The sequence below is a fragment of the Amphibalanus amphitrite genome, unplaced genomic scaffold, assembly GCF_019059575.1.
Source record: "Amphibalanus amphitrite isolate SeventyFive unplaced genomic scaffold, NRLGWU_Aamphi_draft 000279F_arrow, whole genome shotgun sequence".
In the NCBI taxonomy this organism is placed as follows: Eukaryota; Metazoa; Arthropoda; class Thecostraca; order Balanomorpha; family Balanidae; genus Amphibalanus; species Amphibalanus amphitrite.
Window position 1 is genome coordinate 584,795 of NW_024881774.1, and position 144,179 is coordinate 728,973.

At 48.4% G+C, this 144,179-nt stretch overlaps 2 protein-coding genes and 2 long non-coding RNA genes across 6 annotated transcripts; 2 read left to right on the forward strand and 2 right to left on the reverse strand.

Moving 5' to 3' along the window:
• Nucleotides 1-26,588: 26,588 nt before the first annotated feature.
• On the reverse strand, nt 26,589-29,693 carry LOC122387271. Of its 3 annotated transcripts, XR_006257542.1 has the most exons (4): nt 29,314-29,693; nt 28,308-28,350; nt 27,907-28,047; nt 26,589-27,386 (listed from the first exon to the last, which is right to left on the reverse strand). It is a non-coding gene; the product is annotated as an uncharacterized LOC122387271 (long non-coding RNA). The 3 variants fall into 3 exon arrangements; XR_006257543.1 differs by lacking the exon at nt 29,314-29,693 and having other exon boundaries at nt 28,247-28,661; XR_006257541.1 differs by lacking the exon at nt 29,314-29,693 and having other exon boundaries at nt 27,907-29,307.
• Nucleotides 29,694-49,459: 19,766 nt separating this feature from the next.
• On the forward strand, nt 49,460-50,434 carry LOC122387272. The gene is made up of 3 exons (XR_006257544.1): nt 49,460-49,589; nt 49,783-49,864; nt 50,055-50,434. It is a non-coding gene; the product is annotated as an uncharacterized LOC122387272 (long non-coding RNA).
• Nucleotides 50,435-53,238: 2,804 nt separating this feature from the next.
• LOC122387252 (elongation factor Ts, mitochondrial-like) lies at nt 53,239-113,897 on the forward strand. The gene is made up of 2 exons (XM_043377309.1): nt 53,239-53,432; nt 112,351-113,897. The coding sequence occupies exon 2, from the start codon at nt 112,377-112,379 to the stop codon at nt 113,334-113,336; it is 960 nt and encodes a 319-aa protein (XP_043233244.1). The 5' UTR covers nt 53,239-53,432; nt 112,351-112,376; the 3' UTR covers nt 113,337-113,897.
• A 5,474-nt stretch (nt 113,898-119,371) lies between these two features.
• On the reverse strand, nt 119,372-120,184 carry LOC122387257 (phospholipid scramblase 2-like). The gene has a single exon (XM_043377317.1). It carries the CDS (start codon nt 120,182-120,184, stop codon nt 119,372-119,374), a length of 813 nt encoding a protein of 270 aa, XP_043233252.1.
• Between the last annotated feature and the right edge of the window lie 23,995 nt (nt 120,185-144,179).

Below are 144,179 nucleotides of genomic sequence, written 5' to 3' on the forward strand. Positions count from 1 at the left end.
CATGTTAAGTCAATGGGCGCTTTTGCAGAGACATTTTCATTTGTTCATTGTACAAAACTATATGATACGATTTTGTTTAAACTGTCAGGACCTGTTGAGAAACGACCATAGAACATGTTGTTATGCTTCGTTAAGCTCTCAGAATTCGTTTGGTCTTTTTAAGCTCGTTTAGAAATGAAAAATTTTAACATGGAAAGTCAATGGGGGCGTCTTTGGTGCTTAATAACTTTGTACGTTGAAGATATATTTAAGTGAAAAGTTGATAGGATATACAACTTTTGATGCTCTTTCCAATGATATATAGAGCATTATTGCACGTTGTGCCGTTTTTGATGAATTTAGTAAAAAAGCACGACATTACCGAGATTTGAGCTCACACCTATATATGGTCTTGCTCAGACAGTATACGAACAGGTGACGGGGATACCTCCCAATGAAGGATGCGATTTAATGCTAAATATTAGCGGCCGGCCTCCGTGGGGACGTTTTTGCACGACTTATATCTCCGCAAGCAGGGGACCGATACACTTGCAGTTTTTTGTAAGGGGTAGCGTATACCCTTCTTACAAGTACTTCACTATGGACGATGCATGCGGGTGACCCCTATTGCACGTGACACGTGTAAAACGGAGAGGTGTCAGTTTTGTAATAAGTGCAATAACTCGGTAATTACTGGGCCGATTGCGCTGAAACTTGGTATGGAGGTAGTCACCTACTAGGCGATTCATTTTTATGTGCCACGGTAGGGGTGCCGCTGCACGTGCGCACGTGCAGGGTGACGCTTCCAGATCTCGTGACCGGCCGGGCCGATTGAGTTCAAATTTGGTACACCGTTAGAGACCGGTTAGTAGGGTGCCGTGCGGAGGTCAGTAAGGACCAATCTTGCACGTGCGCACGTGCAGGGTGAGGCTTTCAGATCTCAGGAACGGCCGGGACGATTGAACTCAAATTCGGCACACTTCTAGGGACCGATCAGTAGGGTGCCGTGCACAAGTCAGTTAGTATGTATTTCCATGTGCCCAGACTGGGGTGCAGCTGCACGTGCGCACGTGCAGGGTGACGTTTTCAGATCTCGAGAACGGCCAGGCCGGATGAGCTCAAATTTGGTACACCGCTAGAGACCGGCGAATAGGGTGCCGTGCAAAAGTCAGATGGGACCATTTTGCACGTGCGCACGTGCAGGGTGTCGTTTCCAGATCTCGAAAACGGCCGGGTCGATTGCACTCAAATTTGGCACACCGCTAGAGACCGGTTAGTTGAGTGCAGTGCACGTCAGTTCGTAGCACACCCACTCTGATCTGCACGTGCAAGGCTCATCCTCTCGTTTGGCGGCGGGCGTTTTTGCGGCGTTACAGAGGTGCTTGCTCAAACAACCTGCGGTCCCGCGATGCGGAGCCCAGCATCGCAGATGCTGGTAACCGCAGGTTGTTTGAAAAGACAAACACTATTCGTTAGAATTGTGTTTTTCTATTGAAAAACAACCGGAGCGGTCCGTCTCCGGGCTATGTTTTGCATGTCTGGCCGCGAATTGGGGCAACTTGGGTCAGGCCTAAACTTGTGGCTCGATTTTCTTAAAAATTTCAGTGTATGGGCTCCCGCAGGCGATCTACCTGTTGGCACCGGTCGCTACTCGCTTAAAACCTCGTGGCACGTGGCACGTGCGATTCCATTTTCCCCATGTTAAGTCAACGGGGTTTTGGACACTTTTTGCGCGATCGCGAATAGCGGGAAAACGAGCCAAGGAAGAGGTGGTTTTCTTCCCAGCATTTTATGGCAAACACGTTTGGGTACACGCTAGTGTGCGCCGTATACCCCTCAGAACTTCGTAACGTGACTTTGCACGAGGTCAAAGTTGAACTTTTTTCGCTCCCCATGTTAAGTCAATGGGCATTTTTGCAGAGACTTTTTCATTCGCTCATTGTACAAAATTATATGATACGATTTTGTTTAAACTTCCAGGACTTGTTGAGAAAAGACCATAGAACATGTTGTTATGCTTCTTTAAGCTGTGCAAATTCGTTTGTTCTTTTTAGGCTCGTTTAAAAATGAAAAATTTTAACATGGAAAGTCAATGGGAGCGTCTTTGCTGCTTAATAACTTTTTACAGTTGAGATATATTTATGTGAAAAGTTGATAGGTTATACAACTTTTGATGCTCTTTCCAATGATATATACAACTTTATTGCACGTGGTGCCGTTTTTGAGAAATATAGTAAAAAAGCACGACATTACCGAGATTTGAGCTCAGACCTATATCGTTACGGTGTCAGGCGGACACGAGGACAGGTGGCGCCGCCGCCGCCCGCATAGCGGCGGGAATGTGAACTAACCTGTTTACCATCTATGGTATGGTACCATCGGGGGACCGGCCGCCGTCGGCACCATTTCGGGACTTTGCATCGCAATAAAAGGCTTATTTACAATTGAAAATGGACTAGCGAGAGTCGTTATGGAATCAGAATTTGATGCTCTACAAAACTAGGCTATTTTCATTGTGATGGCATCACAGACTACACCGCTAAACCCAATAAAGCAGATTTATGTCGCGTCATCGATGATTACATATAATGTATCATTCTTTGATATATATGTAGTCGGGTCTTTCAGCTGCGTCCCTCCCCTCCCTCGCCGCGCCGGCGGGTCGGCCATCCGTGGCTTGCCGCCCGCCGGCTGCTGGCCGGTCAGCTGGCCGGTCAGCTGGTCGCCCGCGGCTGTCGGTGCAGTGCGGGATGCCTACTTGCGGGGGGGGGCCGTCGTGGCGGCGGCCCGGGTGGACTGGGCGAGCAGTGAGTTGGGGAGCGCTGCGCTGTCGGTGCTCTAGTTTGTATTGCGTTCGCATGATACGGCTTGAGCCAATACAGAGTGAACTGATTGAGCTGAGCAAGTCTTTACATACATTGAAAAGTAAAGCACTTTTTACTGCATCTACGGTGAGATGCTAGATAAAATTTATGGTCTACCTAATGGTACCCATTACTTAACAATTAAGTGAATCATTTCGTCGCTAAACTCTCGTAAATTCGTATGTCCGCCTCACTATGGAGTTTGGACCGTAACGTATGGCCTTTGCTCAGACAGTATACGAACAGGTGACGGGGATACCTCTAATAGAAGGATGCGACACGATTTTACTGCTAAATAGCGGCCGGCCGCCGTGGGGACGTTTTTGTACGACTTATATCTCGGCAACCACTGGGCTGATACACGTGCGGTTTTTTTGTGTGGGGTAGCTTTTTCCCTTCTTTCACATAGTGTGCTACTCTCGATGCATATGGGTGACCCCTAACGCACGTTCCACGTGCAAAGCCAAGAGGTGCCTGTTTTGTAATAAGCGCAATAGCTCGCGGTAATTACTGGGCCGATTGCGCTAAAACTTGGCATGGAGGTAGACACTTTCCAGGCGATGCATTTCCATGTGTCTTGGTAGGGGTGCAACTGCACGTGCGCACGTGCAGGGTGACGCTTCCAGATCTCGAGAACGGCTAGACCGATTGTGTTCAAATTTGGCATAACGCTTGATACCGATCAGTAGGTTGCAGTCATTTAGTATGTATTTCCATGTGCCACGATTGGGGTGCAACTGCACGTGCGCACGTGCAGGGTGACGCTTCCAGATCTCGAGAACGGCCGGGCCGATTGAGTTCAAATTTGGTACACCGCTAGAGACCGATTAGTAGGGTGCCGTGCGCAAGTCAGTTTGGACCCATCTTGCACGTGCGCACGTGCAGGGTGACGCTTCCAGATTTCAAGAACGGCTGGACCGATTGCACTCAAATTCGGCAAACATCTAGAGATCGATCAGTAGGGTGCCGTGCACAAGTCAGTTAGTATGTATTTCCATGTGTCACGGTTGAGATGCAACTGCACGTGCGCACGTGGAGGGGTCGTTTCAAGATCTTGAAAACGGCTGGGCCGATTGAGCTCGAATTTGGTACACCGCTAGGGACCGGCGAATAGGGTCCCATGCACAATGCAATTGGACACAGCTTGCACGTGCGCACGTGCAGGGTGACGCTTCCAGATCTCGAAAATGGCCGAGCCGATTACACTCAAATTTGGCACACCGCTATAGATCAGCGAGTAGGGTGCCGTGCACGTCAGTTTGTAACACACCGACTCCGGTCTGCACGTGCAAGGCTCATCCTCTCGTTTGGCGGCGGGCGTTTTTGCTGCGTTTACAAAGGTGCTTGCTCAAACAACCTGCGGTCCCGCGATGCGGAGCCCAGCATCGCAGATGCTGGTAACCGCAGGTTGTTTGAAAAGACAAACACTATTCGTTAGAATTGTGTTTTTCTATTGAAAAACAACCGGAGCGGTCGTTCTCCGGGCTATGTTTGCAAAGTTGGCCTGAGATTGGGGCAACTTGATTGGGGCCTAGACGAATCGCTCAATCTTCGTAAAAATTTCAGGGTATGGGCTCCCGCAGGCGATCTACCTGATGGCACCGGTCGCTACTCGCTTAAAACCTCGTGGCACGTGGCACGTGCGATTCCATTTTCCCCATGTTAAGTCAACGGGGTTTTGGACACTTTTTGCGCGATCGCCAATGGCGGGAAAACGAGCCAAGGAAGAGGTGGTTTTCTTCCCAGCATTTTATGGCAAACACGTTTGGGTACACGCTAGTGTGCGCCGTATACCCCTCAGAACTTCGTAACGTGTCTTTGCACGAGGTCAAAGTTGAACTTTTTTCGCTCCCCATGTTAAGTCAATGGGCGTTTTTGCAGAGACTTTTTCATTCGCTCATTGTACAAAATTATATGATACGATTTTGTTTAAACTTTCAGGACTTGTTGAGAAAAGACCATAGAACATGTTGTTATGCTTCTTTAAGCTGTGCAAATTCGTTTGTTGTCTTTAGGCTTCTTTAAAAATGAAAAATTTTAACATGGAAAGTGAATGGGAGCGTCTTTGCTGCTTAATAACTTTTTACAGTTGAGATATATTTAAGTGAAAAGTTGATAGGTTATACAACTTTTGATGCTCTTTCCAATGATATACAGAGCGTTATTGCACGTTGTGCCGTTTTTGAGAAATTTAGTAAAAAAGCACGACATTACCGAGATTTGAGCTCACACCTATATATGGTCCTGCTCAGACAGTATACGAACAGGTGACGGGGATACCTCCCATTGAAGGATGCGATTTAATGCTAAATATTAGCGGCCGGCCTCCGTGGGGACGTTTTTGTACGACTTATATCTCCGCAACCAGGGGACCGATACACTTGCGGTTTTTTGTGTGGGGTAGCGTATACCCTTCTTAGAAGTATTTACTATGGATGATGCATGCGGGTGACCACTACTGCACGTGACACGTGTAACACGGAGAGGTGTCAGTTTTGTAATGTGCAATAACTCGGTAATTACTGGGCCGATTGCGCTGAAACTGGGCATGGAGGTAGTCATCTACTAGGCGATCCATTTTCATGTGCCATGGTAGGGGTGCCGCTGCACGTGCGCACGTGCAGGGTGACGCTTCCAGATCTCGTGACCGGCCGGGCCGATTTAGTTCAAATTTGGTACACCGCTAGAGACCGAAAACAGCACAAGCCAGGAATACTGAAATGGTGCAATCAGTGAGGAGACAAGTCCTGCTTACACCACCGGCGATCACGTGGCACACGTGCAAATTTGGGCACCTCCGTTGCGGATATATTTTATAGTGAAATATTCAAATGTACATAACTTTGTCAGTTTAAGTCCGATTGGACTAGAATTTGGTGGGTTGATGAATTGTTAAGCGACATGAACGAATGCGGCACGTTTGTTGCAGTGCGCCACGTTTGTCTCAAAGCGCCATTTTTGCCACAAAGTGCAGAATGTGCGTTATTTTGTCGAAAATTGGACGATTAGGATGCGCTGTAATTAAGCGATGGCTGCTTAAACGGTAGATATGAATGCACCACATTTGCCGCAGGGCGCCATATTTGTCTTAATGCGTCAGTGTTTGCGTTTTGCCTACGGCGGGCGTTTTTGCGGCGGTGTTTGCGTTTTTTCGGTGTTTGCGTTTCGCGGCGGGCGGCCGTTTTTGCGTTTTTTGCGGTGTTTTTGTTTGGCGGCGGGCGGCCGTTTTTTGCGGCGTTTTGCGGTTGGCGGCGGGCGGGCGTGCGTTGCGGGCGTTTTTTGCGGCGGTGTTTGCGTGTTTTGCGTTTTTTGTGTTTGGCGGCGGGCGGGCGGGCGATGTGGGTGTTTTGCGGTGTTTGCGTTTGGCGGCGGGCGGCCGTTTTAGCGGCGGTTTGCGGCGGGCGGCCGTTTTTTGCGGCGTTTTGTAGTTTGCGGCGGGCGGCCGTTTTTTGCGGGGTTTTGCGGTCGCCGGCGGCCGGGCGTTATTTGCGGTGTTGCGGTTTTAGGCGGGTGGCCGCGTTTTGCGACGTTTTGCCTTTGGCGGCGGGCGATGCGGGCGATTTTTTGTGGCGGTGGTATTTGCGTTTTTTGCGGTGTTTGCGTTTTGCGGCGGACGGGCGTTTTTGCGGCTTTTTTGCGTTTTTTTCTGCGGTTTTGTGCCTGCGGGCGATTGTTTTTTTTGCGGCTTTTGCGTTGGCGTTTTGAACGTGCGTTTTGCGAGTTTTGCGGTTTTGCGTTTTGTTTACAAAGGTGCTTGCTCAAACAACCTGCGGTCCCGCGATGCGGAGCCCGGCATCGCAGATGCCGGTAACTGCAGGTTGTTTGAAAAGACAAACACTATTCGTTAGAATTGTGTTTTTCTATTGAAAAACAACCGGAGCGGTCCTTCTCCGGGCTATGTTTTGCAAGTCTGGCAGCGAATTGGGGCAACTTGGGTGGGGCCTAGACGAATCGCTCGATTTCCGTAAAAAGTTCAGGGTATGGGCTCCCGCAGGCGATCTACCTGATGGCACCGGTTGCTACTCGCTTAAAACCTCGTGGCACGTGGCACGTGCGATTCCATTTTCCCCATGTTAAGTCAACGGGGTTTTGGACACTTTTTGCGCAATCGCCAATGGCGGGAAAACGAGCCAAGGAAGAGGTGGTTTTCTTCCCAGCATTTTATGGCAAACACGTTTGGGTACACGCTAGTGTGCGCCGTATACCCCTCAGAACTTCGTAACGTGTCTTTGCACGAGGTCAAAGTTGAACTTTTTTCGCTCCCCATGTTAAGTCAATGGGCGTTTTTGCAGAGACATTTTTATTCGCTCATTGTACAAAATTATATGATACGATTTTGTTTAAACTTCGAGGACTTGTTGAGAAAAGACCATAGAACATGTTGTTATGCTTCTTTAAGCTGTGCAAATTCGTTTGTTCTTTTTAAGCTCGTTTGAAAAAGAAAAATTTTAACATGGAAAGTCAACGGGAGCGTCTTTGTCGCTTAATAACTTTTTACAGTTGATATATATTTAAGTGAAAAGTTGATAGGTTATACAACTTTTGATGCTCTTTCCAGTGATATATAGAACGTTATTGCACCTTGTGCCGTTTTCGAGAAATTTAGTAAAAAAGCACGACATTACCGAGATTTGAGCTCACACCTATATATGGCACTCAGACAGTATACGAACAAGTGACGGGGATACCTCCCATAGAAGGATGCGATTTAATGCTAAATATTGGCGGCCGGCCGCCGTGGGGACGTTTTTGTACGACTTATATCTCCGCAACCACTGGACCGATACACTTGCGGTTTTTTGTGTGGGGTAGCGTATACCCTCTTACAAGTATTTTACTATGCACGATGCATGCGGGTGACCCCTACTGCACGTGACACGTGTAAAACGGAGAGGTGTCAGTTTTGTAATAAGTGCAATAACTCGGTAATTACTGGGCCGATTGCGCTGAAACTTGGCATGGAGGCAGTCACCTACTAGGCGATCCATTTTCATGTGCCACGGTAGGGGTGCCGCTGCACGTGCGCACGTGCAGGGTGACGCTTCCAGATCTCGTGACCGGCCGGGCCGATTTAGTTCAAATTTGGTACACCGCTAGAGACAGAAAACAGCACAAGCCAGGAATACTGAAATGGTGCAATCAGTGAGGAGACAAGTCCTGCTTACACCACCGGCGATCACGTGGCACACGTGCAAATTTGGGCACCTCCGTTACGGATATATTTTATAGTGAAACATTCAAATGTACATAACTTTGTCAGGTTAAGTCCGATTGGACTAGAATTTGGTGGGTTGATGAATTGTTAAGCGACATGAACGAATGCGGCACGTTTGTTGCAGTGCGCCACGTTTGTCTCAAAGCGCCATTTTTGCCACAAAGTGCAGAATGTGCGTTATTTTGTCGAAAATTGGACGATTAGGATGCGCTGTAATTAAGCGATGGCTGCTTAAACGGTAGATATGAATGCACCACATTTGCCGCAGGGCGCCATATTTGTCTTAATGCGTCAGTGTTTGCTTTTTTTTTTAGTGGCCCTAACTTACGTTACCGGCCTCGCGAGGAGGGCGGCGACCTAACTACGCCGCGCAAAACAAACCGGCCGTCCTAACTAAGACCGGTGGCCACTTACAGCAAGACAACATGGGAAAACCCATATCCATGTACTATGCCATGAATATGGGGAAAAACCCATGAATTTACGTTAAGACGCATAAATGACAGTGAAACTTACCGGTAAATTGATGTTTGTGAAAGGAGGGAAGGAGGAAGTTTTTGAATGGTAAGGTTACGACGAGAGTTGGATGACAGGAATGGTTTGAAGAGTGGGGGATAGGTCGCTGGGAGGGATGGGGTTTGTGAATGTTTAAGCGTCACGATGAAAGGAATGGTTTGGAGGATAGGGAATTTGTCGCTGCTGCACTTGGCGGCCGACGGTTGTCTGTGGTCGTTCAATCCGGCCGCCGCCGCTGTTCAGCAGCCGGGGTCCGCTGGTGTAGCTCGCTGGGCCGCTGAGCCTCTAAGCCTGCTCCCGCGGCTGGAGAAAACCCGTCTGCCATCGAAGCTCTGTGTTTCGGTACCAGCGAAAAAACTCGACCCATCGGCCATCCCGTATCACAAGTCAGCCTGGTGGTAGCGAGACGGGTGCCTGGCTGCCTGCTAACTCAAAGTCAAGGCCGTTAAAGTAGCTCTGAGTAGGGTGATGTTAGGACGAAATCAAGTACCAGGTTTGTCAATGTTGTGTCGTCTCCGAGAAGGGTCGGGAGGTCGTTTTTAAGGTGTTGTACCGCAAGATAGTTAGTGATGTGTCTTTGTTCGTGATGCAATGCCGTGCATGCGATCAAAATGTGCTCTGTTTTGCCTACGGCGGGCGTTTTTGCGGCGGTGTTTGTGTTTTTTCGGTGTTTGCGTTTGGCGGCGGGCGGCCGTTTTTGCGTTTTTTGCGGTGTTTTTGTTTGGCGGCGGTCGGCCGTTTTTTGCGGCGTTTTGCGGTTGGCGGCGGGCGGGCGTGCGTTGCGGGCATTTTTTGCGGCGGTGTTTGCGTTTTTTGCGTTTTTTTGTGTTTGGCGGCGGGCGGGCGGGCGATGCGGGTGTTTTGCGGTGTTTGCGTTTGGCGGCGGGCGGCCGTTTTAGCGGCGGCCGGCCGTTTTTTGCGGCGTTTTGTAGTTTGCGGCGGGCGGCCGTTTTTTGCGGGATTTTGCGGTCGCCGGCGGCCGGGCGTTATTGGCGGTGTTGCGGTTTTAGTCGGGCGGCCGCGTTTCGCGGCGTTTTGCCTTTGGCGGCAGGCGATGCGGGCGATTTTTTGTGGCGGTGGTATTTGCGTTTTTTGCGGTGTTTGCGTTTTGCGGCGGACGGGCGTTTTTGCGGCTTTTTTGCGTTTTTTCTGCGGTTTTGTGCCTGCGGGCGATTGTTTTTTTGCGGCTTTTGCGTTGCGTTTTGAGCGTGCGTTTTGCGAGTTTTGCGGTTTTGCGTTTTGCGGCGGGCGGTACAGAGGTGCTTGCTCAAACAACCTGCGGTCCCGCGATGCGGAGCCCGGCATCGCAGATTAACCGAAGGTTTGTTGTCAATAGTTAAAACACTATTCTTTAGAATTGTGTTTTTCTATTGAAAAACAAATCTGAGTTCCCTGACAATTTGGCAAAAGCTGCCTGAGATCAGTACAACTTGATGCTCTTGAAAACGGCTGCTCCAAAAATTCTGATTTTTTTTCAGGATTTTTAGTGGGCCAGGTGATCTACGTTCTGGTATGGGTCTCCCCTCCGCGGACCATCTGGTGCACGTGCCACGTGACTTTGAAAATTCCCGTGTTAAGCCAATGGGCAAAATGAAAAAATGCGTTCCACGGCAGATTGCTCAAAAACGATCCAAACGACCCCCCATTTTCTTCCATGCAGATCAACCACCATTCGGTGCACTACCCATGGGTATGTCGCAAAGTGGCCGGAAAAGTTCAGAACCACGTGCCACGTGCCGTTGAAAATGACCCTGCACACCGGCAATTGGGACTTTTGGTCATTTCGGCGCACCCATGATGCATACTATGGCGTGGGTGACCAAACAATGGGTGTCATCCGGTCGGCAACTGTTTAAGGTGTCGTCCAGCGGGCCAAAGTGGTAGTTTCAAACTTTTGGGATCCACCATTCTGGGGATTCTTTTTGACAATATACTTGCGTTTCTTGGCGCAATGTTCGTTCCACCCAGCCGGTCGTCAATGCGTTAAGTGACCCAAATGACGATTGACCTGAAGGAAGTTGGGGGCGAGGAACACGCACGTGCCATCCGTTTTTTAATCGGGCGCTTTCATCTAGGATATTTTTGCAGATATCTTTTTGATTTGTGAAAATGACCAGCCTAGCGGTATGCCAGTCGTTGATAAATTATTATCTTGCTGCGGCCGGGCGCTTATTTGCGGTGTTTGCGTTTGGCGGCTGGCGGGCGACTTTTAGTCGTTTTCGGTTAGCAGTTAGCGTCGGTGCGGTGCGGGCGGTTTTATTTTTTCGGCGTTTCGGCGTTTTTTTTCTGTGTGGTTTGCGGCGTTCGGGCGATTTTTTTGCCGTTTGCGTTGGCTTTTCGGGCGTGCGTTTTACAGTTTTGCGGTGTTTACGTTTTGCGGCGGGCGGGCGTTTTGTGTTTTTTTTTGCGGTGTTTTCTTTGGCGGCGGGCGGGCGGGCGGGCGATGCGGGCGGTTTTCTTTTTTGCGTCGTTTGCGGTATTAAATTTGTTTGCGGTTGGCGGCCGCTTTTTCGTTTTTTTGCGGTGTTTTTTTTTTTGGCGGCGGGCGGGCTATTTTTAGGCGTTTTTGGTTGGCGGTTAGCGGGCGTGCGATGCGGCCGGTTTTATTGTTTTGCGGCGTTTTTGCGTTTTTTTTATTTGCGGTTTGCGGCGGGCGGGCGTTTGTTTATTTTTGCGACCTTTGCGTTGGCGTTTCGGGCGTGCGTTTTGCGGCGTTTGCGTTTTGCGGCGGGCGGGCGTTTTTCACAATTCAAAGTTCAAACCTTCGGGCCACAGCGCTCCTCGAAAAGCGCTGCCCTCGAGTAACTATGCTCTGGTGTAGTAATTGGGTTGTGCGAGCCAGCGACAGTGATCTGCGGAAGCGAGACTGTTCCCGTGGGACGATTGCCCTGTCGAGTGTCGGGACGGTCCAGCCGTCTCCCAAACGGTCACCCGAAGAGGAGTATGTGTCCTGGAATGGATCCGACATCACTACAGGTTGGCTGGTGGGGTGACCTCCAGTCCAGAGAGGGAAGCATGAAGACTAGGGGCGATGCGGATTGTTTTTTCCTGAGGATAGCGAGGACGGAAGGGATCTAGCACCCTTGACCCTTCCTTATACTGAATGTATCTCAGGCTCTAAGTTTTTAATGGGTTTGCTGAAACGTTAGTACGAAGTAACTGGACGGGCAGGCGAGCCCGTCCAGTTACTTCGTACTAACGTATCTCAGGCTGTTAAATCTCCTAAGTGTTTTTTTCTCGACATCGTCAAGGTGTCATTAATAAAAATATGAAATCCGGGAGAATAAATTAAATATAGAAATTGTGGCCAACAGAACATTATCAGTTGCGTTAAACATACTAGTGAGCATGATCACACACCCAGCTTATATATGAGCCATGTCATAATTATTTTTGATAGACATGCTTAAGTTATGAAATCATCTAAAGTGTTCGTAAAGTTCCACGATACGAATCTAATATCCTGCTATGCATCATGACCATTTCTGGTCAGGTCATGTCTTTGAACATAGGCCAAATTTTTCAAATGACCTTTAAAGATCAACTTTTGATTCATTCGAAGCGTTTTTTAATAAGAGGAACACGAGGCTGGTAAAATTAATTTCAAGCAAGTTTTAAGCTAAAAACTTTTAAGTGTTTGTGGAAAAGCAATTGGTTTTATCATAATACCGATGGTGGCAGTTGCTGTTATTTACGTGCTAAGCCGTTCGCCTTTATTAAATCTGACAATATTATTCAGACATAGCGGTAAACGAGCTGATTGCTGTGTTAGGTTAGGCTCGGTCGATTTCAGAGTGGGAAGGATGACAGGAATTAGGGGGAGACAGGGGGCCTGGGCGGGAGTCCTGGACCTAATGCTCCGCTGGGGCCGAGCCCATCACGTGGGTTGGATTGCCCTGACACATGGATAGCCCTGGGCGGTGTTTCACGGCCCCGCGTTGCAGCACGCTGCGCTGCGCTGCGCTGCTGCATTGTTGCGACGGTTGATATGAATTCGGCTCCACGCTAGCGTTGCGAGCTTCCGAGTCTGTTGATGTTTCCATGGAAACTGGAAACCCAATGCACCGGTGCGCGCAACGCACCCTGTCCAAGCAAAATTTTACCACCGATGACCTCTGGTGACATGACCTCTGGCTCTGACCCGATCTAAAATTGGCTGAAGTATATTTCTTCTTCTTTTTGCGACTTTTGACGCTACTTCGAATGCCACTTAAATGCCCAAAGCTGAGTTATAAGAATGATGCTCAATCCCCATTTTCCCTCCAACAGGGCGTGCATAGGCATTCCTGTGGGGCACGGGCTAACAATGACTTTCTCATAATCATTGTGGCCATGAACATCTACTGCCATTCTTCAACACCGGTTTCGCTGCGCTGAGCGGCGGCCGTCCCGTGTGTTGGATTCTACAGCTGGCTGGCGGAAAGCGTTACCGGCCGCCCGTCCACCGCCCGCGGGCCGGACCGAGCGGTCCCGCTGACCCTATCTGACCTGAGCCCGGCGCGATATGGGACAGGCAAACGGGGGTTCGGCTCAGCGGAGGCAGCGCCCACTGGTGCTGGGGACTTTTTTAATAGACCTACTGTACTGTGCAATTACACCGCTAACGGTGTCAATATTTTTCTGTGTGTATGCCCAGCCCCGTAGCCCGTATCAAGCGCCACCAATATACACGAATCTGCAATTATAACACGTGTTACGGCGAACGACGATGAACCGGAGGACCAAACGTTAGACGAAACGATTAACGACTGATAGGTATTTATATTATGCTGGAAATTATTGAGATAGATGACTAAAGGAACTGACGCATGAAGCGAGCAGGAAGCGACGAGACGAGAATGAATGTGAATGAATGACAGATGAATGATATAACACGAGCAAGGCGAGTCGATCACTTAATTCAAGTACGAAATACGAAAATATGTAACGAATATTTTCGAAGCACACAAGTTCACCACCTCGTTTTCCAAAAATACACAAAAATACATCAAATTTCATAATCTCGTGATAATGTCACACGCGCGACGTAACAAGGTGATCCGCTGCGCGGCGGCAACAACACGGATTAAAAGCAGTGGTTTGATCGCTAACGCTGCGTTCGGACAGCCCAGTTTCCACGTGAAGTTTCTACGCCGATGAGCTCCTCACGGAAACGATCGCCTTTCGGCCGTTTGGCCATAGCGTTTCGCACAGACCGAACGCGTTTGAGTGAATAATTCCTCGGCGTGCAAGTTCCACGCAGTAACCGGGCTGTCCGAACGCAGCCTTAATACACCATAACAAGCAAGAGTGAAATTTTGCGCCCGAATACCTATCCCTACCCCTCCCCTGGCTGACCCGACGGACGCCACCCCTCCCCCTCGGCGTCCCTTCCCCCACGGCGGCAGTCAGCTGGCGGCCGTCCGGCCGTCCCTGGGCCGGCCGGCCGGTGGGTGAGCGTCCCGTCCCCAGTGGCGTCACCACGGTTTCAGAACTTCTAGGGACACTTTTCCAGGGCGTCGCCACAAACCTTTGCTTGAGTCTGGTCGGCAATACCCACCTACCCTCAAATCTGCGTACCTCGTTGGATTTCGGCCACTCTAATTTAAAAACGAGGGAGAATAAGTAATATTTAGTTGAAAAAAAAAAACGAAGAAGTTACGCGGTAGTAGGCATGTAGTTCGATCATGAAACGCGTGCCCACATCCTTCTGCCTATGCATGCAGGGACGATCGCAGACTTGGCGTTTGAGGGGGGGGGGGGGGCAGGCGCAGCTTGGCAAAGAGGCCCTGTCGACCCTCGGGAGGCCCAGTATGTGCCTCTCGAGCCCCATTATTGCAGGGGCTCCATTATCAACATACCGGCCTTTGAGGCCGGTATGGTAATATGGGGCCGCTATGGTAATTTCATGGATGAAGGAGAACCTGGATTGGAAACTAACAGCTGATTGCGTTCCCTTCGGTAAGTGCCCGAGGGCACGCGCGGCGGCAGCGGGAGCCGCGTCTGCCGCGCATTCACTGGCGCCGCGTAAGCGTTCACCGGCGCCGCGTAAGAGAAAAACACTAGAAATGGCCCTCTTTTTCAAGGTCGCCTGTATTCGGCCCTCGTGTACAACTTTTGTGCGGAACGGACAATAATAGTTTTGGTCTCATTCGATAGCCTGATCAATTTTGTCTGTCGTAAGTAGCTTCTAAACCTAAAAATAAATCCACATTGCGGTCTAATACCCGTTTCAAAACATGCCGCCCCGCGTCCCCCATAGGCCGTAATGCTACAGTCCCGATACTTACCGAACGCTAGGTGGCAGGCCGATCGCCCGGAACGCTGCCCGTAATGTTGAAGGAATAGGAGTTTCCTATCCAGGTTCTTTCATCCATGGTAATTTGATGGCCGCTATGGGGTTATGGGGCCCCGGAGGCCGGTGTGGGCCCTCAGAGGCCAGTGCGTGACGCCCAAAGGCAAGTCTTGGGCCCCAGAGAACAAAATAGGGCCATCAGTGGCCGGTTTAGTGACCTCATAGGCTGGTTGAGGCCCATAGAGACCAGTTTGGGACCCGCAGAGGCTAGCGTGGGGCCTCAGATGTCAGTGTGGGGCTTTTAAAGACTGGTATGGGTCCTCAGAGACCGGCATCGATCCTTCAGAAGCCAGTACGGGCCCTCAGAGGCACATAAGGGCCAGTCTTGCGTCTCCAGGGCAGAAACTGGGCCATCGGAGGTCGGTGTGTTTAGAGGTCGGTTTGGGCCCTCAGAGACCAGTTTAACGGCCTCAGAGACCAGTAAAGGGCCTAATGGGAGTTTGAGACCATCAGAGGCCGACTTGGGCTATCAGAGGCTAATGTGGGTCCTTACAGGCAGGCATGGAACACTCAGGGGTCAGTGTGGGGCCCTAATAGACCGGCATGGGCTGGCGTTGGACCTCAGAGCCCAGTAGAGGGCCCTCAGAGCCCAAGATAGCCCCCCAGAGGCCAATGCAAGCCATAAAAGGGCCGTTATCGGATCTTCCGAATCCAAAGCGGGACCCTCCGAGGCTAATATTGGCCCTTACAGGCCAGCATGGGGCCCTCATAGGTCAGTGTGGGGTCCTAAAAGACCGGCATGGGCCAGCGTTGGACCCCAGAGACCAGCAGAGTGCCCTCAAAAGCCAAGATTGGCCCTCTTGGATTGGATCTTGGACTCTTGGATCTTGGATTGGATTGGTTGTGAGGGAGCTGTTTACCCGAGGGGAGCAGCCGGGCGAGCTAGATGTTTGTGCATGGTAAATGTGATCTTAACCGTTTGTACACACACAGAAATATTGAGCGAAGTCAAGTTCAATATACTCGTAAATAGTTCAAAAAAAAAAAGATTGGCCCTCAGAGGCCGATGCGGGCCCTTAGAGGCCGTCATCGGGTCTTCAGAATCCAGTGCGGGGCTCTCAGAGGCTAATATGGGCCTTACAGGCCAGCATTGGGGCATCTGAGGTCAGTGTTGGGTCCTAAAAGACCGGCATGAGCCAATGTTAGATTCCACAGACTAGCAGACGGCCCCAAAGGCCAAAATAGGCCCTCAGAGGCCGATGCAGGCCCTTAGAGGCCGGCATCGGGTCTTCAAAATCCAGTACAGGGCCCTCAGGGACACGTAAAGGTAGTCCCGGTACCCCAGAGACAGAAATGCCACCAGAGGCCGATGTGAGGCCATCAGACGCCGGATGGGCCCCGAGGCCGGTTTAGGGGCTCTTAAAGGCCAGCGGAGGGCCCTCAGAGGTCAATGCGGGCCCTCCACGGTCAATGTGGGCGCTTGACCACCACAGAAGGGCTCTCAGAGGTCAGTGTAGGACCCTCGAAGACCGGTATGGAGCTGTTAATAGCTTGCGTGGGTTTCTTGAGCCTCGTGACAATCGAAAAAGGGCCAGGGCCCCATCGCTTGTTTTTTTTTGGGGGGGGGGCGGGGCAAATTATATATATGATGACCCCTTATTTTCCCTGGGGCGGGGGCATGGCCCTGATGCCTCCCCCCTCTATCCGCCGTCTCCGATCCCCATTCCGATGTTCCAGAGGGAATTGACTTAGGAAATGTTGGCTTGACCAGCGGCCGACCCAGAGCGGCGGCCCAGTACCGCCCTGATCCTGACCTCCCGCCGGGTTCACGCGTACTGTGGTGACCAGCCCCTCATACAGCTGAGTCCGCCCCAGCTCGTAACCGGCGGGCACTGGGCAGCTGCATATCGTCTTCGGTCGGGTTTATAAGCTGGACCAGTATGTAACCAGCCGAGTTCGTTTCAGCAATCATGCTGGGCACCTCCAGAATCGGCTCGGGTGTCTCCTCGGGTGACTGGGAAACAAACTCGACCAATTTCTCGGACGAGTGCCGGCCTGCTGTATCCAGCTTTACGGCGACCACACGCACGTGCCTGGAGGCTGGAGGGCACCGTCACATCTGTAGGGAGGCACATCGCTCGTGGGCATTTTTATTTACCGTGGAGATGTTGACGCGACCGTTCCCAAGGCAAAACACATGTGTTCGGAGAGCAGAGCAAGTTGCGCCGTTATCATGTCCCGGGTTCTTTGCGTGTCCCCAGTAGAGGGAACTCCAAAAACTTCTAGGGACAATCCCTAGTAATTTTCGATGATTTCAAAACTTCTAGTAACAATGTCCCTAGTGTCCCTAGTGGTGGTGACGCCCATGCCCGTCCCGAATACGCCACGCCGCGTACATACCTACTGCGTAGTAGGAGACCATCCTGGGCGACCAATGAATGGCGCTCGTCGGCGATTTTGACAACCACTCTTCTCCATTGGTTTAACATGGGTGGTCGCACAGAAAACGCCGACGAGCGCCGATGGGGAAACGTGGTAGTATTCCCGTGTACGGAAGGTGGTAGTTTATCCTACAGCGGTGGTATGTTAGCTCACCGTCCAGTGTCCAGGTTGTACCGTTGGAAATAACCATGGCCGTTGACTAAATGATGCACATAAGTGATGCTGAGGTTATTTCTTAACAATATTTATATAGCTTTTCAAAGATACTCTTCGAAAATTTGTTTCATATTTCGCGTTTTTGGTCGCACCATTGGGAAATGTTATAGCATTTGTGGTCGCCGACCTCATCGGCAGGACGGAGCTTTATTTGAGCCCTGCTGAGTAGGCTCTGTGAGCCAATTTTCAGCCAAATCGGGATGGCCCGGTCATGGATGGTAAGAACTTTAGAGGGTTCTATCTCGAGAACGGTAAAGATTCCTACCCTAGAGACCATGATTTTCGGAATCAGCGTGCTGAGAAGACTCTGTGAGCAAATTTTCAGCTAAATCGGGATGGCCCGTTTCTCGCTGCTGGACTCGCTGCTCGCTGCTCGCTGCTAGTTTGACAGACCAATGACAGACGTAATATGGTAGCCTTTGAATTTGGCAGCTTTTACGCAACTCGTTGTCGAGCCCTGTTCGGGTCCGCGCAAAATATTTTGCTGAGTGTGAAGTCACACATGCGATGATGTCAGCCGCCTGGCTCCGCCCATGCTCCGCCCCCTCTCGCATATTTACGTCTGGACAACGAGTTGCGGGGAAAAGTGCTGATTTTGTCGCAGTTTTAGGAGCCGGTGATTAGGCTGGATTTTGGGTTACTTTTTCGTTCCGATTCCTGTATTTCATAGTGTTTGGCTTTTGAATATTTTAGTTCTTTCAGGGAAATATTATTTGCTTTACAGATTTTGTGAAAATGTTTCAATTATTATAAGCCGAGCGTAATAGTCCTAAAACAATACATCAGCACTACCTACAATTATTGTAAACAATCAAATGGAGCACATCGAGCACACATCACTTGGCTCACTTGGCTCTGTTCCAACGCCTTTTTCAAGTTCATCTGGTGGTTTTCGTACTCGTGTACGTCGTTATGTTGGATGTTTTGAATCTCTTGTGATTGACTTATATCATATTAAAGAAGCATATTGACTGAAAACAATCCCAAGTATTGCACAACAAGCTTGCACAGACCCTATTGACTCAGCAATAGGGTGTGACAAATGTGAAAGCTGGGTGCACAATACTGTCATGTGCTCTGGCCTACCTCAACACATGCTTGATGCGATTGCCAAATATGATGGTGCAGGCATTTCATTTATCTGTACCACCTGTCGAATGAATAGGGGCAGGTCACCATCTGTGGACCAGCTCCCTGCCAGTGAGGTGCTTTCTCAGCTTTTTCAGCAGATCAAGGGCATCTGTAGTACAGTGAAAGACCTGGTTGATCAGGTGAAGGCACTGACACTCGCCGCAGCCCCTGGCCAGGGCCCCACCTCGGTCCCCCTGTCCACGTTCCAACCCACAGAACCCAGACCGCAACAGCCTGCTGTTAACTACCGTTCTATTGTCCACGAGGAGCTGAAAGAAATGAAGGAGCGAGACAAACGCAAACAATCTGTGATTATCAAAGGGCTAAAGGCAACCTCTGGTAGTGACCTTGCTGTAAAGTTTGAACAACTGACAGAGCAACAGATGGGCAGAAAGGTCAGTCTCTCTGACATTTCTGCCATCTCAGGTCACACCGGTATCTACCGAGCAAAAATCACTGATGATGAACTCCGCAGGACTGTGCTGGAGAAGGCAAAAACCTTACGGAACACAGAGTACAATGACGTTTACATCTCCAGAGATCTCACATATGCCCAAAGGGCAGAACTTTTTGCCCGTCGGAAGGCCAGGCGGGAGGAGCTTGCACAGACCCAGGATCCAGCCGGGGATGGTCCTGAGAATAGAACCGGCCCCCGGCCCTCTGCTTCTGGGGGAGCTCCCCCACAAGATGCTCAGGGAAACTAGTGCCCATCCCAGACTGTACTGGCAACCTTCAAAATACTAGTGTTATGAAGTTTATGTTGACAAACATCAATGGGTTGCCATCAAAATTCAACTTGCTTAGGGAAAATGCCACAAAGCATAGTTGGGACATTATTTGTGTTACAGAGACCCATCTGCTTCCTCATCTTCTCAGTTCCATTGTTGAACTTCCTGAGTACTCACTCATTCGTCATGATACAAGTGGGCATGTATATAAGCATGGGGTATGCTGCTATATTCATAATAAACATACCTTTGACACAGTGTCTCATCCCCTTGCAAATGTTCTTTCCTTTCGTATTACTTTACTGAATATCTATGTACTAATTGTGTACAGAGCCCCATCAAATTCGATGGAATCAAACCAAGTGCTAAATGAGTACATTCTTAACTTCTGTAGTGGCAAAGAGGTCATCTTGTTAGGCGATTTTAACTTACCTGCAGTTGATTGGTCCAGCCTGTCTCTCCACTGTCCCCCCCTCGAACAAATGTTCCTCAACACTTGTCTCTCCCTTGGCCTCCACCAGTGGGTTACCGAAGCAACCTATCCCAGGTCGGGCAATATCCTCGACTTAGTCCTCACCACTGAGCCTGATCGGATTGGATCCATCAGTGTTATGGCTCCTCTACCAGGCTGTGATCATTGCCCAGTGTCCTTCGACTACATATTTGACAGCGCTGCCTTAAAGGAAAGTTTAGATTAGCCAACCAACTGTTGAGCGAAGTCAACTGGGACTTCGAACTGGCTTACTGTGACGTTGATGCATCCTACAATAAATTTTCCATGATCCTCAAGCAGGTGACAACTGAATGTGTCCCTCTTAAATCCCCAAGAACCTGTACGCCACCTTGGTCTACCAGACCTCCTACTAGCCTTATTAACCGGAGACATCTTGCTTGGTCTAAGTATAAGTCGGCTAGGAAGCAGCTTGGCCGCCACTCTGGACTGGCCCGTAGTAGCTATGCCACTTTTGCCAATCTTAACCAGCAGTGCAAAACATATGCAGTGAAAGCCCAAGCTCAGTATGAAGAAAGTCTTATCCTGAGATCCCAGGATCACCCGAAGCTCCTTCACTCCTACCTTCGAAAGAAAAAGACAGGCCGACCCACTGTGGGCCCACTCACCTTGCAATCGGGCCAACTCAGTGACGACCCTAAATCCATGGCAGACCAATTTGCACACTGTTTCTCCTCTGTGTATAGTAGGTCCGTCCCAAGGCATCCACATCCTCACCAGCAATCAGATGGATTGCTTGAGAACATCACCTTGACTCAGGACCAAGTTCTTCAAGGTCTTCTCCACCTTGATGGCAGTTCATCCATGGGGCCCGATGAAATCCACCCCCTTCTCCTGAAGAACTGTGCCACTCACCTAGCATACCCTCTGACTCTCATACTCAACCGATCCCTCCAGAATGGGTCCTTGCCATCTGCCTGGAAAACCTCTCTGGTTGTACCTATATTTAAGAAAGGGGCGAGATACAACCCTCTCAACTACCGCCCTATAAGCCTTACGTCTGTTCCATCCAAGCTAATGGAGAGGATAGTTTGTAAAGAATTAATGTCCTACCTCGAATCCCAGGAACTTCTGAACCCTCACCAGTTTGGCTTTAGATCAGGTAGATCTACTGTTGATCAGCTTCTCCTGGTTTATGACATGGTCTCAAGACAGACTGATTTAGGTGCAGTTAATGATGTGATTCTATTTGATTTTAGCAAAGCGTTTGATGTGGTGGTGCACGACCTTATTATCGATAAGCTGTTCAGCCTTGGGATTCGCAGTAGATTACTAGAGTGGATAACCTCCTTTCTTAAAGATCGAGTTATGAGAGTGTGTATCAAGGGCCAATCAAGTCAGCCTAAAGCAGTGCTGAGTGGTGTCCCACAGGGATCTGTTCTTGGACCCATCCTTTTTCTTATTTATATTAACAGCATTGCATCCCAGCTAAAGAGCAACTACAAACTGTTTGCCGACGATTTAAAAATCTATTCTTGTACAGACTCCAATGGTCGATCAGATGTAAATGTTCTTGCACGCCAAGACGTACAGGAAGACATTAACATTCTTCATGCAACAGCCTTGTCTTGGGGTCTTAACTTTAATGCAGATAAGTGTGTAGCACTCCGTTTTGCTAGATCTTCTGCAGGACTGGACCAACCCTCATACTTTCTAGACGGAAAACGGATACCAGTAGAAGTAAAGGCAAAGGACTTGGGTGTTCTTGTCGATGTCAAGCTTAAATTTCACGATCATATACAGGCTACCGTCCACAAGGCAGGGGGGCTGGCTGAAAGTCTTTTAAAATCCACAGTTTGTCGATCCGCTAACTTTATGCTTTTTCTATTTTTGTCTCATATCCGACCGATTCTTGAATATGCGTCATGCTTGTGGAACACTGGGTATGTGCAAGATCTTCGTGCGCTTGAAGGAGTCCAACGAAGGTGGACAAAACATATTGACGGCATGGCGGGCCTTGACTATGGAACACGCCTAAAAAAGTTGGAACTATATTCAGTGTATGGTAGGCTTCTGCGGGCTGACCTGATCCTGTATTGGAAAATATTTAATGCTCAGTCCTGCATCCACCCCAATGACTTATTTCACACACCTCCATGCTCTAGAACCAGGGGCCATCGTCATAAGATACATATTCCCTCCACTGTCACTGATACCCGGAAGCGATTTTTCTCTGTCCGATGTATTCCGCTATGGAACTCTTTACCGCCGGATGCCGCTTGCGCACCCAATCTCAGAGCGTTCAAGCGTGCAATAAACACTCATTTGCAAAATGAACTCTATAAGTTCATAGAATAGATATGCACTGTATTATCCGTGTATTATCTCACAGCGCTCAAACGTGTAGTAGACTTTCACAGAATGAACTCTATCGCATGGAAATAGGTGTACACTGTATTATCTTATATATACTTATCGGAAATTCTTATCGATTCTAGCAAAACTTGTTAGCACTGTGTAACCTGTTAGGCGCATGATTCCAGTCAAGTCTTGCATGACATTACCATATGACTGGCTTAATTATTGGCTGGCGCGTCTTATATGTGTAGGGTTCTGTCTATCCTCTAGCCTATCCTTCCCTGCCTACTTACAGACTTGATGGAACCCAATGAGGTAAGAGCATGAGGTAAGTATCCAGGAGGCTAAGAGAGGTCCTGGGCAAGATCAAGTTGAAGTTAGGAAATGTTGGTTGATAAACGCAAGTTGATCTGGCTTACTTATCAGCAAGAAAAAGTAAAATTAAAAGAGCTTATTGGCCGAAAACAAGCTATAATATTGCAGTAGATTAATACTGAAGAGAACTCTGAGCAGTATCAATTGCCAGAAAATGTTTGCTGATGATTGCATAGGTATTGTCTATTGATATATTGGGATGAATATTGAATAATAACTTGTAACAGCAAGATTAGTTGGTGCTAACTATGAAGTGAAAAAATCTAGAGTGAACAAACTCGGGCAGCTTTACTTTGCTATGCAGATGGTAATGCGCATTACTCAGTGTCTGGCAAATGAAGCTTGCAATTTCTTGAAAAAAGGATTTAAGTAAAATTGTCAATGTGACAAGCCATGCAACGATGTGATCATATGATGTGTTCATAGTCATTCGTGATAGTGATTTTTGGTCCAATATACCACAGCAAAGCTCTGAGCGCTTCTTTCTGTGGATGGCCAGAAGCAAGGCTATATAAACCGCCAGAAGTGACTCAGGACCAGGCATCGGTAAAATCCTTTTTGAAAGGATTGCATTCCCAATCCACATTCCTAGTGCCGAAGTGGATTGCATTCCTACCCGCAATCCCCGTTTTTTCACTTGGATTGTGATCAAATCCGCAATCCTTTTTTGCAATCCTGTTGTATTATTATGTGCACTAGTGGATCTGGGGGAGGGAGGGGGGGGGGGGCATAGGGCCGTGCCTCCATCCCCAAATCACCCATTTCTAGTACTTAGTCTTGCGAGTAATTCCTATCTAAGGCACAGGTATTTTATGGGAAATATTTTTTGCCTAACACCCCAACATTTAAACCTCTACCCAACCAGTGTTTTATATTTTAAAAACTGGCCCTCAAATACGTAATTTTGCCCTTCCTATGTAGTTCATCAGCGTATATTATTTTGAGCGTTTACATTAAAAGCGTTTAGATTATTTCAAGTTCCGATGTAAAGCCCTTGATAGCAAAGTACATTAAGCCGATCAAGCCGATCTCATAATTTTCAATCGCAACAAACCATTTCAAAGCACTAATCAAACACAATCCGGATTGGATTGCAAAATTGGAAGTATGATGCAATCCAATCCGCAATCAAATCCTGTTTTTTGCATGGATTTCAAATCCAGGTGCAATCCACCAAAAAGGAATGCAATCAGGATTTTGCAATCCTGCAATCACAATCCTACCGATGCCTGCTCAGGACTCAGAAATATTAGTTTTCTTCACAGGGCTGGGATAAAATGTACCAGAGCGCGTAATCTTCCAGCAAGGAACTTTATTTTGACTTGGTATGAGATGTAGGCACAAGTAGGCAGGCGCTTAGTACCTATAGTTAGTAGTTGTGTAGGATAGTTGGGTTAGCTTAGATTATGTTAATATTAAGACCTGCATAGCAGTAGCATCCAGTTATAGGTAGATACTCACCCTAACTCAATCTTACCTGCTAACCTTCAACTTAATAACAGCTAGCTCACCTTGAGCTGTTACCAAGAATTAGCTCACCTTCCTGAGCCGCATCCAGGGAAACAGCCAAATGAGGAAATGGCTCATTGGGTGGCTGGTGTGAGTCTGTGCATTGGAAGTGTTTCTTCTCTGAAGCTGCTCTGCATTGCTGTATTGCCATGTTAGATGCTCAGAAAATGTGGGAAATGATAATTAAGCTACTTTAGTGCTTTGTTCATGCACAGCTCGAGACATCAACAAGTACAAATTCTGCGGGGTACAGCTGTGAGCTAGGTGAGTATTTATGTGAATGTGCTGTTTGACTGTAGTAAATACACAAACAAACACAGGGTCACAGTTATATTCAATCTCCACATAAACACAACAAATATGCCCATAACCTCACTCCGAGCACACAACAAATAATTCAAGGCTTTGTAGGCACCAAAATGCTTTGATGTACAGGATAGGTATACTATATATCCTCTGTTCTTGGGGATCTTGCTACCAAGTTGAAGTAAGATGACTGAACTTCAGTATTTATCAACCTTTTCTTCTTAGCCACTGCTTATAATATGAGAAAGACTAAATGCTTGGTTTGGTTGATTAACTGCCTTGAAAATTGAATGGTCGATCTTCAATTCTGACATGAAGGCACAAAGAATTATTAGTTCCCTCTCCTCTTGGAATACACAAAGCATAATATCTAATAACTTCTTAGTGGTAAGTGGATGGACAAGCGCAATTATTGTTTTTGCATGTTCGCTTCATGTTTTGTAACAAAAGCGCAAAAACTGCAATATAACAGCACTATATGTTTCTGGACAAAATGCAATGGTAGTTGAAACTTCCCTTATGGCATTCATTCTTGGCTAAAATGTAATTACAAAAAAATATTTTGTGGTAACCATTAAATTCCGGCTAAAAACAATGCACGGTTTCAAAAAGAATCATTCCAATGACGGTCCATTCTTGCGGTCCAAAAATCGGCACTATTTCCGGCCTCTCCAACGCAACTCGTTGTCCAGACGTAAATATGCCCCCCTCTCCGCCGGGCATATTTACGTCTGGACAACGAGTTGCGTTGGAGAGGCCGGAAATAGTGGCGATTTCAGGACCGCAAGAATGGACCGTCATTGGAATGATTCTTTTTTAAACCGTGCACTGTTCTCGGCCGGAATTTAATAGTTACTACAAAATATTTTGTAATTACGTGTCCACCAAGAATGAATGCCATCAGGGCTAAATTATTACTACTTTTGCATTTTGTCAAGAAGAATATAGTGCTTTTATATTGCAGTTTTAGCGCGTTTGTTACAAAATATGAAGCGAATAAGCGTCAGTGTAATTCATGAATGCCAGACCTGAGGGGAAAGTTATTAAATATTTTGCTTTGTGTATTCCAAAAGGAGAGAGAACTATTTTATTTGTGCCTTCATGTCAGAATTGAAGGTGGATCATTAAATTTTCAAGGCAGTTTACAAACAAGCATTTGGTCTTTCTCGTATATAAGCAGAGCAGCGTGGCTAAGAAGAAAAGGTTGATCAATCCTGAAGTTCAGTCATCGTACCTCAACTTGGCAGCAAGATCCCCAAGGACAGAGGATACCTATATTGTATACAGGGAGACACCGGTTGGTCACGTGACTCGGAAACAAAAATCAGCTGATAGAGTGGCGGAATCGCCGCGATCAAACACGAATAATTCCGGACGATAGAGCGGCAGTATAGGAGTTATCTTCACAACAGGCAAACATTGCAATGTTTTATCATTCTATGATCAAGAAACGTTCATAAATCATATATTTCTTCGATGATTACTGCCGCAACCGACACGAACATATCGTAGCCAGCGCATAAAGCTGTGCTTTGCGATATTAAATGTAAAGAAAAGCATTCTATATCTTGCTTCAACCTTCTACTTACGCTTTTATAATTACGACAGCGACACCATACGGCCTATCGACGCTATGCAACTCCATGTAGTGTCCGGCCGCACTCTGCCGAGTGTGCCGAGATCAGAGGCGGACCATCCGGGGCACGTCCAGCTGCACTGCCCGGTCGCTGGGAGGGCGACACCTAGCGCCGCTCTGGCCGCTCGCTTCCGCGCACAACTTAGCTACCTGGCTACGCCTGTGGGAGGGGAGGAAGAAAACCAACAACAGTCTGATGAGCCAATGGAGTCTACGAGCCCCGCCAATCAGCGCCTTCCGCGCGCAGACGGGAGCTAGAGCTAATCATCTCCTTTCCTGTTTTCGCTGGTCCGCCAGTCACCAGCATCGTTCCGTGTTCTCCATCGTCGCGATTCGGCCGTGTTGTCCCTTGTGCGTCAGCAACGACAATGAGAGAGAGAGAGAGAGAGAGAGAGAGAGAGAGAGAGAGAGAGAGAGAGAGAGAGAGAGGGGGGGAGAGAGAGAGAGTCTCGGATCACGCCAGACAAGACAGCCACATGGGTATTATTATTTACTTCCCAGTGATCGCAAGGGTTTAGTTGTTTGGAACCGGGTGTGATCAGTATTCGACGCATTTCTGTGATCTGTATGATAAAACTGAAAAAATAGTGAAAAATATCCACTTTAATTCACATATCGCTTTTGATTCATGGTACGGCTGCTTGATTTTGCTACAGCGTACATAGTACATACACAACCGATCTCGGCATGTTTCTGTTCCAGAACAGCAGCTGCAGTGGACACAAAAAATTCATTCATGTTCTGACAACTTATTCCAAAGATACACATATTTTACGACGAACGTTCCAGAGAAAGTATTTTCTCGCTCACAGATGCTCAGCAGGAAGCGCGCGATTAATTGCAACTAGCACGCTCACGATTTCTAATATAGCGCTGGCCAAAACCTGCCCCTTACATCCAAATATAATAATATTAATTCCAGTCTGTCCTATTTATTATTTATTAGCGCATCGAGAGTGAATGATACCACGGCATAGCCGTCATATTACATAGCACAAATTGCGAGACGACGTCGAGACCCGTATTGGCGTATCCTTCACAGATCCGGGTGTCTCGCCTCCACTCTCAATTAACCCTGGCACACCATCAACCGAGCCACGTCGGCTCCGACCATCTTGATCCCCGCACTGAAATCTGATGGCCGGCCCGTAATTTCATCCTATCCGTCAGCGCGCACTACACCCGAGCTCAGCCTAAAGTGCACTGTGCGACCTTCTCCGGATGACGCCTCTGAGCATGGCGCTTGACTTGCATCTGGATGCATAGAGCCTCTTGTTCGTGTACGGCCATTATCATTTCAGGAATCGGATGGTCTCGGCGGTGGCGGCGCTGGTCACCGTGGAGCCGTTGAAGACACAGTCAACTCGAGCACCAGCGACCAGTGACCTGTAAAGCAGCGAGTCGCGGCACATCAAGACGACCGTCACGATTCAGTCACGAAGGCCGTTATAGAAGTCACGGCGGCCGTCATATGCCAGCCGGCCCGCGGCGACCATCACATAGCAGTCACGGTGACCGTCACAGGTCACGACGGTCGTCAAATACCACTACGAGCCACGGCGACCACGACTCATAGCTCATGATTAACGTTTCCTGTCGCACACTCAGCTTTAATAACATTACATTAGCCTGTACACACATTTCTCACTCGAGAAATCGAAATCCGAGCCTGAGACCCATCATACGTCACGACACTTGCAGCGGCACCTGCATTAGCAGACATCCCATCCCGGCAACACAAAAAGTTCCCCCGAGCCACCCACCTATAGGTGAGTGGTCCTTATAAGGACGCGGCGACGGGTCACACAATGCCATTATGTCACTGACCTACTACCTAGTGAGGTGGTGGGATACAGCCTGACCAGTGACCTGTGGACGCGTTGGACTGGTCCACACAGTTACTGACCTGGAGATGATGTGATGGTTTCTGGACAATGTGGCTGGATAAACGCGCCTCGTGGCTGGCCATCACAATGCTACTTCCTGCAGGTGACGTTCTACAGCTGGGATCGAACCACTGTCTCCTGAACCACTGCCAGCAATGAACCTGGTGGAAGATAATATGGTCAGAACTCAGAATCCACAAAGCATACCTACGATAGGAACGACAAAGCCAAACACATGAACGCAATGGCAGAATGTTATGCTAAGCTTATCATGTTTCCAAGACTTTTAGTTTCATCGACACATAAGACTGCAATTGTCTACGTTAAACTCATCACATACCTATCTAACAAAGTACTGACTTCCTGAGAAAACACAGAACTTGTTTAATTATCAAGCAGCCTTTGTCTCCGTATTCCTCACACATTGAGCAGACGGTGGATGAGGTGATAACGGTAATTAAGCTCTGTGGAAAAGAGGAAGGAAATGAAGTCCATTTTATGCTAGAGTGTACCAAGCTAACAGAAGAAAGACAATGAAACCTAGCTCTACTGAGGCCATACGTGGAAGAACCCAACAAGGTACTGAAAGCATTCCTCTTCAACGATGATAGAAAAGAGATGGAGCAGAACAAGGATTGACTCTACCAGCTCTGGAGGCTGAGGAGAAAACTGGTGACAGAGGCGGGTGATGAGGAAAGGGCTTAACCAACATCCTAAGCTTATTCTACTAATACCCTCCCACCTGACCTGTGTTTATAGGGCTATCAGTCCTGTGACACTCACCACACCCAGCTATTATGGCCATACTCCTGGGGGAGCTTTGGGCTTCCCACATAGGATAGTTGTCTGCACAACCCGGAGCAGGATTGACCAGGATTGGCCAGAGGGGCAGGGCATGTACTTCATGATCGCTACACAAATATAACTTTTTAGATATAATATTTTAATAACTAATCCTTGTCAGCTTTTGTTGATTAATTTTCACAGCATCATTTATTTCTGGTAATTCATTTCTAACGCTCATTGCTGCAAGCTCCAAAGGCACCTACCTCAATTGCAATGGCCATCCGAAGCAGGGGGTTGATACCTACGCAGAGGAGAAAGAGGATGAAAACGAGAGGGAGAACACCATGGAAGCGCACAAAGAGAGAGCGGATGCACAAAATGAATCTGGGCATTAGGTTTATAAAGACTTGCAGTAGACTACATACTTCGTAGGATTGGTAATTGAGGCATGACAAATCAATAAAACAAATAATGTACGCCTTGCGGAACAAGGGTATGAGGAACAGGAACATGCATGCAGCATGCAACAAACTCTGCCCTGGTGATTTCAATCTCAACTAAACCATAGATCAAAAACTTGAAACAAAATCACCCAGCCTGGCACAGGTAACCTCTCACAATAAAACATCAAAAGTGCTTACCATAATACCACGGGAATGGTGTGACTGAAAAATGCCTAATACCTTGCCTAATCATAATACCACCAAATCCAACAACAATAATCAACAATAATCAACAAAATACACAGAAACCAAAATAAAACTGCAGAGTGTTCTCAATTCGCAAAAGAAACGCCGTTAGACCAATCAAATGCGAGCACTGGCGTTTGCCAGCGAAAGCAGTACAGAAAACTGTGCGCAACTGTGGGTGATAATCATGGTCTGCAGTTTTCAACACCGAATCTCATAAATGCCAGAGGTCATCATGTTTTACGACTTATATCAAGAAATAGACAATTGAATTTTGTTTATTATTCATCTTGAAATAGACACCGCCATAGGCTTGTTTTTTAGTAATATTTCGTTAATTTTCATAGTGTAACCTTCAGCAACATGAATGATAATTCATTCTAGGCCAAAAAAATATACTTAACACCTTCTAAATTGCAATTAAATATCCATATCTGGACAGGAAATGAAATTTTGATTTTAATAAAAAACTTTTGAAAGCAGATGATTGACAGTCTGACCAGGGAGCAATGATTTCGTTCAGAAATGCTGGGTTCTCAAAAATCTAAATTCGAGACTCGGAAGTAAGTTGTCAAAATGCCAGAGGTCATAGAGCTTTAAGCTTTCTGATTTCTTATAGTGTAGACAATTTTGTAAATTTTGGTAAATGTTTTAGACACCGCCATAGGCTAGTTTTTGAAAAATACTACATTTAGTGGAACAGGGTGACCAAGGACACCAATGGCGGCTGTGTATTCAACAGCTATTAAATTCAGTTCTTTACATTTAAAAGGCAACATCATGCACAGATTCTGAAAGATAATTTAAATTTGATGTTTTTGGACCATATTTATAACCCCACATCACTGATATTAGTCGATAATTTGTGGTAGAACAATGGCAGGTCCGGTAGGCTGAGAAGTTCAGCACTATGCTGATTTTGTAATTCAAGGAAACAATTTTTGCCCATGATATTACTTTTTCATTTTTAATTTTAAATTTTAAGAGTAGAAAAATAATGTTGTCCCTGACAAACCCCTAAAACCTTAGAACCATTATTTTCGAAATGGCGGAGTTGGGCAAAAATTTATTTTCGTTGTTACTTTACAGATTTTGATAAGCTGTGCTCTCTGTACCTTAATTCAAAATATATATTTGAATAATGAAACATATTGAAATCTGTTGCATAGTTTTCATTTTTGGACTGAAAAGGTCAGCTGAAAATAGTGGTCAAAATACCTTAGTGTTGAAGCGGCAAACCGGTTTTACCTAGTTCTCTATATACCGTGATTGTATACCTGTCCTGTAAATCAAAGCATTTTTGTACCTGCAAAGGCTTAAGTTCTTTGTGGTGTGTTCGGAGTGAGGCTATATGGCCGTTTTTGTTGTATGTTTATTTGGAGATTGAATATAACTGTGACCCTGTGCTTGTTTGTATACTTACTATGGTCAAACAGGGAACAGCACATTCACATAACATACTCACCTAGCACCTAACTCATAGCTGTACCCTGCAGGATTTGTACTTTTTCATGTCTCGAGCATTAACAAAGCACTTAAGTAGCTTAGTAATCATTTCCCACATTTTCTGAGCATCTAACATGACATACAGCAGTGCAGAGCAGCTTCAGAGAAGAAACACTTTAAATGCACAGACTCACACCAGCCACCCAATGAGCCATTCCTCAGTTGACTGTTTCCCTGGATGCAGCTTGGCAAGGTGAGCTAACTATTGGCAAGTTGAAGGTTAGCAGGTAAGATTGAGTTAGGGTGAGTACCTACCTATAACTGGGTGCTACTGCTATGCAGGTCTTGGGTAGGCTGCAAATATGTGTGATGATTGAGGTTAGGTCAGCTGTCAGGTTATTCATGTATGCTCATTGCTCAAGTCACATTTTATGGACACTTGGCAAATTAAAAAACTAACATAACCTCATCTAAGCTAACCCGGCTAAACCTACACAACTGCTGACTATAGGAACTAAGCACCTACCTACTTGTGCCTACATCTCATACCATGTCAAAGTAGAGTTCCTTGGTGGAAGATTACCCTCAGTACTTTTTATCCCAGCCCTGTGAAGAAAACTAATACTTCTAAGCTCTGAGTCACTGCTGGCCATCCACAGGAAGAAACGCTGAGACTGAGAGCTTTGCCATTGTACATTGGACCAACAATCACTCACGAATGACTATGAACACATTATATGATCACATCGTTGCATGGATTGTCACATTGACAATTTCATAACAATCCTTTTTTCAAGAAATACAGTAATGATTAACATCAAAATAAACATCAAGTGGATTTAGTGATCCAAGCTTTCTCCTCCAGTAGCAATGGAATGATCGCATGTTTCATTTGCCAGACACTGAGTACCTAATGCACATTACAATCTGCATAGCATCTAAGCATAGTAAAGCTGCCAAAGTCCGTTCATTCTAGATTTTTGACTTGATAGCACTAATTTATCTTGCTGTTGTAAGTTATCATTCAATATTCATACCAATACATCAATATGCGCAGTGCGCTCATCAGTCAACATTTTCTGGCATGATCCTGCTCAGCGCGCTCTTCACTGGTCTTCAGTATTGCTCCAAGATCTGCAATATTATAGCTTGTTTTCGGCCAATAAGCTCTTTTAATTTTACTTTTTCTTGCTGATATATGAGCCCGTTCAACTTGCGTTTATCAACCAAAATTTCATAACTTCAAGTTCAACTTGATATTGATATTGGTCAGGAGTCAGGACCTCTGTCAGCCCCCTGGATATTTCGGATTGTATTCAGTCACATGCTTCTTAAATATGATATAAGTCAATCTTAGGGATTCAAAACATCCAACAAAACGACGTACAAGAGTACGGAAACCACCAGATAAACTTAAAAAGCGCCTTGGAACAGAGCCAAAAGTCGTGCTCCATTTGTTTGTTTACAATGACTGTAGTGCTGATGTATTTTTAAGACTCTGAAGGTCGGCTTATAAAAAATGAAACGTTTTTACAAAAGTTGTAAAGCAAGTAATATTTATCTGAAAGAACTAAAATATTCAAAAGCCAAACACTATGAAATACATGAATCGGAACGAAAAAGTAACCCAAAAATCCAGCCTAATCACCGGCTCCTAAAACTGCAACAGAATCAGCACTTTTCCCCGCAACTCGTTGTCCAGACGTAAATATGCCTCCGCCGGTTCGCAAAGCCGCATATTTACGTCTGGACAACGAGTTGCGGGGAAAAGTGCTGATTTTGTCGCAGTTTTAGGAGCCGAAGATTAGGCTGGATTATTGGGTTAGTTTTTCGCTCTGATTCATGTATTTCATAGTGTTTGGTTTTTGATAATTTTAGTTCTTTCAGATAAATATTACTTGCCCTACAACTTTTGTAAAAACGTTTCATTTTTTATAAGCCGACCGTCAGAGTCCTAAAAATACATCACCACTACAATCATTATAAACAAACAAATGGAGCACCACTTGGCTCTGTTCCAAGGCCCTTTTCAAGTTTATCTAGTGGTTTCCGTACTCTTGTACGTCGTTTTGTTGGATGTTTTGAATCCCTTAAGATTGACTTATATCATATTTAAGTAACATGTTGACTGAAAACAATGCCATGTATCCAGGAGGCTGACAGAGGTCCTGCCTGAGTCCTGAGCAATATTGATATCAATATCAATATCAAGTTGAACTTCAACTTGAAGTTATGAAATTTTGGTTGATAAACGCAAGTTGATCGGGCTCATATATCAGCAAGAAAAGGAAAATCAAAAGAGCTTATTGGCTGAAAACAAGCTATAATATTGCAGGAGATCTTGGATCAATACTGAAGAGCACGCTGAGCAGTATCATGCTAGAAAATGTTGACTGATCGGCACATATTGATGTATTGGTATGAATATTTAATGATAACTTACAACAGCAAGATAAATTAGTGCTTACTATCAAGTGAAAAATCTAGAATGAATGGACTCGGGCAGCTTTACTATGCTTAGATGCTATGCAGATGGTAATGTGCATCAGGTGCTCAGTGTCTGGCAAATGAAACATGCGATCATTCCATTGCTACTGGAGGAGAAAGCTTGGATCACTAAATCCATGTTATGTTGATTTTGATGTTAATCATTACTGTATTTTTTTGAAAAAAGGATTTTAGTAAAATTGTCAATGTGACAATCCATGCAACGATGTGATCGTGTGTGTTCATAGTCATTTGTGATAGTGACTGTTGGTCCAATATACAATGGCAAAGCTCTCAGTGCTTCTTTCTGTGGATGGCCAGAAGTGACTCAGAACTTAGAAGTATTAGTTGTCTTCACAAGGCTGGGATAAAAAGTACTGAGAGTAATCTTCCACCAAGGAACTTTACTTTGACATGGTATTATGAGATGTAAGCACAAGTAGGTAGGTGCTTGGTTCCTATAGTCAGTAGTTGTGTAGGTTTAGTTGGGTTAGCTTAGATTAGGTTTTAATTTGCCAAGTGTCCATAAAAATGTGACCTGAGCAGTGGGCATACCTGACTAGCCTAACAGCTGACCTAACATCAATCATCAAACATATTTGCAACCTAGCCAAGACCTGCATAGCAGTAGCAGTGCACCCAGTTGTAGGTAGGTACTCACCATAACTCAATATTACCTGCTAACCTTCAACTTGCCAACAGTTAGCTCACCTTGCCAAGCTGCATCCAGGGAAACAGTCAACTGAGGAACTGGCTCATTGGGTGGCTGGTGTGAGTCTGTGCATTTAAAGTGTGATGTGCATTCTCTGAAGCTGCTCTGCACTGCTGTATGTCATGTTAGATGCTCAGAAAAATGTGGGAAATGATAACTAAGCTACTTTAGTGCTTTATTATTGCTTGAGACATGAACAAGTACAAATCCTGCAGGACACAGCCATGAGTTAGTTGCTATGTGAGTAGGTATGTTATGTGAATGTGCTGGTTCCCTGTTTGACTGTAGTAAGTATACAAACAAGCACAGGGTCACAGTTATATTCAATCTCCACATAAACATACAACAAAAACGGCCATATAGCCTAACTCCGAACACACCACAGATAACTTAAGCCTTTGCAGGCACAAAAATGTTTTGATTAACAGGACAGGTATACAATATATCCTCTGTCCTTGGGGGATCTTGCTGCCAAGTTGAGGTACGATGACTGAACTTCAGGATTGATCAACCTTTTCTTAGCAACTGCTTATATACGAGAAAGACCAAATGCTTGTTTGTAAACTGCGTTGAAAATTTAATGATCCACCTTCAATTCTGACATGAAGGCACAAATGAAATAGTTCCCTCTCCTTTTGGAATACAAAAAGCAAAATATTTTATAAATTTTAGTGGATGGACAAGAGCAATTAGCATAGCTCTCCCTCAAGCATAGCTCTCCCTTCTGGCACTGATGAATTCAAGGCTATATGATGAATTACACTGACGCTTATTCGCTTCATATTTTGTAACAAACGCGCAAAAACTGCAATATAACAGCACTATATGCTTCTTGACAAAATGCAATAGCAGTAAAACTTAACGCTGATGGCATTCATTCTTAGTGGAAATGTAATTACAAAATATTTTGTAGTAACTATTAAATTTCGGCTGAAAACAGTGCACGGTTTCAAAAAGAATCATTCCCGTGACGGTCCATTCTTGCGGTCCTGAAATCGCCACTATTTTCGGCCTCTCCAACGCAACTCGTTCAGTGTTGCCAGGTCTAGAGGTAAACCTCCAGATCTAGAGGTTTTAGGGGAGCGTTTCGGGGCTCCTGGAGGTTTTTGAAAAATGCCGGATTCTAGAGGGTTTTCTAGAGGTAATCTGAAAATTCGAGAAAAGACGATTAGCATCAAGGTCTCTTGAGAACTATTTAGGTACTTAATTTCATGTTATTATTTTTAAGCATTGCATGCTTAAAAAACACACTTTTTACAGATTGATGGAAACGATAAGCCTACTTTTGGCTTGTTCACTATTGAGGCTCTGGCCGCCGGCTGCAGCTAAAAGTTCTCGATATACCGTGGGCACCAAGGCTATGTAAACCTGGTGCCCACGGTGGGCACCAACTCCACCAAGTTATCTGGACAAATGCGAAGGCATGCGAAGGATGAGTGAATTATCTTGATTGGGGATACAACCGGGTGTTTCCAAGCCCGCTGCCAGCTGCTGCCAGCGCGCTGACGTCACACTTTGGGTCTGTTCCAGTCGCACTTCCTAACACCTCTAAACTCCTCCAAGGGTATGGTTGCGGTTGGTGGCAGGCCGTAGCCAGGCGAAGTCAGCGAGGGGACCGGCCGTGCGCGGCTTTGTGAGCACGTTAAACTTTGGACTCTAAATTCTGCCATAGAATCGGAACTGCGCGATCGGAGGGTAGAGGGCAGGGTCATCGCAACAAGCTTCGCTTAGCGGTGGCTCTGTCCTTGTGAATCCTTCCCATCTAAAGGTTCGGACTAAATTTAGGTATAAAAAATATTAAAATTAAAAAAAAACTTCTCCAAGGGCAAAATAGAGGAGGTTGGAGCAGGGCCCTCCTTTGATTTGTACTAGAGCTGACACAGGAACAGGGAAGCAATCTTGGAGGAGTTAAGAGGTGTTAGGAAGTGCGACTGGAACAGACCCTTTGGTAGTGTTGGAGCAATGGGCTTGATGATGTCATCACGCGCTAGCAGCGGATGGCAGCGTGCTTTGAAACAGCGCCACGGTTTGTGATACGGAGGTAGGTATGGAGGTATATATACTTTATAATAAGCGGCAATGGAACAGAGGTTTCTAGAGGTTTTTACAACATTTTCTGGAGGTATTGGCATCACTCGACCTGGCAACACTGAACTCGTTGTCCAGACGTAAATATGCCGCAAAGCCGAGGGCCACGCGACACGCGGCGAACCGTGGCGCGGATGGACTGGTGTGTTTCGTTCAGTTACTAAGTAAAATGCGTTCAAATGTGGTTAATAGCAATGTGCCACTGAAAAGAAAGATAATGATACCAAAACAACACCATACTAACCACTTAGGTACAATAAGAAATATATGCAGGGGCGGTCGCAGACTTGGAGTTTGGGGGGGGCCAACTTGGCAAAGGGGCCCCTGCGCTGACCCGGGGGCCCGGTGCTAGCTTAAAGGGGCCCACGGGCGTAGTGCACGGGAGCAGAAATCTAGGCCATGGCCGGTGACCGAGCGGAGGCTCATTGAGAGCTTTGAGGGTGCACCATGTCGAAAAGGTACCGAAAAGTGCATTTTGAAGCATTGGTTATGTCAATAATTCACGCAACTGTGAATGGACTACCGCAAAAGTAAAGGCGGCTAACTTTGCCATTTTCTTTGCAAAAAAAAACTTTGCCATTTTTTAAGATCATCGTGCTTAAACTTTTAACAGTGGGTCATCGGCATGGGTGTCGATTTGTATACTTTTGGGGGTGCTGGAGCACCCCCAATGCTCAAATGAGCACCCCCAATGGTTTTCTGGGCACCCCCAAATGTTCCAGTCAGCACCCCCAATTATTTTGTCCCTCAATAACTCCCACTAACTCTGCTTGAGGAAAATAATTGGTTCTGCAGTCTTTCACTTCTAAAAATAAAACAATTACGCAATTTACAATGCATGAAATAAAAATGTAAAGAAAAGAAAAGTTAGTCTTAAGAAGAAGGGCGAAAAAAGACGTTAATTTGCAGACTGCAGAGACACTGGTGTGGGTCCGTCGTACACGAGTGTCTGACCCTTAGAGCTGATAACGCGTACCCTTTACAAGCCGGCAGGGGGCTCCAGATACCGGCGACGGGCCCTCAGAGGCCGGCAAAGGGCCATCAGATGCCGGTGGTACCTTCAGAAACCCTGTGGGGTCGTCTTTAGAGACCGGCACGGACTCAGACGCCGATGGGGCCCTCAGAGTCGCCGGTGTGGGGCCTTCAAATGTCACCGGTGGGTGGCCGTCATATGTGCACTTGTGGGCAGGGATGCGGAGCCGTGGAAATTTCAGACGGCTCCGGCTCCGGAGAAAAAATCGGCTCCAGCTCCGGCTCTGGCTCCGGGTGAAATGTCAATACGGCTCCGGCTCCGGCTCCGGCTCCGAGTAAAATGGTCCGGCTCCGGCAGCTCCGGCTCCGGCTCCGGCTCCTACTCAGTACATTCCCTATACGATTAATTAAATACGGGTGGAAGAAAAAGGGCGATTGGATTGGCACACGTTGTTTCTGTATTTGCATAACAAGGATATTTGGAATACCACATGTTTTACTGCTTTGTACTGTCAAACCGAGTTAGGTCAATTTTTTTTTTTCCTCGGAGCCGGAGTCGCCCCTTTTTTGACGGCTCCGGCTCCGGCTCCGGCTCCGGCTCCGGGCTGTGTTGTTTCACGGCTCCGGCTCCGGGCAAAATATACCGGCTCCGGCGGCTCCGGCTCCAGCTCCGGCTCCGGCTCCGCATCCCTGCTTGTGGGGCCTTCAGAAGCGACGGTGTTGGGCCCTCAGAGCCGCCGATATAGGGCCTTAACCCGCGCCCTGCTGGGGGGGGGGGGGGGTGTTTGAACACCCCCCCTTGTGGTTTTTCGCGAATATCTCAACAACCTTATCGTACATCAATTCTACACATGTTGTGAAAATTTCAGACCAAGGTCATTCAAGGTCAGGTCACCAGGTCACTTGAAGTGACATCACCTCATAAAAAGTTTCAATGTCTGTCATAGCTACACCGAGTGACCGATCGCTTTGAAACTTTCAGCGATTGCTAAGAGCAATAGCATGTACAAAATGTATATCTCAGAATTTTGATATCGATGACCTAAGGTCAGGTCAATTTTGCGACCTCCCCATTATAAGTCAATGGGAGAAAATTGAAATGCGCCTCTTTTGGACAAAAGACATTATAAACACTCCCAAACACCGAATTACAAGTGGTTCAGACACACTGAACATGAAAATGGTGTCAGTGACCCTTGTTTATGCCCTGAGGTCATCTTAGGTCACGAATGGTATCTAACAGTTTTTCGCAAATAACTTTTGATAGAGGCATGCTAGAGCGATGAAAACGCCTTAGATGTGTTCAGCTTGACGATACGGATCGACTGATATGCAACATGACCCTTTCCGGTCAGGTCATGACCTTGACCTGAGGTCAAATTTTCAAGTTGACCTTTCAAGGTCAACTTATAGTTCATTCGATGCGTCTTGACGAGAGGAACACAATGCCGGTAAAAGTAAGCTCGTACAAGGCTTAAGTCAATAGTTATTGCAGAAAAACTGTTTCCGAAAAAATCGGCTATTTTTGCAATTTTTGCCCTCTGCAGGCAAAACCGTTGACGTTAGGTCAAATCTGAGAGAATTACTCAGAAAGTGCTTTAATAGGGCTATCGAATGCTCTTTTCCGCGGCGCTGTAACTCTATTGGTTCTCGAGTTATGCATTGGCTTCTTGGAAATTTTCGACATTCGACCTGGAAATCGGCGAAATTTTGCCTTCAATGACCTCTGGTGACCTGACCTTTGACCTGACCAAAAAATTGACCGAAGTGATTTCGTCATTATTTTTGACGCTCTTTCGAACGCCGCCTTCCGCGTATCGCTACGTGGCCCAGGAGCCGAGTTACAAGGGGGGTGTTCAAACACCCCCCCCCCCCCAGCAGGGCGTGGAAATCCAGGACCCCCAGCCGGGCGCGGGTTAAGAGGCACTAGTGCGGGGCCCTGCCTCAGATATGGCAATGTATGGCCCTCGGAGGCACCGGTGTAGGTGCTCCACAGTTGCCGGTGATGGCCCTCACAGGCGCCGTTGTGGGGGCTCTCAGAGACACTGGTTTAGGGCCATCACAGGCGCGCGTGTGGCCCTCAGAACTGCTGTTACGGAACGGACCCTTCATAGGCCGACAAGAAGATATCAAGAGGTCATTGGTGTCTTTAGGAGCCTTGTGGGGTTCTCAGAGACCGGACATGGTGCTCTCAGACGCCGCTGTGACCCTCCGAGTCACCTGTGTGGGACCGTCAGGGTCGCTGGTAACTGACGAGGGTATCGCCGTCAGATCCGGGGTTTGGGTCGATACGGCTCTATTCCGGCTAGCCAGTATATGCCGTAGCGCTCCCGGGTTGTTATGGTTCCGAACCGCCAAGTCTGGCTCAAGTCAGACTCCCTGCCATGGCTCAAGTCCGGCTCCCTACGACCAGGTCCGGCTGCACCTCATAGCTGCTCTGGCTTACTGTTGCTGAAGTACGGTGGAGGTACGGCACGGCTGATGCGGCATAAGTCCGGCTGTGATGCGGGCGAGCTCCGGTATCGTGTGTCAGCTCCAGTAGAGCCCCAGACCTTGCCCGTACTTTAGCCGGAGCAAATGCCGGAGCTAGCCAGAGTAAGACCAGCTACGGCCAGGACCAAATTTGCTGGCTGGGAATAGGCCGGTTAAGACCCCCATAGTCCGACATGTGGCCCTCCGAAGCCGGTAAGGGGCCCTCAGAGGCCACCAAGTGGCCCTCAGAGACTGGCTTGGGGCCCTTGTGGAGATCTTAGTGTTGGTACTTGTGGGCCCATGAGGGGTTTTTACGAGCCCCGTGGATCCCTTCTATGTCCAAATATGGCCAGCATTGACCCTTAGCGGCCAATTGGCGCCTCAGGGCCCCTCAGGCCCGAATAACCCGAGGGGACCCTGAGGCACGAACCTGATGGGGGGACGCGTGCCTCACGGCCCACCTGGCTACGCCACTGGGGAAAATCGTAAACCCGTAAATATCCAAATGCGATCACCTGTCATTTTTCATCGATATTGGGATCGTCTGATTACCGCCAGAGCCTCGTAGCTACCGTTGCCTCCGCGCAATGTCCGCCCCTGCGGACCGCAGCGGCTGCTGCACCGGTGCTAATCACCGTCATTGGTTTCTGTCACCTTATTACAGAGGTGTCGGGGCTGCTGCCATGCTGCCGGCAAATATATTTTTTTTTTCGTTAAGATGTTTATGTAATCAGGTAGCCAAGTACCTACTAGGACGAGCAGAATGATTTTCAAGAAGAACGTTCTGCCCTTGGGAAATGTTAGTATATAGAAATCCCGGCATTATCAGTACCTTATGGGGATAACCAACCCCGCCTTGTACGGTTGTGCCGCATGGCAAAGCTGCAATCTGTCACCCGGGGCAGGGGTTGAGCACCCCCAACCATTTTGAAAAATCGACACCCCTGGTCATCGGTATCTGTTCACTGTTCAATCACATGTGTTCCGACTTCCGTTTAATCTTTTTTTTTTACTTGAGCACAAATGCAAATTTTAAAGACCATTACAGTAGCAAATGCTTCGAAAGACGGATAGTGGGCAAAATATCCTAAATTTGTCGTGCTGCATGGAAAGAAGTGTTGCTGAGGAAAGGGTGTTTTGTTCAAGATTATTGTGGATGCAGAATACATTGTCTGCACTCACTGCAGAATTATTGTTGGTGCAACTGCGCCCACTGTACCCATGGTTCCTACACTTATGGGCCCATCGATAGCGCTTCGGCGATACCTATCGCCTAGAGGCTGCAATGGGGCCCTTAGAGTACGGTGTCAGACCCCCAGAGGCCGGCCTTGGACCCAAGGGTCAGCGAAGGGCCTCAAAGGCCCCAGGTAGGGCCCCAGAGGCTGATGTGGGCCTTCATAAGCAAGTGCGTGACGCCCAAAGGTAAGGCTTGAGCCCCCCACAGAACATAATAGGGCCATCAGTGGCCGGTGTAGAGACCTCATAGGCCAGTTTGCGGGCCCCTCAGAGGCTAGTGTGGGGCCTCAGGTGTCGCTATGAGGCACTTTAAGACCGGTATGGGTCCTCAGAAGCCGGCATCTATCCTTCAGAAGCCAGTACGGGGCCCTCAGAGGCACATAAGGGCAGTTTCGGTCCCAGAGACAGAAATGGGACCATCAGAGCCCGGTGTGGGTCGTGGGACCTTTAGAGGCTGGTTTGGGCTCTTAGGGGCCAGTTTAGAGCCCTCAGAGACCAGTACAGGGCCTGCAAAGGGCAGTTTGAGACCATCAGAGACCGAATTGGGCACTCAGAGGCTAATATGGGTCCTTACAGGCCAGCATGGAGCCCTCAGAGGTTAGGGTGGGGCCCTAAAAGACCGACATGGGCCGGCGTTGGACCCCAGAGGCCAGAAGAGGGCCCTCAAAGGCCAAGATGGGCCCTCAGACTAGGCCGATGCGGGCCCTTAGAGGCCGGCATCAGGTCTTCAGAAGCCCGTGCGGGGCCCTCAGAGGCTAAGGTGGGTCCTTACAGGCCAGCACGGGCCCTCAGAGGTCAGTGTGGGGCCCTAAAAGACCGGCATGGGAGGCCAACAGAAGGCCCTCAAAGGCCAAGATGGGCCCGCAGAAGCCGATGCTGACCCTTAGAGGCCGGCATCGGGTCTTCAGAATCCAGTGCGGGGGGCTCTCGGAGGCTAATATGGGCCCTTACAGGCCAGCATGGGGCCCTCAAAGATCAGAATGGGACCCTAAAAGACTGGCATTGGCCGGCGTTGGACCCCAGAGGCCAGCAGAGGGCTCTCAAAGGCCAAGATGGGCCTTCAGAGGCCGATGCGGACCCTTAGAGGCCGGCATCGGGTCTTCGGAATCCAGTGTGGGGCCCATAGAGGCTAATGTGTATCCTTACAGGCCAGCATGGGCCCTCAGAGGTCAGTGTGGGGCCCTAAAAGACCGGCATGGGCCGGCGTTGGACCCCAGAGGCCAGCGGAGGGCCCTCAAAGGCCAAGATGGGCCCTCAGACGCCGATGCGGGCCCTGAGCGGCCAGCATTGGGTCATCAGAATCCAGTGCGGGGGGCCCTCAGAGGCTAATGTGGGTCCTTACAGGCCAGCATAGGCCCTTAGATGTCAGTGTGGGGCCCTAAAAGGCCGGCATGGGCCGGCGTTGGACCCCAGAGACCAGCGGAGGGCCCTCGAAGGCCAAGATGGGCCCCCAGAGGCCGATGCTGGCTCGACATCGGGTCTTCAGAATCCAGTGCGGGGCCCTCAGAGACACTTAAAGGCTAGTCTTGGGACTCGAGAGACAGAAATGAGGCCACCAGAGGCCGGTGTGAGGCTCTCAGACGCCGGTTGGGCCCCTGAGGCCGGTTTAGGGGCCCTCAAAGGCCAGTGGAGGGCCCTCAGAGGTCAATACGGGTCCTCAGCGGTCAATGTGGACGCTTTACCGCCACTGAAGGGCCCTCAGAGGTCAGTGTAGGACCCTCAAAGACTGGTATGGGAGCTGTAATAGCTGGCGTGGGTTTCTCGAGCCTCGTGACAATCGAATACGGGCCAGGGCCCCATACGGCCATGGGGGCCCATCGGTTGTTTGGGGGGGGGCCAAATGATATGATGGCCCCCCCTGATTTGCCTTTGGGGGGGGGCCATGGCCCTGCTGGCCCCCCCTTGCGACCGCCACTGAATATATGAGGGTAAACTTGAATCCGCGCCACTTTCGCCTCCTGCAGCTACTGTTTTCTTCTTGCGCAAAACTGAAAGATTTTGCGCGAGCCTACGTCACACGTGTGACGTCATACGCCGAAGGGCGGAGCTTGGCACCCGACAGACCCCAACTGCGCATGCGTGGTGCAAAATTTTGCAATAGGATGCGCTGCCCGAACAGGGCTCAGACGTACTGAGTCCTATAACGTTCCTTTTACCCTTCGCGAACTTAAATTATCTTTGGCAAAGGCCAGCCCCAAGACGTCGGTAGGCCCTGATGGTCTTCCTTACGCATTTTACATCAACCTAGACGAACTAAACCTATCCACTCTACTCATCGCCCTAAATAATCTTTGGTTAAATGATTCCTTCCCGGATGAGTGGCTCAGGAGTATTATCGTTCCGATTCTAAAACCAGGCAAAGACGCTCAACTCCCAAATTCCTACCGCCCAATCTCTCACAAACTGTATTTGCAAAATCTTTGAGCGCATGGTGATCACCCGCTTGCGTTACTACCTGGAAGATAAAAAATGCATAGACTCCTGCCAAAGTGGATTTCGTCAACACCACAGCACGGCAGATAATGTCGTTCGTCTAATCTCTGACATTCAAGTTAACTGGGAACGTCGCCAACCAACAGTTGCTGTTTTCCTGGACCTAGTTTCTGCCTTTAATAAAGTACACAGCTCGACGGTTCTGAACAAACTGCATTCAATCGGCATTAGAGGCCATTTGGCCATCTTTCTTCGTAATTTCCTCAAACCTTGCACCTTCAGAGTTCGTTGTCAAACCACGCTCTCTGATGCTTTCCGAATGGAGCACGGTGTACCCCAAGGAAGTGTATTGTCACCTACCCTATTTCTAATCGCTATTAATGATCTCTTTTTATCACTTCCACGGTTTCTTACCCTCTCTGTCCGTTACTCACTTTTCGCCGACGATATTGCAATATGGGTCTCCCACAAAAGCTATAAACAAGCCTTTTCAATTATACAAAAAGTAATCGATCACTGCGTTTGTAATAACACGAAAGGTGGGTTCCTACCATACTACGTTGTTGCTCAACGAGGCTCATGTCTAGGACACGCCTGCAACTTTAATAACAGTGTGTGCCGCACCGTCTGCCACCCAGTGCAGTGCACAACAATCGATCGGTTCTGGTTCCAGTGGGATGCTGCGCCTTTTGAACCACGCGGTGGGTCGCGGTCCCATCGGGCTGGTGTCAGTTCTCAGGCTTTTTAACAGCTAATTCCGGTTAAGCCAAATATAAACGGTGAACCGTGCGAGATTTAGCGTCTCCGTCAAATACTTCGATACTCCCGGCTCTCCGTAGTAAAAGATGTACAAGATTTAGAAGACGTTATTATTCAAAACAACATAGGGCCAAAACAACAAACAGACTGCAATAGTTAAAGGATGGTCGCGCATCTAAAATTTAGACAAGAATTACCCGACGTGAGGGAATTCAACCCTCAAGCCAAACAACAGGAGCAGTCACCTACCTCGGACGCTGCCAGCCACGAAGCGCCCCGATAGACGGCGAGCGCTACGTTTTAAGCGGTCCGAGGCGAAAGCATGTGACGTGGCCGGCCCGGGGTAGCGGCCGGCCCCTTCCCATGACGGCGGCTGCACCTGAGTCCTACCCAGGCGTCGCTGACATTACACGTTCAATGGTGTAAGAAATGGGGCTTCTTTCTGTCAGCTCCTAAGTCAGCTCTGATGGTCTTTAAAAGGGGACCTCTACCGTCCTTGGACGAATCGCCACAGATTGATGGAAATAGAATCCCGTTTTACACATCCCACAAATTTTTGGGGATAATCCTGGACTCAAATCTGACTTTTCGACTCCACGTAGAGCACATCAGGACACGTTGTCTTAAAAGAATAAACGCCCTAAGATGCATCTCAGGTTTTACCTGGGGTGCGGACAGAAAAACGTTGTCAATGCTTTATATAGGACTCATTCGATCTACTCTCGAATACAACTGTTACCTTTTTAGTACACTCTCGCCCACTCTTTGTAAACGGCTCGAAGCCATACAATCAAATTGTCTACGGATGATAACCGGAGCGTTCCGCACAACACCGATTCTCTCCCTGCGAACGGAGGCAAACCTGCCAGCACTAGAAGACCGCCGTTTCTTCCTTTTCCTACGATACTACTATCGCGCCAAAAGTATTCCGAACCATTCTGCAATTCCAGCGATGGAAGCCAGGAAACCCTTTTCCCGGCAACCTCTCCGCAGGTCGTGCTTCCTTCCAGAAATTATAAATCAGGCTCATGAGATACTCAACATTGGCCAAATAAACGTTGCCTCTAAACCGCCTATGCTTCCCTTCTGGCTCCTGCGAGACATCTCTATTGAATATCTTTTTAACGATTCAAAATCTAACATTTCGCCAATGGATGCCCAATTGCTGTTCCATGAGTATGTACAGAGAAACCTAGACTCCACATTCTTCTACACTGACGGCTCATGTCTTTCAAACCAAACGGGCGCGGCAGCCGTGGGCCCGAATATCAGATACAAAATACGCCTGCAAGACCATGCCACTATTTTTTCAGCAGAAGTTCACGCTATTCAAACGGTAGTCCGTCATATACAAACACTTCACATTGAACAGGCAATAATCTGCACCGATTCCAAATCTGCCCTTCAGGCTCTAGAAAGAACTGATAACGTCACCCACTACTGCATCCAAAATATCCACAAAATGCTACTAGAACTAGACGAAAGTCAGCATATAACTTTTCTTTGGGTGCCAAGTCATTGTGGCATCGCAGGGAATGAGCTGGCAGACACCCTCGCTAAGGAAGGAGCAATGAGAGCAGACCCTAGTGGGGTGCCTCTCTCGATCGGGGACGTCTGCCACAAACTCCGAACAAAATTTAATACTTACCTACAAAACAAATGGAATCAAACCCACTCTCCTCATTTATATGCGATCAAGCAAAATCTTACATCCTGGATAACTTGCAACCGCGTATTTACAAATTGCAACCGAGCTCCGCCGTAGGGTATTTTATTTCCGCCGTAGTGTATTTCACTTGGGGGATTTTCTACCAGGCATCTGCCTGAGCTTAGGGTATTACAATTTGTCGGCGACGTTCAAAAATCATGCACCTTTTTTCGCAGTATAGGATATCGCATGTGCATATTTCTGCCTTTTTGGGTGCGGTTTATCGGTTTTTCGTGAGTAACTCGCGTAAAAACCGTCCGATCGCGACGAAACTTTCAATACCCCCGATTTTATCAATTTTACACCTACCCTGAAAATTTCATGACTCTGACCCAAATGACCTTTGACCTGTGACCTATTTCTCGAGACCAGTTTGGCCCGAATCGCGATTCGGCTTATGTCGGCTCGCATTAGCCGCGCGGTTGCAGTCTTCACGTGGTTTCAAGCGTTGAAACATGTGATATGATGCTGGTCCCATGCATTAGGGTGGGGTGGGTGTCAAGGTCACTTGAAGGTCAGGTCAGCTCAATGACCTTTGATGACCTCGGTTCACTTTTTCGAGTTTTACATGTTTCTAGGCTAGTTTTTGGAGCTGATTTCGAATTTAGCAACCATTTGAACATTACAGGGGGTGTAACGAAATTATCCGGACACCTTTCTTCCCGCTGTAATTAAAAAGCAAAACAATCTGGTACTTTTTCTTTTAACTGAGCTTGTAGCCACCTTTCATAAAAACACAGTGGCGAATGTTCTGGAGCATTTCAGCCAATGGATTCTCCAGCACACTGGCTTTGATGCGGACCAACGCCGTCTGAACCTGTGCCTGCGGTTGAGCAGTGCTTATGGCGGGTGGCTCTTCATACACCTCCTGCTGAACAAGAGCCCACAGGTTTTCGATTGAATTGGGATCGCGACTTTTTCCAAGTCATAAGCGTTAGCCCAGAATGATTGAAGATTCTATCGGCATCACTTCCCGTTCTTTAAGGGACTTTTAAGTATCGCGCCGCCCCGCATGAAGACAGCGTGGCTTGAATCAGGCATCAGTGCGCGTTCAGAAACCGTGCCCTCCTATGCCGTCTGGTTGAGCGCCTCCAATCATGCTCCACCACCTTCCCTGGAAAAGCTCCACCCTTGCCTATGGGGCAAAATATAAGGGACAAAAACACAAAACAAGACAGATAAAAACAAAGCAAAATAAACTCATTACCTAATGAAATTCAGGCTGGAGAAAAAGCATAGGTAATAGGTATCTATGTCAAATTAGAATGAAAGATTAAAATCAACCTGACCAGGCCTTACGGTCTGACCTGGTCCTAACTCCTAACCACCTAACTTCGCCTAACTTAACCCAATTCAACCTAGCCTACCACAACACCCTGCAGAGGTACCTTCCTGGAAAAATGACGCCCAGGGAGGTGACTGTCCAACTTATTGGAATACTACCATGATTGCTTGTCAAAATGTGTGTCATCATGCTCTTGTTTGACAAGTGATGTATAATAAATCGGATATTCAATAATTATTTTATTATTTATTTATTTTTCGGTTCACCCGACAACCACAACCAAGTGGGCATATCTCCTGACTGTTGACTGTTGAGTGATCAAAATATTCAAATAATCAGGGTACAATGCTGTGCATAGTGCACACTAATCATGTTGTTTTTGTGTAGGCCCTCTGCACATTGTTGTGTGCACTGCTATGTGCACCTTAAGTAAAAAAGTGACTGGTGGACGGTGGTACATGACAAAAGGTTGTGCAACTGTGAAGTTCATGCCCTTGGTCTTGCTGGTGCCAAATGCCTATAGCTATAGCAATATCAGTGAGGGTTGTAGACATGCTACATACATTGTGCATTGAAGATATTGGCACAAAGTTCATCCGTAATTACTATGCTTAACACCTAATGTAAGAAGCGACATAAATGCCCAGATGATAAAGCTCTCTGGTCAGCATCACACAAATTTATTGACATACTTTGCAGGTACATATTTACATTCATGGCAAATACTTTCAATTTGATTCAGAAACTAGTTGCTAGTAAGCTTGCATTTTTGTAGGTACAACAACGACCATATATTAAATCATAAAAAACCTTCTAATGGCATTCATCACATACCTTTTTACCGAACAAGTAAATAGCTACCATGCAATGATTCTAAAATTTGTCTGCAATCCATCTATATCTCAACTGACACAATGAATTTGAAATACCCTGACAAAATCTATAACTGTACATAAGAAGAATGCAATGCTACAAGAACTATGAATTTCTGAAGTTATTCTCACATGCTGGAATGTTGAAACTCTATTTTTGTCGTCCATTTCCACGTTTGATTGAGCCATCATATAGAACTGTTTTCGTTCTTCAGTCACAAGCTTTCGCACAAATCTTGAATTTTTACACGTCATCTTGAACCATGCTCCAGTCTTTCCAACAAGGTACTATGTAACATCAAAGCAATTTTGATTTGTTACAACAGCTTCAGATCATGACAGGCTTGAGGTTTGTTACACCATTTGCCAGACAAATCTCTACAAAATGTGTATCGATTCCCAAACTAAGCAATTGATCATATCAGTATTTGCAGTTTCCACACAATGTTTCATAATACTATTCTATGTTTATATAAAGAAACTCAAATAATCCACAAATTGTTATTAAAACACTCCCACTTCAAGAATTCACAGCAATAACAGTACGAGTTCAGAAGCAAACAAACATTGCGCCAGATTTCGTATGAAACGCGCCATCGTCCTGAAGTTTCTACCACAGAGGTAGTTCAACCGCAGCCGTAGTGCAAAAACCCCTGCCCACCTTACCCCACGGCGGAGCTCGGTTGCAATTTGTAAATACGCCTTGCAACCAGCCAAATAGGATTCGCGAGGTTACACTGGCAAGGCTACGATGCGGACATACTCGTTTCACCCACTGTCATCTTTTCGAAAGGACGGACCCACCAATGTGCCAAACATGCAACACACGCATTACGGTTGAACACATTCTAATCGGATGCACAGCCCTCCGCAACGAACGAAAACATATCAACAACTACCTTACAAAATATCGCCTCAGAAACGATCTTCCGACTCTTCTCGGAGATGATCCAGCACTAACTGATCTAGTACTTGATTTTGTCTTAAACTCACCTTATTCCGACAAACTGTAAAGTAAGCACCATTACTTGGCCTTAGGCATACCGCATTACAAGGAATATATAGTCGCCGAACGAATGCGAAAAACGTTTTTTTTTTTTCATCCTTCTCGGTATCATCGCAAGGAACTGTCCACATACTCTGGGGTTGTCCCTTCACCCACTGCACAACGACGAGCAGCGGCCAAGGATTCTTCAGTCACGGACCCGGTCGCTGAACAGCGGCAGCGGCCGGGTTTGGGCGACCACAGGCCCGAGTACAACAATCGGCCCTCAACAGCGGCAGCGACATATCCTCCACTCTTTAAAACATTCCTATCATCCAACTTTTATCGTAACATCGTAACCCTACCAATTACCATTCACAAACTTCCTCCTTCCCTCCCCTCACAAACATCAATTTAACGGTAAGTCTCACTGTCATTTATGTATCTTAACGTAAATTCATGGGTTTTTCCCCATATTCATGGCATGGTACATGGATATGGGTTTTCCCATGTTGTCTTGCAGTAAAAGTGGCCACCGGTCTTAGTTAGGACGGCCGGTTTCTTTTGCGCGGCGTAGTTAGGTCGCCGCCCTCCTCGCGAGGCCAATAACGTAAGTTAGGGCCACTAAAAAAAAGGGCACACTCTGAACTAAGGAACTAATAGTGTTAGAGAGAGAGGAAGAGTGTTGTTGTTGAGTTTTGCTGTTTTATGAATGTTTAATGTGTTTTTAACTACCTCAATCTCGCTTTTACAATATCTGAGACATGAACATGGTAAGCTTTTAAAATAAAATAACACCACATTCCTACATCAGCATGAGAAGAGGGACATTTTTGGTTTTAAGACAATTTGGACAATTTTGGACAATTTGGCGATAAAGTGATAATAGGGGCAGGTTTGGTGAGGATTGGGTGCATTCGCCGGACAGCCCGTCGTGAAAACGGCTAATATTTTTTCCCTTTGCAGTTGAAGATGCAGAATGGCTCTGCCCCGTGTGCCGCAGCAAGCCACAGCCTGCCGGAGAGAGCACATCAACATAGTAGAAAACGTAAGTGGTTATGTGGAGTGACCAAGTGTAATGACACTTATGAGTAGTTCTTCTTATGTTGTGTGCTTATTTCACTCTCCATGCTTTATTTCACGTGTTACCTAGTTATAACTTATATTATATCTGTGTCGAACAAATTAAGTATTAACTGATGGAAATCTGACCACTTGCGCAACCCATCTTCTCACAGCATGGACATCCGGAGAGAACTATGCGGCATGACAAACTCTACGAGCACTGGTGGTTCCTCCGTGCCGTCTCACGGCAGCGGCGCGACGGTGTCGAGAACGGTGGCTTGGTCAGCGTGGAATCCGGCGAAGCGCTGCGCGCTGAGGGTGGGTGATAGATGACCGGTCACTGAACAATGAAGCGAGTCAGATCATTGGGCGCAGTGATTACCAGCCACGCATCGCGGCTGGTCCGCGGAAGTTATTGCATTGATGTCGGACTAAGTCACACAATGTTTTGTCACATTCTAGAGTGATGCTGACAATGGAATGCATCGCTAATTTGCTTCCGATGCTGCCTTAACGGTGATATGAGATGCGTGATAAACCGTTTGTTTGTTTGCTTGTTTGTTTGTTTGTTTGTTTCGTTGGGTTAGGCCCTTGGTCCGATGAGACCATTGCAGAGCCGGGAGGATGATATGACTTGGGGGGAGGGGGCATGGGGCGAGCACCCTAGTGAGTCGCCGGGGCTGAGCCCATTTAAATGGGCAGGCCACCCAGCCCCCAGGCTACGGGCGTGCTCGGCTTATGGGCAATCCCGCATGGAATAAAGTTGCCCGTCCAGCCCGGACCAGGGGGTTGAGGCGTGGAGAAGAAGGGTTTGAATGTCCTAAGGATGGAAAGGAAACGACGGAACGGTATGTGGTAAATCGTCATAGGTATGTCACTAGTTATGTGACAAGCAACAAGACCTTAGACAGCAAAACATGTGAAGTGTGAACACCACATCAATGGACTGGACGACACATATGGGCATCACAGCATAACTAATGACAATAACTAACGTAGCTAATAACATTAGGCACGTACATAGCATAGCATAACTAATGCATTGCAATTGCGAAGGGGGGGAGGGGGCACTCCTGGTCACCTGATAATGGGTGGCGGCTTAGAAAAAAATTAAATGACCTGTCTATCAATCTTTGTGCCTTAACGTACCCGGTAGATATAGTCCTTAGTTGCTTTTCGATTTTGCACTCATTCCGCGCAGACCTCGCATTCATAGGTGGCGTCCTAGCCCAGCGGAAGTATTCTAGGGGGCGCTGTTTGCGGCAATGGATTGTGAACTTCTAACTACGTTCCTTGCAATATGATACTGACAGATGTGAATACAAGTGTCCAAGACATTCGTCAAAAGAAAAAAAAGAACAGCATATTAGGAGAAAATCACCTGATACTAAAAAAGGCAAAGTTGCAAGCCTTTCAAACAGTGGCGGCGGAAGCGGGGGGGGGGGGGGCAGCGGGGGCACGGCGCCCCCCATCTTTCAGGGTGGGGGGGGGGCAAACATATCTTTTTGCCCCCCCAAAATTGTTATCGACGAAGTACCACAATACTTCCATACTACCTACGTCAGGAACATATGCCAGTTTGGCTGAGTACCTTTTTATTAAGTTGATATAGCGAGTAACTTGGATTGATAATAGCCGTTTTCACGACGGGCTATCCGGCGAGCTAGTCCGTGACGGACTATTTCCACCAAACGCCCTCCACACATAATGCTCAGAAATCAAGCAGAGCTATCTACGAGCTACCGGTAACCGAAGTCTGGAAGAGTAGGACGGAACGCGAGTGGCCCGGCAGGCGGCACGGACGTCACGAAAGTGCGTCTGAGCGTGCCACAGGCCTTTCCCCGCGACTCTGCCAGACGCCAGCCGGCATAGGCGCGTGAGCCGGGGGGCAGCATGGGGGCAGCCTGCCCCCACAACTCTGGGGCCGTGGGGGTCTCTGCCCCCGCAAAGTTTCAAAGGGCCAGGAACCGTCGGGGCAGCTTGTCCTCCCCATATTAGCGGCCGAGGGCCTCAAAGAAAAGCTGAATGGAAGACAATACCTATTTAAGTAAAAAAATCCCCCTCTGTACGGGGACCCGCAGTTGCTATTGTACACGAACCCCAACTCTAGCCGTCTGTCCTGTCCAGTAACAACCGATAACATTGATATCGACTGCCGGTCCCTGCACAAGAGCAGCTGAGGTTTTCTGTGCGTGCCCTCTGACAGCTTATCGTTGTTCCCTGTGAGGGTGCTGGGACAATTTACTCAGGGTCGCTGTACAGTAGCAACTGCGGGTCCCCGTACCTGACTTGACAGCTCATGTGTGGAAGCTTTAAACGTTTATTCCAGGTTACCAAAAAGGTAGTTTCTTGACTCAGATGAGACTAATTATCTCACTTATTTGCAAATGTTTTATTTTTTATTTTTGTTGTAAAGGCCAAGAGGTGAAAAATAAGTGGCCTAAAACCGGTGAGAAAACTAGATTTGGGGGTACCCTAGGTTCCGGGAAGGATCAGGTGTGCCCCCCCATCCCAAAATACCTTCCGCCGCCACTGCTTTCAAACACACTGCGATGCGTTACTTATAATTTGGTGTCACTTGACGTTACGGACAGGGGCCCTCAGGGCATACTACGGGCACCGTAGCGCCATCTCTTTGGGATCTCTAAAAGCATGGCCTGCGACCTGCACCGCTAGGCAGTGACAACTATCTGGTCATATAGGTAGACGGCGTGCTTACAGATGATATAGCAATTCTGCCTCGATTTTTTTATGTGCTCGGTTTGAAGTTAACCGAACTTTTAAAAGTACATTTTAAATTTGAAAACTTGTAATAGCTACTAAAACATTTTAAAGGGACACTCCCACCTTAACATTAGTTTTGAGTTGAGATAGCCAAATTGGTGGCCATGGCCTGCAAATACGGGTTTGGGCACTCACAACATCGACAAATGCTTTAATTCGGAGATATGGAATTTCAAACTTGCAGTTTTCGGATTCTAAGGGGCTAGTGCATTGGTATGCCCCCTTAGAATTTGTGACGTCAGCGGAGATCTAACGATTTTTAAATCTTTTACTAAAACGTTTGGTAGCACGCGGTGGTATATGCTGCTTTGCGCGCAACAAATGCCGCACTTTCAAATAAAGTCGCTAGGAACAGCGGAGATCCCAAAAAGTAAACAAAAGTAAAAGTCTAATATCTTGAAAACCGGTGAATATTTTTCGATAAAATTTGGTAGATATTCGTTTTCGTTCTTTCTGAACCGAGCGACATCACTTTCGTGCCAATTCATTAACTTTTTTGAAGGTGGGAGGGTCCCTTTAAAACTTCCTTCGAATCCTTCGTCACGAATGGTGCTAGGAAGGAAAACTTCACCTGAGATCACGTGACTGGATATGGCAGTGTGCAATATCTCATGCCCTCCGGCGCCCTGTTTTCACCGGCGTCCCGAAATAATCCCAATTCATTTTTATCCATTCCTTGGTTTGAACTTTGATTCACCGGTAAAATCGTGTGAACCGATTTCACTGTTTTTCAAGCACTTCAAGTTCAGACGATTTTCAACTGCATTGTGAGTAGATATATGAAGCATCATGCATCTTTTTCAACTGAAACACTACAGATCAAGATCATGAGATGGGATGGGGTGCCTGGTGTCAGTAACCCGGTTTACATAGGGTTTGCTGCAAGCTTATATCTCCGTCCGTGATGTTGCAAAAGATGCCAATGGTGCTTCACAATTTACAAAATGATCCACTCTAAATATTTGAAGACCACTGCATCAAAATTATCGCCAAATTAATGAGCTAGAGCCTCGTCAAACCAGTGGCGGCGGAATAGGGGGTGCAGGGGGTGCAGCTGCACCCCCATCGAAAAACATGGGGGTGCAAACATATCTTTTTGCACCCCCAAAATCCGTACAAGGGGCCCGTCGCACCATCCAATACCTACATTTTCTCCTGAAAACCAGTGATCGAGAAACGAACATTGATGTGGCATCATCCGGGATGTCCAATTATGGTCAGGGGCGCCCCATGCTAGTCTTTGGGGCCCCACACCGACTAGAAGTGTTCCGAGCCGCGTTTGGTGCTCCATGCGTTATCTGAGGGCCCCCACGACGGCCTCAGAGAGCCCTTTTATGACGATCTCTGAGGGGCGAGGGCTCCCACGACGACCCCTGTCCCCTGGGCCCTACAACGGCCACTAAGGGCCCTCATGACGACCGCTTAGGGTCTCACAGAGACTCTAGGGCCCCAAGGAGACTCCAGAGGCCACGCTGGCTTCTGAGGGCCCTATGACGGCCTCTGAGGGCCCTATGACGGCACGGCCTCTGAAGGCCCTTACGATCTCTGAGGGCTCTCACGACGACCTCTGTCCCCTGGGGCCCTATAACGACCACTAAGGGCCCTCATGACGACCGCTGAGGGTGCTACAGGACTCTAGGGGCCCTGCTGGCCTCTGAGGGCTCTCGTGACGGCCCTAGACCCAACTTAAGTCTGAGGGCCCATTTGGCTTCAGACGGCCTAGCGACGGCCTCTGAGGGCCCCAACACAACCAGGCTGCAGGGGCTATGCTGGCATCTGAGGGCCCTGCAACGGTCTATTGAGGGCCCTAACGATGGCCTCTAGTGGTCTTACCAAGGCCTCTGAGAGCCCTGCAAATGTATCTGGGGGCCCATGAAAACCCTCACTACATATGGCCAAGGACCCTAATGACGACCTCTGATGATTCTCTCGAAGGCTTTTAAGGGCCCTCACAACAACTTCTGAGGACCCAAGGATGGTCCCTGAGGGTCAGAGGGCCCTGACGACGACCTCTCTGGGCCCTCACAATGGTCTCTAAGACCCAACGCAAGCTCCAAAGGCCCACGCTGGCGTCTGAGGGTTCCACGACGGCCTCTGAGGGCCTCGACGCAGGCAGGCTCCAGGGGCCATGCTGACCTCTGAGGGCCCTCTTGACGGCTTCTAGGGCCTAACGAAGGCTTCAAGGGCCAACGCTGGCCTCAAGAACCCTACGACGGCCTCGGAGGGTCTCACCTCAACGCAGGTAGGTGCCAGGAGACATGCTGGCCTCTGAGGGCCCCGCAGAATTCAGATTCAGAGGACCCAACGACCTTTGTGGACCTTACGAAATACGAAGGTCTCCGAGAGCTCACGCAGGCTCCTGGAATTCCACACTGATTCTCAGGCCCCATGCCGGCTTATTGCGGCACTTTATCTGCTCTTGGTGCCCCGTCGCTGGCCTCTGAGAGTCTCAATGTTGGAACTTATAGGGCCATGGGCCCTACACCGGCTTTTATGGCCCCTACATCGACTCTTGGGACTCATGACCCATGAAATGTGGGACTAGCGGCTTCTAAGTCCTCAGAATCAGGGCTGCGGAGTCGGAGTCGGAGTCGGAGTCGGAGTCGGTCGGAGTCGACAGTTGTGACCGGAGTCGGAGTCGGAGTCGATTTTAGAAACCCGAGCTGGAGTCGGAGTCGGAGTCACCGAAAATCTGTCGACTCCGCAGCCCTGCTAGGTCTGCAGAGTCGGAGTCGGGAGTTGGAGTCGGTCGGAGTCGACAATTCTGCCCGGAGTCGGAGTCGGAGTCGGAGCTGGTTTTTGAAAGCCGGAGTCGGAGTCGGAGTCGGAGTCGCCGAAAATCCATCGACTCCGCAGCCCTGCTCAGAATCCCCATGCTGGTTCTAGTAGCCGCCAGCCGAATATTTGGGCACCCACGCGAGCTCCTGGGACCCCGTGCATATCCCAGGGGTCTACCTGCCTCTAAGACCCCACACATACTTTTGGGGCTCAAACGCTTGCCCCTGAAAGCCCCACTGAGACCCCTTTCCTCTATTCAGTCCTCCATACAGGCTCCTTAGGCTAAACATCGGCTCCTGTGGCCTCCATCCCGGCTTTGGAGGGCCTCTATACAGGTTTTTTTGGGGCCCGATGCCGGTTTCTGAGAGCCCTCAAAAGACTTTCGAGCCTATAATACCTTCTGAAACCTTTCAGCAACTTTCAAGGGACCGACCCTGATCGGAGGGCTCATTCAGTCTGGTGAGTCATGTAGGTCTCTGGAGGAGTCTCTATGTGGTCGGTTTCCAAGGGGCTTCTAAACACGGTCTTCTTGGAACGGTCTCGTAGGGCCCTCAATGGTCCACTGCGTATCCAGAAAAGTGGTTTGAGACGCTGCGGGTGGTGGCTAGACTCAAAGATAAGCCGATAAAAAACTATCTGCATTTGCTTCTTTATGCTTTCATTATTTGAGATAGGTATGTACGGCCCTCCGGGTATTAAGTGGTTGGTTGCCAACATCACAATAATCGCTCTGCATTGATGAATACGTTTTATGGCTGTTGAAACCCACTGCCGAAATGTGTGCACGAACCCTCTTCTCATTTCTATTGAGTCATTTTACAGGAGTGTCTCCGCCATTTAAAGTTATTACACCAAAAGCACATAGGCTAACCAGTAACCAACCACTCTTTTGCTGGAGGGCCGTACGTACACTGCAATTTCAAACCTTTTACAGAACTTGTGTGTATGGGGATAATTTTCCAAAATCTTCGTTTTTCATCAATCAATAATAAACACTCAAAAAATGAAGGGGGGCCCAAAAATTCCGGAGGGGCCCTTGAGAAAACTTTGCACCCCCATCCAAAATTACCTTCCGCCGCCACTGCGTCAAACATGCTATGTAAACCGGGTTAGTATCATGGTATCCTATTTTTTTTCCGCTTCAGGCCAGGTAAAATTGGGTTACTTGTACAATACCAATAAGGTTTTGGGGCCATTATTTTTCTTTACATCTGATGCATGAGGATTTTATTCACCTTAAGACTATATGCCGAAGGCATCAATTTGTACATTGTAAAGCACCATTGGCATCTATTGCAAGATCATGGGCAGAGCTGTAAGCTTACAACAATCCTTATGTAAACTCGGCTATTGTTAATATTTTTTTTATAAGGTGTCTGTCACCTTTTGCCATGCTTTTGCCTGAGGTAGGTGTACCATGTAAGCCGGTTTTATATTGCCAAGCAGCCATGGTACCCAGGTTTTAAGTAGACAATGGGCCTGTTCCAGCGCCTCCAGTAGAAATTCTTGACTGGAGGCTCTACCAGAGGTTTTACTGGAGGCGCTGGAACGCAATCTGGAGATTTCTGGAGATTGGCATCACATATACCAAAAGAATGACGATTGCTCTTTCTTGAAACACAAAATTTGTTTTCAATTTTATTAAGAAAGATTAAGAAAATTATAGCAATGTAATTTTCTTTACATTCAAGTTGTAAAATAATCAGTCAAATGTCCTTTGTTTACATTCATGATTGTCACATGTGCGCCATAATTGTAGACCAGAGCCTCCAGAGAAATTTGGACCTCTCAACTCTCTGGAGGCTACTGGAGGTTTCTGGAGCTTTGGCGAGAGCTTTCTGGAGCTTTCTGGAGGTGCTGGAACGCTCTCTGGAGGATTCTAGAGCTTTCTGGAGCTTTCTGGAGGTTTCTGGAGGCGCTGGAACAGGCCCAATAAGTGTGTGATTGGTAGGTTTCAGGTTTGGTTACGTGAGGTTTGAGCGTTCAGTTTGATATGGTTATACATGAAAGTTTCTCCTGCCCAGCCTAAAAAAGAAACATGACATTGAACTTAATTAGGCATTTTGGGCATCCAAAATCAAAATTGTGCCACTACATAATGATCCTCATGAAGCACAAGAAAGGGGGATATACAAAATCACTTCAGAGTTCAGTACTTTTTAATATTTTTTTTTTACATTTTCTAAAAATATCAAAATCTAACTAAGCTAAGTGAGGTACCTTGCCAGTTGCCACATGCTTTGATTGCATGTAGCCAAAGTCGAACCTAATCAATTTCCAAATGATAAAATTTCAGATTTCTCTGTTCTTTCCTTTGGCTACCTGCTTGCTTTTTTATTTATTTGGTTTAGTTTCATGCAAATATAGCTTGTATTTAACTATATATTCATTTGGGCTGAAACACACCTTAACCTTCCAGGCGGTGGGGGGGGGGTGGGATTTTTTTGCCCCCTTTTATTATTATTATTATTATTTTTTTTTAAAAATTTTTTTTCTAAATAGTCCGTCACCCATGAACAGATGACCAGGAGTGCCCCCACCGCAGTCCCAGCGACTCACAGAACCTTACGTTAACACCAGACAAAACATAAGAGTATGTACTAGTCGCGGCACTCCCTGCTAAGAAGGTGAAATAAACAAAAGGCAAAATTACTATCTAGCATGCAAAAGAGAGAAGTAGTCACGCCAAATCCAGCAAATGACTGTCCGCTATACCGATACTACCAGTACCCCATAGTATGATAAAGCACCATGCAGAACAGAATCGGATGCAGGAAGAAGGCAGGGAGGGAGCATGCAGTTTAACATGCAAACATACAAGACCATACTCAGTTCATGCAAACAAACACGCAACACCCACACCCACACCCACTCACAGACACTCACACACTCATGCTGGGCAGAGGCAAGGGCTGGTCAGGTTCGTGCATAGTCAGTCTGCCGTCATCCGGTGCTCATCCACTAAGCAGAGCTTGTTGTGGAATGGGCACCAGAAGACGGCATGTTGCGGGTGAGATTGGTAACATCACGGTACATAGAGAACTGTAACATACAATCTAGGTTAAGTACAGGTCTAAGGCAGTGATAATAAGATCTTGATCGAACGTTGTAGGATAGTAAACTTTTATATGTAGAGACAAATAATACCAATGACAGTTATAGGGGTGTATGCAGGAAGTAATGCTTTGTAAACTTTTTCAAATTGTCTTTGGACAATTCACAGGCAGAATCAAGAGTAAGATCAGGAGCAATTATAGCATTCCAGATTCTTGGCCCAATCCACTTACTTACACGAGTCCGGTAAAGTTTTTCAGAGAAAGGTTCAAAAAAGTGATTTCTGCTTCTGGTTGTTATGCTGGGCGAATTTATAAAGATGAAGAGATCTTCAAATTTCTCAGGTAAATTACACAAGAGTTTCTTGTGCATGAACACAAGCAGCTGTTGTTTCGCTATGGCGTCTACCTTTAAAATTTTTAGGTTTTTAAAGAGATGTTCTGTGTGAGCCAACCGATGTTGTTGTGCAACGATGCGCACAGCTCTTTTTTGCAGGAGTTCGATCTTCCTCAAGTAGGTAGGAAAAGTGAATCCCCATACGAGGCAACAGTAATTGAGATAGGGCAGGATGAGTGTATTGTATAGAAGTTTCAGTGAATTAGTTAGGTTAGGTTAGGTATATACGGAAAAGAAAGGTCCTGAGGGACCTGGGTGATTTCCGATCAGTGGCATTTCAATGTCTTCCTAGTTCCGTCTTGTTCTCGGTGACTTCGTTTCCTACTCGTCAAGCGTCTTCTTCACTGCCTTGGTCTCAGTTCGTAGACTCGGTGCGCCCAGAACTTGTCAAGTCGATTCTTGAAGGCGTTGACGCTTGGGGCAGATACAACGTCCGCTGGGAGTCCATTCCAGGCCGAGATGACGCGCGAACAGAAGGAGACTTGACGCAGCTGGGTGTTGACTCTGGGCTGTCTCAGTTTCAGACCGTGGTTCCTCGTTCTCTGGGACGGTTCTCGTTCCAGCAGGTCACCAGCTGTCACCTTCAGGCGTCCCGTCAACATCAGATACACTGTGATGACATCACCCCTCAGCCTCCTGTAGTACATGCTGGGGAGCTTCAGTTCCCTGAGCCTGTCCTGGTACTCGAGATGTCGCACGGAGTGGACGAACCTTGTCGCTCTCCTCTGCACCCTCTCCACGGCGTCTTGATCACCTCTGGACGTCGGTCCCCAGACTGAGTTGGCGTATTCTAGATGGGGCCTCACCATGGTCTTGAAGAGGATGGGCAGTGTAGTCTTGTCCAGTGACAGGAATGTGCGCTTGATGAGTCCAAGAATCCTGTTGGCGCGTCCCACTGCTGCTGCTGTCTGCTCATGGAACTTGAGGGTATCATCAACGAGCACCCCGAGGTCCTTCTCCTTCTTGACAACGGTCAGCTCAGTCTCGGCCATCCGGTACTCGAAACCAGGGTTTGTGCTCCCCAAGTGCATGACTTTGCACTTACTCCTATTAAAGGGGAGCTGCCACACAGCTGACCAAGCCTCCAGTGCTGATATGTCGTCCTGGAGAAGACCTCTGTCAATGTCACTGGACACCCTCCTGTACACCTTGGCGTCATCTGCGAACAGCTTGACGGTGCTGCTGATGGCGTCCGGTAGGTCGTTGATAAATAACAGGAATAAGACAGGTCCCAGGACAGACCCCTGCGGGATCCCGCTGATGACATCAGTCCACTCTGAGAAGTGTCCCTCAACAGCAACACGCTGTCTCCTGTTACCGAGAAAGGCCTGAAACCAGTGTAACAAGGGCCCATCAACTCCGCAAGCCTTCAGCTTCAGCAGGAGCCTCCTGTGCGGCACGCTGTCGAAGGCTTTGCGAAAATCAAGATAAATGACATCCACAGCACTGCGCTCGTCAACAGTTCTCAGCCAGTCTTCAATCACCACCAGCAGCTGCAGTGCACAGGATCGTCCAGGTAGAAACCCAAACTGGTGCTCAGACAGTACGTTCTCCGTTATCAGGTGATCCAGCAGAGCGTCCCTTACAAAAGACTCCAGCACCTTGCAGCAGATGGAGGTCAAGCTCACTGGGCGGTAGTTTCCAGGCAGACTCCGGTCACCAGCCTTAAAGATGGGCGCGATATTTGCAGCTCTCCAATCCGCCGGGAGCTCTGCGGAGTCCAGCGATTTCTGGAAGATTGTCTTCAGGAGGTGGCTTAGTGGGCTCGCCAGTTCCTTCAAGATCCGTGGGTGGAGCTCGTCTGGTCCTGGGGACTTGTTTATGTTCAGTGCCTCCAGTCTCTTCTTCACTTCTCGTGCAGATATCTCAACCTCAGTTAGTCTGGTACCGTTGAACCTGGAAGTAGCCTGCGGAGTATGTTGATCTTCAACAGTAAACACACCACTGAAGAAGTGACTGAGTGTCTCTGCCTTCTCTCTACCGCTGTGGGCTCTTGAGTTGTCCTCTCTCTTCAACTCTTCTACTCTCGCCTTCGTCTTGAGTTTAGACCTGACATACTTCCAAAAGCATTTAGGGTTCCTTGTGACATTCTTCGCCAGGTTGTTCTCGTGTTGTCTTCTAAGTTTTCTTGACAGCTTCCTTAAGTCATTCTTTGCCCGTTTGAAATCCGCCAACGATCTTCCATCTCCAGAGCGGCGGTAGAGTCCATACAGATGGTCCTTCTTCCTCTTGGCTCGTATCAGCTTGTTGTTACTGTATGGTTGTCGCTTGTTCCTTACAGTCTTCATTGGTATGTACCTTGCTTCGAGACACTTTATCAATTCCTTTAGACAGTTCCAACCCTCTTCAACTCCTAGGTTCTGCACCCTGTGACTTATATCTGATGTTTCAATATCATGGGCCATGCTTTCAAAATCCGCATTTCTCATATCCTTCACAAGAGCACGCTTCGAACATACATCAGCATAACATCTTATCTTGAAAATCAAGCAGTCATGGTGGCTGTTTCCAATAGGTGGCCGGTGGTTCAGGTCCTGTATCATGCTCTCTTCTGACGTCAAGACCAGGTCCAAGAGACTTGGTGTTCGGTTGGGCATGAAGTGGGTTGGTGAACACACATGTTGACTCAAGAAGCAGTGCTGGATGGTTTGGATGAACTTGTGCGTGTAGTGCTGGTCTCCTGCAGTTGACATTCCCAGACTCCAGTCAATTTCTCTGTAGTTGAAATCGCCAACTAGTACAAGGTGACTTGGCTGACTGTCACACACCTCCTCCAACAGGGTACACAGGGCCTCTGTGGATCTATGGCCGTCCCCGCTGGGGCTCCTGTACACAGCACCGAGCACTAACATGTCGCTGTTCCTCAACTTAAGCTTAACAAACACAGCTTCTTGAAAGAGACTGCCAAACTTGACCTCTGCTGGCCTTAGCTCACACCGTACCATGATTCCGACACCTCTTATGCTTAGCAGTCCCAAATTCTCTAGTTCCGGATCAAAGTTGAGATATGTTGTGTAGTCTTCTCCAACTGAAAAGAATGACAGTGACAGTGGTCTTCGTTGCGCTTTAGGTACACACTCAGTGAGGACCACTATATCCGGCTTATCATCTTCAATTCTCACCAACAGTTCATCCATCTTGTTTGGGAGCCCATCAATGTTAGTGTACATAACTTTTAAAACCTTAGGTACCTCAGCATGCAACACGTCACCCAGGTTTGTGCCATTTACACACACATTCTGCATAGGTGCTGTGAAATTGTTGTCATGCAGCATGGGACAGGTCACATTCACATTATCACTCCAGCATGCAGTTTGTAAAAGCGATTTGCAGGCAGCATGGGCAAGCTGGGCCCCATCCACACCTTCCATGCGAAGATATCCTAGCAATATGTCTTTTACTCTCTCATTTAGTCAGACTGTACTCCCGTGATCAGCTCGATCACTCTGTCCTGCCTCAGGGTTTGGCTGCAGGACAACGACCCGTCCTCTCTGTATACGGACAGTTTTTCCTTCCTCTCGGAGCCTCTTCGCCTCAAGTCGCAGCTTGCGGTCCTTCTCCCTCTCCTCAGGGGTCCTGTCTGGAGAGAGGAACACCCCTCGGTACCTCTCACTGTCTCGCAGCTGTGGAGCCATCCTCAGTATGTCCCACTTTGTCCCTTCTTCGACCAGTGAAACTATCAGTGGTCGTGGTCGATCCTGCTGCCTTTTCCCTGCCCTGAAGACCTGCTTGATGTTGGTTGAGATGTGCAGCTCTTCCCGGATCATATTCTTAAATGCCTCAATGTCCTTCTCAGTTCTTCTTTTTGGGTCCTCGTCCACACTCTCTGGAAGGTTATGCACCACAATATTTTGCTTCCGCCTTTCCTTGTCAAAGAAGTCACCAACAGATTTGACCAGAGTCTCGCCTGATCCAGACTCTGCAGTAGTTCTCACTTCTCTTGCTGATATGGCCTCTATCTTGGCTCCCAGTGACTTGATTGCCTCTGCATAGGTTCTCCTCTGCTCTTGTTCTGTAGAAACAACTACTTCAGCTTGATCTTCCTGGCACTTGATCTTTCCCTCAATGCGGAGCACAGTGTCTGATACTTGCTTTGTCTGCTCCTCACAAGACAGGTGGCATGCTTTAATCACGCTCGCCTGTTCTTCAAACTGCGTCTTGAGATCATTATACATTTCTTCCTGCACTCTACATAGGTCCCTGCTGCTACTTGCTACACCCGCAACTGCTCGTGCCTGGTCCACCAGCAGCTCCTTGAACTCGGTCAGGGATCTCCCAACCTGCTCTGAGAGGTCCAGTCCTGCCCGTGTAACAAGGGATGGGATGAGCGCCTGGCAGAATGAACAGACCCAAAATATCTTGAACCTGCGGAGAGCATCAAACTCCTCGGCTGACTGAAGCTGACACATCATGTGGTACCACCTGTTGCAGACATCACAACATATGCATGTGTCCTCCTTAATCTCCTTATTGCAAGCCTTCCCTGAACTACCACGGCAAATAGATTCATCCTCCTCCTCCCCCATCTGTCCATCTCTACCTCCCTGATCACTTCTGGCTCCATCTCCGCCTTGTTTACTTCCACGCAACATGAAGGTTACCTTCTTTGACGAACCTGGCGCAGTCTTGGAAGGGGCCAGTTTGAGTTTACCTGGCACTTTATCTCCCGCTTTTGCTTCAGGCATGGGTATCCAATGCTCTGTTACTTTCCAAAGCAACAACAGCAAAAATCTTGCAGATTTATGCACAAATCACCCAAGTTTGGAGGACCAGAGGGAGGACAACCGATCGGCAAGGAAGCGGGAACCTAACCCCCCCAAAAAAAATTAGTGTCAAGGAAAAATTTGGACCTATTTAGCATGCCAATGTTACGACTGATGATGGAACTCAAGTGATTTATATGATAACTCCAATTTAGGTGAGGGTCAATAATCACACCAAGATATTTTACTTTTTCTTCAGCAGGAATATCATCATTGTTCAAAGTAACATTTATTTTGGCATTGGTATGTGATTTGCTATAAAGTTGATAAACGGTTTTCTTTGTATTTAATGAGAGTTTGTTTGCTTTCAACCACTCACATAAGGTGGGAAGTTGTGCGTCAAGGTCATTTTGTAGGTTTGCAGTATTTGTATTATCAAATATCACAACTGTGTCATCAGCAAACAGAAGAAATTTGGCGTTATTACAGACATTTGGCAAATCATTAATATAAAGTAAAAACAAAAGCGGTCCAAGTACCGAGCCTTGAGGAACTCCCATTTCGATTGGCATAAATTCTGAACTTACTCCATCGTATTCTACTTGTTGCTGCCGACCAGGGCCCTGTTTCACCGGTGATAGCAGCAAGCTACTATCAAATTGCGCGAGCTGACGTAATGTGATGACGTCATACTGCTGACGTAAGGGGCAATTCTGGCGCACGATAGCCGCAATATTGTTTTACGTCATCAACTAAATGTTCGAAGTTTACGTCCAAATTTTCCTTAAACCCAACTTATTTTAAATTAATTATATTAAAAAAATATATATTAAAAATAAATATACTATCATGACTGCGTAAACTCTTACTTTTAGAGGCTCATACGTCACTTAATGCCGCGGCCAAGGTCGCGGCAATCGTGCGCCAGAACTGCCCATCACGTCAACAGTATGGCGTCATGACATGACGTCAGCTCGCGAAACGTGATAGCAGCGTGCTGCTATCACCGGTGAAACAGGGCCCAGTGAGATAAGAATGTATAAGTTTTAAAGCAACATCTTAGCGCTGTTCGGCAGCCGGCTATTTTGTGTGCAGGGTATGACGTATTTCGCGAGCCGACGTCACAGGCGGTGACGTCGGCTCGCGCGTGAGCCGAGCGCCAACGACAAACTAACGGGAACCCTCGGACACCCTCGGGGCATAAACCGCGGAGTAGCATATTGAGGAGTCTTATAAGGAAAATTCATATATTTTCGTTTCTTAAATGATAATCAGGGTGTCTCTTACCTTTTTACATATCATTTAGGCTTACCTAACACTTCAGCTGCCAAATATCTGCAATTTATTCAAGCGAAGGTATTTTCAGTAAATATCAATGGTATAGACCGAAATCTTTTGAATAAAAATTCCAACCAACAGAAATAAAAATAACTTAATTTATTCCAACCATTTCCTCCAAATAAACAACATAAAAACTCACTTTTACACACATCATTCATAATAAAGCATACTAACACGCCGCTTTTGACAATTGCGGCGTCGAGTGGCGCGCTGCTAGCGCTCTTTTTCGATCGCAGAGACCCTGCACGCGCGCGAGCACACTACGTCACGTCCGGGGGGCACAGGTATATGAAAAATCGCAGTGACGTAACACTTTTCTCGCTTCTCATTGGTCAATAGCCCGTTGCCGGGGTAACGTGCACGTATGTGAGCGCGGGCAAGAGTACTAGCCGGCCGCCGATCAGGGCTCTTGAATACCATACAGCTTTAATTTAGCTATTAGTATGTCGTGTAGAAATTCCCTTGCAAAACACCAAAAACCAGCCACTCTCCCTCCCCCTCTCCTACCGGCTCCTCCCCTCCCCCCGCCACGCGTTGGACACTTGGCCGGGCTGGGCGGCGGGTCAGGCGACCGGTCAGCTGACCTGCCCCCGGGCGATAACCACGTGACTGGCGTCCGCCCGCGGCCGCCCGCCTGAGCCACGGAGAGGGCAGTCGCTGTCTGTTACCGGTTGGAGCCGTATGTGTTCACGACTGATTTGTGCCTGAATTCACCTATTACGAATATACTCATCAAGAGATACCTACCTACGAGAACATCGAGAGATCTACCTACGCGGTTCGTCCCGGCAAACCTACGCGGGGAAGTACCAGTGAGACCGACCAAATCACAGGACCGACGACTTCGAGACAAGACCTACGTCAAGGTAAGCCCGGCCTGTGTCTGTGGCGGTCCAACTTTCCTCTCGAATTCTCATCCCTACATCATTACCCTGTCAAAACCAACGTCAAATAATAATTTTCTGTGTGCCCCTCTTACAAATCCGTACATAGAAAAACTGTGATTTGGTCGCAGAAAAACTGTGATTTGGCCCCAAACTGGGTTTGAGTTGAACTTGACGAAACAGATAGAAATAAACTGAAACAGCCATATTTAAACTGAGCTGCACAGTGCAAGTTACTCAATCTGTCACTGATTGCAAGATTGTTAAAACCTCAATATCAACTGTTATCAAACTGCATAGAATTGTCGTCTAACCTCAAGTGTAATGATCAACGAGAATTGACCAGCTGATCTCAGGGAAGTTGTGAGCTAGTCTGACAGAGGAAGCTGACACATCTACGTCAAGATTCTGCTGCAGTCTGGTCTTCAGCGTCAGCAACCTGCTGCAGTCGCTTCATCAACGTCAAGATCCTGCTGCAGTCTGGTCTTCAGCGTCAGCAACCTGCTGCAGTCGCTTCATCAACATCAAGATTCTGCTGCAGTCTGGTCTTCAGCGTTAGCACCCTGCTGCAGTCGCTTCGTCAACATCAAGACCCTGCGGTAGTCGCTTCATCAACGTCAAGATCCTGCTGCAGTCTGGTCTTCAGCGTCAGCACCCTGCTGCAGTCGCTTCATCAACGTCGAGATCCTGCTGCAGTCTGGTCTTCAGCGTTAGCACCCTGCTGCAGTCGCTTCGTCAACATCAAGACCCTGCGGTAGTCGCTTCATCAACGTCAAGATCCTGCTGCAGTCTGGTCTTCAGCATCAGCACCCTGCTGCAGTCGCTTCACCAACGTCAAGATCCTGCTGTAGTCGGGTCTTCAGCGTCAGCAACCTGCTGCAGTCGCTTCACCAACGTCAAGATCCTGCTGTAGTCGGGTCTTCAGCATCAGCACCCTGCTGCAGTCGCTTCACCAACGTCAAGATCCTGCTGTAGTCGGGTCTTCAGCGTCAGCAACCTGCTGCAGTCGCTTCACCAACGTCAAGATCCTGCTGCAGTCTGGTCTTCAGCGTCAGCACCCTGCTGCAGTCGCTTCATCAACGTCAAGATCCTGCTGCAGTCTGGTCTTCAGCGTCAGCACCCTGCTGCAGTCGCTTCACCAGCGTCAAGATCCTGCTGTAGTCGGGTCTTCAGCATCAGCAACCTGCTGCAGTCGCTTCATCAACGTCGAGATCCTGCTGCAGTCTGGTCTTCAGCGTTAGCACCCTGCTGCAGTCGCTTCGTCAACATCAAGACCCTGCTGCAGTCGCTTCATCAACGTCAAGATCCTGCTGCAGTCTGGTCTTCAGCGTCAGCACCCTGCTGCAGTCGCTTCACCAACGTCAAGATCCTGCTGTAGTCGGGTCTTCAGCATCAGCAACCTGCTGCAGTCACTTCACCAACGTCAAGATCCTGCTGCAGTCTGGTCTTCAGCGTCAGCACCCTGCTGCAGTCGCTTCATCAACGTCAAGATCCTGCTGCAGTCTGGTCTTCAGCGTCAGCAACCTGCTGCAGTCGCTTCATCAACATCAAGATCCTGCTGCAGTCGCTTCATCAACATCAAGACCCTGCGGTAGTCGCTTCATCAACGTCAAGATCCTGCTGCAGTTCGGTCTTCAGCGTCAGCACCCTGCTGCAGTCGCTTCATCAACATCAAGACCCTGTTGCAGTCGCTTCATCAACGTCAAGACTCTGCTGCAGTCTGGTCATCAGCGTCCAGCCTGCTGTCGCCTCATCTAGTATCACTACCCTGCAACCATGGAGAAGCTTCGGAACGCTCGAGCGAACAGTAAGCGTTCGTTCTCTAGAATCAACAGAAACCTGTTACGGCACATCACAGACAAGGCTGAACCAAGCCTAGTCCAAGACTGCTGGGGAGAGTTGCAGACAGCGTGGTCCGATGTCGAACGGAAGCACAATGACTACGTTTCGCTGCTCTCATCTGAACAGGAGATGGAGAAGGAAGATACCTGGATGGACGAGATGTATGACATCTTCTCAACCACGAAGAAAGCCTTCTTCAGCTTCGACAACGAGACCATGAAGAATGTCAAGGAGGAAACCGGAACCAACGAGCAGAACATCAAACAGCCAGAGATCCAGAAGCTCAAGATGCCGCTGTTCTCCGGAACGCAAGATGATGTGATGTCGTTCAACGATTTCCTCAGGATGTTCGACGATCTCATCGGCAACAACTCGGCCTACAATCAATCGGCTAAGCTGATGTACTTGAAGAGTTATCTGCGTGGGAACGCGCTAGATACCATCAAACACTTGTCAACTGAAGAGAAAAACTACACCATCGCAAGAAAGTTCCTAACCGAGGAATATCTCGACACTGATGTCATCGTGGAGGAACACATCAGGAAACTCCACGAGTTAACCCCACCACCTGCAAGAGATCTGCCAGCGCTGCGCGCGTTCTTCAATACTGCTCGCACCTCTGTGTATGAACTCAAGGCGTTTGGATACGACGCACTCGAAGACGGAACTCTTGGAAGCAAAATTGTCAGCTTCATCATCTGCGAAAAACTCCCAGTGAACTTCAAGGTAAAGTTGAGCGCAATCCTGCACACTGACTACCCTTCTACAAGACAACTACTCGAGAACTTCAACGCCGTGATCAAGTCGTTGATGAAGACGACACCTGCAAAGCAAGAAACAAAACACACCACGGACCTCTCGTCGAAGCCGAAACAGCTCAAGACAACAGAGGTCGCCGGTTCAGCTAAACCAGCGAAGTCGTCACTACAACGATTCCAAACCAGTGCCGAGCCGATCAAGAAGACTCCCAGTCATTCCACATCGAAGTTCAAGGCGTGCAAGCTGTGCGAAGGTGCACACTCCATGCTGAAGTGTTCAGCGTACACATCACCTCGAACACGAATCCAACGCCTCAAAGACCTGGAGCTCTGCACAAAATGCAGTGGATCCCACAAGCTGACGGACTGCAAAAGCCAGACATCAGGTCTCTCGTATCCCTGCACGCTGTGTGGCAGCAAGCAACACATATCAGCAGTGTGTGTCGTCAAACCTGGAGAGACCACGCCACTGCAAAGTGGAATGCGTCTGATCTGCAACAGTCTACAAAAGGGCCAGACGGTCCTCCTCCCGTCCATGACGGTCATCATGCACAACGGCGAAAGAAGTGAGCTGGTTCGATGCATGATAGATGTGGGCTCACAAGCGTCATACATCAGCGAAGAGTTGGCAGTGAAGCTTGGTTGTCCACTGGAGGCACCCAAGACAACATACAAAGTCAAAACGTGCATCGGCGTACAGGAAAAGAACTACAGAACGGCTACGTCCGACATCATCTTCACTCCAACCGCTTCGGCCCACCACTGCTTCCTGGTTGATCCGGAAATGAGTCTGGAGTACGAGATCCCTGGCGTGACGTCCCTGGTGCAGTTCCTGAGAGCCCAAGGAGTGCGTCTGGCCGACTCGTTCTTCAGTCACAGCACCAACGACGTCATCGGTGGCTTCGAATGTCTGCTAGGAGCGGACATCATCGGTGCAATCAAGCCCATGAGAAGTGTAAATCTTGGGACAGGTACTGCCTTCGAGGTACAGGACGGCCTCATCCTCTTCGGAAGCGTCGACGGATACTTCGAGCAGCTGAACCTGAAAGAGAACACTGAACACGATGAAGGTACAGACGAAGCTCATGGTGAAGGTGGACCGAGCGACTCAAACGAGCAAGAAGACGATGGCGGAGACAGTTCTCGGAGCGATGACAACGGTTCCGGTGGACGGTCATCACCACTACCAGGCAACGTGAACACAAACAACTCAAACATCAACAGCGTCAAACGCAGCACTCAAAACAGTGGCAACAGGTCTCAGCAAGGAGACTCCTGCATGCTACAAGGCACGGACATCAAGCGACCAGTCAACATGGAAGCGAAGTTGACAGACAAAGAAACTCAAGCAGATGCTACAAACGAACAACACACACAAACACTCAGTTCGGACACAGCTGAGTCACAAACTCAAACCGACACACACTCTACCGTCGAACAACAACCACAAGTCCTCCGTCAGGGGGCAGTCGAACAACAAACTCAAACGCAAACAAACAAAACAACAAACTCGAGACAACGTCTCAAAAACTCAACAGCCGATCTCCCTGTTCCAGACAGATCTACACGTGGGAAACAGGAAGGCGAGACATCGACACATCTGTTGGTGCAGGCAACACTACACCCTAAAACTTCATATTTCCACCCACTGGCCCACGTATCAAGTGACAGTGACGTGGATCTCCAGCTTGAGCATCTCTTCAGCATCGAGAGCCTTGGCATCCGAGAGACAGATGAAAGTGTCTCGGCTCGAGAGCGCAGACTGGTGGAGGAATTCTCCAACGAGGTGGAGCTGAGGGACGGCAAGTACTTCGTCAGGGTGCCGTTCTACGACAGCGTCACCAAGGTTCCTGGAAACCACGACGTAGCTCTCGCGACAATGAAGAAGGTGCGAAACAAGCTCGCCAAACGCGGCCTCGCAGATTCATACACCGCAGTCTTCGAGCAGCAACTCCGAGACGGCATAATCGAAGAGGTCGATTACAACAAACCAAGTACCAACCAGAGGGTGTTCATCCCGCATCACCCTGTGGTGAAAACCGATGCACAAACCACTACAAAAATCCGTCCTGTCTTCAACTGCAGTTTGAAGATCGGAGATCGGCCATCACTCAACGAAGCCTGCTTCAGAGGTGTCGACCTGCTGAACGACCTGGTCACCCTCTTGATGAGGTTCCGCACAAACAAGCACATTCTTCTTGCTGACATCGAGAAGGCGTTTCTGCAAATATATCTGAAGTACGAAGAGGACAAGGACAAGTTCTGTTTCCTCTGGGAGACGGATGACGGTCTGAAGATGTACCGCTTCCGTACCATCCTCTTTGGCCTCAACTGCTCACCGTTCATTTTGAGCCACATCATCCAGATTCATCTGTCCAAATACTCGACAACGATGGCGGCTACAGCGCTCAAGGAGTCGCTGTACGTGGACAACTTCATATTCTCGACATCCGACGAAGGAAAACTTCTAGACATCTACCGCGACGCCACCCAGATTATGAAGGAGGGAGGTTTCAACCTCAGGAGCTGGATGTCCAACTTCTCTCCACTTGTCGACATCATGATGTCTGACAACATGGTCAACGAGCACGGCGCCGTCACAGAGAAGGTGCTGGGATACTTGTATGACGCCAAACAAGATACAATATCACTATCCGACTTCAACTTCGAAGAAAACCAACAGGGCATCACAAAACGTCAACTTCTGAGCAACATCAGTAAGGTCTTCGACCCGCTGTCTCTTGCACTGCCAGTCACCATCAGGGGAAGAATCCTCATGAAGCAGGTGTGGACCGAAGGGACAGCATGGGACGAAGACGTGTCGCCGGCTGTGCTAGCCGAGTGGCAGCGACTGAAGAAGGATCTCCTGTCTTTGCGTGAGTTCCAGTTCTCAAGGGAAACCGGTGACACTGAAAGTGGCCAACCAACAGACCTCCATCTCTTCTGCGACGGGAGCAAGACATCCTACGGGTTCGCTTGCTATCTGAAGCAGGAGGGCTCAGACCCTCAACTGGTCTTTGCCAAAAGCAAGCTCGCACCAGATAACAGAAGCATACCACAGATGGAGCTGCTGGCGGTGTTCCTCGCTCTGAAGTGCCTGCCACTCATCATCGACTCCATCAACGCTCCCATCCGTCACGTCCGTCTCTGGAGTGACGCACAGGTGGTGCTCGAGTGGCTTGCATCTGGATGCAAGTCAAAGAGCAAGTTCACTGCAAACCGTCTTGAAGACATCACAGCCATGAAGTTGAAACTCCATCATCAGCATCAAGTTGAAGTCACCCATCACTACGTTTCTACTGACAGCAACGTGGCTGACATGCTCACACGGGGCCTGTCTGCGAAGGAGTTCCACAAGAAGCTGGCCGTCTGGTGTCACGGACCAGACTGGCTGGGAGATCATCCTGAGCAGTGGCCCAAGAGTCCTCTTCACTGCCTGTCGGAAGAAGGGAAAGTCATGGTTGAGCTCCAACAACATCATCAACAGGTGGAGATCAACACTGAAGCACAAACGCCCGCGACTCAGACTATTCTCAGCATCAAGGACTTCTCTTCTCTTCGAAGACTGCATGGGGTGACGGCTCGAGTGTTTCACTTCGTGAACGTGCTGAAGCACAGGGAGGCTGATGCCAAGGAGCAAGCAACACACTACTGGTTGAAGGTGATGCAGGAGAATGCGTTCACTGAAGAGATCAGCTACCTGCAAGACAAACAAGAGAACAAGTTAGTCAACTCAGCCTCAGTACCCAAGCTGGTGAAGGAATTGAATGTCTTCATAGACAAGTCAGGTCTGCTAAGATGCAGAGGACGCTTGTCGAAACTCAACCGATACTCATACGCTGTACACAATCCCATTCTCCTGGATAAAACCCATCGGCTGACAACGCTCATGATTGAAGATCAACACCGACGATGCAAACATCTGGGAGTCGGCACGACGCTCACAGAACTGCGAGAGCACGGGTACTGGATCCCAAGTGGTCGTCAAGTCGTCAAGCGAGTTCTGAAGGACTGCATCACGTGTCAGAAGCTGAACGCGTTGGCTTTCGAGTACCCGAAGATGACGAACCTCCCAAGAGAACGAGTCAGTCTGATCAAGCCATTCTGCAACACAGCAATCGATTACACTGGACACATCTTAGTTGAAGACACAAATGGAGAGATGAGGAAGATGTACATTGTACTGTACACCTGCCTTGCCATTCGCTGTGTACATCTCGACCTTGTCCCCGACTTAAGCCTGGGTTCGTTCCTGCAGTCATTCAGACGATTCTGCAGCACATACGGCGTGCCAGAGTTCTTGTATACCGACAACGCTAAACAGTTCCTTGCAAGCCAGAGGGTATTGATCAATGTATTCACATCAGACGAGTTTCAAGAATATCTTACTGAACAAAGCATCAAGCACAGCACCATCCCGGTTTACGCCAGCTGGGTTGGCGGAGTCTACGAGAGACAAATCAAGACAGTAAAGCACTGCTTATACAAGACAGTAGGAAGAGCCAAACTTGGTTACTTCGAGCTCCTCACACAGCTCAGCGAAATACAAAACATGGTCAATAGCCGACCGATCACTTACGTCTACAGTGAGATTGATGATATCGAGCCGTTGACACCCAACAAAATACTCAAGCTACACACAAACCCGAGACTCCAGCTGGTGGACAGTTCACACGCAACTGACCCGCTGTGGGTTTCGACGCCTCAAGATGTTCACCAACAGCTCAACAAAACCCTGCACGAGCAGCAACATCTTCAAGAGCACTACAAGAACATGTGGTACCGTGAGTACTTGCTTGGTCTACGCGAGAACTCGCGAGACCTATTCCACACAGACTGGGATGACAAGATTGCTGTCGGTGATGTCGTCCTCATCAACACCAAGAATAAGCCTAGAATGTTCTGGCTGATGGGAAGAGTCCTACAGCTTCTGCATGGAGATGACGGACGTGTGCGTCAAGTGCTCTTGAAGACGAGCACAGGACGTACTGAACGCTACGCCATATCGCACCTCTACCCGCTGGAGCTACAGAGTACCCACACAGGTCAAGACAGCACAGATGGCAGCACCAGGTGCCCTGATGAGTCGACTACGCACAACACCGAGACCGAGTCAAGCCCAGAGACCTCAGAGAGGACTGCGAGACCTCCACGAAGAAGGGCAGCCATCAAGCAAACCGAGATGGTCAAGTCCCTGCTACAATCAGGCAGCATCTAATCAAACTGTCAAACGAATGCTAAACCCTGTTTAGCATCAGTCCGTGGGAGGGTGTAGAAATTCCCTTGCAAAACACCAAAAACCAGCCACTCTCCCTCCCCCTCTCCTACCGGCTCCTCCCCTCCCCCCGCCACGCGTTGGACACTTGGCCGGGCTGGGCGGCGGGTCAGGCGACCGGTCAGCTGACCTGCCCCCGGGCGATAACCACGTGACTGGCGTCCGCCCGCGGCCGCCCGCCTGAGCCACGGAGAGGGCAGTCGCTGTCTGTTACCGGTTGGAGCCGTATGTGTTCACGACTGATTTGTGCCTGAATTCACCTATTACGAATATACTCATCAAGAGATACCTACCTACGAGAACATCGAGAGATCTACCTACGCGGTTCGTCCCGGCAAACCTACGCGGGGAAGTACCAGTGAGACCGACCAAATCACAGGACCGACGACTTCGAGACAAGACCTACGTCAAGGTAAGCCCGGCCTGTGTCTGTGGCGGTCCAACTTTCCTCTCGAATTCTCATCCCTACATCATTACCCTGTCAAAACCAACGTCAAATAATAATTTTCTGTGTGCCCCTCTTACAAATCCGTACAGTCGGGATCAACAGTATCAAACGCTTTTTTGAAGTCTAAATAGATGGCTATTGCAATTTTCCCTTGTTCAAATACATTGGTTATGTGCTCTTGTAAAAGCAACAAAGGCATATAAGTGGCCAGCCCTTTTTGAAACCCAAACTGACTGCTGTTGAGGATTTTGTTTTGTGTAAGAAAGTGCATAATCCTTTTGTGTAAGATTTTTTCCAGTATTTTTGAAATATATGGTAATATACTAATGGGTCTATAATTGTTCATGTGACATTTCTTCCCACCTTTGTGAATAGGTTTAATAATTGCACATTTCATATTGTACGGAAATATTCCTTTAGTCAAACACAGGTTAACAAGGTGTACTAAGTGATTTAGTATTGGTAAATAGCTTTTCTTGAAGATGCTAGCATTTATATTGTCCAAGCCAGCTCCAACATTTTTTGTTTCTTTTATTATTTGATTCAGCTCATCCGTGTTAGTAAGAGGTTCCCAAGACTTCATGGTTCTGGTTACATTAGCTTTAACATTACCACATGGATTCACATTATTTTTTGGAATAGCATTTTGCAAATCCCTTCCAATAGATGTAAAGAACTGATTAAATGTTTCTACAATGTCTTTTTTGTCATGCAAAATGTTACCACTTTCATCTACAAACTGTTTTTGAATGTTTGTTTTATGTAATCTGCCTTTGGTTAGTTCATGGAGAAGGTTCCAAGTTTTCTTCGAGTCATCTTTGTTTAATCTTAGTTGCTCTTGTACATATTTCTTTTTGGCTATTCTAATAAGAAGATTTAAGTAGTTCCTGTGCCTGGAATATGCAGTCCTATTTTGTTGTGTTGGGTTCCTCAGTTTAGCTCTAAATAGGTCATTGCGAGTATTTATTGATGTTGGTATTGCTGCAGAGATCCATGGCTTTATCGATCTTGTCTTTCTTGTACATTGTATGTTTTTGCTATATTTTTCAATGCCAGATTTGAAAGCATTAATTAAAGTGTTCGAGGCCTGAGTCGCATCATCTATGTAGAAAAAATCATGAAGCTGATCTTGGATATATTCTTTAAATTCATCTATTTTTTGATAGTCAAATATTTTTCTCATCCCATGTGAGCAGTCATTGTTGAGCTGCAGTGAGCAGGAAACAAATACTGGGAAGTGATCTGAGAGGTCATGTAGTATTAGACCTGTATTTGAAATAAGGTTCAGATTGTTGCAGAAGATGTTATCAAGTAGAGACATTTTTTGTTCTGACATTCTAGTAGGTTTACAGATTGTTGGCCAAAATCCATATGATGCAAAGGTATTGAAAAAGTCCAAAGTTGCATTGTCATTGTCAATTCCAAAAAGATCAAAGTTGAAATCTCCTGTTATGAATGTAGATTTATTCATGCTATTTACTTTATCAAGAAAACTGCTAAGTTCATCAATGAAAACTTGGCTATCAAGATCCGGCGGTCTGTAAATTAGACCCACCACACATTCAATAGAGTTAGATATTTCACAATCAATTAGTAGTGATTGGGTACATTTCATTTTTATGTCACATTCAGATGATTTTTTTACTCGTTTCTCATTTACATAAATCGCAACACCGCCACCTATATTGGTATTTCTATTCTGGAAGAATGCAGTATACCCAAGAATCTCTCGCCTCTCAGGCAGGTTGTCAGAAAGCCAGGTTTCAGATACACATACTATATGCCAGGCACAGTTACTATGAGTAAGGAAAAGCTGAAATTCTTCAAAGCGCTCATTTGATCGAATAGACCTTGCATTTACATGAAGAATGTTTAGATTAGTACTCCAATCTGAGGTCAAATTTTGATCCAATTTAGCACGTGGCATGGTAAAATACCTGCAAGAGTCCCTGATTTCTTCAAATCTTTCATGGAGAGTTGAAGACTGTTGTGCTGCAATGTTTATAAATGGGTCGAATTTTCTGTCCATGAGCTGCTTTGGTGCATTATCAGTTTCAATAAGGTTCATAGAGAAAAAAAGAGAAGAAATGAGACAAATAAGAGGTAGAAAACTGAAAGTAAGATGGATTTCACACACTGACCACACTAGGCCCTAAGCAAGGCCGATAGTGGGATCAACAGTAAGCACACTTGGCTGGGGAATCTAAAGAGAAGAAGAAAAAAAACTTTTATTTACGTATTATACATACTAGATACATAGACAAGTACCATGTATCAGAGATGACTATTTAATTATTTTTTCAATATGACACAAGAAACATCATGGCTTTTGTGAGACAGACATTTAACTGATAGGTAAGGAAAGATAATGGTTTACGTCACATCAGCAACATAAACCAGATACCACAGACATAGACATTTTGATTTGTAAGGTAAGGATCATTTGTTAGGTATTTGCAAGATATTTGTAGGTTGTATGTAACTATGTTCACATGTTTGAGATTGTGTTTGCATAGTGTATTACATATCATGCATTTAAATGTAGTTTTATTAGATACTTATTATACTTGTATTATGATGCTGATATTTGTATTGTATTGAGACAACTCGTAGCAACTAGTTGGAAACTTTTGGTGAGTTGTGCCCACCCCCCCAATGGTACCACAAAGGGGGGGGGGGGGGTAATGGCACAGTTGCATACATGTGTATACCTACATACATATTAATTGCTGCATTTGAGTTTTATTTGTAGATTAACTTTGGTGAAACCCAATGATTTAAGGGTGATGTTGAGGGTTGAAATTATTGCCTGAAAGGCCAGGCAGTGATTTAAATTTCAAAAAATTGTTACTGATCTAATGATTGTAATTCAAAAGACTACTCAGATGCTGTCAGTTAACAGACTAATCCCCCATTTTCCTATGTCCCAATCCTGAGTCCAAGCTGTAGTATTGTTTACATTAGCAAAGGTATAAGAATATGTGATATGGAGTTAACAGGCAGCACCATGTACAGCTGGGACGATGCAGTATGCACTGATAATCACATATTCCAAACCATTGCAATGCAATGGTGCTTGTCTGTGTTTTACACCACAAGCCATCAGGATACACCCAGCAAACACCACATCAACATGCATGACACAAGCGTGTTTTGTTAACTGATCTAGAAGGAAAGAGCACCTCCAGTCTCCAGGGTTAAGACATTTAAAACAGCCTTTCTGCCAGGCAATTGCTTGTTCAGCATACATTCATTCATCCACACACACATTCATTCCACATGGATCCACGTAGCTCCAATAGCGCATTGGCAGAGCTAGCATATGCATGCCTGGAGGGCAAATAATGTTGACATATTGTCATTAAAGCATTAAGTATAGCATGTTGATATGGGCTCTCATATGGGCTGATACGGGCTCCCATAAAGGATAGGTGTCACTCAGGTTTGTGTGCACATCACACATCAGATTCAAAGATGTGCATTTAGTGTTGTGTTTGCTCATCAGCATGACTATGTGCTTCTCAAGCACGCAATGCACATAACAGTTCATCAAAACTGACACGGCTGCACATCCAACTCCACATCACACATGTAGTAGGTATTATGTTGAAAAAAAAATTGTTAGGTACTAAGTTGGCAGGTGGCAGACAAGAAGCCGGGAGACAATCTATTTTCTCAAGCATCCAGAGTACCAGATTATTTTACTTTCCATCACTCTTTTTCGACTGCCTGGTCTGACGGACAACCACAAACTCCTCAAGATCTGCTGTCCTGTGAGACACTGAGCCATTTGGGATGTTCTGAAGTGTTTGTGATTGCATGAGTCTGTTGCTTTGGGCCTGACGTAGGGGTGCGCTGCGTGTGGTGGTCATGATTTCATCTGGAGTATACCAGGGCTGGATAAGGCTGTATCTTTTGTCAGTGCTGTCCCGAGCCATGATATTTCCATTTTTGGTATAGTAGTTTGCTATCTCTTTCTTTTTTCTCATTTCCTCCAGGAGTGTAACCATCCTAGCCCTTTTTTCCATTAGATTTTCATGTACAGTCACCTTGTCCTTCCATTCACCAGTTTGCTCAAACTTTGCCTGATACACTGCCTCTCTGTCATCTAGGTCCTGGAATTTGACGATGACGCGCTTTTTGTTTTTCAGCCTGTGACACGCAGTGATCCCACTCTTAAGTTCTACTTTCAGCTTTTCCTTGATCACAGACAAGGCTGCCTCTCTCGTCTCACTGGTGGTCTCCCCCTCCTTGAACTCAGGGAATGAGCCCCCCAGAATAAGAGAGGTCTTTCTATTATATTGCTCAGCCTGATCCAAGTTTCTGTCCACTTGGGTCAGATCCTCACGCAGCTTTTTATTTTCTTTTTTTAAGTTTTCAATCACCTCTCCCAACTTTTTTTGTTCATTTTTCACAAGTTTTATCTCCTCACGTAAAGCGGCAGTCTCCCGCCCCACCATCTCAGTCACAAGTTTTTTAACGTCAGCAATCTCCATCCTTAGACTCCCCAGATTAACCAGAAAACTATAAACTAATGAAAAAGAAAACACAAAAACACAAATTAAATGACTTTGATTACAAATAAATCAAAATCCCAATCGAAATTCAAGTTACTCCCTGAGAACTATGTGCACAGCTTTCGTAGCGAGCAATCCAGCGTCCACACTCGGGCACGACCAACGGACGAATCAAGAGTGAATCATTTGATACCTATATCTCCAGAACAGCTGCGCCAATCGTCACCAAACATTCAGTACCCTCCTGTGAATAGCTTTTGTACATTGTGACCAATTTTTTTCCCAAAGGCTGTGATAGGCTGGCCGCTAATGACGTCGGAGTGACGTCATTTCTGCCATTTTCGACAAAAAAAAGGTTTCGCGGGAAGAGCTGTCAGGCTTACAGCTTTAGAGATATATAAAAATGTTTAAGACATAAACGGTATAGAATTAACCGGGCTACAAAACTGGTAACTCGGATTTTTTAAATTTTTGGATTTTGACCCCAAAAAATAAAAAAGTTTTTTTTTTAATATAATAGCCGAAAAATCCAAAAAAGTTTTTTGAATTTCGAAAAAACCGGAATGTATGTGATAGTCCCTACCGCCTTCTATCTACATACCAAATTTGAGATCGATTCCTCTTTTTTGGCCAAGTTATAGCGAAAAAACTGTTCAAAATTGATGACGTCAAATTTTCAAACTCAATTTTTGGCAATTCTACACCTCGTAGCGCAAAACAAAGACCACCATTAGACTCCCCGTGACGAGCTGCATCGAATCAATACCCATTTTATGCAAAACTATCAACTTTGAAATTCGACCTTTTTTGACCAGACATTAACCCTATTCCGGACGGGGGGGGGGGGCATTTAAGGCCCCCTCTTCAGGTTTTTCTTGTGCCATTGCCAAACGCCGCAAGACTGAAAGCTCATACTCGGTGACTTTTTCTAAACATTCATTGCGCATATTTTGACAAAAAAGTTGCCGGGTCAGATCAGGTCAGGTCACCAGAGGCGGTTTGGTGACCACACCTCAGAAAAGTTTGCAATCACGCCAGAGCTAGAGTTTTTGACCGATCAATTTCTTCTCTTCAGGTTTTAGTTAGGGTACCAGTATGTGCAATTTGTATATCTCAGAATTTTTATATTGTGACCTGAGGTCTGGCCAGACTCGTGACCTTTACATTGCAAGCCTATGAGAAAATATTTGAACTCCTCCTGATTCGTGTAAACGAGTCAAAACCACCCAATTCTTTCAGTATTATGGAAGATTATCTCATCGGTGATGATCCAGATGCAGCTTGACGCGCGTTTGACCTGGACTTGCCTTGCTTACCGGATGGATTGTCTGCAGGATTGGCCCCGCAGGGGGTTGGCAGTGGCCTGGGTCGCTGTTGGACTGGGCTCCTTGGGCCCTCGCCCCGCGGCGGCCCTGGCCTCGGCCAGCAAGGGGAGTAGCGCCCCCTCGGCCCCAGCTTGACCCATGCTTGCTTACGATTTGCTTTTGATCACTGGATGGACAGATGGTACGGCCCGACTTTTCTTGGTTTCCGTGGTTTTGTTTCTCTTGAGCGGTCTTTGTTTGCTTTTGCTTTGTTTCTCACTGGGTGTCTGCGTTTCGTTCGATCACAGCTTTCTGATTCCTTTCCCCCCTTTTTTTCGTTGTTTTTTTGCACCCGCAGGAACACAGCCGAGTTGGGCTAGTGTAAGGGGAGTGGCGTCCCCTCGGGTACCAGCCGGTTTTACTAGGCTAGGCGAGCCGACCCGTACCCCAGGACAACGGGATCCTGGAGGTTGAGCCCCCCACCGTGCGGAGCCAGTCGCGGTGGCTGGGCAACACGCCTCTTTGGCCCTGAGTTCTGTAAGGGCGGGACACTCAGTGGGGCGCCGCACTTGAGGAGCCATTCCCAGTCGTGATGCCGCCGGGGGTGGTGTTGGAGAGGTGTGCCGGCGGGGTTCGGGCACTTGTGCTCGTCCTCCGTCGGTGGGACTGATCTGTCGCTGCCCCTGGCGGTGACTCGGCGAGGCGTCAAGGGAGGAGGCGGTATCCGACCGTGGGGGGTGGTGAGTCTCTCTCTCCCCCTCGGAAGGTGCCGCCAAGTCCCGTACAGTCAGCTCGGCCGTCCTAGGCCTTGTAGCGGCGCCGTTGCGGAGCGTCGGCGGCCGAGCTGGCGGAGACCAAGCACACTTACATGGATGACCGGACCAACCCCCCTTCCCCTCAATCCAACCCCTCGGCTTCGGCCGATTCTCGCCCGTTGGCCTCGGCCGGCGGGCGAACGTCACACGAGAAGGTTCCTCGAAACCCAAAGATCCTTATCCTAAGGAGCAGTGACAAACAGCTGGGTGCGCTGTCCCCCTTCCAACGGAAGGACGGCTGCGACCGCCTCGGCAAGATCCTCCGCTGCGATCGGATGCGCGATGGGGCTTTGGAAGTCGAATTCGAGAAAAGTGAGGAGGCTGCAAAAGCCTTAAGCGCCACCCGATTTGTGTATACCGAGGGACGGGCCTCCGGCAGGAAGCTGGTCTCTGTCTCTCTCTCAGTTGAGCCGCACAGGTCAAAGAACTCGAGCAGAGGGGTCATCAACTGCTTTGACCTCAGAGACGTGAGCAATGACGACATCGCAGACGGCCTCGCCGACTTTGGCGTCACAGCAGCACACCGCATCTTGGCGAGGAGAGGCACGGTCCGCACGAATAACATTATCTTAACCTTTGACTCCACCGACATGCCGAGCGAGGTTCGCGTGGGGTACGTGAGGGTTCGTGTGCGCCCTTACGTCCCGGCACCCATGCGTTGTTTCCGCTGTCAACGTTTTGGTCATACGAAGGACAACTGCCGAGGCAAACCCGTGTGCTCCAAGTGTGCTTCCCAGGACCACACTGACGACACGTGCAGCTCGGAAACCCCTCGATACGTCAACTGCGGAGAGGGGCAGACACCGCACTCCGCGTATGACAGGTCCTGCCCTACATACGTCAAAGAGAAGGAGATAAACACCATCAAGGCTACCAGAAATCTGTCGTTTAACCCGCGCGGGGCTGGGGGGGTAAATTTTACCCCCCCTCGCGAATTTTTGCGATATCTCAAAAACGGCGGCGCGCAGCGCCGCCAAACTTTCAGTACCTTTTCTTACATCAATTTGACACGTTCCCTGAAAATTTGAGCGAAATCCGTCGGAAAATTTTTGAGAAATTGACGTTTTAGTGACGTCATGTTCGCCATTTTCGCCTCAAAAACGGCAAAAGTTCAAACGCCGCTAACATCTTCATTTTTAAAGGAATCAAGACGTAACAAAAAAGGTTATACGTAATTTTACTTTGTCTATCAAATGGCTATCTCGGTTTTTTGAAAATTTTGGATTTTGGCCTAAATTTTTTCAAAAAACTGACTTTTTTGGGAAAATCATTAAAAAATCCAAAATTTTGAGTCTATCGAAAAAAACCGGAATATATGTCAGAGAAGTGGTCTATGTGCACCTACATACCAAATTTTAGAAGAATCGGTTCAAAAATGTGGGAGTTATTCAAAATTTTATGACGTCACGACACACAAATTTTTTGAAAAATGACTTTTTTGGAAGTTCTAGACCTCGTACGGAAACAAAAATAGCACCATTCGATTCGCCGTGAAAAACTGCATCAGATTGACACCTTTTTAGGCCTTAACAACCAACTTCAAAATTTGACCTCACTTGACCTGACCTTGACCTGACCTCGACCTGAAATTCATCCAGAGGTGGTCCATATCACTTATTGAGTGTGCCTATTGAATTCTATGAGTAAAATGACCCATAAAACATGTGTCGCACAAGCCCTTTTCTATATTTTGTTTTTTGGTGACCTGACCTGACCTGACCTGACCTTGACCTTGACCTCTGAATGATATTGTATGCAACGAATATTGTCTTGGTAGCCTAAAAACACGTTTTGGGCGATCAGTCTCAGTCCATGACTCCATTCTTCGGCAACTACGGTGCAAGGCCGATACTGTAGAAACTTGCAATTTGTACCCTTGACCTGACCTTGACCTTGACCTCAAACTTTAAATTAAGTACATGTTTTTAGTAGTTCGTGATGAGAGCTTTCGATTGGCGTTTGAATTTTCCAAATCGGACCATTAGTTCGGGAGATAACAGGGGGGGGGGGTAAAATTTACCCCCCCCCCCAGCCCCGCGCGTTCGGCTGGAGACCCCAGCCCCGCGCGGGTTAAAGAGGCCCGGGAGGTGTATAACCAAACTCACCCGAAGACCTCGTATGCCCAAAAGGTGAGAGTGACAAACTCAACCGATGCCTCCCAGATGAGTGTTGCACAGCTTGTGCAGCTCCTCAAGCGATTCGGCCTCACTGTCGTAGCCACTGATGGCTCAGCGGACCCCCCGGCGCCTCGTGCGCCGCCGAGCGACACGGAGCAGGCCAGGGCTGCGGAGTCGGAGTCGGAGTCGGAGTCGGAGTCGGTCGGAGTCGACAGTTGTGACCGGAGTCGGAGTCGGAGTCGGAGTCGATTTTAGAAACCCGAGCCGGAGTCGGAGTCGGAGTCACCGAAAATCTGTCGACTCCGCAGCCCTGCTAGGTCTGCGGAGTCGGAGTCAGGAGTTGGAGTCGGTCGGAGTCGACAATTCTGCCCGGAGTCGGAGTCGGAGTCGGAGCTGGTTTTTGAAAGCCGGAGTCGGAGTCGGAGTCGGAGTCGACGAAAATCCATCGACTCCGCAGCCCTGGAGCAGGCTGCTCAGGAGTCAGTGTGGGGTCCACCCAGTCCGGCTCCAGCCGCGAGTGGAGACGAGTGGACCGTCGTCCAGCGCCGACAGGGTGGTCGGCGCCCCCCGGCGCAGGGTAAGGCGCCTCCCACCCCGCCCCGCCCCCGACCGTCTACGGCGGTGCAGGAGGCTCTGCGGCGGGGGGAGGAGGAGAGGAGGGCACGTGAGGCGAGGAGGGCTCGCCTCGCCCAGAAGGCCCTCGAGGCTAAAGAAGCCTCGTCTGCCGACTCCGCCTCCGGGAGTGCCAACGCGGCCGCCGCCGCTGACACCCCGGAGACACCTGAGGCGGGGACTCGGCCCATCATGGGTCCCCCGCCGCCTCCTCCACCTCCGCAGCGGCGGCCACCACCGCCGCTGCCAGAGACGCCTGTGTCGAGGACACAGGCCGCCGCCTCGACATCCCCGTCGGGGCGGCAACAGTCCTCCGCGGCTCCAGGGCGCCTCGCCAAGCGGCAGACGCCCCCGAGCTGGTCGCCCTCGGAGGGTGACGCCCCTCGGGCGAAAAAGCCCCAGCAGGGCTCGAGCCACGCCCGATCTGCCTCCGCTGAAGGGAGGCTTCACCGAGAGGGCTCGGGGCACCCCCGCATCCGTTACGGGGGGAGCGCCTCCTCGGAGTTAGAGGACCTAGTCTAGTCTTTCAGTCTAGTCATTTCCTCTTTTATCCTTTTATCTTTTTCGCGCTATTGCGCTTTTTTACCAGGTGCATTTCTCTCGGTGTTTTTTACCTTTTTTGTGGTCAGTCAGGTATCTGCGTGCGCCTTTGCCTCATGTTATACGCGCCCTTTTTGCGCCTTTTTAACCACGCCTTTTATTCTACAGTGGAACTGTAGAGGCCTCCGGGCCAACTACCAGGACCTACAGTCTCTTATCCGTTGGCGCACACCCCTTGTTTTAGGTCTCCAGGAGACCAAGCTTGCGCCAAATGTCACCCTTGCCATCAATCAAGGGCTACTCTGTTTTTAGGAGAGACCTGGACACCCCTACCATTGCCCATGGAGGTGTGCTTCTGGCGGTTCACCACAGCGTACCTGCGCGCCAGGTGCCGCTGCAGACTCCCCTGCAGGCGGTGGCCGCCAGAGTTGATTTCAACCACCGGGAACTGACTGTGTGCTCCTTATACCTTCCACCAGGTATAGCGCTCCCAGTGGTTGAGCTTCATCGACTTGTCGATGAGCTTCCACCTCCGGTCCTGGTAGTCGGCGATTTTAACGCCCATAGCCTGGCGTGGGGATGCGACACGACTGGCACTCGTGGTCGACTTTTAGAATCTTTTATCCGCGACGAGGCGCTGTGTATTTTAAATACAGGACAGCGCACCCATTTTACAACACCCTCCGGTCAAACATCGGCTCTGGACCTGAGCTTAGTCAGTCCGCGGCTAGCTCAGCTTTTTACCTGGTCCGTCCATGACGACCCACTCGGGAGCGACCACTTCCCAGTGTGGCTGGAGCACCAGGAGTCCCCAGTGTCGGGCAACCGTCCACCTAGGTGGAATGTTCGGAAAGCCGACTGGGACGAATTCCAGGCCGCTGTAGAGGCCTCTGTTTTAGCCAGAGCCGACGCCTCTGTGATGTCTACAGAGGATTTTACATGTTTACTCAATGACTCCGCAAACGGGTGCATACCCAAGACGTCGAGTCAGCCTCGTCGTCCTCCGGTCCCGTGGTGGACTAAGGAATGCGGAGATGCGATTCGTGCCAGGAAACGCGCTTTTAGAAAGTTTGACCGGAGTAGTACTACTGAGAACCTCATCGCTTTTAAGAGGGCGCGGGCTTTTGCCCGACGCGTTTTAAAGGAGGCAAAGGCTGTTTCATGGCGCACTTATGTAAGTTCCTTAAACCGTTTTACTCCTACGACCCAAATATGGGCACGCATGAAGCGCATTGAAGGCCGGTTCAGCTCTGTTCCGCTTCCGGTTTTAAGAGTGAACAACACGGACATACCTCACCCTTCAGACGTCGCAGAGACGATAGGTCGTGCACTCTATCAGCGCTGCCGAGGAGAGCCGTCCTCACGACCTGCACCAGCCGCCGTGGACTTCAGCACAGCTGAAAATTTGGTGTACAACGAGCACTTCTCTATGGCTGAGCTCACGTCTGCCATCAGCTCGTTGCGCAGCGTCTCAGAAGGTCCGGATGCTGTCCACAACGACATGCTCCGTCATCTCCCAGCAGTTGCCCTCGAGGCGCTGCTAGCAACCTTCAGTTCGCTTTGGGAGACTGGCACTTTCCCTGAGACCTGGCGGGAAGCCACTATCATTCCTATCTTGAAGGCTGGCAAGTCGGGACATGACCCTCTCCATTATCGGCCCATCTCTCTCACATCATCGCTATCAAAGCTGATGGAGAAGATGGTCAATGTGCGTTTTAGCTGGTTTCTGGAACATCATGGTGTTTTTACAAACGCCCAGTGCGGTTTTAGAAAGCACCGCAGCCCTGTTGACCACATTTTAGCCCTTGACACCGAGATACGCACCTGTTTTACTGAAAAGAAGCACCTTGGAGCACTGTTCTTTGATATTGAGGCGGCCTATGATACAGTCTTACGACACAGCATACTTTCCAAAGTATATAAGTACGGCATACGCGGCCGGATGGGCCTCTTTATCGATAACTTTTTATCGGGTCGTCGGTTTAAAGTCCGAGTCGGTAACCAGTTGTCTAGCAGTTTTATCCAAGAGAATGGAGTCCCTCAGGGAGGGGTGCTTAGTGTGGCGTTATTCGCAGTGGCGATTAACGATATCGCCGATGATCTCCCGGTCTCTATCGGCAGATCGCTTTTTGTTGACGATTTTGCCATCTGGTTCGCCGCTTCCAGCGCTCGGCACATGGCCAGACAACTGCAGCTTGCAGTCAGACGGCTTGAGAGATGGAGCCGCGACAATGGTCTCCGCTTTTCAACGAGGAAGACTGTTGCCATTCATTTCTGTCGCCGCCGCTGCGCCGACCCTACATTGGGTATCCGTCTGTACGGACAGACGATCCCCACGCAGCCGGTGGCGAAGTTTCTTGGTATGACGTTTGACGGACGTTTGACGTATAAAGAACATTTTAGAACGCTTCGGGAACGATGTTTTAAATCCCTGAACGTTTAAAAGTGTGTTGCCCGCACATCATACGGTGCGGATCGCAAAACTCTGCTCCTCTTGTACCGGTCGATCATCCGATCGAAGCTGGACTATGCGTGTTTTGTTTACGATTCTGCAAGTGAGTCCAGCAAGAAGTCCCTGGACGCAGTACATCACGCTGCGCTCCGCGTTGCCACCGGGGCTTTCCGCACTTCTCCAAAGAGTAGTCTTCTGGCTGAAACGAATGAGCCACCTCTAGCTCTTCGTCGCCAGATGCTGGGGATGCGTTACACTTTGAAGCTTCGCCAATACCCAACGCATCCGACGTACCCGTACGTCTTTTCACGTCACGCTACTCGATCTGACGGGAGGGTACGACCGTCGTTTGGAGAACGCATGGGAGGTCTTTTTTCAGCTGCTAACATATCCTTGCGTGGCGTTCGGCGTACCTGGGACACGCCCCCTCCACCCTGGAAAAACGCCAATCCGCAAGTGGACCTCTCACTATCGACTGTTAAGAAGGACAACTTGTTGCCTGCTGAGGCGCGAGCCAGAGCCTTAGAGCACATTGCCGTTTATGATGGTTTTATCACGGTTTATACAGACGGCTCGAAGACAACCGAGGGAGCGGGCTGCTCTTTTGTCGCTGGTTGTGACACCCGCTCGTTTTCTCTGCCACCTTCCGCCTCGGTGTTTTCTTCAGAGCTAGTCGCTATAGAGAAGGCTTTGTGTTTCATCGAGGTTTCTGGCAGTCCATTTTACTTGATTTTATCTGATTCTCTTAGCAGCTTATTTGCCTTACGTACTTTTAACTCAGTTGACCCCATCGTGCGGGACATTTTAACTCGGCTTACGTCGGTGGAGCAATCTGGAAAATCAGTCCGTTTCTGCTGGATTCCTAGTCACGTCGGCATTGAAGGCAATGAGCTTGCTGATGCTGCTGCCAGACGCGCCGCCGCAGCACCCTGCACTCGGCGCTTGCCTTTGCCTGCCCGGGATTTTTATCCGCTGGTGCGACCCTTCATGCTTTCAAAGTGGCAGACAGAGTGGGATTTGTGTGTAAGGAACAAGCTGAGAGAGTTGAAACCAACTCTAGAGCCTTGGCAGTCTTGCCTGCAAGGCAATCGTTTCCAGGAAGTGGTCCTCTGCAGACTCCGTATTGGTCACACATACGCGACGCACAGCTATCTCCTTTCAGGAGGTGAGCAGCCTTTGTGCAACAGGTGTTCCGTGCCTCTAACCGTCGCTCACGTTCTTTTATCTTGCCCACTCTTTGAACGGAACCGGACACGCTACCTGGGCTGTATTGCTCCTGGTACCACTATCCGCCACCTACTGGGTGACGAGTCACCCTGGGTTTTATCCGGCAATATTTTTTCCTTTATCCGTTCGGTCAACTTCCAAGTGATTTACTCAACCTGACCCAATTCCTCTCTAGTCTACTTTTCTAGTCAGTTGACTGTTACGACGCTCTTGCGTTGTGCTATCTTACCTTGTCGTTTTTATCAAGTCTTTTACTTTCTAGCCTTGGTATATAGAAGGTCTCTTGTTTTAAACCCCTTGTTTTATTAGTGTGACGTTATGGGCGCAAAATGACCTTCGCAGTCGGCGCGCCCCAAAGCCCCAATAAACAACAACAACAACCAGATGCCGCTAATTGACAGGGGCACCGGGAAAGGTCATCTGAGGTCACGTGACGTCATAAATCGTTTTTTCTGTCAATAAATCACGACATGATGGTGCTTAAGACTTAACCCGCGCCCCGTAGGGCTACCGGCGGACCCTACCACCCGTAGGGGGGGGGGCCGTTTCGGCCCCCCCCTAAGATCTCGGAAAGTTACCGGCCGATTTTCAAAATTCAAACGGCGTTCGATAGCCCCACCCGGGAACTACCTTGTGACCAAATTTCATTGACCTAGGTCAAACCGATGACGTCATAGGTCAGGTCAGAGGTCAGATTTTCACCGTTCACAGGCAATTCAAGAAATGTGCTGTGAAAGCGAGTAAATTGGTAATTTATTGAAAACCATCGATGGTACATTGTTCGTCAAACACATACTTTGCTATCTGAGGTCACTGATACCAGGTCAGGTCACAGCGAGGTCAGGTCACCGGGGGTCACAATATGAATGTGTCGTGTGATACATGTTTTATGGTCCATTTTACATGACAAATGCGATTATGTGGGTTAGGCAGCCTTTGGGGCCAGCCTAGGTCACGTTTTTGTGAAGGTCAGGTCAAGGTCAGGTCAAATTAGGTCAAATTTCAAAGTTGATATTTTTGCATAAAATGGATATCGATTCGATGCAGCTCGTCACGGGGAGTCTAATGGTGGTCTTCGTTTTGCTCTACGAGTTCTAGAATTGCCAAAAATTGAGTTTGAAAATTTGACGTCATCATTTTTGAACAGTTTTTTCGCTATAACTTGGCCAAAAAACGAGGTATCGATCTGAAATTTGGTATGTAGATAGAAGACGGTAGGCACTATCACATATATTCCGGTTTTTTTCGAAACTCAAAAAACTTTTTGGATTTTTTGGCGAATATATCCAAAAAAATGTTTTTTTGATTTTGGGGGTCAAAACTCAAAAATTTCAAAAATTCGAGATAGCAGTTTTGTAGCCCTGTCAATTCTACACCTTTTATGTCTTGATCATTTTTCTGTATCTTCAAAGCTGTAGTCCTGACAGGTCTTCTCGCGAAGGTCTTTTTTCGGTCGAAAATGACAGAACATGACGTCACTCTGACGTCATTTGTGGCCAACCTATCATAGCCTCTGGAAAAATGTTTGGTCACAATGTGCGAAATTGATGCCCGGAGGGGTCCTGAAAGTTTGGTGGCGATATCTCCTGCCGTTTAGGAGATATCGACCGAAAAGGACAGGGGGGGGCCGTTTCGGCCCCCCCCCCTACGGGGCGCGGGTTAAGTGGTACCAAATTGCTCGCCTGGTCAAGGCGCGTCGTTTGGTATGCAGCATGACCATACCCCACAACCTCATTGATGAATGACTTAACCTTGACCTCGGGTCAAATTTCAAATTGACCTGTGAAGGCCATCGCATACTTATTTCGCATCGCCTCGGCGAGAGAAACAAAAATGTATGTATTTTATGTCTCTATGTTTCTTAGTTTAAAAGTTAGGTATAGGTATAACTAATTCCAAAACATTTTATCGTTGATGACCTCTGGTGACCTCAATATTGACTTGACCTGAAAATGGTTTATGTAAAAGTTGTAGATCTTTAAACGACCTATCACATGCCGTTTACCGTTTGTCGCTGCGATGTGTAGTTTTTGAGATCTGAAGGGGGGGGGGGGCGAAAAGGCCCCCCGCCCAGAATCGAACCTTTCAGAGCCCGCCCGGAATAGGGTTAACCTGATCTCAGGGCCTATTTTAACATGTTAACTGGGGGGGGCTGGGGGGCAAATGCCCCCGCACTCAACAGCATTGCCCCCCCAGTCGTCGAGATTTGCCCACTATAAAAATGGGCATAAAGGAACAGGGTGACAAACATACTACTGTGACTTGTTTTGCAATGGATGTCAAATGAGTCAGTCTGCAAGTAATAACCAGTGCAGTGGTGGATCCAAGGGTGGGTCATATGGGTCATGACCTCCCGCCCCCTTGGGGCCCGGGGACACCACCGACCTCGCAGGGGCACCTTGGGCCTGTCAGGGGCACCACGGGCATGTGGTTGGAACTTCAGGCTTGTCAGGGGCACCACAGTTCTTTCAGATGCACCGACGGACTAGCACCATGGCACCATGTTTGGCCGGGATCGTGATTCGGCGTATGTCGCCTCGCATTAGCCGCGCGTTCGCAGTCTTGGCGTGGTTTCAAACGTTCAAACATGGGATATGATGTTGCTCCCATGCATTAGGGTGGGTGTCAAGGTCACCAGAAGGTCAGGTCAGGTCATTTACCTATGATGACCTCGGTTCACATGCTTGAGTTTTACATGTTTCTAGGCTAGTTTTTGGAGCTGAATTCGAATTTAGCAACCATTTGACCGTTTACGAAGTAGTTTGGTGCCTTCGTAACATGTTACGAAGCTGTCAGAGGCGGTTGCCACCTACTACGAATACCCGGCAAAAACCTTACTGGTTGACCTGACCTGACCTGACCCGACCTGGCCTAAATGCATGAAGACATCATCTATGATCATGATCGACAAATTTGACAGGGCTATCGAACGCCGTTTGAATTTTGCGGATCCCACAGTAGTTTAGGAGATACGGGGGGGAATGCCCCCCCCCCCGCGCGGAAGGTGGCCGGGAGGCCCACCGCCTGCCGTGTTAAAACATCCTCCACCTCAACCGTAAATGTCAATATTGATACTTATCATAGACCTTTATGCAGGGATGTGGAGCCGTGGAAATTTCAGGCGGCTCAGGCTCCGGCTCCGGGGAAAAAATCGGCTCCGGCTCCGTCTCCGGGTAAAATGTCATGACGGGGCCGGCTCCGGCTCCGGCTCCCAGTGAAATGGCCCGGCTCTGGTGGCTCCGGCTCCGGCTCCTGCTCCTTCTCAGTACATCCCCTATGCGATCGATAAATACGGGTGGAAGAAAAAGGCGATGGGATTGGTACACGTTTTTTTTTAATAAATTTAGCTCGAATGTTTGAATGGACGGATTGACAGAGCCGGAGCCCACGCTAAGCAGAGCTTGTTGCGTAGACCCCGACCCCTACCGTCCGATCGCGCAATTCCGGGTAACGGGAGAATTTAGATGCCAAAGTTTAACGTGCCCTTCAAAGCCGGACACGGCCTGTCCCACTCAACTGACTTCAACTGGCTGCGGCTGCTCCCACCAACCGCAGACCATCCCCGTCAGGAGTCTCAAATATCGAGCGCCGGAGCGTCTCGAACCCGGGCTCTCACTACTGGGAGTCCAATGCTCTACCAACTGAGCTACGGGACAGGCGGACGGGACGTTGCTTCTGTATTTGCATATAAAGGCTATATTGAATACCACATGTTTTACTGCCTTGTACTGGCAAATCGAGCTAGGTCAATTAAATAAATGTTTTCCTCTTCAAAAAAGAGAGCCGGAGTCGCCCCTTTTTTGACGGCTCCGGCTCCGGCTCCGGCCATAGGCGTAGGAACAGGGGGGGGGGGCCAGGCGGGCAAGTGCCCACCCACTTTTCGAGGTGGGGGGCCAACCATGTGTTTTGGCCCACCCACTTTTTACTCGAGGCCCCTCGTCTCGATTTGAGAGGACGTCGTCACCTTCCAGAATAAACAAACTCGGTAAAAATAAGTTCCACGAATCCCCACGCACGGGCTCCAAGGGGCCGTGATGGAACCAAGGAGGCCCTCTGTTCATACTTGTCAGTCGAAGCCCCTGAGACTGATGGCCTGAGAGGCCCTAGTGGATCTGAGGAGGCCCCAATATCCACACTGGTCTGGGGAGGCCCCTGACACTGGCGGTCTGGGAGGCCCCTCTATCCACACTAGTCAGAGGTCTGAGACTGGTGGTCTGGGAAGCCCCTCCATCCACACTTGTCAGAATAGGCCCCTGACACTGGCGGTCTAGCCGAGGCCCCCTACCCTCACTAGTCAGAGGAGGCCCCTCTATCCTCAATAGTCAGAAGAGGCCCCTGATACTGATGGTCTGGGAGGCCTATCCATCTACACTGTAGTCAGAGGAGGCCCCTGAAACTGATGACCTGAGAAGCCCTTATAATCACACCAGGCAGAAGAGGCCCATGAGACTGATGGACTGAGAGGCCCTTCTATTCATACTGGCCACAGGAGACCCCCAAAACTTTCGGTCTGGGAGGTCCCTCAATCTGGCACCAGTCAGAAGAGTCCCCTGAGACTGATGGCCTGGGAAGCCCTTAGATTCACACTAGGCAGAGGAGGCCCCTAAGACTGATGGTATGAGAGGCCCTCATATTCATACCAGTCAGAAGAGGCCCCCGAGGCTGATGACTTTGAGGCCCTTCTGTTCATATAACTGGCCACTGGAGGCCCCTGAAACCGGTGGTCTGGGAGGGCCCTCTATCCACACTAGTCAGAAGAGGCCCCTGAGACCGATGGTCTGAGAGGCTCTTATATTCATACTGGCCACAAGAGGCCCCTGAGACTGACAGTCAGGGAGGTCCACTCCCAATGAATCTGAGGGGGCCTTCTATCCACATTTACACTTTTCTAGGGAGGCCCCCGAGACTGATGGTCTGAGAGGCCCTTTTATTTATACTGTCCACAGGAGCCCCCTGAGATTAATGGTCTGAGACTTGAGAGGCTCTTCTATTTATACTAACCAGAGGAGGCCCCTAGGATTGATGGTCTAATAGGCCCTTTTATTTATACTAGCCAGAGGAGGCCCATGAGACTGATGGTCTGCGAGGCCCTTCCATTCAAATTAGGCAGATGAGGCCCCTGAGAATGATAGTCCGAAGAGCCATGCGGCGGCAACTGGCCGTGGCCATATTTCGGCTCGGTAGGGCCCCACAGAGCTCATGAGAGCACCTCAAGGGCTCCTAAGTAGACACACTTGTCCCCATAAGGGTGCCACGCCGGCTTCTGAAGGCTCCTTGTAGGCATCTAAGGGCCCTTTCCGGCCTCTAACGGCTCCACCCGCCTGTGATGGCTCCTTACCAGTGTTAATGAGCCCCACACAGCGGCGCCTTTGAGGGTCATACTAGTGTCTCTTGGGGCCCTATATCGGTGGCTCTGGGGGCCCCACACCGGCGCCTCTGTGGGCCACCATACCTACCTGTGCACCTCAAGGTTCTATAGGTACATCTGAAGGACCCACACCGACACCTCTGAGGGCCCCACACCAGTATGTCGGAGCTCTGAAGGCCCCACACCGGTGACTCTGAGGACTCACCCGCTCCTGAGAGGGTCATGTTGATGTCTAACGGCTCCACAAGGCCACTGAAGGCACCACACAAGCTCTCACTGAGCTCTAATGTCCATGTACCGGCCTCTGAGCGATTTAAGTCAACGCATTCATAGCTTCACACCAGCAATTGTAAGGGTTTCACACTGAAGTATCTGAGGGTTCCACACCGGTGTCTCTAAGGGCCACATACCGGCATCTCTGAGGGCCCCATACCGGCGTCTCCGAGGGTCCACATCTGGCGGGCTCCCATCAGCGACTGAAGGTCCCCCACTGTCGACTCCGAGAGCCCCATCTGCGTCTGGGAGCACCATGCCGTCTCTAAGAACCACAGCGGCTCCTCCGTACGAAAGACAGGCACGTAGCTAGGATTTGGCCAAGGGAGGGGCGGAGGAGTCCCGGGGGCCTCCTTTCTACAGAGGGCCTCCTCCCTAAAGGGGCCTCCTTTCTACAGAGGGTCTCATGCCTACATAATTACATACAACATAATGCATTCACTTTTGCTCAGCTTTCATATGGCCAGCGCACTGGTATGTTCCTTACCGCTGCAGCGGTAAGAAACATACGAATATCACTTGTCACCGAGTGGCGTGGTAACTGGCAAAAAAAAAAAAAAACTCGAGCGGCGGCGGCGGTGGCGGCCGGACCGCAGCAGGAGGGGGAGGATCTGCGAGGAATGGGTGGATACTGGATGACGGTCAGAGTCAAGATACCTAAAAGAAACAGGTAGGTCGGGTGTTTTGAGTAAAGCCCTGGTGACGTCACGGACATTTCTTATATGGAGAATTTCGCCCTTAAGGAAAATATTCTACAAACGAAAATTTGTATTTTATAAGCAAAAAATACAGTCTTTCAATTTCATTATGAAACTTATATAACTTAATTACAAAACTTGAAATCCTTTGAGTGTTTGTCCCAACCCCCTGCTATACCCTTGGTCACGTGACTAAAATGATAAACTTTGCGTTTTACAATGTTATGACTTAGACAGAAGTAATAAATATTAAAAGTGTACTATTTATGATGTTTTAGGCAGAAATCGTGTAAATATATCCTTAAATTATATATAATCTGTTGAAAAGAAGTCACGTGATGTTACCAGATTGTGCTCGGACAGCATCTTCTTGAACTTCGATTTCGAGTACTTTGTACCTCCATAGAGGCCTAATAATGGACGTTTTCAGTTATAAAATGAAGCGCTGAATCTAATAAGGGCAAAATGTAATCATTTGTTGCCCTTCAGGCTTGGCTATCCAGGCATGAACTTCGGCCAGTTTGTGTGCAAAGCCTATGGTGAAGGGAAAACTTCACGCCCAGCTGACGTCACAGACCTCGGCTACCAAATCGTGTCCGGTGGGGGTCGGTCAGAGTAACACTTGGTGTATTAGCATATATCGTTCAAGCGCTTAACCGTATTCCGGGCGGGCTCTGAAAGACTCTGAATCAGGCGGGGGCCTTTTTGGCCCCCGTCAGAACTCGAAAAGCACGAACCGTAGCGACAAACGGCAACGGCGTTTGATAGTTCGTTGAACGACTTACAACTTTTGTAAACAAGTTTTTTGAGTCAGGTCAATATTGAGGTCGCCAGAAGTCATAACAAATAACATGGTTTATAATGACCTACATAGATAGGTCAACTTCAAAATCTGACCTAGGAAGGTCACGCTGGGTACCAATCGACGCGTCATGACCAGGCGAACAGTTTGGTACACTAACAACTATTTAGCCCCATCATGTCGTGATTTATTGGCTAAAAACTGTTGATGACCTCACCTCACCTCAGATGATCCTTCCCGGTGCCCCTGTCAGTAACTGCCACCTGGGTGCTTACAGATCAGATAATCTGACGTAATTCAGAAAGAATTGGGTGGTTTTGACTCGTTTTCTCGAAGCAGGACAGTGCATTATATTTTCCAATAGGCTTGTCACGATTCTGACCTTGCTGACGTCTGCCAGATTGAAACTATACGGTTATCAATTCTTTCTGTGTGAATGATGCCACGTTTACTTGCTGTAAGTAAAACATGGTTTCGTTAGTAAATTTTCCTAGGTCCAGGTGGTTTCCCCGCAGGGGGCTGACCGTGGTCAGAGCTGCTGCTTAGCCGGGGTCATCTGGCTCCGGCTGTGCGGCGGCTGTGACTTCGGCCAGTAAGGGGAGTAGCGCCCCCTCGGCCCCAGCTTGACGCGCGTTTTGACCTGGACTTGCCTTGCTTACTGGATGGATTGTCTGCAGGATTGGCCCCGCAGGGGGTTGGCAGTGGCCGGGGTCGCTGTTGGACTGGGTTCCTTGGGCCTTTGCCCCGCGGCGGCCCTGGCCTCGGCCAGCAAGGGGAGTAGCGCCCCCTCGGCCCCAGCTTGACCCATGCTTGCTTATGACTTGCTTTGATCGCTGGATGGACAGATGGTACGGTCCGACTTTTCTTGGTTTTTCGTGGTTTTGTTTCTCTTGAGCGGTCTTTGTTTGCTTTTGCTTTGCTTCTCACCGGATGTCCGCGTTTCGTTCGATCACAGCTTTCTGATTCTTTTCCTACCCTTTTCGTTGTTTTTGCACCCGCAGGAACACAGCCGAGTTGGGCTAGTGTAAGGGGAGTGGCGTCCCCTCGGGTACCAGCCGGTTTTACTAGGCTAGGCGAGCCGACCCGTACCCCAGGACAACGGGATCCTGGAGGTTGAGCCCCCCACCGTGCGGAGCCAGTCGCGGTGGCTGGGCAACACGCCTCTTTGGCCCTGAGTTCTGTAAGGGCGGGACACTCAGTGGGGCGCCGCACTTGAGGAGCCATTCCCAGTCGTGATGCCGCCGGGGGTGGTGTCGGAGAGCTGTCGCCGGCGGGGTTCGGGCACTTGTGCTCGTCCTCCGTCGGTGGGACTGATCTGTCGCTGCCCCTGGCGGTGACTCGGCGAGGCGTCAAGGGAGGAGGCGGTATCCGACCGTGGGGGGTGGTGAGTCTCTCTCTCCCCCTCGGAAGGTGCCGCCAAGTCCCGTACAGTCAGCTCGGCCGTCCCAGGCCTTGTAGCGGCGCCGTTGCGGAGCGTCGGCGGCCGAGCTGGCGGAGACCAACAGACTCGCATGGATACCTTGACCAACCCCTCCTCCCCCTCTCTCACCAATCCCTCGGCTTCGGCCGATTCTCGCCCGCCGGCCTCGGCCGACGGGCGAACGTCGCACGTTCCAAAACCGAAAAATCCCAGAATCCTCATCTTCCGGAGCGCAGACAGGGAGCTGAGCTCCTTGTCGCCCTTCCAGCGAAAGGACGGTTGTGACCGGTTTGGCAGCATCGTCCGCCGCGACCGCATGCGGGACGGAGCACTTGAGGTGGAGTTCCGGAAGAGTGAAGAGGCGACGAATGCCTTAACTGCCACTCGATTCGTGTACTCGGAAGGACGTGCCTCCGGTCGGAAGCTCGTTTCTTTGCCGCTGACGGTGGAGCCACACCGCTCCAAGAACTCCTCTCGAGGAGTTATAAACTGCTTCGACTTGAGGAACGTGAGTGACGAGGACATAGCGGACGGGCTCTCGGAGTACGGCGTGACAGCCGCCCGCCGCATCCTCACGCGAAGAGGCACGGTCCCGACAAATAACATCATTCTGACATTTAACACCACCGACATGCCGAACGAGGTCCGTGTGGGGTACATCAAGGTCCGCGTGCGCCCATACGTCCCGGCACCCATGCGCTGCTATCGGTGCCAGAGGTTCGGCCACACGAAGGACAACTGCCGGGGTAGACCCACATGCTCCAAGTGCGCTTCTCAGGACCACACTGACGATACGTGCGACTCGGAGACCCCTCGATGCGTCAACTGCGGAGAGGGGCAGAAACCGCACTCCGCGTATGACAGGTCCTGCCCTACATACGTCAAGGAGAAGGAGATTAACACCATCAAGGCTACCAGGAATCTGTCATTCAAAGAGGCCCGGGAGGTATATAACCAAAATCACCCGAAGACCTCGTATGCCCAGAAGGTGAAAGTGACAAACGCTACCGATGCCTCCCAGATGAGCGTGGCACAGCTCGTGCAGCTTCTCAAAAGATTTGGCCTCACTGTCGTAGCCACTGGTGACTCCGCGGACTCTTCGGCGCCTGGTGCGCCGCCGAGTGACACAGAGCAGACTGCTCAAGAGTCAGTGTGGGGTCCACCCAGTCCCGCTCCAGCTGCGAGCGGTGAAGGAGACGATTGGACCGTCGTCCAGCGCCGACAGGGTGGTCGGCGCCCCCCGGCGCAGGGTAAGGCGCCATCCACCCCGCCCCGCCCCCGACCGCCCACGGCGGTGCAGGAGGCTCTGCGGCGGGGAGAGGAGGAGAGGAGGGCACGAGAGGCGAGGAGGGCTCGCCTCGTTCAAAAGGCCATCGAGGCTAAGGAGGCCTCTGTTGCCGCCTCCGCCTCCGGGAGTGCCAATGCGGCTGTCGCCGCTGACACCCCGGAGACCCCTCAGGTGGGGACTCGGCCCATCATGGGTCCCCCGCCCCCTCCCTTGCTCTCGCAGCAGCGGCGGCCTCCGCCGTCGCTGCCAGACACACCTGTGTCAAGGACACAGGCCGCCGCCCCGACATCCCCGTCGGGGCAGCCTCAGCCCCCTGCGGCTCCGGGGCGCCTTGCCAAACGGCAGACGCCCCCGAGCTGGTCGCCCTCGGAGGGTGACGCTCCTCGGGCGAAAAAGCCCCAGCAGGGCTTGAGTCACGCCCGATCTGCCTCCGCAGAAGGCAGACTCCACCGAGAGGGCTCGGGGCACCCCCGTATCCGCTACGGGGGGAGCGCCTCTTCGGAAAAAGAGGACTTAGTCTAGTCATTTACTCTAGTCATTTCCTCTTTTATCCTTTTATCTTTTTCGCGCTATTGCGCTTTTTTACCAGGTTCGTTTCTCTCGGTGTTTTTTACCTTTTTTGTGGCCAGTCAGGTATCTGCGTGCGCCTTTGCCTCATGTTATACGCGCCCTTTTTGCGCCTTTTTAACCACGCCTTTTATTCTACAGTGGAACTGTAGAGGCCTCCGGGCCAACTACCAGGACCTACAGTCTCTTATCCGTTGGCGCACACCCCTTGTTTTAGGTCTCCAGGAGACCAAGTTAGCGCCAAATGTCACCTTTGTCATCAAGGGCTACTCTGTTTTTAGAAGAGACCTAGATACCCCGACCATTGCCCATGGAGGTGTGCTTCTGGCGGTTCACCATAGCGTACCTGCGCGCCAGGTGCCGCTGCAGACTCCCCTGCAGGCGGTGGCCGCCAGAGTTGATTTCAACCACCGGGAACTGACCGTGTGCTCTTTGTACCTACCACCAGGTAGAGCGCTCCCGGTGGTTGAGCTACATCGACTTGTCGATGAACTTCCACCTCCGGTCCTGCTAGTCGGCGATTTTAACGCCCATAGCCTGGCGTGGGGTAGCGACACGACTGGCACTCGTGGTCGACTTTTAGAATCTTTTATCCGCGATGAGGCGCTCTGTATTTTAAATACAGGACAGCGCACCCATTTTACAACACCCTCCGGTCAAACATCGGCTCTGGACCTGAGCTTAGCCAGCCCGCAGCTAGCTCAGCTTTTTAACTGGTTCGTCCATGACGACCCACTCGGGAGCGACCATTTCCCGGTGTGGCTGGAGCACCAGGAGTCCCCAGTAGTAGGCAGCCGTCCACCTAGGTGGAATCTTCGGAAGGCCGACTGGGGCGATTTCCAGACCGCCGTAGAGGCCTCTGTTCTATCCAGAGCCGGCACCTCTGTGATATCCACAGAGGAGTTTACGTCCCTACTCATTGATTCCGCAAACGGGTGCATACCCAAGACGTCGAGCCAGCCTCGTCGTCCTCCTGTTCCGTGGTGGACCAAGGAATGCGGAGACGCGATTCGTGCCAGGAAACGCGCTTTTAGAAAGTTTGACCGGAGTGGCACCACTGAGAACCTCATCGCTTTTAAGAAAGCGCGGGCTTTTGCCCGACGCGTTTTAAAAGAGGCAAAGGCTGTTTCATGGCGCACTTACGTAAGTTCCTTAAACCGTTTTACTCCTACGACCCAGATATGGGCACGCATGAAGCGCATTGATGGCCGGTTCAGCTCTGTTCCGCTTCCGGTTTTAAGAGTGAACAACACGGACATATCTCACCCTTCAGACGTCGCAGAGACGATAGGCCGTGCACTCTATCAGCGCTGCCGAGGAGAGTCCTCACGACCTGCACCAGCCGCCGTGGACTTCAGCACAGCTGAAAATTTCGTGTACAATGAGCCTTTCACCATGGTTGAGCTTACGTCTGCCATCAGCTCGTTGCGCAGCGTCTCAGAAGGTCCGGACGCTGTCCACAACGACATGCTCCGTCATCTCCCCGCAGTTGCCCTCGAGGCGCTGCTAGCTACCTTCAATTCGCTTTGGGAGACTGGCACCTTCCCTGAGACCTGGCGGGAAGCCATTATCATTCCTATCTTGAAGGCTGGCAAGTCGGGACATGACCCTCTCCATTATCGGCCCATCTCTCTCACATCATCGCTATCAAAGCTGATGGAGAAGATGGTCAATGTGCGTCTTAGCTGGTTTCTGGAACATCACGGTGTTTTTACAAACGCCCAGTGCGGTTTTAGAAAACACCGCAGCCCTGTGGACCACATCTTAGTCCTTGACACCGAGATACGCACCTGTTTTACTGAAAAGAAGCACCTTGGAGCACTGTTCTTTGATATTGAGGCGGCCTATGATACAGTGTTACGACACAGAATACTTTCCAAAGTACATAAGTACGGCATACGTGGCCGAATGGGTCTCTTTATCAAGAACTTTTTATCGGGTCGTCGGTTCAAAGTCCGTGTTGGCAGCCGTCTTTCGAGCAGTTTTATTCAGGAGAACGGAGTTCCTCAGGGCGGAGTGCTCAGTGTGGCGCTGTTCGCTGTGGCGATCAATGACATTGGCGACAATCTCGCACCATCTATCGGCAAATCACTATTTGTCGATGATTTCGCGATCTGGTTTTCAGCTACGACCGCCCGTCACGTAGCCAGACAGTTGCAGCTCGCTGTAACCCGTCTGGAGAGGTGGAGCGACGACAACGGCCTTCGTTTTTCAACAACGAAGACGGTCGCTATGCACTTTTGCCGCCGCCGCTGTGACGACTTAGCCTTGGGAATCAAGCTCCATGGACAGGTGATTCCTACTCGGCCGGTGGCGAAGTTTCTTGGAATCTTTTTTGACAGTCGTTTGACGTATAGAGAACATTTTAGAACGCTTCGGGAACGATGTTTTAAATCCCTGAACGTTTTAAAATGTGTCGCCCGCACATCTTATGGTGCGGACCGCAGGACCCTTCTTCTTCTCTATCGATCGATTATACGATCGAAGCTGGATTACGCTTCCTTTGTCTATGATTCAGCGAGTGAATCCAGCAAGAAGGTCCTGGATACAGTCCATCATGCAGCACTCCGAATAGCCACCGGAGCATTCCGCACCTCGCCCAGGAGCAGCATTCTTGCTGAGGCGCACGAGCCGCCACTTTCTCTCCGCCGTCAGATGCTGGGGATGCGTTATGCTCTTAAACTACGTCAATTCCCGACGCATCCGACGTACCCGTACGTCTTTTCGCGTCACATTGCTTCATCTGGTAATGGGACGAGTCATCCATTCGGAGCACGCATGAGAGGGTTATTCTCTACATCGAATATAGCCTTGCGCGGCGTTCGGCGTATCTGGGGAACGCCTTCTCCACCCTGGAGAAACGCCCCGCCGCAGGTAGACCTTTCGCTTTCCGAAGTAAAAAAGGATAGCCTGCTGTCCTATGAAGCACAAACCAGAGCCTTGGAGCATATAGCCTCGTATGATGGTTTTATTTCAGTCTACACAGACGGCTCAAAAACATCCGAGGGAGCGGGCTGCTCTTTTGTCGCTGGTCGGGACACCCGCTCGTTTTCCCTTCCACCCAGCGCCTCGGTGTTTTCCTCAGAGCTAGTCGCCATCGAAAAGGCTCTGTGTTTTATTGAGGTGTCCGACGGTTTTTTCTATTTGATTTTATCAGACTCACTAAGCAGTCTGTTGGCTTTACGACGGTTTAATCCTGACGACCCGATCATTCAGGACATTTTAACTCGGCTAACTTCGGTGGAACAGTCCGGAAAAACTATCCGGTTTTGCTGGATTCCCAGTCATGTTGGAATCCAAGGCAACGAGCTTGCTGACGCCGCCGCGAGACGCGCTGCCGCAGCGCCCTACACTCGGCGATTTCCTCTGCCTGCCCGGGATTACTATCCCGTCGTACGATCTTCCATGCTCTCGCAATGGCAGGCAGAGTGGGACTCGCGCGCGAGCAGTAAGCTGAGAGATATCAAGCCAACTCTCGAGCCTTGGTCGTCATCCATGCAAAGTAACAGACATAACGAAGTCGTCTTATGTAGGCTGCGCATCGGCCATACGTATGCCACGCATGGTCATCTCCTCCGCGGAGAAGAGCAGCCCACCTGTCGCAGGTGTACCGTGCCTCTCACTGTCTCTCACGTGCTTTTATCTTGTCCTCTCGCTGAACCGAACCGGACACGCTACCTCGGGCGCATCGCTCCGGGTACCACTATCCGCCGCTTACTGGGTGACGAGTCACCCTGGGTTTTATCCGGCAACATCTTTTCTTTTATCCGTTCGATCAACTTCCAAGTGATTTACTCGACCTGACCCCAATCCAACTAGCCCTCTCTAGTCCTTTCATCTAGTCAGTTGTCTAGGACGACACCTTTGCGCTGTCTTATCTTACCTTGCTATTTTATATCGAGTCTTACTTTCTAGTCTTAGTATCTAGAAGGTTCTTTCTTGTGGCACACTTGTTTTATTAGTACGACGTTATGGGCGCAAAATGACCTTAGCAGTCGGCGCGCCCTAAAGCCCCAATCAACAAACAAGGTCCAGGTGGTTTGCTTCATTTACGCCGTAGCTGAAACAAACAATCGATGGATATATATTAATTTCCCGGTCAAATAAATCATTATGAGTTGCGCGAAGCATGGCTATGGGAATATCACCACGATCTGATAATGGTTTGGGTAATTGCATCCATCGTAAAAATACCAACACAGCCACAGGCCTATATTACAGAAATGGGCTGTGTTTATGCATTAACCCGCGCCCTGCTAGGGGGTGTTTAAACACCCCCTGCAGTTTTCCGTGAAAATCTCAAATACGGTGGCGCGGCACACTTTATCCTGCATCATTTCTACATACGTTGTGAAAATTTCAGACCCTGGTCACTTAAGATCAGGTCACCAGGTCAGGTCAAATGACCTCACTACATAAAAAGTTTCAATGTCTGCCAGAGCTACACGGAGTGACCAAACGCTTTGAAATTGTCAGAGATGCAAATGCACAAGAGCGGCAAAATGCACAAAATGTATGTCTTGGAATTTTGATATCGATGGAATAAGGTCAGGTCAATTTTGCGACCTAAAATTGAAAGTCGCCTTTTTAGACGGAAGTCATTATAAACACTCTAAAACACTGAATTACTAGTATCTTTGACACACTGAACATGAAAATGGCACCCGTGACCCCTTTTTATAACCCTGAGGTCATCTCAGGTCACCAATGGTATCTGACTGTTTTTCGCGAATAACTTTTGATAGAGGCATGCTAGAGCGATGAAAATACCTTAGATGTGTTTGGCTCGACGATACGAATGGACTGATATGGAACTTAGTCCTTATCGGTCAGGTCATGACCTTGACCTGAGGCCAAATTTTCAAGTTGACCTTTCAAGGTCAATTGATAGTTCATTCCACACGTCTTGACGAGAGGAACACGATGCTGGTAAAGGGAAGTTCGTGCAAATTTTGAGACAAAAGTTATTGCCGAAAACTGGTTTCCGAAAATATCGGCTATTTTGGCAGTTTTTGCCCACTGCAGATACATAAAACCGTTGACGGCAAAACCGTTGACGGCACCCGGCATGATTCCTCTGAGCGCATTTATACAACTAATTTGTCTACATAGGATAGGGCCTTCTGTTTACAGAGGACCTCCTCCTTACAGAGCCCCTGTCCCTTCCTACAGTGGGCGGCGACGCGGTTGGGAGTCTATTATGTACAGTTTCCTGAGTTCTGTTCTCACTATAGTGCGAACTGAGAACTCTCTATAGAGAGTAGCAGAGACCAGAAGCCAGAAGGTAATTTGATTACAGTGGGCCTCCACTCTATGTACTTAATATAAGACGCTGTCTTTGACTACCGGGGGCCTCCTGCCCACAGAGGGCCTCTTATCTACAGAGGGCTTCCTCTCTACAGATTGCCTCTTATCTACAGAGGGCCTCCTCTCTGCTGAGGGTGTCTTTCTCTCCAGAGGGCCTCCTTTACAGAGGGCATCCTCTCTACAGAGGGCCTCCTCTCTAGTCTCTACAGGGACCTCCTCTCTACAGAGGGCTTCCTATCTATAAAGGGCTTCCTCTCTTCAAAGAGTCTCGTCTCTACACAGGACCTCCGATATACAGAGGACCTCATCTCTGCAAAGGGCCTCTTCTCTTCAGAGGGCCTCCTCTCTTCAGAGGGCCTTCACTCTACAGAGGGCCTCCTACCTACAGAGGACCTCCTTTCTACTGAGGGAGTCCTCCTCTACAGAGGGCCTCCTCTCTTCAGACGATCTCCTCTCTACAGAGGGCCTCCTCTCTTCAAAGGGCCTTCTGATTTCAGGCGGTTTCCTCTTTACAGAGGGCCTGCTCTCTACAGAGGGCCTCCTTTTTACAGAGGGCCTCTTTTTTACAGAGGGCCTCCTTTTTGCAGAGGGCCTCCTCTCTACAGGGGGTCTCCTCTCTAAGGGGGCCTCCTCTCTACAGAGGGCCTCCTACCCACAGAGGACGTCCTACCCACAGAGGGCCTCCTCTCTACTGAGGAGTCGGAGGGGCCCAAGCGGTCAGACACAGACACTAGTGGTTATTCACAGGAGATGAGAAGGACCCTAGCTGTCACTTGTCAGGCTGGTCAGAGGGCCCTGATTGTTCTGACGTCATTTTTTAGATTCCCGCGTGAATTTCGTTCGCCTCCGACGTGATTTAAGCCAACGTGGGCCTTCGGCCCACGTTGGATTCACTCCGAAAGGATTCAGGCCAACGTGGGCCTTCGGCCCACGTTGGCCTGAATCCTTTCGGGGGGCCTCCTGAAAACCCCAAGGGAGGGGCGGGCGCTCCCTCCGCCCCTCCCTTGGCTACGTCCCTGACGAAAGATGAGCGTCTGCATGCCAAAGGGGAGCGGTTTTGAGACAGTAGGGCACCTACGTGCAATAGAGGGGCGCCTATGAAGCCCATAGGGGCGCCTCAATGCGAAATAGGGGCGCCTCTGAGGCCTACATATATAGGCGTCCACAGCCTCGCACCTGAAATATTATTCGCGACCGAGCCGTAAACGAGTAATCGAATGTTTTGTTTGCAGTGTTTAAGCTCCGTTATATTCATGAACTGTGAGAAAAGTTGTCGGAGAACGCTAAAATCAGAGAAACTTGGCTTTTGATGATCTATGGTGATTTTATTATTGAGCTTGCCTAAAACATGACCAGATTTCTCTGATCACGCTTGTCGCTCTTTCAAACGTCGTTCCGTTTCTCGCCTCGTAGCCCAGTAGCCGAGTTAGAAGGAGCGTGAAAAGCCCACCTCTCGACTCAACGTGTTACGATAAGGCCACCACCCTGGCGCGGGTTAAGTTGGGGGAGCCTTGAGCCCCAGCAGCTCGTCCTTCTATCTCACTGATATTACCCTCGTCCTGTCTTGTGATGTTATTACAGTGCCATCTTACGATAACGGCCCTTAAATATGATTTACTTCTGTTTGATGAAACATGTCGGCCTCCGCGATGAAAGACTTAAAAACATAGAAGCTCCAAAATGAAAATAAAGTAAATTTTCAAGAACTTTTCAAGGTAGATAAGAATAATGAGAGACGCTTTTATAGATGGCAGTTTTTTTCGTATGGAGACAGCTTTTAGGATTTACAAAAGTGGAAAAAAGCGGCTTAAAGTTACCCCGGCCACGGCCGGGGTGGCCGGGGCAGGTTCTCCACCCATGTCTGCAATTGATCAATGCCATGGGATGGGGGTGCATTCATAAGAAACAGGGGCGCCGGCATGGCAAAGAGAGGCGACTTCAAGTGTCCATAAAAGAGAGACACCTATGATAAGCGCACATTGTATGCGACAACTGTGGGACATCAGGGATGTCTCTGATGACTATACATAGGGCGCTTATATGCCAAAGAGGGCGCATATGAAGTCAGTGGGGGCACCTGGGAAACGAGGAAGACATTTGTGTAACGGTTTTCAGGGGTCATGCGCCCTTTGCGGCAAATAGATTCTAAAAAAAGAATCGGAGGGGGAATAAGTTTTAAAATGGTGAATGGTGATGACTTTCCGCACTGTTCGCTTTAGCGGTTACGCCCCTGGGTACATCTGCCCGATCTCAGAAGCTAGATTTGGAGGTCATACTTGAAAGCAGCCAGCAGGACGAGGCAAAAGTTGGAGGCCCCTGAAAATAGGAGGCCCCCTGGAAAAGGAGGCCCCTTGACAGGGTGGCCCACCCACTTTTCATGACGTTCCTACGCCCGTGGCTCCGGCTCTGCACCCCTAGTCCCCTACCTTTATGCTTTTGTTACATATTTGTCGATTAACCCGCGCGGGGCTGGGGGCGAAATTTTGCAATATCTAAAAAACGGCGGCGCGCAGCGCCGCCAAACTATTAGTACCCTTTCTTACATCAATTTGACACGTTCCCTGAAAATTAGAGCGAAATCCTTTGGATTTCTTTTTGAGAAAATGACGTATTAGTGACGTCATGTTCGTCATTTTCGCCTCAAAAACGGCAAAATTTCAAACGCCGCTAAAACATCTTCATTTTTAAGGTAATCAAGACGTAACGAAAAGGTTATACGTGGTTGTACTTTGTTTATCAAATTGCTATCTCGGTTTTTTGAAATTTTTTGATTTTGGCCCAATTTTTTTCTAAAAAAGTGACTTTTTTGGGAAAATACATAATTATAAAATCCAAAATTTTGCGTGTATCGAAAAAAGAACGGAATATATGTCAGAAGTGGTCCATGTGCACCTACAGGGTGTCCCAGAATTACCCGGACATTTATTTTCTGGCTAAAAGTACGATTGCGCTCGATTCTAATGATATACAAGCATCATACTTTTATAACATATCCCTCAGCTATCGAGCTTGGGGACTGTGTGCTTTTGGTGACCGGTAACGACTCGAGTCAATTATTATCCAGAGTCAAGTAAGAGTAGTCCTTTTCCGTTTTCAGCTTAAGCCACTAATAGGCAACCATGGTGAATCAACTCCCGTTTTCGACTTTGTAAACGGACTTTCGGCATGGTTTTTGCTGGAGAGCTTCAGCAGGTCATCTGCAAGCAGTTAGGATTGAGCAAAGCGCAATTATATCAGCTAACGAAGCCAGAGAGAGCAAGAGATAAACCTGATTGACAAGCTTGGGCTCGGCCAAAAAGGGCCATGCACCAGTTGTCAAACGGGTGGTTGCTTGTCATGGACAACAAACGTCACTGATCTAGCTAAAAACTAGCTAAACGATAGATCAGGATTATTAAAGAACATCAGTCTACTTTCCACCACTATCTCCGCAAAATTTTGGAATTTGGGGTCCCTCGCCTGAAAAATATGCGAAGAAAACTACGGGAAAAGCAGCGAAAATCACTACAATCCGTCCCAAAAATATAACATATACAACAAAAAATTATATTGAAGCACACTTTGTGGTCTAACGAAGGTATTCTGTCATTTGAACCGCCCGAAAAAGGCGTGTGTGAACGTCGGATGGCTACAACGCCCCAACAGCAGAGACGGCCAGGCACCCGTCGAAAATCAAATTGTTAGACATTTTGAGCCACCATGCACTCATTGGGTTTGATATGATGGCCCAAAGACAACCGTTAGCACAGGGTACTACTGCGGTAATAACTATTCTACCAGTGCGAAAGCTGGATGCCGTGAACCAAATGGCCATGAACGGGTTTGTTTTGGAAACCAAATCTGTTGGAAGCCAAAGGTACCGCCATGTTCAGACATGGAGCTTCTCCACTTCAGATGTAAAAAACGCGGCAAAAGTGGTGTAGGCAGCAATTTTTGTTTTGGGGGATAATGCTTTATGGCCTGGGAACACTTTGATGTTAAGTTTATCTTATATGATCGTATTATCCTCCGGCAACAGGTCAAAGAAAACAGGCCTTCACCCAGTTTCGGGAGAGCCGTAAAACAACTGAGACCAGCAATGGCTGGCATTTTCCATCATTGTCGGCTGATCTTGTAACAAACGTATCTATTGCATGTGCTATTTCACAGCCACCCTAGTTGACTATATAGGACGATAAAAAGAAAAAAGCGCAATCATGTTTGCCTTATTTTATACGCCGCTAATTAAGAATGTCCGGGTAATTCTGGGACACCCTGTACATACCAATTTTTAGAAGAATCGGTTCAAATAAAAATTTTATGACGTCACGACAAACAATTTTTTTTGAAAAATGAATTTTTGGAAGTTCTAGACCTCGTACGGAAACAAAAATAGCACCATTCGATTCGCCGTGAAAAAATGCATCAGATGATGGACACCTTTTTAGACCTTAACAACCAACTTCAAAATTTATCCTCACTTGACCTGACCTTGACCTGACCTCGACCTGAAATTCATCCAGATGTGGTCCATATCACCTATTGAGTGTGCACTGTGCCTATTGAATTCTATGAATAAAATGACCCATAAAACATGTGTCGCACATGCCCTTTTCTATATTTTGTTTTTGGTGACCTAACCTGACCTGACATTGACCTTGACCTTGACCTTGACCTTGACCTCTGAATGATATTGTATGCAACGAATATTAACTTGGTAGCCCAAGAACACGTTTTGGGCAATCAGTCTCAGTCCATGACTCCATTCTTCGGCAACTACGGTGCAAGGCCGATACTGTAGAAACTTGCAATTTGTACCCTTGACCTGACCTTGACCTTGACCTCCAACTTTCAATTAAGTACATGTTTTTAGTTGTTCGTGATGAGCTCTTTCGATTGGCGTTTGAATTTCCAAATCGGACCATTAGTTCGGGAGATAACAGGGGGGGGGGTAAAATTTACCCCCCCCCCCCCAGCCCCGCGCGTTCGGCTGGAGACCCCGGCCCCGCACGGGTTAACTACCTATAGGGCAGCTGGCATGTAAATGAGCACAGCAATAAAACAGACCATCAACTGGCAATAGGGCCACACATGCACTAAATCTGGGATGACCATGTAAACATGCATCTGAAGTATACTTAAAGTGACCATCCCACCTTAAAGGGACCCTCCCACCTTAACCCGCGCCCCACTGGGGGGGGGGCTATTTATTGCCCCCCTCCCGTTTTTCTGCAATAACTTCCAAACCGCTTGACGGATCGACGCCAAACTTTCAGTACCTTCGGCTGCATCAATTTGACACCTTGTATCAAAATTTGAACTTCGTAGCTACCATAGGTCGGCCGGAAATGACGTCAGGGTGACGTCATGTTCGTCCGATTTCGACGCAAAATATTGTACCACGGCAATCGCTCCCAAGAGCTCAGTTTTTAAGCTAGATCCAATTTCTTTGCATGAAAGGACTCAGAATTGACCGCGCTATCAAACTGGTATCTCGGATTTTCAAAATTTTGAAAATTTCGAAAATTTTGTATAATAATTTTCAAAATTTATATTTTTATATTTTTTCAGAAAGTTTTTGACTTTTCGAAAAAAAACGGAATATATGTGACAGAACGCATGATGTTGACTAGCTCTAGCAAGTTTTAGCTAAATATCTTCAAAAATGGCCAAGTTATACGCATTATTGCAAAAAATTCAAAATTACTAATTTTTCAAATCAATTTTTCAGTACGTATTTGACATCGTACACCAATATAAATGGCACCATCGTGTTCCTGAGCTCAAACTGCATCCAATATGTAGACACCTTTTTTGTTGAAAAATGTAAACTTCAAAATTTGACCTTTTTTGACCTGAAAGTGACCTAACCTAAGCTAAATTCGACTCCAAATGACCTCGAATGACACAGACGACATCAAATTCGAAATCTATGGCCTAAATGGACTATAAAACATGCGTCACGTGACCAACGCATGATATAATATTTTCGTGACCTGTGATGACCTGACCCTGACCTAAAAATCAAAGTACAAGTTTGGTACCCTCAAAGTATCTAGAGCATCTGTTCACGAGTGTGGAAACCAAAAATGAGCCTGATCTGAGTTGTAAGACGGCGGCCAGAGCCCAAAATGTGAACAAGCCAAAATGCTAATAATTTTTACTTTGACCTGACCTGTGACGTCATCGGTGACCTCGAGGTCAATGACATTAGGTTTCGCTGGACAGTTTTTCCGGGGCTATCAGACGCCGTTTGAATTTTGACGATCGGCCCAGTAGTTTCGGAGTTAGGAGGGGGGGGGCTATGAATAGCCCCCCCCCCCCCCAGTAGGGCGTGTTATACACAGACCCCAGTGGGGCGCGGGTTAACATTAGATTTGAGTTGAAATAGCCAAAATGGGGTCCCTGGCTCACAATTACCGGTTTTGGCACTCACAACATCGAGAAATGCCTTAAATCGGAAATATTGAATTTCAAAGTTGCAGCATTTTGATTCAGAGGGGCTAATGCATAGGAATACCCCTCTGAATGTGTGACGTCAGCGCAGATATCTAACGATTTTTAAATGTTTGACTAAAACGTTTTGTAGCACGCGGTGGTATATGCTGCTTTGCGCGCAACAAGTGCCGCACTTTCAGCTGTCAAACTATTGCTTCCAAGTAAAGTCGCTAGGAACAGCGGAGATCCCAAAAAGTAAACTAAAGTAAAAGTCTAATATCTTGAAAACCGGTGAATATTTTTTCAGTGAAATTTGGTAGATATTCGTGTTCGCTCTTTCTGAACCGAGCGACATCACTTTTATGCCAATCCATTGACTTTTTTGAAGATAGTGGGAGGGTCCCTTTAACCCGCGAGTTGCTGGGGGGGGGCGTTAAACGCCCCCACTTTTTTCGCCGGGCCATAGAATAAAAATGGCGCGCCGCAGGCGCGCCAAATTTTGGGTACCTGTAGGGAATTGATTGAAGTTTATTGTGACAGAGTTTCAAACAAATCGGTCGGAAATTTTTTGAGATATCGAGGTTTTAGTGACGTCATGATTTCTGATTTTTCGACCAAAAACGGCATATGTTCAAAAAATCATATAAAATCACAGAATAGACATACGGACATGCCGTAAACGCCATTAGAATGCCAATACCATGAACAATCAAATGGCTATCTTCCATTATTGATTATCGTTCCGCATTTTCCAAAATCTTGAACTGAATCTTGACAATTTCTCGTGACTACTTCACGACCATGATACATGAATTTCTTAAATTGAACTTTTTGAGCCAAACACGTACACATATGATAAAATGAATGCCACCATCGTGTTCTGCGGCCCAAATTACCCATAAAACATGTGTCATAGGCTGCGAATATCAACTTTGATTTTCGGGGATATGTGCCTACCCGGTTGACCTGACCTTGACCCTGACCTATGCTTGACTGACCCCTACATGGAATTGACACTCTTGTAGGCCTTATATGATGGAATGTGCACCGTTTTGACAGAGTTTCTGACGAGAGGCGCCCATTGCGAAGTTCTGAAGTCCATGCTACTGAAAGCCCGATTTCAGGTGTTTGACCTGACTTTGACCCGACCTGTGACCTCAAAATTCAACTTTAAAGTACTCATCTGAAGCGTCTCGTCGCGTTCTTTCGTTTGCCGCCTCGTGCGTTTCGCTGCGCCTATTGGTTCTCGAGTTATCGGCTGGGGGCGTTTAACGCCCCTCCCCAGCAAACGGTGGGTGGCGAAATACCCCAGCAACTGCCGGGTTAACTTCCTGTTAAATATTATCACCAGTGCACTCATGCGTGCATGGTCAATGGTGGGCATGTGGTGTCATTTGCAACAAGCACTGCTTGGTTGGGAAACAGCCACCCACTCAGCCACTCCGACAAAATTTCTTTAAAGAGGATAATTCTGTTTTCATGTATGTAATACTCCTATTATAGTTCCTATTGAATATTGGATGAATGTAACTTAACCGGCGCCCCGTTGACGTCTGGCAGGTTCCACGTCCTGTTTTTTTTTTGGGGGGGGCAAAGGGTCCTTCCGGAGGTTCCGGAAATATGAACCCAACTTCGTATCTCCGGAACCAATAGCCGGATCGGAAAAATTCAAACGAAAGAGCTCATCGAGATGCACAAGATAGGATATCGATGACATTGTTATTTGACCTGTGACGTCACAGGGAAGTCAAACAAGGTCAAATCAGTCCAATTTACAATGACGAGAAGTCGGTCATAAAAATGAAATCTAAGTTTCCAAAATGAGTCTGGATATGATGTATTGTATATGGGTCCGTTCCAGTCGCACTTCCTAACACCTCTAAACTCCTCCAAGATTGCTTCCCTGGTCCAGTGGCAGTTCTAGCCCCTACAAAGCCAAGGAGGGCCCTGCTCCAACTTCCTCTATCATGCTCGGCCTCCAGTCAAGGGCATTGGTAGCTTCAGCTCAGCTCTGGTTACGGCGTATTTGGAAATGCCGACCTCGACGAGCATCGGTGGTAGAAAACCACCACTTTGGTAGGGAAAACTACTGCTGTTTGCTACCATTTGCACTGCATGTGTCGCTATAGCTGCGACATCTATGCATATATAGTCGACTACAGAATGATATTCCACTTTTCACAGGCAATTATTTGCCTGGAGTGGTTTTAAGTCGAAATTTAAGTCGTTTTAAGTTTTAAGTTTTAATTTTAGTTTTAAGTCGAAATTCGCACCCGTTTATGAGTTATCTGCGAAAAACCACAGGAGGGCCCTTTGCCCCTCCCCTCAACGGGTCGCGGGTTAATAATTTTGGAGATCATTTTAGGTCTGTCTAGCTGACCACAGACCACAGACAGCACTTGGACATGAGGAAAGGCCCACCACATTTTACTGTTCACAGAGCTACCGGCTGTCCTGACCTGTGTACTCTGTTTATCTGCAGCGGCCCGTGTGCTCCAGTGCCCCGCCATGCTGCTGCTGCGGGGAGTAGTGGGCGCCGCCGTCGGCCGCCGGCTCTCCACCAGCCAGCTCCCGCTGCAGGCCGCCGCTGCCGCTGGCGGCGACAAGGCCAAGCTGGCTAAGCTGCGTAAGCTCACCGGCTACTCGTTCGTCAACTGCAAGAAGGCGCTGCAGCAGCACGACTACGACTTGGAGAAGGCCGAGGCGTGGCTGCGCGCACAGGCGCAGGCGGAGGGCTGGGCGCGCGCCAACAAACTCGGCGCGCGCGCCACGCCACAGGGCCTGGTGTGCGTGGCGGCGCTCGGCCGCTCCGCCGCCATGGTGGAGCTCAACTGCGAGACCGACTTCGTGGCGCGCAACGCCGTGTTCGACGACCTGGTGCGCGAGGCGGCGGCCGGCTGCCTGTCGCTGGCCGACGCCCAGCCGGATGACACCGTCACGCCGACAGAGCTGGGCCGCGTGGTGGCCTGCGACGGCCGGCCGCTGCCCGACCGGGTGGCGCTGGCCATCGGGCAGCTGGGCGAAAACGTGACGCTGGGCCGGGCGGCCCTGGTGCGCGCCGGACCCGCCACCCACATGGCCTCGTACGTCCACCCGGGCCACAGCTCGGACCGCAGCGGCTCGCACGCCGGGCGCTACGCGGCCGTCGTGCTGTTTGAGATGTTCGACTCAGGAAAGGATGTGCTAACCCCGCGCCAGTTCGGCCGCAACCTGTGTCAGCACATAGTCGGCATGGCGCCGAGCACTCTGGGCGAGCCGGCGCCGGAGAGCAGCACCGACCGGCCGCCAGAGGACGCGCCGGCCGGCAGCGGCAGTGACAGCGACGGCCGCGCTGAGACGCGCCTGCTCGACCAGGAGTTCCTCGTCGAGCCGGACCTCACCGTGCGAGAGTACCTGGCACAGAACAACGCGCGTGTCATCAGCTTCCTGCGGATGGAGTGTGGTGAGACGGCAGCCGCCGCCGACTGAGCAGAGGGCACCGCTCAGCGGCGAACTGGGTCAGACTGTACCGGCCGCCGTGCGGCGCCGGGTGAAAAGGAACCGCCGGCACCCGCAACGGGTCAGATGAAACAGAGGGACGCGTGCCACCGGCCGGGCGAGTCGATATTGTTGGTCCAAGAGGTATGGACACCCAGTATGGTGCAAAACATATGGTCAGCCCTAATTATCGATACGTTCGGGATTTGTTCGGCTGTTATCGCAAATGCCGTCGCATTTTTCTTACTTTCTGATCTAAATTTTGAAATGCCATTTATCCAATGTTTTGGCTAAGTTGACGGTACGTTTTTCCTTTAGAGAATTCTTGAACGGTATGTGTTTTATTGTTGGTGAGTGGATTTATAGGCGACATTGTTGCGTAGTGGATGTCTACACTTGGAGCGGATGCTGCGGAATGCATTGCGTAGGTATGTTTGAATTGAGACCGTGGTGTTCCAACTGAGACCGTATTGTTGCTGGTTCTGCCAGCTGGAGGTCGCTGGGATCGGCTGATTGTTACTGAGCCAAGTCCAATACATCCAAAACAGCGCAGAGGGTCTCTGTGACACCATTCTGTCTCAAAGATAGGCACCAACTAGTGATGTTGGAGTATGCCTTCCATTGGAGTTGCTCTCGCGTGGTGTCTTCAACGTCCGTCCTCAGTCCTCAGCTTTTGGGTAACCCATCACCCTGCGCGATTTAAAACGGAACATTTGGCTACCGCATGCTGCCCATTATTCCTACATATTTACTTCTGTCACACTTGGTGGCCAATAAACCCCAATAAAACCTTATCCTATCATCAACCAACATAGCTATCTGTCAGATAGCGAAGATTGGTCTGCCGGCCGCGGTAAGGGTTTAGTTTGGTTGATCCCTTTATCCGTTAGCCATCTGTCTGAACTTCATTATGAAAATATTTCAGATAACCTGTCAGCCCAGTGCACTGCATATTGCACCCCCCCCCCTCTCTCTCTCTCTCTCTCTCTCTCTCTCTCTCTCTCTCTCTCTCTCTCTCATCTCATCTGTCAGGCTTTTTAGAAGGCAATTGACTGGCTCCGCGTTGGACTAACTACCGCCGAACTCTGCTTGCGTGATGGGTGAGGGAGACGGGCCTTAGGGAGGCGCGTCGTCGCCGCGCTATGCCCGAAACTTTTCGGGCCGATTTTCAAGATTCAAACCTTTCAAACGTTCAGCTATGGTTTCTGCCATAAACTTTGTTTTCCTCTGTGACGCGAGACGTCACTGTGCGCAGGTTAGCCCGCGCGCGTGCTGGTGGCCTGAACTTTCCACCGAGTGCTGGGGGGGGGGGGGCGTTTTTACGCCCCCCCCCCCCCGTCTAACTCGGCTCCTGGTCCACGTAGTGACACGCAGTAAGCGACAATCGAAAGAGCGTCAAAAAAAAAGAAGAAGAAGAAAACACTTCGGTCATTTTTTCAGGTCAGGTCAAAGGTCAGGTAACCAGAGGTCATCAAATGTCAAATTAACCCGCGCCCCACTGGGGGGGGGGCGGCTATTCATAGCCCCCCTCCCGTTTTTCTGCAATAACTTCCAAACTGCTTGATGTATCGACGCTAAACTTTCAGTACCTTCTTCTGCATCAATTTGACACCTTGTGTCAAAATATGAACGTCGTAGCTACCATAGGTCGGCCGAAAATGACGTCAGAGTGACGTCATGTTCGGCCGATTTCGACGCAAAACATTGAACCACGGCAATCGCTCCCAAGAGCTCAGTTTTTAAGCTAGATCCAATTTCTTTGCATGAGAGGACTCAGAATAGACTGCGCTATCAAACTGCTATCTCGGATTTTCGAAATTTTGAAAATTTAATATAAGAAAATCAAAATTTATATTTTTACATTTCTTTGAAAAAGTTTTTGACTTTTCGAAAAAACGGAATATATGTGATAGAACGCATTATGATGACTAACTCTAGCAAGTTTTAGCTAAATATCTTCAAAAATGGCCAAGTTATAGGTACGCATTATTTCAAAAAATTCACAATTATTAATTTTTCAAATCAATTTGTTTCAGTGCGTATTTGACTTCGTACGCCCATATAAATAGCACCATCGTGTTCCTGAGCTCAAACTGCATCCAATAGACACCTTTTTTGTTGAAAAATTTTAACCAAAATTTGACCTTTTTTGACCTGAAAGTGACCTGACCTAAGCTAAATTCGACTTAAAATGACCTCGAATGACACAGACGACATCAATTTCGAAATCTTTGGCCTAAATGGACCATAAAACATGTGTCACGTGACCGACGCATGATATAATACTTTCGTGACCTGTGATGACCTGACCTTGACCTGAAAATCAAAGTACAAGTTTGGTAACCTCAGGGTATCTAGAGCATCTGTTCACGAGTGTGTGAACCAAAAATGAGCCTGATCTGACTTGTAAGACGGCGGCCGGAGCCCAAAACGTGAACAAGCCAAAATGCTAATAATTTTTACTTTGACCTGTCCTGTGACGTCATCGGTGACCTCGAGGTCAATGAAATTTGTTTCGCTGACAGTTTTTCCGGGGCTATAACCCGCGCCCTGGTGGGGTCTGTTTATAACGCGACCTGGTGGTGGGGGGGCTATTTTTTGCCCCCCCCCCCCCCTCGTATCTCCGAAACTACTGGACGGATCCGCAAAATTCAAACGGCTTTCGAAAGGCCTGTCAAATTTGTCGAAGGAAACCAAATTTCATTGACCTCGGGGTCACCGATGACGTCACAGGTCAGGTCAAAGATGAAATGTTTCACCGTTCACGGGTCTTCTAGGGAATGCGCTATAACACCGAGGAAAACGCATTTTGTCGAGAATCAGCGATAGAGCGTCAGTTGCCTAGTAGATATGTTGCTATTAGAGGTCACTGACAATACCAGGTCACGTCACAGGTCAGGTCACCAAGGGTCACAGGTCAGGTCACATGAGCCCAACTTTACTAAGGTTGTGTGATGCATGTTTTATGGCCAATTTTTCATTTCCAGCTCAATGGTGTTGGTTGTAAGACTATCAGGTACGGCTTAGGTCACTTTCTGGTGAAGTTCAGGTCAAGGTCAGGTCAAGGTCAGGCCAAAAAACGTCAAATTTTAAAGTTGATAGTTTTGCATAAAATGGGTATTGATTCGATGCAGCTCGTCACGGGGAGTCTAATGGTGGTCTTTGTTTTGCGCTACGGGGTCTAGAATTGCTAAAAATTGAGTTTGAAAATTTGACGTAATCAATTTTGAACAGTTTTTTCGCTATAACTTCGCCAAAAAAAGAGGTATCAATCTCAAATTTGGTATGTGGATGGAAGGTGGTAAGGACTATCACATATATTCCGTTTTTTGCGAAAATCAAAAAACTTTTTGGATTTTTCGATCATTATATCCAAAAAAAATATTTTTTGAATTTTGGGGGTCAAATTCCAAAAATTTCAAAAATCTGAGACAGCAGTTTTGTAGCCCTGTCAATTCTACAGCTTTTATATTCTTATCATTTTTCTGCATTTGCAAAGCTATAGGCCTGACAGCTCTTCCCGCGAAACCCTTTTTTGGGTCGAAAACGGCAGAACATGACGTCACTCTGACGTCATTTCCGGCCAACCTATCATAGCCTTTGGAAAAAGTTTTGGTCACCATATGTAAAATTGATGTCCGGGAAGGTACTGAAAGTTTGGTGACGATCGGCGCAGCGGTTCTGGAGATATATCGAAAAGTCTGGAGGGGGGGCAAAAAATAGCCCCCCCCCCCCACCAGGTCGCGGGATAAGACGCCCTTTGAATTTTGACGATCGGCCCAGTAGTTTCGGAGTTAGGAGGGGGGGGGGCTATGAAGAGCCCCCCCCCCCCCAGTAGGGCTGTTATACGCAGACCCCAGTGGGGCGCGGGTTAAGTCCAATTCAATTATTATGGATTTTGGGCATTTTGTTCATTTTTTACCCCCCCCCCCTTCCTCCCTCGTATCTCCGAAATTACTGGGCGGATCCGTAAAACCTAAACGGCGTTCGATAGCCCTGCCAAATTTGTCGCGGGAGCCCCAATTTCATTGACCTCAGGGTCACTTATGACGTCACAGGTCAGGTCAAAGATAAGATGTTTCGCCGTTCACGGGTCTTCTAGGGCAGTGGTCGGGCAGGTCATTTGGGGTTGTGCCCCCTTTTAGGCGCCAGGCAGGGCCATTACCCCCACCTACCAGACCCAATTGCTGACACAACCAAGTTTGCTGAAATTCCATACCTTTCTGGAACTCTTTGAGTATTTCTGCATTTCCGATGCATCAAATTTAACCCTCGCCCTGGCAGGGGGGGGGGGTTGATGCAACCCCCCTAAGGTTTTTCGAAGATAGCGTAAAAACGGCGGCGCTGCGCTAAATTTGGCACAGCCTATGGGACAACCTTTTTACATATGACCTGAAAATTTCAAGTCCGGGTGACCGGTCAGAAAAACCGGTACAAGGTCATGGTCAAATTTCAATTTTCTTTTTGCACCTGTCCAACTCACAGTTTTGGACTGATTTCCTTCAAACTTTCAGGATGTGCTAAGTACACCGAGTTGTATAACATATAGTTCGGGTTTTTGATGTCACTGACCTGAGGTCAGTTAGAGGTCATTACGTCGTAATGTTAAGCCTATGGGAAAATACTAAGTTCGAAAACTACTGGCGATATCCGCTTCGTTCTATCCCTTTTGTGCTTTGAAACCATAGAAATTAACCGCAGGTCACTTGGTGCCCCTTTGTTTAGTGTATTTATCCATGGGTCAGGTCAAATGAGGTCAACTGAGGTCAAATGACGTTTTTGCCAATAACTTTGTACATAATGACGCTAGAGCTTAAAAAAATGATGTCATTGTGTTCCTGGTGATCAACCGAATCGAATGGTATGCAACATGATGCAATTTAGTTAACTTGAACTTAATTAATTAATTAAAGGTTACTGAAAAATTAAGAAAAACTTTAAGTACACTTAAGCAAGCAAAAAAGTATAGCATTCGACGCGCCTTGACGTGCTGAGTTCACTGGTGCTTTCCTTTTTTCTCTATCTTAATTAGATCAAAAGTTATAAGCGAAAAACTTTTCACCTGTTTTTAGCGAAATTTTTACATTTATACCCCCCAAAACCCCCCTAAATATTGACCTAGAGCAACCAAATTAGCACAGGGGCGAGAAATCCAGGGGGCCCACATACCTACCAAATTTGGTGTTTCTAGGTACCCCCTGCCAGGCCGTGTTATGAAAAATGCCCTGCCAGGGCGAGGGATAAAGAGGGCATCAAAATATTAGGAATCTTCTGTAAAAACAACAAAAACAACACCCAAAACCAAAACCTGATATGACCTCAAGGGCACACAGCGGGGTCACAGGTGCATTTTTTCGATTCAGTGTGTCATTTTTACCTATGAAGTATGAACCGATGTTTGAGAGGGTTTTGAACATCATTCGTCCAAAAGAGGCCTATTTCAATTTTCTCCCATTGACTTATAATGGAGAGGTCGCAAAATTGACATGACCTTAGGTCACCGATATCAAAATTACGAGAGATACATTTTGTACATATTGTTACTCTTATCAATCGCTGAAAGTTTCAAGGCGATCGTTTGGTCGGTGTAGCGATGAGGATTGAAACTTTTTCTGAGGTGAGGTCACTTGACCTGATCTCTGGTGACCTGACTGAGAGCCCTGGGTCTGAAAGTTTCACAACATGTGTGGAAAAGATGCATGAACAGGTGTGCCAAAAACGGCGTTTTTGAGATATCTGCGAAAAACGCGGGGGGGGGGGTGTTCAAACACCCCCGCCCCGGCGCGGGTTAATTAATAAGTTCATAAAAATATGTCACTGTCATATTATGTTGTATAGGTATATTGCGAACATGCACAACACTGCCGAATGTCAACGCTCGAGTGAATGAGCAAACAATCGAGCAAATATTCCGAACTAAGCAAATCTACTGCAGAAAATGGACCAATACTTAAGAACTCGGTACATCAGCAGCAGCAGCAGCAGCAGCTTCCCGGCCCAGAACGGCCCTTCTGCGACATGTCATTCTAGTGCTCGAAAAACATAAAGTCGATGAGGAACACTGCGGCCAGCGCGCCCAGCTTCACGCGCACGTCCAGGTCGCGCTGCAGCTCGAGACTGAAGCTGTCGGCGTCGGTGAGCAGCTCGCGGGCGGCGCCGGACCACTTCTTGGTGACGACGCCCACCTGTCTGCCGTCCTCCTCGGCGCTGATGGTGAAGCTCACGTCCCGGCAGCCGGGGCAGCAGCAGCTACAGCACGGCACGCTGACGGCGCACCGGCAGCAGCCGCGCCGCACGCGCAGCGCTGTGCTACCCTCGGCCGTGCGCACGCTGATGCTGGTCGAACAGGGGCGCGGGTCCTGCGTGACGACGCCGAGCAGCTGGCCCGAGCGGGTCACGTCCATCCGCTGCAGGCAGCACCGTGACCAGCAGCTGCACCAACCCATGCCGCAGCACCGGTAGTGGCGCACGAACCGCGCCACCTCCATGCGCTGGTTGTCGATCAGCAGCATGTCGAAGGCGCGGCTGGTGCCGCAGCAGCAGCGCGCCAGGCAGTCGCTCTGCTCGGCGGCGGCGTATATCTGCTGGTTCTGCTCGTTCAGTAGGATATAGTGGTTGGCAGTCTCCAACCCGGCCAGGACTTCTGCGAGCTCCACCTGCTGTTTGATTTTGATTATGTGCGCCACAGCCAAGTGCTCCAGGCCGGGCGGACACCCGCTGATGACGCTCTGCTGCGCGGCGTCAGCACCAGCAGCGGCAGGGTCCTGGTCGGCATCCGATGGCGACTGGTCGTCCGGCCCACCCAGGGCTGCTGGCTGCTCCGTGACCACCTGATCCATACTCAAAGACACTTGCCGTCTTAATTCGGCAGCGAAACGAATTCAAACGGTCACCGCGCTCTTGAAATTCTCACGACGACGTGACGGTATCATGCAAGGCCGATGTTAGGTGCTAGCGGTGAGGAGCAATAAAACAATCCAGAGTTGTGAGACTGAGGTGTATGTTTAAGGCCCTACAGCCACGGAGAGAATCGCAGAAAAAAATAGATAACCACAATGTGTTGTGGTTCAAACTACTTTAAACACTGATTGTTACACTTACAAAATGCAACAAGTTTAAGTTACATCTGGGGGCTCCAAGGGATGCCAAAAGGTAAAGTATCCTCAAGTACGCTTAGCTGTGTTGTTCGGTAGCTAATTGACCGTTTTATGCAAGGCCCTATGTGTCCTTGCTATGTGTTATGTCTCCTCGTTGGTGTTTTCCAAGGCCGTGTTTTCTCGTTCAGTGGTTTTCTCTCAATCAAAATTGGAGCACGTGACGTTTTGTCCTCGAGGGCACGCAAGAATGAATGTTACTGATGTAATCTTGATGAAGGTAGGGCCATTATGGCTTTCATACCGATATGTTTTATGATTTCTCTTCGATTTTTTTAGCAACTTTTCCTCCTTTTCCTCATAAATGCGTTGGGATAGCCATGTTAACCCGCGCCCCGCTGGGGGGGGGGGGCAGAATCTGCCCCCTCCCGTTTTTCGTCAATAACTTCTAAACGCGTTACGCCAGCGACGTCAAACTTTCAGTACCTTATCATACATCAATTTAAGACGTTTCTTGAAAATTTGAGCGAAATCCGTCGGCTTTGAAATTTGTGCTCTTATGATCCGCCTTCTTGAGAGCTTTCGATTGCCGTTTTCCCCGTGCGACCATCGGTTCGGAAGTTAGACAGGGGTACCAGAATCTGCCCCCCCCCCCCCCCCGGCAGGGCGCGTATGGCTGAATAGCCCAGCGGGGCGCGGGTTAACGTGGAAATCGAGAATAGTTATTCATGCCATGGTATTCTATTTTGACTCTAATCTTCTTCGGCATTTTGATTTCAAGAAGATCGATTTCCCGTAAGTACTTTTTCTGTTGGTGTTTTCTAGGGCGGTGAGTAGACGCGCAGACGTTACTAAAGCCGGGACAGACGGGTAGACGTTTCTATATACATACAGAGCCGTGTAGGGCTGTGTGGATTAACGTTACTTAGGCCGTGGACGAATGGACAGACTTTAGCTGGGTCGGGTACAGAGTTACTGGGGCCGTGGACAAACGTTACTAGGGCCGTGAACATATCTACATCACTGGGACCGTGGATAGACGTTAGTATAGGGCCGTGTGCAGACGGGCGGACGTTTTTAGGAACGTCAACAGACAAGCAGAACTTACTAGGGCCATGTACATTGTACAAACGTTACTGGGGCCGTGGCCAAATGAGCAGGGGCTACTTGGGCTATGGACAGACGGACAGACGTGATAAGGGCCGTGTACAGACAGACGGAGAGACGTCATTAGGGCTGTGGACACTGGCCAGACATTACCACGTCCGTGAATAGACGGACATACGTTAACCCGCGCACCGACGGGGGGGGCGGATATCCACCCCCCCCCCTGAGGTTTTTCGCGGCTAGCGGGAAAACCGCGGCGCGTAGCGCCGCGAAATTTGGTAAGACTATTGTCTCATCAATTTTACACATGGTGTGCAAGTTTGAACCTCCTAACTTTTAACCCTATTCCTGGCGGGCTCCGCCGGGACAAGAAACTGGCGGGGGGGGGGGCCGATTCGTCCCCCCCCCTGAGATCTCGAGAACAAAGCAAGATAGCGACAAGCGGTAAACGGCATCGGATACGCATGGACAAGGTCTACAATTTTTACAAAGGTCATTTTCAGGTCAGGTCAAAGATGACGTCACAGGGGTCGAAAAAGTCAAAATGGCGGCGCTAGATATGAAGAGAGTTTTTCTCGAATAACTTTCGAATTAGTCAAGATAGGAACAAACTAAGGGCATCATCGTGATCCTCTCGTCAATCCGCATCGAATGATATATATGTTGACCTTGAAAGGTCAAGGTCAAAGGTTGACCTCAGGTCACGTGACCTCGAGGTCATCATGTATATCATTCGATGCGTCTTGACGAGCTGAACACAATGAGACCATCCACGCGTCTGTATCTTGTTCCTGTACGGAGTTATTGGCCAAAAACCTTTGGTGACCTTTGATGACGTCACATGACCTCACAGCTGCCCAACAGCAAAACAGACCTCAAGGTAGTGAAGGTTGATCGTATATGAAGTCATGTATGGTATATGGGGCCATTCCGACCCGTTTTAGTGGTAAAAACAGGGAGTTGATTTTTCCCCCATTGACTTATAATGGGGAGGTCGCGAAACTGACCTGACCTTAGGTCACCGATATCAAAATTCCGAGATATACAACTTGCACATACTGGTACCCTAACTAAAGCCTGAAGAGAAGAAATTGATCGGTCAAAAACTCTAGCTCTGGCGTGATTGCAAACTTTTTTGAGGTAGGGTCACCAAACCGCCTCTGGTGACCTGACCTGAGGTCAGAGCAACTCAAAATTTTCAGACATGTTGCGTAGAAGCCTTTTAGGAAAAGTCAGAAAATTTGAGCTTCCTAGCTCAACGCGTTTGGGAGAAATAACCAAAAAACCTCAGGGGGGGGGGGCTCCTGAGGCCCCCCCCGCCAGGAATAGGGTTAAGGTCAGGTCACCAGGTCACTTTGAATGACCCAACCTCAAGTCACTTTTTTGCAACTTTGTCACCGTGCCAGAGCTACAGTAGATGTCGGAGGCCTTTGAAAGTCGCAGGATGTTATTAGGTCATTAGTAGCTACAATTTGTATATCTCAGAATTTTGATGTCGGTGACCTAAGGTCAGGTCAATTTCGCGACCTCCCCATTACCTATGAGTCAATGGGGGAAAAATCAACTCCCTGTTTTTACCACTAAAACGGGTCGGAATGGCCCCATATACCATACATGACTTCATATACGATCAACCTTCACTACCTTGAGGTCTGTTTTGCTGTTGGGCAGCTGTAAGGTCATGTGACGTCATCAAAGGTCACCAAAGGTTTTTTACCAATAACTCCGTACAGGAACAAGATACAGCTGCGCGGATGGTCTCATTGTGTTCAGCTCGTCAAGACGCATCGAATGATATACATGATGACCTCGAGGTCACGTGACCTGAGGTCAACCTTTGACCTTGACCTTTCGAGGTCAACATATATAGCATTCGATGCGGATTGACGAGAGGATCACGATGATGCCCTTAGTTTGTTCCTATCTTGACTAGTTCAAAAGTTATTCGAGAAAAACTCTCCATATCTAGCGCCGCCATTTTGACTTTTTCGACCTCTGTGACGTCATCTTTGACCTGACCTGAAAATGACCTTTGTAAAAATTGTAGACCTTGTCCGTGCGTATCCGATGCCGTTTACCGCTTGTCGCTATCTTGCTTCGTTCTCGAGATCTCAGGGGGGGGGGCGGTCATCCGCCCCCCCCCCCGTCGCGTCGGTGCGAAGTTGGCGCAGACCCCCGTCGGTGCGCGGGTTAAGTACTATGTAGTATGTCCGTGGATAGACGGGCAGACGTTGCTATGTCTGTGGACAGACGGGCAGACGTTGCTATGTCCGTAGACAGACGGGTAGACGTCGCTATGTTCGTGGATAGACGGGCAGACGTTGCTATGTCCGTGGACAGACGGGCAGACGCTGCTATGTCCGTGGACAGACGGGCAGACGTTACTAGGGCCGCGGACAGACGGACGGCCGCTGCCGGTCGGCACTCTCACACGGTCGGCGCCGCAGGTCGATTGACATGGGAACCGGGCGGTGAGCGGTGCGACACGACTGACAGGTGCGTCGGCGGCGGGCGCGAGCGACCGGCCTCCGGCGCGGCGCCCCTTTGTCGCAGAGCCACCGCCGACCGCCAAAGGAGGACGGCTCCATTATGAGACACCGCGGCCGACAACACAGCCGGTGTACCACAGCGGCTCAATTGGCATCGGGTGATGCATCCGCGTAGAAAGCACAGGGCAGCGAGGATAAGATGCAACGTAGACTGGGGATACACCATTCAGCGCTAGCAGGGGACACTCTCAGGATGGGATGGTCCGAACCAAGATTGTATCGCTGTATGCATTGGATGGCATTGCGGATGCGAAATTATTGGGGGCACCCAACCCGGTGGTGGAGTCCCTGGAAGCTAGCACCGCTGAGCTTTTGACCTCTAATGGCTACTTTCGTATGCTTGTTTTGCCCTGTACGTTGATTTACGCCGACTCCATAATTGTAAGATTTTTTGTCGTCATATAGGTATCTGTCTTTCCATGTGCCGTGCTCGCGTTGCTGTCGGCGCGCTTGGCGGCGCCGGTCGCTGCTTGGGGCCCGGCTCGCGCCTGGCCCTTCCGCGTTAGCTGATGGGGTAGGGGCGGGGCGGGGGCTGGGTCCGGCGGCGGTCGGCGCCGGCGGGCGTGCTGGCGGCGGCGTCGGGGGAACCCTACCGATTTTGACCTCCTGGCCCACCGATGCGGCATTGGCTTCAATTGAGGCTGATGCATCACCGTACTACCCGCTACCTTTCAGTCATTCACAGACCCACAAAACAGTGACACTCTAGTGATATAACGTAAAGTAATTACTTCTAAAGGGATTTTTCCTGTGCAATTTGGCAAAAACGCACAGGTTTTGCCCTCTTGGCTAGGCACCAGGTTTTTTCTAGTTAGGACTTTTCCTGGTAGAAATCATACACAACAAACACTCCACGAAACAACAACACACAACAACACACGAAGATACAGCTGCAAGACATCAGAAGTAAGTACTAAAATTCATTTAAATCTCGGCCTTGCCACTCTGGCCTTCTTTCTGGCTCTCCCTAGCTTTCCTCCCACCGGACGTCGCATGAGCCGGTATAACGTAGCTATTTGCCTTAAGGCCGCCGTCCACTGCGACGGAATTCCGTCCGGAGTCCGTCCGGAATGTCGCCGCACGCTGGCCGCATCCGGTCCGGATGCGGTCCGGATGCGGTCCGGATGCGGAGAGCTAATAAATGTTTCCTATCACTTATTACCAAATAAAATATTGCAAGTAACCAGCAGCGAATACTCTTGCCATTCTAAGGAAATAATTTTTACTTACTTCATGATGATCGAGTTCCAATTCTTCGTACAATTCACAATGTTTGCCTCCGATACGGCCCCAAACCACGTCTGTTCCGGACGTTCCGGATGCGTTTTCCGCAGAAAAGTTCAACGCGTCGGACATCACTCTTCCGTCTCCGTAGCAACCGCATCCGAAACGCATGCGGAGAGCTGACGGAAAATCAACAGCTGATTGCCGTTCGGATGCGGTCCGGACGGAGCGCACACGATTTCCGTACGGACCGGATGCGCCCATAGGGTTCTGTGTTAAAGGGACCCTCCCACCTTAACATTAGATTTGAGTTGAGATAGCCAAAATGGGGTCCCTGGCTCACAATTACCGGTTTCGGCACTCACAACATCGAGAAATGCCTTAAATCGGAAATATTGAATTTCAAAATTGCAGCATTTTGATTCAGAGGGGCTAATGCATAAGAATACCCCTCTGAATGTGTGACGTCAGCGCAGATATCTAACGATTTTTAAATGTTTGACTAAAACGTTTTGTAGCACGCGGTGGTATATGCTGCTTTGCGCGCAACAAATGCCGCACTTTCAAATAAAGTCGCTAGGAACAGCGGAGATCCCACAAAGTAAACAAAAGTAAAAGTCTAATATCTTGAAAACCAGTGAATATTTTTCGATGAAATTTGGTATATATTCGTTTTTGCTCTTTCTGAACCGAGCGACATCACTTTCATGCCAATTCATTAACTTTTTTGAAGGTGGGAGGGTCCCTTTAAATTCCGTACGGACCGCACGCGTTCCGCACCAGTGGACGGCGGCCTTTAGTCGCTAGCCTTGGGCCGGTCTTGAATAGCCGGTGGTAAAGTAACGTAAAACGGAAGATCTGGCTCATTGCCAGCTATTAGCTTCCCCTCCCCGGTATGCCTTAGTGCAACCGGGATGCAAAATTAACCCGCGCGGGGCTGGGGTCTCCAGCCGAACGCGCGGGGCTGGGGGGGGGTAAATTTTACCCCCCTGTTATCTCCCGAACTAATGGTCCGATTTGGAAAATTCAAACGCCAATCGAAAGCTCTCATCACGAACTACTAAAAACATGTACTTAATTTAAAGTTTGAGGTCAAGGTCAAGGTCAGGTCAAGGGTACAAATTGCAAGTTTCTACAGTATCGGCCTTGCACCGTAGTTGCCGAAGAATGGAGTCATGGACTGAGACTGATCGCCCAAAACGTGTTCTTAGGCTACCAAGACAATATTCGTTGCATACAATATCATTCAGAGGTCAAGGTCAAGGTCAGGTCAGGTCAGGTCACGTCACCAAAAAAAAAAAAAATATAGAAAAGGGCATGTGCGACACATGTTTTATGGGTCATTTTACTCATAGAATTCAATAGGCACACTCAATAAGTGATATGGACCACCTCTGGATGAATTTCAGGTCGAGGTCAGGTCAAGGTCAGGTCAAGTGAGGTCAAATTTTGAAGGTGGTTGTTAAGGCCTAAAAAGGTGTCTATCTGATGCAGTTTTTCACGGCGAATCGAATGGTGCTATTTTTGTTTCCGTACGAGGTCTAGAACTTCCAAAAAAGTCATTTTTCAAAAATTTTGTGTGTCGTGACGTCATAAAATTTTGAATAACTCCCACATTTTTGAACCGATTCTTCTCAAATTTGGTATGTAGGTGCACATAGACCACTTCTCTGACATATATTCCGGTTTTTTCGATAGACTCAAAATTTTGGATTTTATAATGATTTTTCCAAAAAAGTCAGTTTTTTGAGAAAAAAAATTTAGGCCAAAATCCAAAATTTTCAAAAAACAGAGATAGCCATTTGATAGACAAAGTAAAATTACGTATAACTTTTTTGTTACGTCTTGATTCCTTTAAAAATGAAGATGTAAGCGGCGTTTGAACTTTTGCCGTTTTTGAGGCGAAAATGGCGAACATGACGTCACTAAAACGTCAATTTCTCAAAAATTTTCCGACTGATTTCGCTCAAATTTTCAGGGAACGTGTCAAATTGATGTAAGAAAAGGTTCTGAAAGTTTGGCGGCGCTGCGCGCCGCCGTTTTTGAGATATCGCAAAAATTCGCGAGGGGGGGTAAAATTTACCCCCCCAGCCCCGCGCGGGTTAAAAAAGTGCCCTTGGCTTATGCCTGATGTGTCTTCGAGCTGCTCAAAGTCACCAGTAGGTATTAACCGTCTGATTGCGGTGGAGGTGGTGGTGGCACTTACGCCCCCCCCCCCCCTCGCCGATTCGGTATCTGGGCCACATGACCACGCACGACAAGCGACACTCGAAAAGAGCGCAAAAAATCATGGTGAACGTAAGTTTGTGGGGCCAAAGTCAGGTTTCTGAAGTTTATTAAAGGTTAAATTCTCCGGACTTTTACATCCTTCGAGTACCATTGGCTTTGCAAATGGATGTTTATTGATTTATCGTGCTAAACTGCATGCCTTTCTCTATTGTAAATTGCGGCACCGATGATATTTTAAGTGGGCTTGTTTTCGTAATCGTAACAGGAAGCTTTGCTCAATCGGGTAAATCGCTACTCCTTCACAGGCGTTGAAATTTTTAACGTCGGTCAATGGTGTGGCAAGCAGATAAATAAAAATAAGAAAGGCGTGATGGCTTTTGCCAAAAGTTATGATTACGTGCAAAGGAAGATATGACCAAATTTGCTGATCCATATTCAGTATTCACTGATCCATATTTATAAACAGCAATAGCACTTTCAGCACCATCCATGTAATTCCCCTGAGATCTCTCCAAACCAGCTTTTTTGGAAACTTGAGACTCTGAATGTTTCAAAAGTTATCGAGCATATCAGAAAGGCTTTAACCTTCGCCCTGGTGGGGGGGGGCCATTTTGCCCCCCCCCCCTGTGGTTTTTCAGCGATAACTCAGAAACCACTTGAGTTAGCGCCCTGAAACTTTGTATAGCTGTTTATTCAACATTTTTACATCATGTCCTTTTTTGGGGGGTTCGGGTCAGGTCAGGTCAGGTCACAAGGTCACCAAAACTGACACCACCTCTAAAAAAGTTCAAAGCTCTCTCAAAGGCACAGCTTTTATCCGATCGATGTAAAATTTACAGTACTTGAAGATGTCGCCCAGCTCTACAAAATGGCTATCTCGGATTTTTTATAAATGTGACCTAAGGTCAGGTCAGGTCATCGCTGCTCCCCATTATAAGTCAATGGGAGAATCGAAAAGTAGTTGTTTTTCAGCTAAATCGGGCGTGATTGTTCCTATATTTCGTTATTGAAGTGTCTTGGGTCAGCAAATCACAGCCCATGTGAAACCATTTGCTTGTGACCTCGCTGAGGTCACGCTAGGTCATCTCCCTGGTCACCAGAGGTCACCAGCGGTTTTTCTGCACTTACTTGTTATTGAATAGAGATAGAGACTCCGTTCGACGTTTATCGTGTTTGTCTCGTCAATGCGGATCGAATGATATGCAGCATGACCTATTTCGGTAAGGTCATGACCTTGACCTGAGGTCAAATTTTCAAAATGACCTTTCGAGGTCAAACTATATATCATTCGACGCGTCTCGACGAGCCAAGCACGATGGTGCATGAATCGTTTCTCTATTTTCTCGTGAATGCATGCTATAGTTAAAAACATTTTCAACGAAATTTGCCAAGTTGACCTTGCATGACCTCTGTAGGCCAAACCGTTGAGCTGAGGTCAAATCTGACGAACCTTGGCGAAAGAGCTTGAAAAGAGCTATCGATTGCTTTTTTCCGCGGCTCTCTAGCTCTTCTAGTTTCCGAGCTACAGCGGAATATGTCCGGCAACACCGAAAACACTGAAATTTGACCTATGATGACCTCTAGCGACCTCAATATTGACCTTAGCGAAAAAATGACCGAAATACTTTCGAACGTACTTGTTATGGGCTTTCGTTTGCTTTTTTCCGCGTCTTCCTAGCCCTCTTCGTTTTCGAGTTAGACGGGGGGGGGGTCATTTTGGCCCCCCCCCACCAGGGCGAAGGTGGCTCAGACCCACACCAGGGCGCGGGTTAAGGGTGCGATGTTAATGTTAAGTCAATGGGAGGTGAAAAACCGCAATATCTTGAAAACCGATAGAGATATTAGCCTCAAATTTGGCATGTACCTGCTCCATGGGTATACAAAGACTACTTTGGACAAGTTGTTTGATTCCGTGCAATATTCACGTTGATATTGCACGATAAAGGTGGAAAAACTAAAAATTTTGAGCCGTAATTCATTAAATGTCATTCAAACTAGGCGCAAAAAATGAGTGGCACCCGCATCTCCTCAAAGTGGACAACAATTCTATGTACTCCGATTTTCCATTTTCTTTTTGCAATGTTGCAAAAAATGAAAGTAAAACTTTGCTCATCTTTCATTTTTTGTGTGAGGCATAAAACAAAAAACCGGCTACATAGAAATGTGCACAGAACATTTCTTCACACGAAAATGAAGTTTACTTTTCAGAAATATCTGAACTGTGACTGGAATTAAGCCCGATTCATATACACTTTTTGACGGTTTTGTTGGTTCAAGGGAGTGCCGCTAGATGTCGTATGGGTCTCCGCCTCGGTCCCTGCCGTTCCCCCATGTAATAAAACCCGCGAGTCGCGCCGACCGGCGGGGAGGGACTGTCAACACACGGTGGTTTACGGTCTGGGGTTCCCGCGTGTGCCGGTGGCCGTGAAACTCTGCCGGAACAGAAGCGAACTCGGGGTTGTCGGAGGAAAATACGGATGGTGGGTGGATTGAATGAGATTAGTGGATTTTATATAAGTAGTAGGGGAAGGTGGGGTAAGACGGACCAGCTAAGGTTTGAGGTCGCATATCTTGCTACACTGCTCTCGTAATTCATATTATTTATAGTCTTCGGAATGCTCAATCCTTCCTCTGTTGATATGTGTAAAGACTAAATTTCAAGTTAAAGACATCTAGGTGGTGGATGCTGTTAAAGAGGAACATGTCAAAAACTCAGACAAGAAAAAACGTGGGGCAAGACGGACCACCCAGCAGTGCCTGCTATCCGTTCATGTGTGTTACACTTCATGCTCTGTACTCTTGTAAGAAAAAGTAACCAGAATGGTAAAATAACAAAATGAGCCTTTATTCTTTACTCATGTGTGATGGAAGTGCAGCTAAAAGCTAGGAACATGTGTGTTGATTGTCGTTTGGCATGAATGCATGCTAACTGAGCACTTGCATGCATGGCTCACATGCAACAAAGACTCCTTCCTGAAAAATTAGCTTACTTAAACTTGTGTCAATGTTTTGGAAAAGAACTTTCCATATGCAGGGTACAATGGACCACCACAGGGTAAGATGGACCACAGTGGTCCGTCTTGCCCCAAATCTAAATTCTGTTATTATCATGACGTATATGTCAAATAGCCCAACATTGCAAAACCTTGCCTTTTCTAAAGTGTGAGTCTGTGACTATAACTAAGTTTATAACTTTGTTCTTCACAGTTAAGTGCAAAATAGAAACTAATCATGCAAGAAAGGCGCCGTAATTGAATCACCCGTAGACCTCTTATATTAGATCGGTTTGACGAAAAACAACATTTTTCTCAATAACTCAAAGGCTATGCATCCTAGCCGCATGAGCTCAAGGTGGCCATTGTTACGAAGGAAAACAAACATAGTGAGTGCATAAAGCAGTAGATACCAGCAGCGGTTCAGCCGGGAGGGCTGGTGGTCCGTCTTGCCCCGCTAGGCCGTCTTACCCCACCTTCCCCTATATCGATACACAGGTTACCAACTACCAACCTTGGCGCCTATAGTAGGTACGTATAAAACCTTTATCTCTGAATTTGATTGTGGTGACCTTAGAGTCCGGTCAGTTTTGCGCCCTCTCCATTATTATTCGATGGGAGAAAATTGAAAAGGGCATCTTTTGAACGAATGTCATTCTAAACACTCCTAAACAACTTAAAAGTAAAAAGGACACACTGAACCGGAAAATGGCAACCGTGGCCCCTCCTTACGTCCCTGATATCATGTCAGGTCACGAAGATATCCAACACTCTTTCGCTAATAACGTTTGAAAGCGGCATGCCAGAGCAATGAAAACACCTTAGGTGCGTTCAGATCGATGATACGAATTGAACAATATGCAACATGACCCCACGTGGCACTGGAGAAGCAAGTTAAATAATCATCCCTACCATAAGTATAGCAGCCGTTTGAAGAAAAAAGGTGGTGGTAAGTAGGTATAGATATTTCTGTGAAGTTCCCAAGGAACATATTACATGGTTGCTAGCAGTCAATAAAATGCAGCTTGCTATAAAAGCAAGCAAGCATACCAATGCCTCGTTTACCTATAGGTACCTAAAATTGATATTTTGTAATATTTGTAGTTTGTACCTATCCAGTCCAGAGTCTACTTGATATAATAAAATTATACGCATGGGGCTTAGCTTCAAACGACATGCTTTCAAATGAGAAATACAGATGAGAAATGGAATACGAATCTTCCAGCTCATAGTCTGCTCCATTAAAATAAGATTGTGCGCATGAGGCTTAGCTTCAAATGAGAAAATAGATGCTGAACTTCCCGTTGTTGTTACGGAGCGAGCGAAGCAAGCGAAGTCTTTTCATGTAAAATTCAAGTATTTCTTTATTGTCATGACCTTTCCTCCTTTTCAAAAATATGCTGAGCCAAAATTATATTGTTTTAGCGTTTTCAAATATATCGGCCACAGGCCTTCTTCAGTGAAATATCCAAATATCCTTTTGGATATTTCACTGATGAAGGCCTGTGGCCGATATATTTGAAAACGCTAAAACAATATAATTTTGGCTCAGCATATTTTTGAAAAGGAGGAAAGGTCATGACAATAAAGAAATACTTGATTTTTACATTAATAATGATCCTCCAACAAGCACTAAAACAGATACAACTCACGAAGTCTTTTCAATATAACGGATAAATCTCAATAAGAGCGGCCCGGCCCGACCCAGCCCGGGCTGTAACGCTTTTGAAAGGCTAAAAAAAAACTCAGCAACCGCTGGGCCGATTTACTTGCGGTAATTTTTGTAGGGTAGCTTGATTCCTTCTACCAAGTATTTGACTTCTTTCGATGCATGTGGGTGACCCCCTATGCACGTGCCACGTGCAAAACGAAGAGGAGTCATTTTTGTAACAATTGCAATATCTCGGTAGTTACTGGGCCGATTGCGCCGAAACTTTGCATGTAGGTAGGCAGTAGGCACCCACTAGGGCCAGTGATCGGCAGGTCATTCGGGGTCGTGCCCCCTTTTTAGTCGCCAGACAGAGCCATTACCCCCACCTACCAGACCCCATTGCTGACACAACCAAGTTTACTGAAATTCCATACCGTCCTGGAAGTGGAACTCTTTGGGTATTTGTGCATTTCCAATGCATCAAATTTAAAACATTACACTTCCTCCACAAAACATTTAATACCTATATCCCAGTAGCGGCGGAACACCTTCAATTAAGGGGGAGGTGGGGGGGGGGGGGCACTGCCGACTTTTGGTCCCATTCTTTCCATGCAACGCCCATAGGGCTAATGTTAAAATGAAAAAATCAAAGGGTGTACGGTGCCCCAGTGCCCTCCCCGTTCCGCCGCCTATGCTTTATCCTATTTAACCCTTATACGTATAGGGGCGGCGGGTGGTTTTTCGTTAAAAGCTCACGTAAAAGGCATTGGATCACGACCAAATTGTACCCTCGAGCCATAGACCACTATATATCCAGATATATCCAGCCATAGACCACTATATATCCAGACCAGATGTATAGTGGTCTATGCTCGAGCCCATCATTTTTTTTTTTACCAGCCCGGAAAATATCATGACCTGAGACCAGTTTTACCAACAGAAAAATAACCGCCTGCCGGAATTTTTGCCTCAAGACCGCTTCACATACGGAGCGTAAACGCGATGGGCTCGTAAGCGGATAGGGCTTTACCGTTTACGCTCCATATGTGAAACGATCTTTAGGCAAAAAATTCCGGCAGGCGGCTATTCTTCTGTTGGTAAAACTGGCCTCTGGACCCATAATGACCGTTGGCTTATGAGCTTTTTCTGGAGATCATCTTGAGCCATAAAATCTCACTTCATGAAGTTATAGCGGGTCCCGATTTTCTCGACACTTGTCATCATTGCCCTCTTGAATGAGACGGAATGACCAAGGACCTTAAAAATGGACAGCAGCGGCTTCCTATTGTCACGGGTAGCACGCTCGTCTTTTTTATGCACAGCTCCATCTCAGAGTCCGAGAGGCCGCGGGGGTCCGATCGACTCCTCCCCCTTACGTTATAGCGGCTGTTGAAACGCCAACAGACGGGCGACGGTTAAAAGTTGCAGCTGCCTTTGTACGACTGTACGGAGGGGTGAGATGGTGAGGCGAGCAGGTACGTGAAAATTGGTATCTAATCAATGTATGCTGTGCCTTTGGCCTGGGCTAATCTTTGAACCCTGGGATGCAACAGTCACGATGGCTCCATCACTGGAGCTACAAACTCTAAAAATATAGGCTTTCTCAGAATCCCTCATTACCCCCACCGAAAGGGCTCCATTACTCCCAAAGGGGGCATGCCCCACCATTTGCCGACCCATGCACTAGGCAATGCATTTTCATGTCCCACAGTTCATGTGGGGTGCTGCTGCACGTGCGCACTTGCAGGGGTCGATTCCAGATTTCGAGAACGGCTGGACCGATTGCGCTCAGATTTGGTTAGCGGTTAGGGATCCGTTAGTAGGGTGCCGTGCAAAAGTCAGTTGGGACCCATTTTGCACTTGCGCACGTGCAGGGTGCCGCTTCAAGATCTCGAGAACGGCTGGGTCGATTGCGCTCAAATATGGCACATTGCTAGAGACCGGTTAGTAGGGTGCCGTGCACAAGTCAGTTGGAGGTACCCCTCACAATTTCCCACGTGCAAGGCCCACCCTCTCGCTCGCTCCGTTTGTCGTCTTATAAGGCGTTTTACTGGTAGTATGTGTAGCAATGTGAATCTAGCACTGCATTTCATTAAAACAATGCAGTCAGGTCAATCATGTGAGGATATCAGACGCATTCTTGTGACTAGAGCTGCGGCAGACTCAATATTCGATAACATGTATTCATATCAAATAATCAGTTTCGTTCTAACTGGGTAGGACAGGACGTACATACACCAGGCTAAGGACGGCGCCGGGAAGGCCTGTCGAGAGACGTGTTCCTTTCGCGCGGTGTTTACACACCATGATCTCCCTCAGTCGGCGCCGCCCGCCGCGCCGGCGCAGTAACCAAACGTCGTTATCGTAAGGGCCGTGAAATGAGGAGGGGGAGAAGGTCATTAACGTGGGAAAAAAGCGCTCTACCCTGGTGACATCTACTGGCTGAGAATCGGAGTAGTAGTGCTCGGACACCAACGCTGAGCGGAGCCACCTCCGAAGTTATCGCACCCTTAAGCAGTCAACGTTTCTGTTTCGAAGGATGGCACTCAAGCTGAAAAAAACTAATGAAGATCTCAGACTGCGGCCGCTGCTGTCACTGGAGGGAGGCCTTCGCGAGGGGTGATTGATCGCGCTCCGGCACTTGTCATATCTCCCCCCCCCCAATCACCGCTGCTCACGTGACCCGGGGGAGGGGGGACCATCGCTCGTCGGGCGGCGGTCGGTGACAGCAGTGCCATCTATCGACGACCCAGGTCACATTCCGCCGGCGGCTCCTGACAGGTCCTCCGATAACCTGCGTATATACGGCAGCGGCAGAAATGTCCCCTCAGCGCCCCAGACTCGGCATCCCAAACACACACACACACACACACACACACACACACACACACACACACACACACACACACACACACACACACACACACACACACACACACACACACACACACACACACACACACACACACACACACACACACACACACACACACACACACCACACACACACACACACACACACACACACACACACACACACACACACACACACACACACACACACACACACACACACACACACACACACACACACACACACACACACACACACACACACACACACACACACACACACACACACACACACACACACACACACACACACACACACACACACACACACACACACACACACACACACACACACACACACACACACACACACACACACACACACACCACACACACACACACACACACACACACACACACACACACACACACACACACACACACACACACACACACACACACACACACACACACACACACACACACACACACACACACACACACACACACACACACACACACACACACACACACACACACACACACACACACACACACACACACACACACACACACACACACACACACACACACACACACACACACACACACACACACACACACACACACACACACACACACACACACACACACACACACACCACACACACACACACACACACACACACACACACACACACACACACACACACACACACACACACACACACACACACACACACACACACACACACACACACACACACACACACACACACACACACACACACACACACACACACACACACACACACACACACACACACACACACACACACACACACACACACACACACAGAATGTTTATTAATCAACACGTATTACCAAAAAGAGAAACGTAAGTAGAAAACAAATAGTTATACAAGGCGTTTCGAAAAAATAATAGCAGATTGGTGCAAAAGCGCCAAGCGCTTAATTCTAGGCACCTCTCTGTAATGGAAATGAAATTAATTGCTGCTAATCACACCGCCGCCGCCAACCCGGTCACCGATGAGCGGTTGGGATGAATGCAGACCGCGAGCCGGCCCGCGGGGACAGCACCAAGGTCACAGATTGAAAATCAATGAAAAAACTAAGGTTGATTTTAAAGAAAGTGCTATTGTTGACTAAATCTATTTGAGTTAATCAAGAATCTTTGGAAGTGGTGTGCCACCCGCCGCCCATCCCCGTCGCCAAGAGTTTCTCCATGAATGAGCAACCGAAGTGTCAGGTTGGAATCGAGTGTGGTTGGTTGTTAGTGACATTGCCGAGAATATGCAAAACGTCTCGAAAGAGTTGATTTCTTTGGTGTTCATATTTTTGGCAAAATAATGTGAAATGACGAACGTTTTCCGTCGGGTAACCACATGAACAAGCAGTGGTCGAACACTTGTTTATCTGGAACTGATGTGAATTTATAAATGACATTTCTGTTCTTAATCTGGTGTGGAGTGCATTTCCTTCCTTGGATCCAATTTTGTAATAATTTGGAGGCTTGGATACTCCCAGCCGCTCGGTAATCGCTCGCTTAAAGGATGTATGGGGTAATGACCTAATTGATTCTGGGAGCCCGTTCCATAGTTTGCCGGTTGAAAGCAAACATCGCTAGACATAGAGCCATGAGGCCTGATTTGTGCCCTAATTTGATGTTTACCTAAATGGTTTCACTTCATTCCGCACTCGAAGAAACTCCGATCGCTGGACTGTGACCGCATACACTTACTGAGTCTTGCTAAGTTGAGTCCAACACTGAAAACTTTTTTACCATTTCCTGAAGGGTAAACCCGCCATAGCATGGTAGCTTGACACACAGACGTTTTTTACCACCTTCCAGATGGTAAATTTTACTCTTTCATGAAGAGTAAACTCGCCAGGGAGGGGTAACATGACACACAGACGTTTTTTACCATCTTCTGAATGGTAAACTCTTTTGATTTACTTTTGTCTAGAGTGTAACATTTTTTGGGTTACACTCTTTGAAAGGGTAAATCTTAAACGGAACCCTTTTCTAGGGAGTAACGCATCATCTACTCTGTGCTTTACCCTCCTACAGAGAGCATGTTCTTCTGGCCTACCCTTTGTCACATGGTAATGTTTACTCTTTCCTTTAGTGTAAACCCCCCAGAGGATGGTAACAGACTCACAGACGCTTGCTTCAGAAGCTTCGCGAAGCTTCTGTTAACCGGAGCTCACCAACTAAAAAACATGCTTCAAGAGCAACAATGTAGGGTAGACCGGGGCAAGTCGCCCCGCCGAGGTAAAACGCCTCACCGATGTTTCTCGGAACTGGCAGAGTTCTGGGGAAACATCCTCTCTTCTATAAAACGTGCACTATATGATCATTATATGAGCGAACTGGAAAGAAATTGTGATGACTCTTTCGGGAGATATAGCCAAAAATGTGTTTTTTGAGTGATTTTTATGTTTTGTTGTCAGATTATGCATCATGGCGTTCTTTTATGGTCCACATCAGGTTAACGACTTTTATGTATTTTGAACAACTATTGTCTAACGCTTATCATGCCGGGTTGGTTCGTGTTAAATTATGTCTTGCTGGAGTGCAAAGCGTTGTTCTCTGACCGAACTACGTGATGGGGTAAAACGCCCCAGTAGGTCGCGGGGCAAAAAGCCCCATGGGGCGTTTTACCTCATGTGTTGTTCGGGCTACCCACTTTCTAATGTTCGGTAGCTGGCGAACAGTAAGTTTCTATGCCTTTATGTGTATTTTTCTCAGCAACTGGATGGCAAAGGAAGTATTCTGTAAACATTTGCATTGCAATAATTTATTATTTGGTCTTATGAGGCAGGTGAAAACCCTGCTCATACAATAGTGTCATAGCTGAACACCTGACAGGATGGAATGTGCTAACTTCATAGCCGTGCCTCCAGAGGTCTAACGGACCTCTCACATAAGATTAAGCCAACTACCATGTTAAATCTGTAATCTAAAGTATGGGGCTACTTGCCCCAGGCCGTGGGGCGTTTTGCCCTGGGGTTGGGGCAAAATGCCCCATTTGCAGTTGCTTCACAAATCACTTCCTAGCTTGGAGTCCGATCATAAGTGAATGAATTTGAGGGGTGCAATTTAAAGTAAAATGTCCAAAGAACGCATTGAGCACAATTTTGGCCTTCCAGATGATGTGGGACAAAATTTATGCAGCAAAATAAATTATCTGGGGCGTCTTGCCCCAGGCTACCCTATATTTGGCTTCCGTACAAACAATACGAGGGGCACACCAGCCATGAACATTGTGAGACTCTTCACTTATGCATACGAATTTATACGAAGCGTTCAGCAATGCACAAGCGGTAAATAAACACCACGATACAACTTGAATGCACTTTGAATGTGAATACAAGACATTCAGCGCCCTCATATTGGATAAGGCACAGCGCACAATATTTGAAGAGAGCGACGGCGTTCCTGGGTGGTCGCCCGTCTGCGTGAGGTAATGAGACTGGATCACTACAGTGCAAGGCTTTTTCAAAGTCACCAACAAAATGCATAAACTTGTAGCATCACAACAAAATTAATGTACGTACTCACAACCTAGGCCACGTGGCCGTGCACGGGGTCCTGTTAACCAGGTCAAATTAGCACCACTCAACGGCATGCAATGCTCTAGCACATCGGTACTTACAATAAAATGTCCACAGAGGCTCTATAGGCGATGAACAGCACACAAGCACAATCACCAACGGCCACGCCGCGCGGCACCGACACTGCTCACATCCGCTCTCGGAGACCAACGGCCGAAAACTGACAGATGCGCGCGGCCTTCAAACCGCAAACGGCCGATCTCGTTTCTGATTGGCTGAGTGATTCCATTTCAAATATCATCTTCACGAGGGTAAACAAGATCCACGCATGAAACGACTATCTGTACACGAGTCACGATACCCAGAAGGAAAGAGTTTTCGGGATGTTCTGGATCGCGAGAGTAATATTGATATTTGCATGGTAATAATACTCTTCGCTGGCGAATAAGTTAATATCAACCACGTACCGTTACTATGCACATAATGGTAGCAAAGAGTTACCCTTTCAATATACTCTTATCTTGCTGGTTTGATGAAAATGAACCCTCCAGGAGGTAGTAAAAAAGTTTTGAGTGAATCATGCACCGACGCGAGACCCTCATTCCACTTCCACCTGGCTCTCGTTGACGCACCAACAATCCGCGGTGTAGGGCCACCTGACTCCAGTCGGCGGCGCCCCGCGTGACTCCCCAGCCTCGGTCACCAGACCCTCGCCATGCCACGGAACACGGCTAATCTCGGCGTCGGCTGGCGGAGCTGTCACTCCACAGGGGGTCTCTCTCGGCGGGTCCATCGCGGACAGCTGGGAGCCGTCAGGACGGCAGGCAACACACTCTGACCGGACACCAGCAGTGCAGGCTCAGTTAAAGTAACTGTAACTGGGATTTGTGAGCAAACACCCAAATTCGCTTCCGCTTTTGAAGAATTCGAGTGTTTGAGCATATGCTTAGTTACATCTCATTGCGAAAGATTCTCTGCAACAGAGGGCATTACGAAGCTGCTACAAGTTTGGACCGTGCACTTAGGTACGACGTGATAAGATTCGCTTAGGTACGACGTGATAAGTCACTGACTTGACCTGACCTGAGCATGCAAAATATTTCCAGTCACAGGGTGCCCCAAGATCCAGATTGAATTAAAGGTCAGGTATGTAAGCATTCAGCTTCCTATCACCAACGTGTGCCGAGCAATCGTTAGAAAATTGTCAAGTTGAGGCATCAACCCCCTCAGACAGCAAGGGTCAATGAATTTCCTGACACGTGGAATAGTCCAGGCATTCGTCAGCCTTCAAATCCAAGAACCGACCAGAAAAAAACGACGTAGATCATCACAGTGTTAGCTAAGCCTTATTTTCTAAGCGTAGATCGTTTACTCCGGGGTCATGCAACTTATAGTCGTCTATACAAATAAGGACAGGGACTTGTGGAAGAAATTCGGGAACTGTTAAAAAAAAACTGAGCAGGCATTAGACAACATCCGCAAAGAGTCAATTGTTTGCACTTTGCACATAACTATTTGCACCTACGCGTTTCATATTTCAACGTTGCGAAGCCGTCTGACCTGGGTTAGAATATTTGGCTGCCGGAGTCAAATTGGGCAGAGTTCAATCGAATGAACCCTTTGTATACTCTGGCGAAATGCCCTGATAGTTACGCTCTCATGTTTGACGGCATTCTAAAACAGGGCGGGAAATCCTGCTCATGAACCCAGGTAGTGCGTTTTCAAACCCGTGACTGTGATCTGAAGCCAATAAAACATTATGGTATGAACTTGAGGCAGACTATGTCCCTTTGTCAATTGCTTTCTTTATTTACCGGCCACAGATGGCTTTTGTTCGGTATGCGCTCACTCGCTGGTAATAAGCGAATATGATCTTGGACATCAAAGGTCATATTTTTAGATTGCGCTTGAAATAATAGATATTGTTGGCGAATTGGTGTCCTTTGAAGAAACCACAATCCTATGGAGCTGAATGAGGCCGAGTTCTGTCACTACGGTCCCCTTCGTTCCAACTCATGTGTCCTACACCGCCCACCGGCATGCCAGTCCCGGGGAGGGGACTGAGTGAGCCTCAATGGAATGCCGCCGCATGACTCAAAACCGGGAATACCACTGCCGGAACCAGATCGGCACGCGGGGGATGTTGGAGCGGCGCCGAGCGAGCCGGTGACGCGTGCTCTCCAGTTCCATGGAAGGACGGTGCAGTGCGGCGCGCCCGGCGGTAGTCAGCGCGGCTCACGCCGCCGGGCGGGGGCGGGGGCGGGGGACGCCCCTGGCCTCGTCGCGGCCGACGGGCCGGTCACCGACGGCGCGTCGCCGCCGACGAGGCTCAGTCGGAGCCGGCGGCGGCGGCGGTGTGTGTGCGGTGCGGCGCGCGGTGACCCGGCCTCCGAGCAGTGCGCGGCGCGAGCGGAGCCGCCGGCTCAGGAGCGTGTGCGGTGTGCGGGCCGAGTGGACTGGCCAGACGGTGTTCGGAGCGCCTCTGCGCGTGAGGCTCACCCGGAGGAAGGAGTTGTCACACAGCTCGGAGCTCAGTCGGCACCCGCGGCAGAGCCCGCCGGGCCACCACCAGCGGACAACGGCGGACCACCAGAGATTCACAGGTACTCGTGCGTAGCTTGGCGCACTTAGACTAGTGATCTGGATGAAATGGGCGTAATTTTGGGTCGACTGGTTTTATATGGCCGTGATGGTGAATCTGAAACTCGACCTCACCGCGCGGCGCCGGCGCTTCTGGTCGATAGTGTTCGGCGCTCGGTAGGTACACGCTGTCGGGCCGCCCCCGGGGAATGCTACATCGTAACTCGCCGGCAGCGATTTACTGAGCGGCTCTCGATGTGTGGTGGCTCGATTGGCCGCAGCTGATGGTGTACAGAGATTGCTCTTAACCGTAGCAGCGGGCTTTGTGGAAGCTAATTCTCTAGCTAGTTGTCGGAGCGACTAGTTTTGCAACCGTGGATTAGTAGCAGTGTACCTAATTACTTAATATTTTCAGTCTTCTAGGTTATAGGTATGCCAATTGAAGCTATTGAGCATAGCGTGTCTTCCCCCGTCATGTCATATGACCCGTTTGCCGCTTGGAGCACAATAAGAGGTCATTAAATTTAGAGATATTCCACAAAACGTAAGGGGGGGGGGGCAACCTTATGCATTCCCCAGCGGCTCGTGGGTTAATGGTAGACTAGGGTGAGGGGGATTTGGTCGGGTGATGCGTCCGTAGTGATACAAAAGTTCTGTTTAGCCGGCGGATACACACGTCCGTAACAAACCATTCAACTATTCGGGGTACATTTCCAAGATAGGTCAACAGAGGTCATCAGAAGCCAAAAGACCTTGGACGAATTTCCTCACAACCCGAGAGCTGATGTGAATCCGTTAATACAGAAATTAAATGCCTAGCACTTTTAACCCTGGCAGGCCGGGGAGGGGGGGGAGGGCAAGTGCCGCCCCTGACGGTTTTTCATGATTGCCCAGAACGCGCTGGCGATAGAGTATTGCAAGCTGGCTCATCTGATCTTTGATCAGAGCAGGTTTTTGTGATACCAACCGCGATTTTAGGTCACTGACGTGGGACGTCATGAGCAAACCTCTGCACGGTGATAACAATAAAAAATGTCTTAACTTCGCAACGCCCTCAGTGCCAAAGGGCCTTGCACAGGGAGATGAAAATTGAGACTCAGTGTTTCCAAGGTCTCACAACTTAAATATTTCGGATATTTCCGAAAGGTCGTCATGCTTACTGTTTGGGTTGGTGATCTTGCTTGACGTCATATGCATGTCACTAAATTTATCGAAGTTTGTCGTCAATAAGTCACGATCAAACTGAGTAGGTACGCGGGTCGGGAAAGTCACCAATGGACCCATGCCAACTCGAATGATATGTGATATGCCATCCTTCGACCAGCTTCGTGACCTAAGTGACTTTGACTTGACCCTGACCTGGGGTCAACATCCTAAGTTGACCTCGCCTAAACAAAAGTTTAGGCGAGGCAACATCCAACGCACTAGTGGTGCATAATGCCGATGGTGCCGAAAAATGGCACGATGGTGCCCAACTCGCGCCTCTGCGATGCTTCCTTGCGAAGTTGCACAGTCACGAAAACCAGATCAATTCCTTTGGGAATTGGGCACTTGACCTGAACTAATGACCTTGACATGAGACCTTAAAATCGGGCACCAGCTGCTATGTCTTGTAACGACGTATACCTTTTTTCCCCACTAGCCTTTAGCTCAATTGGGGGAGAATCGGTGAAGTTGGCGCATTCCCCCTCTCGGCGTATGTACTTACATAGAAAACCAAATCGCTACCGCAGCTAAAAACCTTCTAAGAAAAGTTATGGAACTAAATTAACCAAACACACCAAATGTAACAAAATATTTGCCAGATAGCCGTGTCGTGAAAACGGCTACTGTGTGCTGACGATTTTATTCAGCTCGCCTGCAGCTTTGTCACGCTGTGCCCTGTGATGGTCGTCCCATTAACTCGCGCCCCGTATGGGGGGGGGGGCAAACGGCTTCCTCTCCATTTCTGTCGATGTCTCCTAAAATTCTGTAGATATCGCCACTAAACGTTCAGGACCTCTCCTTTTACACCTTGTGCCCAAAATTGTGAGGCTATGATTGTCACAGACGGTGTCTCGGTCATAGCCCAGAGGCTTTGATTGGTTGGCCACAAATGACGTCAGAATGGCGTCATGTTCTGCAATTTTCGACCCAAAAAAAGTTTAACCCGGCAGGCGGTGGGCCTACCAGCCACCTTCCGCGCGGTGGGGGGGGGGGGCATTTTTTGCCCCCCCCCCCGTATCTCCGAAACTACTGGACGGATCCGGAAAATTCAAACGGCGTTCGATAGCCCTGTCAAATTTGTTGTAGGAAACCAAATTTCATTGACCTCGGGGTCACCGATGGCGTCACAGGTCAGGTCAAAGATAAAATGTTTCACCGTACACGGGGCTTCTAGGGAAAGCGCTATAACACCGAGTAAAACGCATTTTGTCGAAAATCAGCGATAAGGCGTCAGTTGTCTAGTACATATGCTGCTATCAGAGTTCACTGGTCATACCAGGTCAGGTCACAGGTCAGGTCACCAAAGGTCACCAAGGGTCACCACATGAGCCCAACTTTACTAAGGTTATGCGATGCATGTTTTATGGCCAGTTTTTCATTTCCAACTCAATGGTGTTGGTTATAAGACCATCAGGTACGGTTTAGGTCACTTTCTGGTGGAGGTCAGGTCAAGGTCAGGTCAAATTTCAAAGTTGATATTTTTGCATAAAATGGGTATCGATTCGATGCAGCTCGTAACGGGGAGTCTAATGGTGGTCTTTGTTTTGCGCTACGAGGTCTAGAATTGCTAAAAATTGAGTTTGAAAATTTGACGTCATCAATTTTGAACAGTTTTTTTTCGCTATAACGTGGCCAAAAAAAGAGGTATCGATCTCAAATTTGGTATGCAGATAGAAGGCGGTAGGGACTATCACATATATTCCGGTTTTTTCGACATTCAAAAAACTTTTTGGTTTTTTTTGGCTATTATTTTCAAAAGTCTATTTTTT

What these genes read in the sequence shown, in the direction of transcription:
- LOC122387252 (XM_043377309.1), top strand. Translation starts at nt 112,377, where the DNA reads ATGCTGCTGCTGCGGGGAGTAGTGGGCGCCGCCGTCGGCCGCCGGCTC.
- LOC122387257 (XM_043377317.1), bottom strand. Translation starts at nt 120,184, where the DNA reads ATGGATCAGGTGGTCACGGAGCAGCCAGCAGCCCTGGGTGGGCCGGAC.